Source organism: Sorex fumeus, unplaced genomic scaffold (assembly GCF_029834395.1).
Source record: "Sorex fumeus unplaced genomic scaffold, SorFum_2.1 ptg000122l, whole genome shotgun sequence".
In the NCBI taxonomy this organism is placed as follows: Eukaryota; Metazoa; Chordata; class Mammalia; order Eulipotyphla; family Soricidae; genus Sorex; species Sorex fumeus.
Genome location: NW_026606179.1, coordinates 8,964,234 through 9,096,866, shown reverse-complemented (window position 1 = coordinate 9,096,866; position 132,633 = coordinate 8,964,234). Strand labels below are relative to the sequence as shown.

Sequence of the window (132,633 nt, the reverse complement as noted above, 5' to 3'; positions counted from 1 at the left end):
AAGACCCGAGCAAGGCTCGGGTCATCCTGGTGCTCTATTCTCACAGCCCTCCCAGGAGTCTGCCAAAGGCGCCATGAGCCACAAGCTTTCATGCTCAGTTGATAGCTTTCCCCTCGGTTCACAGCGGGAGGGAAGCCTACAGTTGCTCAAGAAAGGAGAGACTGGGGCTGGAGCGATAGCACAGTGGGTAGGGTGTTTACCTTGCACGCGGCTGACCTGGATTTGATTCCCAGCATCCCATACGGTCCCCCTGAGCACCGCCAGGAGTAATTCCTGAATGCAGAGCCAGGAGTAACCCCTGAGCATCGCCTGGTGTGACCCAAAAAGAAAAAAACAAAAGGAGAGACTGTGAACCCATGAGCTTACCCATCACCCTGCCCTGGGGTATGTGAGCTTGACCTTGAGAAACATGTATTCACTCACTCATCCATCCATCCATCCATCCATCCATCCATCCATCCATCCATTCATTTTTCAAATGCAGCAAGATGCACCTACCCTCATTTTTAAAAATTCTTTTCATCACTTTAAGCACATAGTGGAGGCTTTAAGCACATAGTGCAGCGGGGAGGGCGTTTGCCTTGCTATAGATAACCCAGGTTCAATCCCCAGCATAAGGCCTCCTGAACACTGCCAGGAGTAATTCCTGAGTGCAGAGCCTGGAATAAGCCCTGAGCATCGCCGGGTGTGACCACCCCCCAACCCCCCAAAAAAGGACCTGGTTCATTGGTGCCTATTACCTTTACTTTGACCTGCTCCTAACTTCCAGAACTCATCTCTCTCTCTCTCTCTCTTTCTGGGGGCCCCTCCTGGTGGCACTCAGTTACTCCTGGCTCTTTGCTCAGGGACCACTCCTGGCAGCCCATAGGCAATGTCAGAGTGTGCATGCAAGCACCTTGATCCTGCAGGATCTCTCCAGCCTGGAGAACTCATCTTGTGAAAGGACAAAAATTCTCCATCGCACATGATTTCCCAGTCCCAGGTCCTTCTAGTCCCTGGGAGCTGCCATTTGACTTCCTGTCTTTGCCATTGGTGGGTGCCTTATTGTAGGAGCCCTGCCTCACGTCCATGGGGGGCCAGTACAGGTTTGTGGGTCTGCTCTCTCTGTGTCTCTTGTGGGGCATCCCAGGAGTCTGGTATTAGGAGTGGGAGGGTTCTGAGGAAAGCGCCATGTGGGGAGAAATCCAGGGCACCTTGCGGGGGGTCCTTCCGCAGCGGGGTGTCTGTGTGCCAGCTTTCTTAGGTGCCCTGGGAGCTTGTTTCAGTGGCAGCAGCTCCCAGAGGTCGGGGGCAACTGTCCCCTCTTTCTTTCCCATCACTGAGCTCATCTCTATAGCTGGGGCAGCAGCATAGCTCTACCCCTTCATTTCTGTTATTTTTCGGCCACGCCTGGTGAAACTCAGGGGTTACTCCTGGCTCTGCACTCAGGAATCACTCCTGGTGGTGGTTGGGAACCCTATGGGATGCCGGGCATTGAACCCGCAAGCAGGGCAAGCACTTTCTCTGTTTATGATCATTTGGGCTCCATCAGCTGTACCCTTTCTAACTATACACCTCTGCTGTGCTCTCTCTTTTGTTGCCAGCCCCCATAGTCTTATAAGGGCAGTGCACACAGCAAGCCTAATGACAAGGACACTTCCTGCAGACGCTCAGTCACATATTCACATATTCAAGTGTTCAAGGTCTTGCTCTGCCCAAGCCCAGTGGTCAGGGTTTCTGTCTTCAAGGTCCTGCTGATCTGTCCACAACCAAAGAGTCATTCCCATCCTAGGGTGCCCAAACATGCCACGAGGCACGTGGCCTCTTCAGGAGAGATGCCAAAGCCCTACATGCTTATGAATGAACCTATACAATACGCGTTTCTGTATGCCTAGTTTCATTTGCTCAGGAAAATGGGTTCACCCTTATGGTGGCAGGTGCTGGTTTTGGTTTTGGACCATGCCCAGCAGTGCTCAGAGCTTACACCAGGCTCCGTGGTCTGCAATCACTCCTGGCAGTACCAGCAGGATCCTCTGTGGTGCTGGGAATGGAACCAGGTAGGTGGCGTACAAGGCAGCCCCTGCAGGTAGTGCTTCTCTCCAGCCCAAGTGGCAGTAGTTGGCATGACCTTCATTGTAGGTACTGATCACCGAGTATTCATTTACTCCCTCACTGATGGTCATTCTGGTCACTTCAGGTTTTTCTGATTCATATTTCCATCAACAAGGACAGACAAATACTTTCTAGTTTTATTCTATGCTTTTGGTTTGGCTTTGTTATTTTGGACCACATTTGGCAGTGATCAGGGCGTACTCCTGTCTTGATGCTCAGGGATTATTCCTGGTGGGCTCAGGAGACCATATGGGGTATCAGGAATAGAACCTGGTTGGTTGTGTGCTCTCCCCGCTGTCCTATTGCTCTGGAGCCCAAAAGACACTTTTTAGAGACCTTACTTTCACTTATTTTTGGGGGGTTGATGGTAGTTCTCCTACAGAACACACTCAGGGAACCATGTGGTGTCAGGAACCAAACCTGAGGTGGCCTCTCTCGCAACATTTTCACCAGCTTGTTACTTTTGTTTTTATTTTAATAGTAGCTACCCTGAGCTGGAGCAGGGCTGTAGTACTGGCCTTGCACATGGCTGTCTGATATGATCTCCAAACCTCCATCCCCAAACAGCAGCCGACCTAAGGGTATGAGGTGGCATCTCACTGTGGCTTTAAGTCACTTATTTTTGGAGGGTGTGGGGAGAATTGGGCCATACCTGTCTATGTGCTCAGGGCTCAGGGCTCACTCTCGGTGGTGCTCCAGGGACTGCATGCAGTGCCAGGGATTGAACTGAGATCAGCTCTGTGTAAGAGTGCTATATCTCCAGCCCAATTTATCATTTTCTTCATGAGTCTTTTTTTTTTCTTTTCATGAGTCTTAATGGTTACTGGTGTTGAACAACTTTTTCTTTTTTTTTTTTTTTGGCTTTTAAGGTCATACCCAGCAATGCTCAGGGGTTACTCCTGGCTCTGCACTCGGGAATTACTCCTGTCAGTGCTTGTGGGGCCATATGGGATGCAGGTGATCGAACCTAGGTTGGCCATGTGCAAGCCAAACACCTTCCCCACTGTCCTATCATTCCAACCCCGAGCATCTTTTTTTCCCTGCTCATTGGTGAATTAAATCGTTTCCTTAAAGTCTGCATGGTACTATGTACTGAGACATATCCTGGGTGCTGGGAACACAGTGGTGAATAGCTCCTGCGGAGGGACACGGCTGGGGTTTGAATTCTGTTTCTACCTCCTACCTGCTGTGAATGGGGGAACGCTCTATGCCTCTGTTTTGTCATCTGGATAATGAGTTCATAGACTGGCAGAGTACAAACTCTCTTTACCTGGATTCAACCCTCACGGGAATCTGGCGAGGTAGGTTCTGTTATCTCCTTTCTCATAGGTAAAGAGACTGAAGCTTCATTTGCCCAAGTATTGTCAACAGGATCACAGTGGGGTCCAACCTCTTTATCAAGCGCTGTGACCCAGATTCCCCACTAGTATTTCCCACTGCATGCAGTCAGGGGAGCTCTGTATGAACAAATAAGACTCATTTAACATTGCATTTCCCAGAGTGGGGGATGGAGCAATGGGGTTGGTTTGGACACTTTCTTAGAAAAGGTAGATTTATTTCTGATTTTTTTTGGGGGGTGAAGTAAGATAATTTTATTGAAATTTATTTAGAAAGATGTGACGGGAGAGAAAGAGAGAAGTAGGTGTTCAAGGGAGAACATGGACTTTCCTAGAGTGGAAATAAGCAACAAGCAAAGAAACTAGAAAAGAGACAGTGGGAGACATTTTCAAGGAAGATCATGGGCTTGAAGAACAAGCCCCCAAAAAGGGGTGGCGGGAAATTTTGGGGAATTTTTTTTCCTGGAAAGGAGGGTGGAAGGACACATAAGTCTGGGAATCTCTGATGACATGTCAGCGCTTAGCGGATTACTTGTTGTAAATTCCTCTTCCCTATCCATTCTTTCCTCCCTATTCCTTTCCCAGACTCACTCTCTGCCATGATCCTGCCCTTCTGCTGTCCTCATGTTTATTCATTATTCCATTAATTTATTCTATTCACTTCCTGAGGCCTCTCTTATGGCAGGCAACACAGGGAATAGGGGAATGGACCCATATCCACCCCATGCTACTTAGTGTCTGCCTGTTCCAGCAGGAAGGCCATAAATTAACCTATGGCATGTGGAAAAGCCAAGAGCATTGAGTGCTGTTGTGCCCAGAAGGGGAGCATACCCGTCTTTCATGTGTGTGTGTGTGGCGGTGGGGGGGGGAGTGTAGGGAAAATGGACCCATCATTACGGGGGGGGGGGGGGGGTAAGGAGAGTAGACCCATTATTAGTGAGGGGGCATAAGGAGAGCAGACTCATCATTAGTGGGAGGTAAGGAGAGCAGACCCATTATTAGTGGGGGGTAAGGAGAGAGGACCCATCATTAGTGGAGGGGGTAAGGAGAGCGGGCCCATCATTAGTGAGAGGGGTTAAGGGGAGCGGACCCATCATTAGTATGGGGTAAGGAGAAAGGACCCATCATTAGTGGGGGGGGATAAGGAGAGCAGACCCATTATAAGTGGGGGTAAGGAGAGAGGACCCATTATTAGTGGGGGTAAGTAGGCGGACTCATCATTAGTGGGGGATAAGGAGAGAGACCCATCATAAGTGAGGAGTAGGGAGAGCAGACCTAGACCTATCATTAGTGGGGGGGGGTAAGGAGAGTGGACCCATCATTAGTAGGGGGATAAGGAGAGCGGACCCAACATTAGTCGGGGGAGCGTAAGGAGAGCAGACCAATCATAACTGGGGGGGGGGGGGGGGGTCCGCGCATGGAACACGAGTGAGATCCCCGAAGGGGTGAAGTTCTCCATCAGGGATGTCCCGTGGGTCGCCCAGTTCCAGGATATTTTTCATCACGACAAATAGCACAGCATGAGCAAAGGCCTGGAGGGAACCCGGAGAACTGGAGAGACACTGTACTCACAGGTATACCTATGGACGTACATCTCCACCCATCAACCAACATAAGGCATGGGTTTTCAGAGGTTACGAGTTTCCGAGGACAGGATTTGGGGCTGGAGGAGGTAGATAATCCTGAACGTGACCTAGAGTTCCATAACTTTTCAGAAGATTTCAAATGAGACCCTCTGCATTCTGCTTCCTAGGCTCAGAGAGACTACAACTCCCACGATGCCCCGGGGCTGCCCTGATCCCACGGCCTCATGGGAAATGCACTTCTTTGTTTTCCCACGCATTTCTCAGACCCAGCAACAAGTCTTTAGAGCCAGGAGGGCACCGTGACATTGTTGAAACCATCACCTCCTTTCTTAGAGAAGACAAACAAAAGGCCAGAGAGATGAGACGAGAGCGCAAGGGTCCTTGTGATTTTTTAAATGAGCTTTGATGCGTCTTTCTCCCGCCCCGCACTCCATTTAGTAGTTTTAGTGGGACTCCGAGGCCAGAATTGGCAAGGTTGACTCAGATGCCGAGACAGCATTGGGTGCCAGGAACTCTTGTTTTCATGGTCAGTGCTGAGAGAGAAAGGGTTAGGGGAAAGGGAGGGTCTTCTCTCACCCGGTTTCTCCCAACTCTTAAGTCCCCCGTCCCCGTCCCTCTCCAGGGCTGAAAAGAGGCGTCTGCGTGAAGATAAACCATTTCCCGGAGGACACGGACTACGACCACGACAGCGCGGAGTATTTGCTCCGTACGTGGGGGGGGGGGTGGCGGCGGGGGGGCTCTGAGACAGAGTCGGGGGGCTTCCGGATTGGGCGGGGGAGGCGGGGCTGAGCGCAGGCGGCTCTTAGATCGACAATAAGGGATGAAGTTTCCAATCAATAGAAATGCAGACTCTGCGATCCCCTGGGGCCCGATTGGCTTGGTGCCCCTTTCCCCCTCCCTTTGGGGGCGGGTTGTGGGGGGATCCCGTGCGGTGATTGGCCGTTTCACAGCTCAGCGCCAGGACTGGTTGTCGATTTCTGGGCCAGGATTGGTCCTTGCGCGCCAGAGCTGTCAGGCTACCTGCAGCGCGATTGGCCACTCTCGGGCGCTGCCTGGAGCCAGCTGTGTGATTGGTGGCCAGCCCCGAACGCGGCAAATCCTGCTTTATGATTGGCTGCTGGAGGGCTCGGAAATCCCAAAATCTGGTTGCCTGGGTTTGGAGGGTGGGTGGCAAGGACTGCAGAGTTTAAGACCGGTGAGACAGACGAACGGGTCTAGGAGGAAAGAAAGAAGTGAAAGTAGAAAAAGACGGGGAGAAGAGAGAGAGAAACCCAGAACGAAAGATGAAGCTGGGCAGGGAAGGGGCTGGGGGAGAAGGCAGGGGTAAAGGGGGAAGAGAGAGACAGAGATGAAGATAGAGAAAAGGGGAGACAAGATGAAACTTAGCGATGAAAGCCAGGCAGAAATTGTGGCGGAGGATTAAGATAATTGCTGGAACGAGGGATATGGGAAAAGAGATGCAGGCGAGAGAAAAAAGGAGAGGAGCGGGTCCCTAGAGAGAGAAAGTTAAGAGAATAAGAGAAGGGGCTGTTGAGAGCAGCAATGAGGGAATAACTACTGTAGGTGCGAGAAAAACAACACCCCCCCCTCCCCAGGAGGAAAGGAAGGGACAAAGAGGAGGAAGAGGAATTCGGGACGAGAAAACGAGCTAGTTTAAAGAGAAAGAATGAGGCAAAAATTAATAAGTAGACTAGAGCCCAGGCAGACGTGGGGGTTGAAGTAGGGGGCGCAGCGCGCGTGCTGCTCTAATGGGTGACGGGGAGGGGGCTTGGGCGGTGCATCCGACTGTCCTCGCGCCCACCCCTCTCTCCCCTCCTCTGCTTTCCTCCTCGCAGGAGTTGTCCGGGCCTCCAGCATCTTCCCTATCCTCAGTGCCATCCTGTTGTTGCTTGGGGGTGTGTGCGTGGCCGCGTCGAGGGTCTACAAGTCGAAAAGGAACATCATTCTGGGCGCCGGAATCCTGTTCGTGGCAGCAGGTGAGAGGCAGAAGGAGGGGGGCAGGCAGCAGGCCAGGGCGCCCACCTGTGCACACATGTGTGTGTACGCGCGCGTGCACGCGTATGCCTGCAAAGCCACCTGCCCGGGCGCCCCCTGGGGTCCCAAAGCCCTCCTGGGTTCTTCACAAGCTCCATCGCCACCCGCTGGGCGAGGTAGGTGTAGCCTTGCTGAAGAGGGAGCGGACCCGGGGAGCTCAGACCAGGTAGCCCAAGATTCTGGATACGGTGGAGTAGCCTGAGAGGGGTGGTCCCTTGAGCCCAGGGCCGTTTTGAGAATGGAGAGGCTGGCAGGGATTGAAGCCTCGCGCACAGGTGGGGCCGAAGATCCGAGGCTTTACGGAGGCGGAGCCTAGAGGAGCGTGTCCCTAAGACCCATGAAGCCCCTACCCTTTCTTCCTGAAATGAATAGTCCTGAAATATTCGAGGGCACAGAGCTTTTTTGGAGGGAAGAAATCCAGAAGTAGAAGGAGGGAGGATTTAATACGGGGAGCTGCTTTAAGGATTTGTCTATAATCCACAGGGGCGGGGCCTGTCCTAGACTCGAGGGGCGAGGCTTGGAGGACCTGGGAGGCGGGGCCGCCTAGACCTAGCCCAAGGGGAGGGGGCCAGTCCTAGACCACGGGGGCGGGGCTTGCAGGACCCGGAAGGCGTGCTTCAAATAGAGGCGGGCTAACCCTGACGAATTTCAGACTGGCACAGGGGAAGTCCAGGCTTGGAAATATCAAGGGAAGAAGCCTCGCTGGGTCAGAGTCAAGGCATATACCTGTCTCCCTGCAAGAATTGAACCGAGCAGATGTGGGGCTGAGGGGCAAACTCGGTTTGTCACTTTAAGGTGGGGCAGGGAAACCCAGAATCATTTCTTCAAGATTGGAGTGATTAGATGAGCTAGAACAAAACCCGTATGCATAAAGCAGGGTATAGACCACACTCCCGGCTGGGGGCGAGCTCTGACCTGGAGGGAGCGCCAATAGGGTGGATTTAAATAAACGGGGCCTTGGACAGAACCTAGGCCATCAGGCAGGCTGTGGGCCAGGCACCGGGAGTTCAGACCACATGAGGAAAAACTTGGACTATGTGCACATTAGATATAGGATTTCAGACCTCTGAGACTGGGTCCATCTAGGATTGGATTCAGACCTTGGTGTTGGACTATCTGGGAGTGGGGGCACGCACGCAGTTTAGACTGCAGTAGGCAGAGCCTTGGGTGACTGGGAGGAGCTTAGACCTTTTGGGGCAGAGTATGCCATCTGGACTATTGTGGCAGGATCCAGACTCTCTGGCTTCGAGACTTAGGTCACCCAGGAACGGGGCTGAGACCTGGGCAAGAGTTTGGGACCGAGCTTGGCTCACATAGGACAGGGTCTGTAGAAACAGCTCTACAACCCTCTCAGGTAATTCAGACCCATCCGTCTGTGGGTGGGGCTTAGACCAGCAACCCTGGAACTACTGTTTACCTGCAGTTTACCTGCCCGGCGCTGGGACCACCCTTGACCAGGTCTGAACTGAGGGCAGGGGTGTAAATCGTCCGAGGCGAGGCAGAACCAGGAACCACGACTCGCTGGGGGGAGCACAGAGCACGCAGCTTAGAGGGGCCAGGATGGGGTCTGGGAGCCTACCCCGAGTTGGGGGGACTTAGAGGTAGAGGGTGTGGTCTGGGTGCCTGGGCCCGCCTATGTGGGTGTGGCTTGGAGGGGCGGGCGTGGCCTGGGTGCCTGAGCCCGCCCGTGTGGGTATGGCTTGGAGGGCGGGCGTGGCCTGGACACCTGGGCCCGCCTGTATGGGTGTGGCTTGGAGGGGCGGGCGTGGCCTGGGCGCCTGGGCCCACCCGTGTGGGTGTGGTTTGGAGGGGCGGGGATGACCTGGGCCCGCTCTGTGGGTGTGGCTTGCAGGAGGGTGGGGTGTGGCCTGGGTGTCTGAGCCCACCCGTGTAGGTGTGGCTTGGAGGGTGGGCGTGACCTGGGCACTCCCTGTGGGCGGGTGTGGCTTGGGGGAAGAGGGCGTGGCCTGGCCCCGCCCAGTGGGTGTGGCTAGGGAAAGAGGGCGTGGTCTGGACGCCTGGGTCCACCCCGGGCCGGGGTGGCGTTGAGGCTTCCGTCTGCCCGTCCCCGCCCAGGCCTGAGCAACATCATCGGCGTGATCGTGTACATCTCGGCCAACGCGGGCGAGCCGGGCCCGAAGCGGGACGAGGAGAAGAAGAACCACTACTCGTACGGCTGGTCCTTCTACTTCGGCGGGCTGTCGTTCATCCTGGCCGAGGTGATCGGCGTGCTGGCCGTCAACATCTACATCGAGCGCAGCCGCGAGGCGCACTGCCAGTCTCGCTCGGACCTGCTCAAGGCCGGCGGGGGCGCGGGCGGCAGTGGCGGGAGCGGCCCCTCGGCCATCCTCCGTCTGCCCAGTTACCGCTTCCGCTACCGCCGCCGCTCCCGCTCCAGCTCCCGCTCCAGCGAGCCGTCGCCGTCGCGGGACGCGTCTCCCGGCGGCCCCAGCGGCCCGGGCTTCGCCTCCACGGACATCTCCATGTACACGCTCAGCCGCGACCCGTCCAAGGGCAGCGTGGCCGCGGGGCTGGCGGGCGCCGGCGGCAGCGCCTACGGGGGCGCGGCGGGGGGCGCGGGCGCGGGCGGCGGGGCGGCGGGCGCCGAGCGGGACCGCGGGGGCGCGGCGGGCTTCCTCACGCTGCACAACGCCTTCCCCAAGGAGGCGGGTGGCGGCGTCACCGTCACGGTCACCGGGCCGCCGTCGGCGCCCGCGCCCGCGCCGCCCGCGCCGCCCGCCGCGCCCGCGCCCGGGACCCTGGCCAAGGAGGCGGCCGCGTCCAACACGGGCACGCTCAACAGGAAGACCACGCCGGTGTAGGCGGCCGGGGCCGGGGGTGCGGCCGGGCGCGTGCGCGGGCGCGCGTGCAACGCGGCTGCGGGGCCGGGGGCGCCCCCGCCTTCCCGCCTGCGCGCTGGAGACTGCGGGGCCTCCCGGCCGAGCAGGGACCCCGGGAGGGCGCCCGTGGGAGGGGGCGTCGTGTTTTATTTTTCTGTGGGGCGGGGCGGGCGGGGGCGGGCAGTGGCGTATTTTTGCAGTTTTGAAATGTTTTCTTTTTAATGTTTTTGCTGTGTGCATGTGGGGGCGGGGCGGGAGGGGAGGGACTCGGCCCAGCCCGACTCCTGGAGAGGGGCGGTGACCCACGAATACATAGTGACCCTACCAACGGCACACATGGCTCCCTGGAGACCTGGATCCGGAGGAGGGGCGCGGACACGACAGGCCGTGGGGACGGGCTCCGCTCACCTTCACGCGCATCCATCCACGGGCGGCGGGCTCTGGAGGCGCGCGTCCATCCACGCCATGGCATCGCTCACCCTCCATCGGTCCGCGGACGGCGGGCCCACTGCAGAAGGCCGGGGTCTCCGCTGTCCTCCCAGAGTTTACAGACATAAACCAAAGAATCGTGCGCCCAAACAGCAGGAAGTCACCGTTAGGAACGTGCGGGGGAGCTCAGGCTGCAGTGCCAGGAGAGGCTTCACCGGGAGGCGGGACCCAGTGTGAAAGGAAGGGCTATTCGTGTTTTGTTTCACTTTATTATTTTTTTAAAAAATTATTATCGTGTGCAATGCTGGGGATCCCACCCGAGGCCTCACTCTTGGCAGGCCATGTGAGCTTCCTCTGTGTTTAGTGGAGATGGAAAGGATGATGGGAAACAAGCCCGGTGAGCATTGGGTGGAGAAGAACAAGTGCAAAGGCTGTGGGGCAGGCAGGAGGGAGCATCCAGAGGAGTCTGGTGCCATGAGCCGGTTGGACTGAAGCAGATGAAGGGCAGGTGGTGGCTCCAGGAGGCTTGTAGGTCAGGTTGGTTCAGGCTGTAGACTGGAGCAGGGGTTTAAGATGAGATTTGGGGGTGGGGGTCAGGAATTGAATTGGAGGCCTGTGGGAGCCCAGCCCACTCCAGGACTGTGCTCTGAACCTCTAGCCTCACGTGTCTGCTGTTCTTTCACTGTTACCTCAGAGGATGTGCCCCGCAGAGGTCTAGTCACCACCCACAAAGGTGACACAGTGAGTGTCATCCAAGCCAGTGTAAGCAGGGCAAGCCAGTTGGAGCCAGAGCAGGACCATGACGCATTCTTGGACGCAGCCTGGGCACCTGGGATGGTAATCAGGGTGATTTCCTGGAGTAGGAAGCATCCAGCTTGGGCTTCAGAGGGAGGGGGTGACAGCACCCCACGATAAAAGCTCTTGGGACAAAAGTTGGAGGTTGAGTAGATCAGGGGCAGAGTGGGGATGGATAGGGGGTGAGGTGGGGGTCCCCGTGGAGGGACTTGGCAGCACTTGACCTTCATTTGCTGAGGGGTGCTTATGAGCTGGGTGTGCAGGCTACCACAGCATTCCTGGGCTCCCACGGGGGTGGGAAGAAGAGAGGAGGAGGGAACGCCTGGTGGTCCCCACCCAGCCCTGTCCTAAGACAGGGGACAGATGGATAGGTGCAGACGTGGAGCGCGGACAGAACTGGAAGGAAAGAGGAGGAAGGGTGAAGCAGAGGGGACCAGGAGCTGTGAGCTTTAGAGACAGGTGGGCCGACAGACAGGTGGGCAGCATAAGTTCATTCAGAAAGGAGAGGGAGGGCGGGTGGAGATGCAGAGCAGTGAAACCCCAGCACCGTGGAAGCTAGAACGCCCACAGGGATGTGGGCACCTCAGAGGCAGCCACCAGGCGCTCTGCTGTGGCTTCTCTCTTTGTGAGGTTCAGGGCTGAGCCAGGGACAGTGCGAAGAGGCAGCCCCCCTGCCATGCCACGTCCTGGCTCCTGTGCCCTCTGTTCTTCCAGCACAAAGAGAATGGGCCCAAGAGCCGCCCAGCCCTGCGGGATCTGGCCGGCACAGACAAGCAGGGGGGCTGCTCTGGCACTCAGATGGGGCCGGAACGGGAAAGAAGCAATTTCAGGTGTTCAGAAGTGCCTTAGAAGCAGGACGGGGCAAAAAGACTGGCACAAAGGCCCCAGCAGGTACGATTCCTGTGGCGTCACGGGATCACCCCTAGGGTGACCCCATGAGAGTGGGGGTGAGCCCTAGCGCAGGTCTTGGAGCCCCAGGGAATAATTCTGATTTGTTCTCCAGTCCCAGGAGAGGGCTTTGCACACAAGGCCTGTTCTCCACATGTTTACACGTACATGGGAGAAGCTGCAGGGAGAGTCCCCAAAAGGTAGCCGTGCCCGCTGCACAGGAGGGGTCTGGACCTCAGTAGAGCCAGAGAAACAGAAACAGCCTTCGGGTGCTGAGAGGGGCTGCAGGGTAGGGGGACACAGTGGAGTTGGGGTGCCAGGGCTGGAGGCGGTGGGGGTGGGAGGCCTTGTATGTCCTCCTGAGACAGGTCAGGGGGAGATGCCCTGAGAAACCCAAGCCAGGGGATCGGGTAGCCTGGAGGGCAGGAGAGCTGGAGAGGGCCTGGCTGGAAATAGAAATTCAGAAACGCCAGCACAGAGGAGACATTTAAAGCCTCATCGCTGGACCTGGTGACCTGTGGGGAACTGAGGGGGGCTGGGCGGTGGGCAGAGGTGGGAAGAATCCTGGTGAAAGCCAGGAATCAGAGAACCCTGAAGGGAAGTAGGTCTGTGTCCGCAGGTGCAGAGGGGGGGGGACAGGAAGGGGGGGCCTCCGGGTGTGAAAAGATTGCAGAGGCCATGCCCCCTCTGGAAGGAGAGAGACTGGGGGTCACACACAGGATGCAAGCTGGGAGCTGGTGGGGCCTCAGCTACTGCTGCAGGTGAGATGGGCCCCAAGCCAGAAGCTGGAGCCGGCTGGCACAGCTTCAGCTGGGCCCAAGCTCAGCCCCAGCGCCGGGAGGGTGAGACCGGCTCCCTGTAGCAGGACAGAACCTGGATAGAGCCCTGCGCCTGTGTCTCAGCCTGCAGAGGAAAGGGTGCTCCTGGAGCCCGGCCGAGGGAAGGGTGTTCCCGGGGCCCCTCAGCGGGCACTGAGGCAATGCGCCTGCCTGTCTGCATCTCACCTCATCCACTGGCACATTCATTCATTCCATTCATTCTCTGATGGCACCTTTCCTCTGGCCTGGCTGGGCAGGGCTCAGCACCCAAGAGTACCCTCAGTCCAGGCTGTGCTCCAGACAAACAGTGTCCGCTGCTGCCAACCGCCAACTGGTGCTGAGGAGCTGGTGAAAGGTGGGCGTCCTCCGGACTGGAGGAGAGGACAGTGGAGGACGAGAAGAGCCCACTCGGCACAGCGGCCCCTGCCCCTGGGGAGCTGGTCTGCATGGAAGGTCCCCTGGGGCCCCCCATCCAATAAACTGGTGAAGAGGAATGCCGCTTTGCTTCCCACGCCCTCCTGCAGTTCAATGGCCTTCTGTCCCTTCTGTCCCCATGTCGGCCCTCCAGCCCCGCCTCTGCCTCAGCCCACCTCCTACCATTCTGGCCCTCCAGCCCCCTCACTAACGGGCCCTGAAACTTGAGTCTCTAGGACCTTCCTCCCTCAGACCCAGGGTCAAGACTTCCAGCCTGGGGGACCCAGTGACAGTACAGTGGGGTGAGAAACTTCCCTACCAGCAGGGTTCATATGGTCCCCAGAGCACACCAGAAGTGATCCTTGAGTGCAGGAGTAAGCCCTGAACACCAGTGGGTGTGGCCCCCAAACCAAAATAAACAGAAAATTCCAGCATCCTTCCTCAGAAGCGGGGTCAACATTCCAAACCAGGGGTCCAGCCACCAGCCAGCCTCCTCCTCCAGACTTAGGAGCCCATGCCCTCCTCCCTCAATCCCAGGGCTCCACCTCCAACCTCTTCTGTTACGCCCAGGGGTCCAGACCCCGGCCTCCTCCCTCAGACCGGGGCGTCCATTCCCTAGTCTCAGTCGGACGCACACGGAGCTAACGCAGACAAAACGCAGTCCCCGCCCCGCTCCCTCCTCTGAGTCCCTTAAGGACATACAAGTCCTTGGGCCGGACAGCGCCTGCTCCCCGGGCGGCCTCCTCCCCACCCCCTCCGGCCCCTTAAAATACCCGGGGTCCCTATGGCAACGCCGCGGGCGACAGGTGCGGGTTATTTACGGCGCCCGAAATAGCGGGCGCAGGGCACAGGGCGGCGCGGCGGGCGGCGGCTGCCGGCTCGGCGCGGAGGCCGGCGCGGAGGCGGCGGCGCGGAGGCAGGAGAGCGGCGGGGGGCCGGCGGGGGCGCCGGGGAGGGCAGAAGGCACGGTGGGTCCCCAGGGACGCTCCCCCATGGATCCCCGGGGCTCTTTTCTCCTGTTTGCAGAGCGGCTTGACCTCTTCCCTTTGGCCAGACTCCGGGTCCCGCACCCCGACTCAGAACTTTGCAGTCAGCCAAATTCTACAAACCTGGGGGCTTACTGACTCCGAGACCCCGAAATCCCGAGGCCGCTCCTGCTGCCTGGAACCCCCTACATCGCAGAAGAGTCTCCACGCCCCCCCCCCAGATTCTGAGCGCCCCTCCTAAGTCAGGCAGCCCTCCCGTCCCCCCCGCCACACCTAGAGGACCTCGGCCCCCCTCTGCGGGTCCCCCAACCTCCGAGATCCTCGCGGAGGCCCGTTCCGGGGACCACCCTAGCGGTCAGCGCTTCCTCTGCAGCTGCGGGGTGGGTGCTCCGAACACCCCGGGTCCTGCTCGGAGCCGCGGCGGGCGCGGCCGGCCAGACCAGGATGATGTGGAACAACTTTTTCCTGCAAGAGGAGGAGAGGCGGCGGGGCGCGGCCAGCCGGCGGCGCGCACGGGAAGCCCGCTCGGGGCTGAGCCCGGAGCGCGAGCGCAAGGCCCGGTGGACGCTGCTGGCCACGGCCGTGGGCGTCGCACTGGCTGTGCTGGCCGTGGGCACCGAGTTCTGGGTGGAGCTGAGCCCCGACGGCGACGACACGTGCTCCACGGCGCACCTGGGTCTGTGGAAGGCCTGTGTCCGGCGCCCACGCCCCTCGCACGGGCCCCCCTGCGGCCCCGCGCGCCTGCACGGAGGTGAGAAGGGATGGGGTGAGTGGGGGAACAGAGCCCAGAACGCACTTACCTGGGTACCCCAATACACACGGCCTAGGGGTGGGAGTCTCTGCCCCAGATGGGCCCCTCAACTAGCCCCTCATCCTGATCCTCTACCAGGCTGCGTCCCAGACCAGCTATTCCCTGAACTAATATGTACCCCTACACTGGCCTGAACCCCCAAGTCAGCCTAACCAAACCACAGCCCGTGGTCAGCCTGTACTGCAGCCAGAGCCGTGTCAGGGGAGTCACCAGCCCTCTAAGGAGCACTCCACCTTCTCAGGAGAAACTGACCCCACAACACCCACCCTCAGGGCAGGGGACTGACCCTCTACACCCACAGAGCAGGGGACTGACTCACGCCTTGGGGAGTGTCCTTCCTTTCCTGGCTCCTCACTTTGTATGCTCACATGCCCCTCCCTCTTCTGTCACAAACACCCCAAGCCCTCACATTCCTCCCCCCCCATCCAGAGGGCCCCCCCACATCACCCTCTCCCCAGCATGCCAACTCCAGGACAGCCTATACCATTAGGGGCAGGCAGATGCTCTCACTGGAACCCCAGTTAGGGGTTCTTACACCATCTCTCCTGATTTCCAGGAGAAACCTCCCCAAAACTCACTGCACCCCTGAAGCCGAACTCCCGCCTCCCAGGCCCACTAGGGTAGCCCTCAACCCTCCCTGGCCCAGATAAGAGACTTAGACCTGGAAGTCCCTGAGTATGATCCAAGGAGCTCCTGGGAGCCTGATGTTCCCCTGTGGTTGCATGGTCTCTCCAGAGGCTTGTTCAGTGGTGAGGTTTCCCGCTTTCAGTGGGAGGGGTGCCCAGAACAGAAATATCAGACACTCTTGCTGGGTCTGGCTCCCTTCAAAGTTTTTGGGTGCACCCAGGCACCACTGAGCTGCTCTTTTTTTTTCTTTTTGCGGGGTCTGGGGTGGGCAGTGCTGAGAGGATCCTCATGGCTCTCTGCTCAGGAGTGATCCTGGGGAGAGCCCTGCTGCTGGGATTCAAATGGGTTCAGCTGAGGGGCAGGAGGCCTTCTCCTGCCCTGCTCACAGACTGGGCCTCATTCCCGACGGACCTGCTTGCTCCTCTGGCACAGCGTTTGCACCCACAATCCAAGCCTTTCCGAGACACAGTGCACAACATCCTGTCTCAGAGACACTGCCACTGATAACCCCCCCATACATACACACACTCTGTCTCAGAGACACCACCACTGAACCCCCCAACCCCCACCCTACCACCAAAATCCCAGGACATCATAGGGTGGCTGTGAGCAGGCCGGCCCTTAGCCTGCTCAGTTTCCAGAGAGTCCAGAGTCCGTACCTGGTGGTCCAGATGGACGCTAGGCAGTCAGCACAACTCAGAGTTTATCGTGCACCCCCCGACCCCGATAGTTCATCTCCCCCCAGGCCATCAGACACAGGCTTATTTCCCGACCCTCCATGCCTCCTCCTTCCATCCAAAGTTCCTTCCTGCTTCCCTGGTTCTTTCCCTCTTTTTCCTTGCCTGCCTCATCCTAGCTCCGTTTCCCCATCTAGAATCAGGGAGAAAGTTGGACTTGGAAAATTCTGAAAAAGTTCTGGCTTTAAAGGGCAACTTAGAAATTGCCTCCTCTCAGGGCCTGAGTGCTTAGAGTCTTCTAAGTGCCTGTCTTGCCCATTGGCAGGACTCCAGCCCTGGCACTGCAGTCTCCCAAGTCCCACCAGGAGTGATCCCTGAGAGCAGTCACGACTCAGCCCTGGGCACCACGGGGTGTGACCCAAACCCACCCCTGAGTCCCAGATGGAATAGAAAGCCTCTCTTCTAGGTCCCTGTCTGCAGGCCGTGTGCCTGGAAGGGGTGGACTCAGCCTTCAGCCTGGGCCAGATTCTCCCTGCATTTTCTCTCAGTTTTCTGTGTTGTCCTTTTCTGTCCACAGTGTATCTGTGCACAGCGTAGGTTGTAACTTGGAGAGTATTATACTGCACTGGCCTCATTTGAAACAATCATGAATTGTGGAGGGGGTTTCAGTACATGATTTGATTCATCTCTGTGAGACCTGAGTTCATCCCTGGTACCACACACACAAATGCACACACACACACACACAGGTTTGTACACATGTACACATTCACACATGCACACACATATGCACATACAGGTGCACTCATATATGTACATGTTCACAAATACATAGATACATATGCACACACGTGTACACAAACACACATGCTCACACATTCGCAATGTTCTCGTGGTCTCAATTTCTTCCTTCCCCACTTTTTTTGGGTTTGGTTTGGCTTTTGAGCTACATCTGAATGGTGCTCAGGGCTGACTCCTGGCTCTGGACTCGGGAATCACTGCTGGAGGAAGTCCTAAAGGCCATATGGGGTGCTTGAGATCTGTCCGGTCTGCCATGTGCAAGTAAACACTCTCCCCATTCTTCCTTTTTTTTTCTTTTTGAGTCACACCCAGCAATGCTCAGGGGTTACTCCTGGCTTTGCACTCAGGAATTACTCCTGGCTTGGGGGACCATATGGGATGCCGGGGATCGAACCAGGGTTGGCTGCGTGCAAGGCAAACGCCCTACCTCCTGTGCTATCGCTCCGGCCCCCTCCCCACTCTACTATTGCTCGGGCCATGTACCCTTGTTTTTCTTTTTGTCTTTTTTGGTCACACCCGGCAATGCTCAAGGGTTCCTACAGGCTCTGCACTTAGGAATTACTCTTGGCGGTGCTGGGGGATCATATGGGATGCTGGGGATGAAGCCCAGGTTGGCCGAGTGTAAGGCAAACGCCCTACCCACTGTACTATCCCTCCCTCTCGCCCCTGCCCTTGCTTTACTTGCATCCGCATTTCTTGAATCTGTCCCAGTGCTTTCTGTGCTCTAACTCAAGGTCCCCTGGGCCGCAGATTCTCCTGGAACTGTTCCCCTGGCCTGCTCTCCTCTGAGTCACACACACAGCTGGCAGCTGTCCCCTGTCACCACAAACAATTCTGCAGTGTGTCTGCCTACAACTGGGTTTTGTCCAGACACAGACACAAAAGCAGAACTGTGGGCTCTGCTTCCTCTCCTGGAGAATGTCAGGTGCCTCCAGAGCAGCGAGTGGCAGTTCACACGCCTTGCTGCCTCTTATCCTCCTTTTCATATCTCCGAGCTAATGGACCGAGAGTGCACGTCCCTGTTGCTTGGTGGGGGGAGCTTTCTCTGATCCCTGGGGTGGAGAGAGCTCCCTCGATTGTGCTCACCCGAGTGAACTGTGCTCGGAATGGACACCTCCTGGCCTTTGCCCTATTTTCAATCAGTTTAAGCTGCTGCTTTTCTTGCCGGCCTGTGGGGGTCCTTTGTATATTCCAGAGACAGTCCCAAGGACTCTCCTCGAGTCTGTTAACCCTCCATGCTGTGTCTCAGTGTCTTTTTTGTTGGTGCATAATTATTCATCCTGATCTTGCTTGACCCTCGACAAACCTGTATAGACAGAGCCAGGAAGGAGTCACTGACTTCATTTGCTAGAGGAACAATGAGAACCCCAAGAGCTTACCAGACTGTTCTGAGGCTGCAGATCTGGCCCTCGGAGCTCTGGGATGGAGGACCAGGTCACTGCTCTGACTTCTGCAGCCTCTCAGCACCCTTCTCGCTGTCAGAGCATGAGCATTACACCCACACCAAACGTGCGAGTGTGTGTGTGTGCACTGCTCAGCATCCACTTCCCAGCTTCTCCACCCCCACCCCCACCCCTGGGCTGGCTAAGTCATCCCTACTCCTTTCTCTCTCTGCCCCCCCCACCCCCAGATGCAAACTGCACCTACTTTAAGTTCTTCACCACGGGGGAGAATGCGCACATCTTCCAGAGAACCACAAAGAGAGGTAAGAACTTGGCGATGGGTGGAAGGGAACCCAAGCTTGCCAGCCCAAGTTCTTGGTGGCATTGTGCCTCCAAGGCTTTGCCCAGATGGGCTTAGCTCTACTCCAGGTCCTGGATGGGAGGTCAGGAGCCCCTCCCTGCAGTGGCAGAGTAGGGTTCTCCAGGACCCCAATGTTCCTGTCTCAGCTCAGCCCTGGCCACAGGCATGCTGTCTGCGCGTCTCCAGGACCCTGTGTACTTTACTCATGGGGTAGACGGTTCATTTCCACCTTTCTGCTGAGAAAATGGGGATCCAAGGATGATTCATCTTCTCCTCTGCATGTGGCAGAGGCAGGAATCGAACTCACACCATCCCAATTTCAAACCAGGGCTTGCATCGGGGGCATTTGTAGGTAAGGCAGAAGTGGTCTCTCTGCTCAGACCAGCAGGGCTGCTACCAGCCTCAGGTGGCTTTGGGGAGGCTGGTGTGACCAGAAGTGGAACTTCTCTTTCAGCTGGCACATGCTCTACCCAGTGTGTGCAAGACTGTGCTGGTCACGGCTCACACAGTCTCCTGGAGCCCATCAGAGCTCCATCTGCCTGGGGCTGCTGTCCTGGTTCTCTGCAGGGGGACGCTGAGATCAGAGAGGCCCAGTGAGTTGATCAGGATCGTCTATATAGGAAGGAAGGTAGAATGCACTCGAGTGGATTCTGACTCACACCACTCCTTTGCAGCCTTCCACCTTCTCTGCCCACTGCCTCGGTTTTCTTGACCCAGAAGCATTTCCTTGACCTGGAAGCAGCGGTTGGCAGTTATCACCTCCTGACCAATGCTGACTCTGACTAGTTTAGTTCCTTCTTGAGGCCTCAGGAAAACCCTGGACTGGGTCATGTGCCAGCTGCAAGACTTTTTCTAGTTGTGAGTCTTCCTCTCTGGTTCCGGGTCCACAGAGAGGTGTTCTCACAGTCCCTGCATCTCAAGTTCTTCACCCATTCTTCCCTTTCTTATGCTTGCAGAGGTGAATCTGGCAGCTGCAGTGATAGCAGTGCTTGGTCTGCTCAGCACGGCCCTGGGGTGCCTCTGTATCATCATGGTGCTCACGCAGGGCGCAGAGTTCCTGCTCCGCGTGGGAGCCATCTGCTTCGGCATCTCAGGTGAGGTTTGAGAGCCAGAGACTGAATTTAGCTCTTGCTGGGAGGATCTGAGCATTGTAGGGTTGGGGGATGCCCAGGGCTAGAGTGGGTGCAAAGATAGGAGAATGAAGGGCCAGAGTGATAATACAGTGGGTAGGGCACTTGCCTTGATGTGTCTGGGTTCCATCCCATATGGTACCCTGAGCCCAACAGGAGAACAGGAGTGATTTCTGAGAATGGATCCAGGAGCAACCCCTGAGCATCACCAGTTGTGAACCAAAAACCTAAAAAAAAAAAAAGGAGGATTCCAAGACCTAGTGCTGACTTGTTACCTGGATATTTGAATGTCTATAAACATTTTAAATGTTTTAAATTTTGCATGATTGGAAGTAAGATTTTCAAGCACTATTGCATGATGGGAAATGGGTGTCCAAGCTCTGTTGCAACTGGGAAATGGGACTCCAAGCACTGTTGCATGCTGGGAAGTGGGGGGTCTCCAAGCACTGTTGCATGATGGGAGATAAAGTGTTCCTTTGTATACTGAGAGATACTGGAGGAATCTCAAAGAACATGGAAGTCTCAAGTATGGGCCAGAGCGATAGGATAGCACGTAGGGCATTTGCTTTGTATGTGGCCAACCTGGATTCAATCCCTGACTCCCATATGGTCCCACAAGCACCACCCGAAGTAATTCTTTTTTTTTTTTTTTTGCTTTTTGGGTCACACAGTGCGATACACAGGGGTTACTCCTGGCTCTGCACTCAGGAATTAGGAATTACTCCTGGCGGTGCTCAGGGGACCATATGGGATGCTGGGAATTGAACCTGGGTCGGCCGTGTGCAAGGCAAATGCCCTACCCGCTGTGCTATCACTCCAGCCCAACCCGAAGTAATTCTTGAGTGTCGAGCCAGGAGTAACTCCAAAAAGCTCCCTCCTGAAAAAGAAGTCTCAAATATGAGAGAATTCCAAACCCTGTTGTTGATTTGCAATTGTAGGGTCTCCAGAAGTTGAGGGTAAAAAAAAAACAAACAAAAAACAGTGGTACTGGGGCTGTAGAGATAGTACAGTAGGTAAGGTGCTTGCCCTTCTCACAGCCAACCCAGGTTCAATCCCTATATCCCATATGGTCCCCCAAACCCCTCCGGGAGTGATCCCTGAGCATGGAGTTATAAGTAAGCCTGAACACAGTCGGGTGTGGCCAAAAACAAAAGATACAAACAAAAAAAGCGATATCTTTCGAAGTAAAGTCCTCATTGGAGCAAAGGTTTTCAAGGGGAAATGGGAAGGCCATTGCTTATACAGGCTTCATGTGCAGGTCTGTACGCATTTACTATGTTTTGAGCGCTGTTCTCAGGGCTAGAGAGATACAGTGAAGCAGACGGGGCTGGGAGATAGTACAGGAGAGCAGACTTGCATGTGGCTTCTGGGGCTGCAACCCTGGTTCAAACTCCCAAGTCACAGGTTGGAGAGCTGAGGAGCCAACGCTTCCACTATTAAAGCACGGGTCAGGGCCAGAGTGGGTCCAGCGCAAGGAGGGTACTTGCCTTGCATGTGGCCAACCTGGGTTCGATTTCCATGTGGTCCCTGAGCATCACCAGGCGTGACCCCTGAGCACAGAGCCAGAAGTAAGCCCTCAGCACTGCTGGTGTGACCAAATATATAAAAAAAAAAAAAAATCATAGGTCAGCAGCTAGAAAGTTTGGTGAGGTCGAAGTCCTGAAAGAAGATGGGGTAGGAAGGGTGCTGGAGAGGAAGAGGGGCAGGAACTGCTCAGGGGATGGGAAGGCCTGGGCTGACATCAACCTCTTCACAACTGCCTGACCTTGGGCAAATCTTTTTCTATCCCTGGGCCTAAATGGCCTCATGTTCAGGAACTCATTCATTCAAGGTTTCATTTTTCTAACTTTCCATCCATTTGTCCGTCCACCCACACTTCCACCCATCTGTCTACCCACCTGTCTATCCACACAGCCACACGCTCCAGGAGTAGCCACTAGGATCCATCATGTGGGGTCACCCTCAAGTGGTCCCACCCAATCTGAGTGCTGCCCCCTCTGCACTGCTATTGCCTCCCTACTTCCTTGCTCCGCTTTCGGTGCTCCTCCCCACTTCCTGCGTGTCTCCCCACAGTTTATGTGCTCCCCCACCCTCTGTGAATCTCTCCCCACTTCCTGTGCTCCCCTCCCACCCTCTGTGTTCTGCTCACACTGAGCCCCTTTATTTTCTTCACACACTCCTCCTTCCTGCCCCAGGGCCTTTGTACCAGCCATTCCTCCTGCTGGGATAGGCCATCCCTCTTTCTTTTGGCTTGCTGCAAGGCTGACCGCTCTCCACCCTCCAGTGACTTTTCTCAAAGACACCACCAGAGTCCCTGTACCAATATTCTCAGATGCCACCACCATCCTCTTGTCACGGGGTGCATCACTGTTGAAATTATCTTGTCATGTATGTATTTTGAAAGTTGCAGCCAGGCCAGCAATGGCCCGTAAATGTACTTTGTTTTCGGGCAGAGTTTCAAGACTTCTCAGAGATATTTAAAGACTGGGCGGCTTCCAAATCACATCACAACTATTTCAAGAATTTCAGAGCCCGGGTCGGTTGGAGAGGGTTCACTCAACAGACTGAGTGCAGGCCCGGAGAAGCAGGCCTCATCCCTTGGCTGCCAGGAGCACCCTGCCCCGAGCACTCAGCCCAGAGCAGCCCCCAGCTTTGGGTGTGGCCCAAAGACTAAAATAAAACAAAGAGAAAGAATCCCACTTCTGACTGAGCCTTTGGGGCTCTAGGATTTCTAGGGGTACGGTTGGGCCGCACTGGGCCTGAACCTCTCTGTGCCCACCACCCCACCGACAGCCTCATTTAGGAACTCTTTGTCTTTGCCTCCTGCAAACTCAGGATTGGGCGAGTCCAGCTCCATCTCTTGGCTGACCCTTCAGGTGGTGAGCAAGCCACTGGGTCAACAGTCTCTATCTGATTCCTTCTTTTTCTTCTTTTTCCTTTTATGATGCTGGGGACTGAACCCGGGGCATCACACATACCAAGTGCTCTGCCACATCACTTCCGGGGCATGACTTCTGCCCCTCACTCCCAACCCCTCACTAGCCAGGTGCCCTGTAGACTCAGTCACTGCAGAGCTTGCTACCTGACTCTGCGCTTTTTGGTTTCTGCTTTTGGAGTTGGCTTTAGCTCTTATGAGTGCGTCCCCACCCCGGCCCCAGAATTAGGAAGGGGATAAAGTACTGCCTCGCATACAGTAAACCTGGTTTTAATCCCCCGCTCCACAGAGGGTCCCCCAAGCCTGCAGGGAGTAACTCCTGGGGGTGGCCTCAGAGGCCTGGTACGTAGTCTTCTGAGTCACTGGTGGGACCCACCCGGCCTCCTGAGCAATCTTGGGAGCCCCCCAAACCAGCCTACGGCCCCCACTGTTGATTGTGTGTCACACTTGCTGTGTCACCAGGGATCCCAAATGCAGATGCTCTTGGGAGGGTGCTCGGTTCCAGGCACAGCGGGATCAGACTCAGGTCTCACGTGTGCATGGCTGAGGCTCGGCCCCACCTCTCCCGGCCTCTGCTTTTCGCTTTTCTTTTACTTGCCTTTCTTTCTTTCTTGCTTTCTCTCTTCCTTTTTCTCTTTCTCTTTTACTTTCTTCCTGCCTTTCTTTCTTTCTTCCTTCCTTTCCTTTTCTTTCTTTCTTTTTTTTTTTTTGCTTTTTTTTTTGGGTCACACCTGGCAATGCTCAGGGGTTACTCCTGGCTCATGCACTCAGGAATTGCTCCTGGAGGTGCTCAGGGGACCATATGGGGTGCTGGGAATCGAACCTGTGTCGGTCATGTTGGCTGCATGCAAGGCAAATGCCCTACCCACTGTGCTATCACTCCAGCCCCTCCTTTTCTTTCTTTCTCTCACTTTCCTTCTGGCTTTAGGGCTCGGTCCCCACCCAGCAGTGCTCAGAGCTGACTCCTGGCTCTGTGCTTGGGAATTATTCCCATTGGGCCATATGAAGTGCTGGGATCAAGCCTAGGCCCACAGGTGCAGGCAGTGCTCCACCCACTGTCCTATCTCCCAGCTTTTCTCTCAACGTGAGGAGATGCACCCCCAAGCCCTCTTACCCTCTGCCCCACTCTTGGCCCCTGGGTGTGGCCCTCAGTTTCTTAACCTGCTGCTCCACTGGCGGCTCCCTCCGTCCTCACCCCTGGCCTGAACTCTGTCCTCACTAACTGCCCACTTCTCCCCTCCCATGTCTCTGCCTCTTACTTCCAGTTCCTTCCCTTCCTTGCCCCCTGGAAGCTTTTTTTTTTTTTCTGAGGTCCACCAGCCGCTCGGAGAACCTGCAAGGTGGCAGGGACCATCTGGGTGGTGACGCTGCCATGTGCAAGTGGGCAGCTCCTGCCCCTCTTGCCTGCCTTTCCACTGCTTCTGTTTTTTTTTTTTTTTTAGTTTTGGAGCCAAACCCGGGGGTGCTCAGGAATCACTCCTGGTGGTGCTCAGAGGACCATATGGGATGCCGGGATCGAACCTGGATCTGCCGCGTGCAAGGCAGACACCCTCCCGCTGTGCTATCTGGCCTCCCCTCTGGTTCATAATGAGGGGCAGCAGGGGAGATGCTCAGGCCAATCTTGGGTCCTGTCCCTGCAGGCTGCTCGGTCACCCGCCCTGTCTCATTTGTCCCTACAGGGCTGCTGCTCCTGGTCACTTTGGAGGTGTTCCGGCAGTCAGTGCATGCACTTCTGCGCCGAGTGGACCCGGAGCCCCCCCTGGCACCCGTGCTGACCCTCGAGTACTCGTGGTCCCTCGGCTGTGCGGCCGCGGGGGGGCTGCTGCTGCTGCTGGGGGGCGGCTGCTTCCTGCTGCTCAGCCTGCCTCGACCCTGGAACTCGCTCTGCCCCGGCCGGGGGCATGGGGCCACCTAGGCCAGCACCCGTGGGAATCGGGGCCCTTGAGATGCTCTGTCCGCCTGCAGCCCCTGCGGGCTGCCTGTCCCTGGCTGGGCAGTTTTGGGTTTGGGTGTTTGCAGATTGGGTTTCCAGGCCCGCTGGTGGCAGCGGTGAGCAGGGAGGTCTCAGGGTCCAGGCAGCTGCACCCTCTCCCTCATCTGGGGCACTGGAAGGGACCACGAGGCAGGAGGGCCCGAGTTGCTGTGGTGACAGGTTTGGCCACTCTAGCTCAGAGCTCATTTCTGGGGGGCTGCAGCATCTGTGGCCCCACCTGTGGCTCATCAGCCCCAAGCCGAGGCGGGACCCTGGAGCTCAGCCCCTCGGGGACTGCAGAGGGCATTGGCTGCTGAGCCGGGGCACTGGGGTCTCTGTGGACGCGGACAGACAGGCTTGAGCAGCCAAAGGCAGGACGAGGCACTGTCCACATGCGGAGGGCACCCAACTGGACGCAATTTATTTCCCGGGTTTGAGCCGCCCACCCAGAGGGTGTGGCTGTCACTGACAGTGGGATCCAGATGCCCACCTGAAAGCAGAGCGATGTCCGAGCCCCCGGGCCTGGGAGAGGCTGGAGATGCCCCGGGGGGACTGTGAAAAGACTGCACAGAGCCACAGGCCGGGGAGGGAATTCCAGAAGCACCGGAAGTGGGAGAGCTGGAGGGAAACCGGAGCTCTGAGAGGACAGAACATTCTGTTCTGAGGAGAGGAGAAGGACAGAACAACCAAGCTCACAACCGAGCTTCTCAAGTAGGGAGGCACGAAGCCTCTTAAAAACATTGCATCCCTGCACGCACCCTCTCCTCACCCCTGCATGTACCAATCCCCTCACCCCTGCACGCACCCCTCCCTCACCCTGCACACTCACCTCCCCCCTGCACACACACCTCCCTTCCTCACCTTGCACACATACGTTCCCCCCTCACCCCTGCACACACATCTCCCCGACCCCTGCACGCACACCTCCCTTACCCCTGCACACACATCTCCCCGACCCCTGCACGCACACCTCCCTTACCCCTGCACGCACACCTCTCCCACCCCTGCATGCACATTCCTGTAGCCAGGCACTGGTAAAAGAATCAGATAAGTGTCACCTTGATGCTGTGAGCAGGCTCATTTAGCCAGCAGAAACATCGAGGCTCAGAGAGGTTAGGTTACTTCCTCAGAGCTACTCAGTTCTCTCCACACCCAGGCCCATGCAGTTTGAGGCATTGGGAAGGATTCCCTCAAAGCCCACGCACCTGACTTCCTGGGACTCACGGACTGGGATCCGCACTGATCGCCCGTGTGCTGTGACAGAGGGGACGGACCCCTTCAGAGCGCCCGAGCAGTGGCCTCTCACTGTCCCAGGCAAGGCCCCAGACACTGCCGGGGAGACGCGAAGACAGTGGTTGGCTGGGCGATGGCTCTGAGTGGCCAGCGCTGGCCCCTGGCAGGAGAGTGGGCTCCTGAAGGTCCCGGGGTTGTGGTGGCTGTGGCCCTGGGCTGACTCCCTGCCTGAGGGCACATGTGTGCTCACTCGCTTCTTATTGTGGTTTCTTGTGATCCCAAATAAAAGCCTCTTTCAAATGTTTCTAAAACCCAGCCTGTGCACCTGCCTTCTGCAGCGTCAGCTCTCGAAGCCAGCTCTCGGAGCCCCTCAGGCTGCTGGGATCTATTCCTTGTTTCTGCTTTGGAAGCAGTCAGTAAAGAGTCTGAGTTATGGGGCTGGAGAGATAGCACAGCGGGTAGGGCGTTTGCCTTGCATGCGGCCGACCGGGGTTCGATTCCCAGCATCCCATATGGTCCTCTGAACACCGCCAGGAGTAACTCCTGAGTGCAGAGCCAGGAGTGACCCAAAAAGCGAAAAAAGAAAAAAGAAAAGAGTCTGAGTTACTCCTGCACACACTTGGGAAGCCCCAGAGGGAAACTGAGGTGCAGGGCAGGGCTGCCAGCAGCCAGTCCCCCACAGGTGCTGATGGGAAAGTGATGAGCAAGACTCAGCTTCTGGCGCCAGGAAACTCCAAGGGACTTAGAATTTTTGTCTGGTTGGTTTTTGGGTCACAGCTGGCAGTGCTCAGGGTCACTCCTGGTTCTGTGCTCAGGAATCACTCCTGGTAGGGCTCAGGAGACCCTCTGGGCTGCTGGGGATCAAGCGCAGGTCAGTTGCCTGCAAGGCAGGGCCTTAACTCATTTGCTGTTGCTCCAGCCCCCGGCATGGACAGTTGCATCTCGTTCATGTCAGACACAAACAGGCTGACTCACGCACAGCATGACGTCAACAGGCGCCACACGTGGATTCTGGCCAGGGCTAGAGCAGGTCACCGTGCACTGTTCCAGGGTCAAGGGCCATCCACGGAGGGCTCGTGGCGTCACTGCGTCTGCATCTGCTGGACCCACACCCTGGCCGGATGCCCCTCATGGGTTCTGGCTGGGGTGGGGCTGGGCTGTGCGTCTGCTCTTCACTCCTCGAGAAACATGGGCTGTCCGAGCGCATGGCCTCCCCCTCAGGTTTCCAAGGGACCCTCTGAGCCCCAGGCGTTCTCCCTGTGTCCATCCCCAGATCCCCAAGATGGCCCCCACCTGTTGAGAGCTGCAAATGCCGTGCTAATCCTCACAAAACTCCCGGAGCTGGGGCTGGCTCCTCACCCTGGCCCAGCTCCGTGTGGCTGCTCAGGCCTGGACCTCAGGACACCATGGGCCTGATGCCAGGCACCACGTGGAGGAGTGTGGAGAAACGGGGCTGTGAGTGTGAGCACTTTCTCCTGGACACGGAGATGCCCAGCTCCAGCGAAGCCCCAGAGAAGTTCGGACTCAGGGTAGCAACTTGCTCTCACCCCATGTGGGCCAGCCCAGCGGCACCCCCTCCTCTCCCCTACCCAGTGTCACGCGCCTTCTGCTACGCTTCCGTCGGGCGCAGGCCTGCAGCTCTGAGCATTTCTGAAGTCTAGGGAGATTGCCGGGCCCCTTTGCTTTGCCAGGGCCCAGGCTCCGCTGCCTGCCTGCGCAGGCGAGTGTCAGGCCTATACTATCTCTCCAGCCCTGCTTGGGGGCGCAGGGGTGGGGCACCCAATGCCCAGGGCTCACTCCTGGCAGTGCTGGGGATCAAACCCGGGTCAGCCACGTGTAAGGTCAGCACCCCAGCCGCTGTGCCATCACTCGGGCCCCTCTGCAGCCATTTTGTAAGGTAAAGGTAAAGGTAAAGGCCCTCCCGTTGATCATCGATTTGCTCGAGCGGGCCCAGTAACGTCTCCATTGGAGACCTTGTTGTTACTGTGTCTGGCATATCGAATACTCTCGGTAGCTTGCCGGGCTCTCCGAGAGGGGCGGAGAAATCGAACTCAGGTCGGCCATGTTGGCCACTTGTAAGGCGAACGTCCTACCGCTGTGCTATCGCTCCGCCCATTTTGTATCCAGCTTTAAATCTTTGATTTTTGTCTGTTTGGGTTTTGGGGGGAGAGTCACAATTGGTGGTGTTCAGAGCTGTTTCCTAGTTCAGTGCTCAGGGAGTACTCCTGGTGGGGCTTAGAGGACCCCAGTTAGCTGTGAGTTCGGATGCTGCCTTCCCATGTTCTCTCTGTCCTCTGTCACACTGAGCCAATGTCCCTCTGCCCCATACACATTTACATACACACACACCCAGACATTCACTGTCACACACATACACTCACATACACACACACACACACACAGACTTTCACACTCAGATACTCACACATACACAGATACACACTTTCTCGTACTCACACTCACACACATACATTCACACATACACACATACACACACACTCACATACCCACAACGTGCCCCTCCTCTTGGGGCTGGACACTCTTGTGCCAAACCTTGCAACAGGGCCCTGGCCACTGCTCACTTCTCCAATTCTCCGGCCCCCACTGGAACCATCTGGGGGTTCTGCTCCCCCAGGCCCATCTACCTGGAGCGAGTCAGGCCCGTGAAGACGGGACTGGATCTCTCACCTTACACAGCCCCCTGCCCCCTTCAGACGCTGCTGTAGTCACCTCCCTCACCCCCCCCCCCTGTGTCTCCATGGGCTGGTGGATTGTAGGGTGGGGGTGACACCCCACAGAGGCAAAGCCCCTGAGGAAGCCTCCGGGACAGGATGTTTGTTATCAGAACTTTATCAGTGCTGAAGCTTCTAGAAAGAGGAAGCAGCCCTGCAAGAGGCTCCTGTGTGTTTGACCAGGCAGTGTGTGTGTGGAGAGGAGGGGCCAGGGGAAGGGAGCCGTCTGTGGGGTGGCAGCAGGGTGTAGGGGCCTCCACACTGCCCAGGGGGTGGGTTGCATTTAGGCATCAGAGCCGCATCCTGGGAAGGGAGTCCTCCAGGGAAGGAGAGGAGAATGGGGGGGGGGGCGGTGCTCCAGACATGGCAGAAGCCTGAGCAGACCCCAGAAAAACTGCTGCCCTCTGTCACCTCTACCACAGTGGTGGGTGAGCACTACTCACCGAGTTTAGGGGTTGGTGGTGGGTGAGCACTGCTCACTGAGTTTAGGGACTTGGCCTTCTTCCGGCATCCCGGCCTTTCTCAGGGGAGGGAAATGGGAGTCTTGGACTGGGTGGTCTGGGCATCCCCTGGGGGGCTTCATCCCTCTCCTTCCCAGCCCCAAGGGCAGGGGTTCTACACTTATCTTCCAGTTAGGCAAATGCTCTCTTTTCCTTCTCTTTTGAGGCCCCACTTGGTAGTGCTCAGGGATTACTCCCGACTCTGTGCTCAGGGCTCACTCCTGACCATGCTTGGAGCCCTATGCAGGGTGAGGTGGGACCAGGTCAGCCATGTGCCAGGAAGGTGTCCTCACACCTGTCCCATCTCTCTGCCTGCTCTCTCCTTCCCCAGGGTCTTTGCTCAGGCTGAACTTGGGCCTCCCTCAGCCCCACCCTCCTCTCCTCAGCCTTTCCTCGCTGCCTTCCTGCAGCGATTCTGCATCTGCTGTTTTCTTACAGGGTTGGTTGCCCCCTAAGGACAGTCAGGCTTTTCCCAAGACGTGGCCTTTTGGTATGTGGAACGAAGGTCAACAGAGGCCCCGTGAGAACAGGACAAACTGTGACAGCAACTTCAGGAAAGTGCCAGGGTCATCTCCAGGAATAGCTGTTTTTATCAGAAAGTGGCTGCGAGGCACGCCAGGCGCCCAGGGCAGCGCCTGTTCCGCCACCCGCGGCTGTCCCCACCTCACGCCTGTCGCCTGTCGCACTGTTGGCCCTGAGCACTGCGACTCTGCTTTGCTTTGGTCTGGTGGGTCACACCCAGAGGAGTGCAGGGCTGACTCTGGGCCCTGTCCTCAGGGACCTCCCGATGGGCTTGGGGAGACTGTCTGTGGTACCGGGGTCAACCCTGGGTCAGATCCAGTGAAGGGCGGGTACTTGCCGCTGCCTTATAGCCCCAGCCCCGTCTTCAGCAAAGGCAACAAAGCAGAAAGGCGCCTCTGTGGAACCCCCTCCCCACCCGTGTGGCTCTGCAGGATGCCACAGTCTCCAGCCTGCACAGATGACCAGAGTCCCCTCCCTGCCTGTGACCCCTGAGTGTGACCACGACGGGATACCTCCCTCCAGGTCAAGGAGGACAGATATGGGGTGGGGAAGGGTCACGCCCAGGGAAGAATCCTAGAAGCTTCAATACTGTGGGAAGATGAGTACAGGGATCTGGGGACCAGAGCCGTAGGACAGTGGGCAAATGTCTGCCTGGTACACGGGCAGCTGACCTGGGTTCCATCCCTGGCATCCCATAGGCCCCAGAGCACTGCCAAGCATGATCCCTGAGCAAAGAATCAGGAGTAATCCCTAACCCCTGCCGATTGTGGCCCAACCACCCTCTCCAAAAATATATTGTGGCTCAGAGCTCTAAAGGTTCTCCAGAGAGTCTGGTGGGGAGGAGCAGAGATCGGGAGAGGAACAGAGAGACAGAGAGGAGAGAAGGAGGGACACACACACACACACACACACACACACACACACACACCAGAGAGACAGAGAGGAGAGGAGGAGGGACACACACACACACACACACACACACACACACACACACACACACACACACACACACCCCTGAAAGGGGAGCAGGCGCAGCGTATCCCTTTTCTGCGGGCGCCACCTGGTGGCGAGAAGGACGGCAGCCCTCAAGGGATGAGGAGAAGCTGTAGTGGAGCTGTAGTACAGCAGGGTGGGCGTTTGCCTTGCACTCAGCCGACCCAGGTTTGATCCCTGGCATCCCATAGGGTCCCAAGACGTGGCCCTTTGGTATGTGGAACGAAGGTCAACAGAGGCCCCGTGAGAACAGGACAAACCGTGACAGCAACTTCAGGAAAGTGCCAGGGTCATCTCCAGGAATAGCTGTTTAGCTGAGCACCATCGGGAGTAATTCTTGAGTGCAGAGCCAGGAGTAACCTCTGAGCATCACCAGGTGTGACCCCAAAATGCCAAAAATTTAAAAAAGAAAAGACACCTACAGCCCGCAGCTGAGCACTGCTACCACACTGAACATCCAGATCCAGGTGCAGGTATTTCACCCACAGGAGAACAAGGGCCACACGACAGCGTGCAGAACACGTTTCTTGCACATGGCCAGTTTGGGTTCTATTCCCAGAAACCCATATGGTTCCCTGAATACAAAGCCAGAAGTCAGACCTGAGCACTGCCACTGCCCACCCCCAAATATTTTTTAGTTATTCTGGGCTGGAGCGATAGCACAGCGGGTAGGGCGTTCGCCTTACACGCGGCCAACATGGCCGACCCGAGTTCGATTCCTCCGCCCCTCTCGGAGAGCCCGGCAAGCTACCGAGAGTATTCGATATGCCAGACACAGTAACAACAAAGTCTCCAATGGAGACGTTACTGGGCCTGCTCGAGCAAATCGACGATCAACGGGAGGGCCTTTACTTTACTTTACTTACTTTAAAAGAATAAGAACTAGTGACTGGAAACTTTCATGACCGCTATAAACTTGAAATTCACGAAAACTGCATTGGGGTTGCCAATGGCACAGGAAAATTAAACTTATGGGAATAAGGAATATGGTTGCCGGAAACCATGATCAGTGGTCAATTATCACTTCCTTTGTGAGTGTGTGTGTGTGTGTGTGTGTGTGATGGATATGGTTTGTGTGAGGTGTGTGGGATGTCCTTGTGTGCTGTGCACATGTGTATGTGTGATGTGTATGTGTGATGGGTGTGGTATGTGTGTGTGGTGGGTTCGTGTGAGGTATGTGGGATGTCCGTGTATGCTGTGTATACGTGTATGTGTGTGTGACGTGTGTGTGATGGGTGTGGTGTGTGTGTGTGTGGTGGGTTCGTGTGAGGTGTGTGGGATGTCCATGTGTGCTGTGTGTTTGTGTGTGTGGCGCATGTGTGAGGGGTGTGGTATGACATGGGTGGTGTGGATTGTGTTCTCATGTATGTGTCTCTGAGGTGAGTAGGCTGTGTGTCGTGCATGTGTATGCCTGTGTGTGTGTGTGGTGAGGGGTGGAAGTGGGGTGCAGTGAGGAGAGAAGTCACAGCCCCTTGTGGTGAGGAAGCAGAATCAGGCACTCGAACACAGGAGAGCAGCATTAAGATGCATGCCCTTCCCACCCCTATGGGTGAAGCTTGCTGGGTTTTGGGGTTCACAGGAGTTTCTGGGTTTGGGGAAACCCACTCCTCCCCACTTCATGTCCATTGTTCTTCCTGTGCCTAAATGTCCCCGTTTGGGGGAGAGTGGTTTGGGGCTGACTCTGGTGGTACTTGGGGGCTACTCCAGCTCTGCTGGAGGTGCTCAGAGAACCACATTGTGGGGGTGGAACTGCCACTGCTACCCTTTCAGTCTGGTGAGGAGAGGAGCCACCTCAGAGAGCGTGGAAACCTGTGCTCTGCTCTGGTCCAGCCTTCCCTTAGTCCCCAGCTCTGCAGGCGACTGTGCTGCCCAGCGGGGGAGAGGAACCTAGTTCCCTGGTCCGAGTTGAGCAGAGATCAGAGACACCTCTGCCTCCTCTGACCTGGCCTCAAAATCCCGCCCCGCCTTCCAGGTCGCTGCCGCCCTAGACCCTCAGCACTGCCCAGCATGGACCCAGGGGCTGCAGGGGGCTCAAAGCCTCCTGAGGAGGCTGTTGGGGTATGCTGGGTGTGGTCACTCTCGGGAGAACTGCTGGGCAGGGCCTGCTTCTCGGAACCGTGCACCATGGGCCGTCCTGCTAGCTCTGTGCAATGATGCCTGGAGATACTCAGCCCTGAGGAAGCATGGGACAGTCCCAGCCCCAGGGCATTAGTTAAAGCCTCCACCTGGTGGTTCACAGTGCTCCTTTCTGTGTGGTTGGAGCAGCCTGGCAGCTCTGAAGTCGATAAACAGCGACAGGCGGTTTTGGCTTTGTTAATGGTGGTGGTGGTGGTGGTGGTGGTGGTGGTGATGGTGATGTTGGCGGTACTGGCAATGTTGGTGGTTTTGGTGGTGGTGGCGGCAGGGTTGTTGGAGTTGGTGGTGTTGGCAAGGTTGTTGGTGTTGGTGGCGGTGGTGCTGTGGTGTTGGGGTGGGTTGGCTGGGCCACACCCAGCTGTGTTCAGAGTCACTCCTGGCAGCCTGGGCAACCTGTGCAGTGTCTGGGTTGGTCCCTGTTCCCTGTCACTGTTGACCAGGACTTCACTATCTGCCTCTGCTGGTTACACGTTCATGCTTCAGTCACCTCTCCCCAGGGCTCCCTCTGTCCCCAGCTCCCAGAAACCACCATTCTCCCTAGTGTGAGTTCCTGGCGCCGTCAGAAAGCACAGAACCAGGCCAGGAGGTAACCATGTGGGGCAAGCAAGTGTTTATCTCGGCATCCATCCCAGAAGTGACTCCCGCACAGTCTGAGCAGCCCAAGAAACTCCAGGTATGAACCAAAATCCAAAGGAAAACACATCCGTCGGCTTCCTGTAGTCCTCGAGTGGGAATCACGGGGCAGGGAGTCCAGGGGCAGGAGCTGCAGGATGAGAGGGACCAAGACCCTTATGGTCTCGGCCTCTGTCTCCCCACAGAGCCCTTCACCCCTCACTCACCTATAGACTCCTGGGCAGAAGACTCAGAATGGCTGGTTCTGAGAGAGAAGCTTGTTACAGTTGGCAAGAAGACTCAGAGGGAAGGGCAGGGGAGGGAAGAGGAGGGGACGGGGAAGGAGGGCAGGGGGTGAGAGAGAAGGGGAGGGGAGGGGAGAGGAAGATAGGAGAAGGGAGGGGAGAGAAGAGGGGAGAAGAGAACAAGGGAGAGGAGAGCAGGAGAGGAGAGGAGGTGAGAGGAAAGGGAGGGGAGGGAATGTTAGTGGAGTGGAGGGGAAGGAAGAGGGAGGGGGAGGGGCGGGCTGCAGGAGGCCCCACCTGCTGGTGGCCTCTTCCTGGGCCGGGTCTGCAACAAGCACAGAGGGGGTGGCAGCTCAGCTCCACAGCCAGTCAGAGCCCCACCAGGGTGGCTCTGGGCCCAGGAAGCGGTACTGCAGCTCACTGGAGGTGCTGGTTCGATCCCCGGCCTCCTGGTCCCGGAGTGTCCCCCGCTACCCCCCTCAGTCGCCTGTTCTGAACCCACCGGGCCGTGTGCGTCTGTAGATGAGGATGATGGCGAGGAAGAGGAGGACGATGCACAGGCAGCTGAAGGTGGCCGTGAGGGCAGTCCGGTGGTCTGGGGAGGACCAAGCTCCTGGGTCTCGGAACCACACGGGAGCCCCCCAGGTCCAGCAAGGGCTCGAGGCAGAGCCCGTCCTGCTCTCTGTACTCCCCGGACCACCCAGATGGGCTGAGTCCCCACGTGGGCCACACTTGGCCCATGTGCCTGGGCCAGGGCTGCAGGAACAGAGCCCGGACAAGGCTACGAAGGGATGGACAATGGACAACTCGCCCATTGTTTACATGGTAGAGAGCAGAAGGTGTTTTATCTCAGGACGGTTTGGGTTTGGAGTTGCTCTGCTTGTGTTCAGGAATCATTTCCTGGCTCTGTGGATTTCTCTTGGGGGAGCTTGGGGGAGCCAGTGTGGTGCCGGGAACCAAACCAGGGTTGGCGACATGCAAGACAAATGGTTTCACCATGGTCGGGCGTCTCTGGGTCCAGCTTGCCCTGTGACTTGATGTGGGTGCTGTTCATGTAGTCTTGGGAGTTTGAACTTTAAAGGGGCTTTTATGGGTGTGAGTCACAGAGTGAGAGAAAAATAATAGAAATAAAATGACTTGTGAATTAAAAATGCAAGCATATCTCCTCCACTGGCCATTTATGAGGCGGAGCTAGGAACCCCCTGTCCTTGACACCACCCAGCTGCCTGGCTCGCTGCCAACAGCCTGGAGCTCTCCAAGTAAACTTTCCTGGGGTTGGAGTGATAGCACAGCGGAGTAAGGCATTTTCCTTGCACGCAGCCTACCCGGGTTTGATTCCCAGCATCCCATATGACCCCCCAAGCACTGTCAGGAATAATTCCTGAGTGCATGAGCCAGGAGTAACCCCTGTGCATCGCTGGGTGTGACCCAAAAAGCAAAAAGAAAAAAGAAAAAAGAAAAAGAAAAAGAAAGAAAACTTTTCTGGTGCGAGCGGAGAACACTCCCCCAGCTTGTTGGTAGCAGAGTCTCAGAGTCACTTCACAGAGCCAAATTAGTGGCTTAATACAGGCTTAATATCCTTATATAGTGGTGAGACCAGCTCAGACACTAATGAGACCTTTAATGATACTTGGTCTCTGGAGGAGATGGCAGGGAGGAGCGGGTTTCAGGAAAAACGGATAATGAAGTATCATGAAGCCAGCTAGGAGTATGTGTTCACTTGGCAAAGTCTGGGTGAGTTCCTGTTTCAGCCTCAAACTATAAAACTTTAATTTTTTGCAAGAATCTCTGAGTCTCAGTCATTCTTCATGGAAAAGGTACATCAGAGAAAAAGAATGAAATATTCACCAGCCTCTGCAAGGTGAATTCACTTATAAATACATGATCATAAAAAATCCTAAATACCCGGTCCTGAAACAAATAGCTAATATACCTGCATTCTTCACCAGACTCCACCAGATTTTGTTCTTATTATGCAGGCTATTAGGGAATGCCACCAGGCTGATCTACTAGTCTGTTTCTTCAGAACCTCGATGCTTTCGAGGTATTTACTTCCTCAAGAACATATTCTCCACTTCCAGACACAGGAGGAAAGTGGGCATTAAAATTCTTCCTGCATGGGGCTGGAGGGATAGCACAGTGAATAGGGCATTTGCCTAGCACGCGGCCGACCCGGGTTCGATTCCCAGCATCCCATATGGTCCCCTGAGCACTGCCAGGAGTGATTCCTGAGTGAAGAGCCAGGAATAACCCCTGTGTATCGCCGGGTGTGACCCAAAAAGCAAAATAAAAAAAAATTCTTCCTGTGGTTTGGAGAGTCAGCACAGGGCTATGGGCTATGCATAGGGTCCCCTGATCTCTGCCAGAAGTGACCCCTAAGCACAGAGCCAGGTGTTAGCCTGAACACTGCCAGGAGTGATCCCTGAGCACTGCTGGCAATGTCCCATAAATCCAAATTAAAATATGAAATAAAATAAATAAAATTATTCCTGTGCCTGGGCTGGAATGATAGCACAGTGGGTAGGGTGTTTGCTTTGTATGCAGCTGACGTGGCCAACCCAGTTGACCCAGGTTCAATTCCTCTGCCCCTCTCGGAGAGCCCAGCAAGCTTCTGAGAGTATCTTGCCCGCACGGCAAAGCCTGGCAAGCTAACCATGACATATTCGATATGTCAAAAACAGTAACAATAATTCTCACAGTGGAAACGTTACTGGGCCCACTCGAGCAAATCGATGAACAACGAGAGGACGGTGCTACAGTGCTATTCTTTTGTCTGTTGGCCAGAGGGGGAGTTTGCCCATGGGGCCATGTGATTGGTCAAACCCCCTTGCTGATGACCTTACGTGATTGGCTGGAGGAAGCTTCCTGGATGTCATCAGGATGACCTAGAAAACAGAAGACAGGCCAAGGGATGACAGAGGGATCACAAAGCCATGCAGGCACAAGCCCTCAGAGGCTATGGTGCCATCAGAAGCAGAGAAGAGATCCCCTTTCCCAAAGGGGATCCCCAAAACAGGGCCAGAAAATCAAGTTATTCTTTTTTAATGCTTCTAGGGTTCTTTGCTTTCTTTTTTGGTTTTTGAGCCACACCTGGCAATGCTTAGAACTGACTCCTTGAATCACTCCTGGCAGGGCTCAGGGACCATATGGGATGTTGGGGATCAAACCTGGGTTTGCTGCGTGCAAGCAAACACCCTTCCCACTGTGCTATTGCTCAGGAGTAATTCTTGAGTGTAGAGCCAAAGATGTAGCTCAACCCACCACCCAAAAAAAACAAAAACAAATCAAGAGTGAGCTTTGAGGACCACCAGGTGTGCCAACTCCCCCTCAAAAACCCCAAACTAAAATAAAAACTGGGGGTTGGAGTGATAGCACAGCAGGTAGGGCATTTGTCTTGCATGCAGCTGACCCGGGTTTGATTTCTAGCATCCCATAGGGTCCCCCGAGCACCGCTAAGAGTAATTCCTGCATGCAGAGCCAGGAGTAACTCCTGAGCATCGCCAGGTGTGACCCAAAAAGCAAAATAAATAAAATTAAAAAAAAAAACTGCCCAGGTCCTCATCGTCCCAGCTCTGAACCCCAGCCAGGGGCTTATCCCCCCACCTGAGAGGCTATGGGTTCTGTCTGTTTCCCTGCCCCCTTCCTCACAGCTGGGGCCCCTGATGACCAGCCAGGCTCCTGGGTTCGGGTGGCCCCCTGTACCTGTCACCTGCAGTTGCACATGTGGGCTCGTCTCCGACCACCTGCCCAAGGCCGCTTTCCTGTAGGCACAGAAGTAGGTCCCGGAGGCCGCGGGCCCTGGCTGGCGCAAGAGGAATTGGGCCTCTTGGCCCACCACTCTCTGCTCCGGCCTGTACCCGGCATCCTGCAGCTTCCCCAGCATGAAGGTCACATTTGGGACAGCAGACCAGCACACAAAGGTCACATCCCCATGCGGCCCCACCACTGGGCCAGGCCAGACCCTGAGGACGGGCGCGGGGAGCACATCTAGAAAGAGCCAGAGTGAGAGGCTGGAGAGGGTGCTGACCTTGCACGTGGAGAGTGATCCCTGGGCGCAGAGCCAGCAGTGAGCCCAAGGGCCACCACCCCCAATAGAGGTGGTTGGTCCCTTTGTGACTCCATGGTCGGCTTGAGTCGAGACTAAAAGTAGGTGTGTGGGGCTCTGAGCAGGGCAGCGGACACAGAAAAGGAAACTCACCATCTCTTTCCACCTCTGCATTGCCCAGACAAAGCCCTGAAAAAGAAGTGACAAGTGTTGGGTCGTGTTTGGGAAATAGGCAGGGAAAGTGCAACTGACTTGTCACTGCCTCCATGGGGCCCCTGTTTTGCAAGAATGTGGTCAGGAGTGGAAGGCCCCAACACCCCACATGTGCCACCACGTAGGCGCCTGCAGGCGCCTGCAGCTCCAGGGCCTGGTTCCTGGCACTAAACCAGTGTGTGCAGCGTGGAGGGCAGGGACAGAGGGACAGCACGGGAGGGACGGTGCTGGCCTTGCCTGCCACCACCAATGCACAAACCTGCTTCTGATTCTTGTTCAGTTTGGTTTGGTTTTGGGGCCACACCTGACAGTGCTCAGGGCTGACTCCTGCCAGCGCTCAGGGGACAAGCCCTATGGGATGCTGGGGATTGAACCCAGGTTGGTTACATGCCAGGCAAGTGCTCTCCCCACTGTACTATCTCTCCCGCACCACTTGAGAAACCTGCCCCACCGCCCCCTCCCCAAGAAACCAAATGAACAAAATGAAACAAAATCAGACTCTTGGGTCACAGGATCAGACAGTGGTGCCCACCAGGGGAGGTAGGAACAGGCTCTGGAGTGGCAGGAGGATCCAGAGCTCCTTGTGTAACTTCCGTAAAGAAAAACTGGAGAGATAGCACAGTAGGTAGGGCGTTTGCCTTCCACGCAGCCGACCCAGCCGACCCGGGTTCGATTCCCAGCATCCCATACGGTCCCCCAAGCACCACCAGGAGTAATTCCTGAGTGCAGAGCCAGGAATAACCCCTGTACATCTCTGGGTGTGACCAAAAAAAAAAAAAAAAGAGAGAAGCAAAAAGGGGCCTGGATAGATGGACAGAGGAGGGCGCATCCCTGGCACCACATATGGTCCCCAAGCCCGAAGGAGTGAGCACAGAGCCAAGAGTCAGTCCAAGCACTGCTGGGATGGATCGGAGCCCAGAGGAGATAAGAAGGGGTGGGAGAGGCTGCGGCCAGCCGGGATGCCCACCTGGAATTACTCATGCTGGCTCTAGGACCAGCCACAGAAGTTTCCAGGCAGGCTGGATGCCTGATCCTGAGAGGCTGTGCTCACTGCCCAGTGGCGGAGGCTGGGGATTGACACCTCCAAAGTCCCAGAATGTGTGAGAAAGAAGCCTCTTGACCCCAAAGGGCAGGGCTGGGTCCCAAAGGGGGAAGGAACTGGGGCAGATACACCCCCCCACAGGCACACCCACCCATACAGACACACACAAACACACAGACACACAAACACACAGACACACAAACACACAGACACACACAGACACACACACAAACACACACAGACACACACACGAACAGAGGCACATACCCACAGATACATAGGTACACACAGACGCACACAAACACACAGACACATACAGACACACACCCACAGACATACACAAACACAGGCACATACAAACATACACACAGACACACACAGACACATCTAGACACACACACAGACACACAGGAACACAGACACAAACACAGACATACACACACAAATACAAACACACATACAGAAACACACAAACAGAAACACACACCATGAATGAAGAGTTTTGTGCCCGTGTAGCAGCTGGGTCAAGCCTCAGCTCCTCTATCCCCCGATCCCAGACAGTTCAGGGTCCCCCACAGACACAGTGGCCACAGTGCCCTGCACCCTTGAGGCAGCTCCTGGTCGCTGTGTCTGGGTCTCCAGAGGATGTGTCCTGCCTTGCATTTGGCTGAGCTGGGTTTGATCCAGCACCCTGGAGGGTGGCCTGAACCCTGCCAGTTGTGACTCCTGAGCAGAGAGCAGCAGTGAGATCTGCAAACGGAGTGCTAAGGCACCCCGCATCATGGCAGAGAACCCCGAGCACCAAGCAGGGATCAACTCCAAGTACCACCGTGTGTGATGCCAAATGCAAAATATAATCCAAAAGACTTACAAGGACACGCCATGAGATGAAAGACGGCCCCCAAACTTCCAACATCTAGAAACCATTACTTCTGTGCCTGCTGGGTCCCCGGCTGACCCCTGCCCTGGCAGCCTTGTCCGGGACACTCACCCAGGAGGAAAAGCAGGAACAGGAGTGCAGGGAGCATGGCACCCATCTGGTCTCACCAAAAAGCACCACCTGGAACTTTCAGTCCCAGGAAGGAGGTACTGGGAGCCCACGGGACGCCTTTGTCGGCAGTGCCGTTGAAGGCAACCCCAGCTCTGGTGCTCTCTGTGCAGCTTCTGGTTCACCACAGGCAGGAAGGCAGAAACCACCAGTGGTGACAGGTTCCCGGGTTGTAGCCCTGCCCACGACGTTGAGGCAGAATTACTTCTTGGCTCTATGCTGGCAGTGCTCAGGACTGACTCCTGGTTCTGTGCTCAGGGATTACTCCTGGCAGGGTTCAGGGGACCCTATGTGGTGCTGGGAATGGCACCTGGGTCTGCGATGGACAAGGCAAGCACCCTCCCTGCTGTCTTATCATCAGCCCCTGGCTTCCTCATCTAAAAGTGGTGGCGTTCGGGCTGGAGAGATAATTCAGGTAATTAAAGCTTTTGACTTGTGTAGAGCCAGGATCCCTGAGCAAACCTCAGCGTGGAGCCGAACTTCCTGACTCCCTCCAAAGGAAGGAGAAACGCAAGCGGCCAGGTCTTCCTGGGGAAGAGAAGCCTGACAAGGAGGCCCTTCGGGTGGTCCCTCTCTGTATCCGATTCACCGCTCTGAGCTTGGGAGCAAGACCCAACGGTGCCGAGTCTCCTCCTGATTCAGTGCTATGGGCATAGGGGTGGGTGGGTGCAGAGATGAAACTCAGACCTGCCCCCAGCACTTAAGCTTTTCTGCCTCTTCCTCACCCCCTTATTTTTCCACACTGTGAGCATCGAGCATTGTTGGGGGCCAGGTGATAGGCCCAAGAGCCTGGGCCCTGCAGGGAGACAATTGGACCAGCACCTCATGGTCCCATCTGCCCCTGCTCCCCCACTCCTGAGCACTGCAAGATGTGGCTCCCCAACCAAAATCAATCAGTCAAATAAAAATAAAATTAAAACCAAAACGAAACAGCACAAAAATAGGGCCACATCACCTGCCTTGCAGGGAGCGAGCCTGGCTTTGAGCTGGCATGGCGGGACTCTCTGGACCGGCATAGTGGTGGGGGGAGATGTCCTCAGCCCACCTTTCAAAGTTTTTTTTTTTCTTTTTGGGTCACATTCCAGCGATGCTCATGGGGTGACTCCTGGCTCTACACGCAGGAATAACTAACTCTTGGCAGCGCTTGGGGGACCATTTGGGATGCCGGGGATTGCACTTGGGTTGGCTGCATGCAAGGCAAACGCCCAACCCCCTGTGCTATCGCTCTGGCCCCTAGCCCACCTTTAGGGAAGGAACTTGGAAGAGGTCACTTTGGTGACCGAGACTCATAGGGTGGAGGAAGGAATGAACCACAATTTAGGAGGTGAGTCAGGGCACGCGCCAGGGAGGAAATGTTCCTTTGGGGGGTTTCTGCAAGACCACAAGCCAAGAAGAAACCAGGGCACATTTATTACACAGCCCAGCTCCAGTGGGTCCTGACGTTGTGGGCGCGCCGAACCCTGGAAAGCCGGAGGGTGCGAGCCGCACAGTGCAGGTGCCAGCGCCACGTGCACGCAGACACCTTCAGGGTCCTGCCGGAACTGGCCCCTCCAAGCAGCTGTCCGGCTGTCCTCTCGGCGCTGGACACGCAGGGCTGCGGCCTCCGGCCAGGCCTGTGTGGCCCCAGGGGCTGCCCACGCTGGCTCGTCCACCCCATCCACAGCAAGCGCGCTCACACCGTGGTGTCCACGTCCAGTCCAGAGGGGCTCCCAGCCCGGGGCTCAGACCGAGGCCGAGGGGGACGGCTCCGGCCTCGCCACTCCCACATGCCCAGCGTGCCCAGGCTGAGAAGGACCAAGCCGGCCATTCCCAAGCGGGCCGCGTTCCCCTGCGTGTAGTTCCGGGAGCCTGGAGGGCAGCGGGGAAGAGAGGCGGTCAGCGGTCAGCCTCAGACTGAGGACCCGCCCGCAGGGGGGCGCTGTGTGGGGGCTGCGGATCCCACGTTCTTCCTCAAAGTTGGGGGAGTGGATGGGATATGCACCTTGGGTCTGAGGGAGGAGGCATAGATCACCAAGACTGACCTAGGAGACTGAGAGGCAGTCTGTGCTCCTTGGTCTGAGGGAGGAGGATAGGGGGTTGGATTCCTGGATCTGAGAGACAGGTTGGGGGCTGGACCCTGGGTCTGAGGGAGGAGGCTGGGGGCTGGACTCTGAGTCTGAGGAAGGAGACTGGGGGGCTGGATCCCTGAGTCTGGGGGAGGAGGCTGGGGGCTGGACCCCTTGGTCTGAGGGAGGAGGCCGGGGCCTGGACCCCTGTGTCTGAGGCAGAAGGCTGGGGCTGAACCTTGGGTCTGAGGGAGGAGGCTGGGGGCTGGACCCGGGGTCTGAGGGAGGAGGATGGCGTGTGAGGGAGGGGGAGCCTGGACTCACCATCGGGCCTGATGACCAGGGGATGGCTGCGCTGAGACAGTACATAGGGGGCAGAGGGCGTGTGGTAGTAACAGACGTAGGTGCCAGGGGCGTGGGTGCTGGGCAGTGGGAAGTCGGCCCAGTGCTGCTCAGAGTGGCTGTAGCTGAGAGGGGTGGGCAGGCCCACGCGGTACAGCGCGAAGCTCATGCCACCCAGGCTACCGGCACAGCGCAGGCTCACGTTGGCTCCGGGTGCCACCACCGGCCCAGGCAGCGCCACCAGCGATGGCCTGGGCAGCTGGTCTGTGAGGGGGCACACAGGGTGACTCTAGGCCCGACCCTCCCTGCAATAGGGATATTCCAGCCCCCACCAACCGCCCCTCCCCTCCCTTGCAGGGTGTCCTGCTCCACCAAACCCTGGCACCCCTCTTGCTCGCAGGCCCCCTGTCCACCACTGAAGAGACTCTGCCCCAGCAGCTCGGGTCCTGCGTTGTGCTGCCAGTGGCACCCTCTCCCCCAATCGGGATGACCACAGGTGTCCCACACACTGTGAGGTGGGGCATCCCATGGGTATGGCAGTGGAGAATCACCCCAGCCCTCTGATTCCACCCCGGGATCTCTCTGGCCATCCACGCCCCCCCAGAGCATCCCGTGTCCCCCCTGACCAGGGCCCCACCAGGCTCACCGAGCACCAGCAGCTCCAGGGCATTGCTGGGTGGGGACCACACGCCCAGCCCCCAGCCCGGAGCCTGGTAGCGGCAGTGGTAGCCGCCCCCCTGGGCTGGGGTCACCTCCTCCAGGAAGAACTCCTCAGACGCATTCTGGAGCAGAGTCGCCTCTCCGGCTCTGAAGAGTGCAAACGTCCAGGCGGGCTGCGGTGCCTGGCAGCTCAAGGTTACGTTGGTCCCTGGGCTCACAATGGTGGCTGGCTGGATGCCCAGCCATGGCTTGGGAAGTAAATCTGGGGGGACTGAATGAAAGGGATAGCGTAGGCTCTCTGGCTGCCTGGAGCCCAAGATGATAGAAGGGGAACTGGGGTGGGAGTCAGATTACCCGGGGTAATTGGCTCTTTATAAAATGGGAGGAGGGTGTGCTGGATCCCAATCAAGACTCATCAGAACAGGCTGCAAGTCAGAGGTGCGACAACTCACTCCTGAGCTTTGTTTGGGGGATCATAGCTAGCAGGGCTTACTTCTGGCTCTGTGCCAGGGGACCATATGTGATCAGGGATCAACTCGGAGTAAGTCTTACTGCTGGTGCTTGGAGAGACAGCACAGCAAGGAGGACGTTTGTAATGCCTGGGTTGATCTGGGTTCGATCCCCAGTATCCCATATGGTCCCCCCAGCATTGCCAGGAGTGATCACTGAGTGAACCCTTGAGCACCGCTGGGTGTGACCAAAAAAAAGGGAGGGAGTGAGTGAGCGAAGGGGTGAGGAGGGGAGGGGAGGGAAGGAAACCTGAGGTGAGACGGAGTGGTTGGAAAAGAGGTGTCACAGGTCTGCGGAGAATGGACAGAGGGTATTACTCACCAGTTGGAATGATGTTCGCGTGACACAGTGACCCTGTGGAGGGGGGAGGGGGCTAGACTCAGTCCCCACCTCATTGGAACTTGCCCCAGGGCCCTTACCTGCCCCCCAACTCCATCCAGACTCCCAGTTCCTGCCTCTTAAAGAAGCCAGTAGTGAACTCGGCTCTGCCTCCACCCTCAAGTTCAGGGCTAGAGACCATCGCTCGCCTCGACCCATGCTTTCTTCTGGTTGAGGACCCAGAGTCTGAGCCCCCAGAAACTCAGAGTCTCACCTGGCTCCCACTTCGACCCATACTGGAATCTAGAAATCTGCACTCCTGCCCCTGCTTGCCTCAAAATCAAGAGAATAAGGGCTGGAGAGACAATCTCTGGGTTCGATCCCCAGCTCTACATATAGTCCCCCAAACACCACCAGGAGTTGAGCACCGCTGGGTGTGGCCAAAAAAAAGGGAGGGAGAGAGTGAGCGAAGGGGTGAGGAGGGAAGGGGAGGGAAGGAAACCTGGGGTGAGACGGAGCTCACCTGTCTCCACCAGGAGCAATCTCTGAGCACTGCCTGATGTCCCCACTGTCACCAGATCTCGAGAACTCTGCTCTCTCTTCTCTTGGAATAAAGAATTTGAGCTCCATTACCTCTTGCATATACGACTTGCATCCCTCAGCTGAAGTCCTGGCCTGTGCTCCCTGTGCCTGGCCTCAGGCAGACTCCGTATCCTGTTCCTTGTCCCAACTCTCTGGGGACTCAGGTCCCCAGAGCCAATCTCTCTGTACCCCAGCTCAGCAAGGACCCAAGAAGAAAGGGCTGGGTGGCTCACAGACTGTAAGTAGCTGAAGGATCAGCTCGTTGGCCATGCTGGGCTGAGTGGGGCTTCAGCTCAAGCGGGAGGCAAGGTTCGAGTGGCTGCTCCCTTCCAGGAAATGAGGCAACTGCAGAGAGTAGATCCCTGACTCAGGAAGCAAGACTGTGGGGGCCTCTGAGTCAGCGGTGGGGCAGGGGGATGCTGGGAGAAAGGGAAGTCTGTAGGGCTGCTTGTGTTAACTACCGAAACCTTCCGGAAAACTGGCACCTGTCACCAGCCAGTCCCCACTGTGCAATTCTGCAGGTTCAGGAAACCATCAAGTTAGAGGGAAAGATGATTCCAATCAGGACCCTTTAAACAGGGGAGGGAAAGTTAGGAGGAGGACTCAAAGGGACAGAGCAAATGCTCCAACCAGATTGATTTCGGTGCACTCACATGGTCCATGTGACTCCCGAGCCCACGAATAAACAGAAAGTGGTGGCGATCACAGGGGACAGTGAGTTGGATGACCATCCTTGACTCTGGGGCCAGAGCTAAGGCTCCAGGATGAACCGGTGTGGTGCAAGCTCAAACGCCGAGTCCCAGACTTGCAACTTCATCTGTCAACTGTGGCTCCAAGAATGCACAGTAAATTGGGGGCTCCTTCAATCCTCCTGATGAAGATTGCAGGTGAATCCTCCACAGTCTTGGAGGGACAGTAGGCGGGCACCTTGGCAGTTCCCCGTGGTGGTGATCTGCACCAAAGTTGGCCTGCACTAAACACGTGATCGTCGTCCTAGATGCAGCAGGCTCACGCGGACTCGGTGGAGACCACAACTCCTAGAACACTCCGCGTGTTCGCTCGGTCTAAGACGGCTGCTAGGCGCCAGTACGCATGCGCAGTAGACTCTAACTCCCAGAATGCCCCGCGAGTTCGCCCAATCTAAAGCAGCTGTTTTGCGCAGGGCACGTAAAAGACGGCTGTGCTGGGGAACTACAACTCCCAGAGTGCTCCGCGACCGACCGCCGCCGCCACCGCCGCCGCCGAGACCAAGATGGCTGGGAGTAAGTGCGGCGCCGCGAGCCGGAGGCTTCCAGGGTTCCCGGGGCTGGCGGGGGGCAGGGCGTGACGTAGGTCAACCGGGGCGGTGGGGGTCGGACTGGAGCGGGGCAAAAGAGATCACCGCGGGCTGCAGCGAGGCATGGTGGCGGGGAGGGCTAGAGGTCACCGGGGCGTGCCCTGCGGGTGACCCTGCTGTCCGGCCCCCGCAGGACTCGCCGCCTTCCTCAAAGATGCCTGGGCCAAGGAGCCGGTGCTGGTCGTGTCCTTCGCCATCGCGGGCCTCGGTGCGTGAGTGCCCGGCTGGGACGTGCATCCCGATCCCCGACGCAGAGAACGGGTGGGGGTGAGGCGGGCGCGCACCGGGCCCTGCGGCGGTTTGTTCCATCACGGGCCTCATCTGGAACCGGGGTTCCGTGCGGTCCCTTCCACTGGGCTCGGGCTGCGCACTAGGGAAGGTTTGAGAACCCAGTTTCCCCATCTGGTGGCCACGGGCTGCACAGAGCCCTGAGCATTGGAGGGCATGGGTGGGTGCATGAAGTGGAGAAGCCGCACCCTGGACCCAGGCTGGGTAGGATTTGAAGCAGGGGCTTCTGGTGCCAGAGCGGGGAGGATGCTTGCCTTTTACACGGCAGACCCCAGTTCTATCCCCCGCACCCCATATAGTCCTTCGAGCCACCACTAGCAGTAATTTCTGAGTAGAGCCAGGAGTAACCCCTGAGCACCGCTGGGTGTGGCCCGAACACACATGCACAAAAAGGCAGGGTTCAGCCTTTTTACACCCGCAGGCAAGTATAACCATTATTTGTTACCTGAATATTTAGTATCTTTGGTTTTGGATCATGGGTGGTGACATCCCATGGTACCAGGGAGAACCCAGGACTCCTGCATGCAAATGCATCAGGTCAACCCGTTGAATTCTCCCTTCAGCCCCCCAATTTTCTATCAGATTTTCTAACAGTGCTGGCACTGCTCAGTGAGCCAGGTGTTAGGGGTGTGAGTTAATGACGTCACGTGTTCACTCTGACAGGCTTCGGGTCAGCAATGGTCCACTAATAGTTGCAGGCATTAATGTATATCCGAAGTATCTCAATTTGCTTTTTCTAGTGAAATGTTTAAGATAAGCTTTAATTTTGTCTTTTTATGGGGCGGGGGTGGCACACCCAGCTCAAGCTTTATGGCTGGCTCTGTCCTCAGGGGTCATTTCTGGTGCTCAGGGAATCCTGTGTGATGCCAGGGATCAAACCCAGGTCAGTCAGCAGTGTGTCAGGCCAACTCTGGCTCCATTTTCGTCTCTGTTCAGTGTGGTTCTTAGCACATATGAAATGACAGTTGGCTCTTGTGATTCCATCAGTGCTGGCAGAGAACTTCTTTTGCTCCCTTCCCCCTCCAGTATTCTAGACCCCAACCTAGAGACTGTTCCTCACAGTTTAATAGTTCATGATTCCTCTGGAACATTCTGTCAACCCCCCTCCTGCCTCCCCTGCCTCTGGAACTCTGTCCTAAGGATTCTCTGCTCCCCTGGGACCATCTGCCTCCTTGATGCGTGGCAGTGCAGGGCTTCCCCTGTTCTGCCCCAGTTGGTGTGCTCACCCCCTTCTCTCCACAGCTGTCATACTGCCCCCCCTGAGCCCCTACACCAAGTACGCTGCCATGATCAACCAGGTGACACCCTACAACTACCCAGGTGAGTGAGGGCTGGATCCCTCAGGGTGTCTCCATCTGGCTTGGCCCCTGGGGTTGCACCTACTGGGATCTCATTGCAGAACCTATCTCTCCCTCACTTCTCCCCGAGCCCCTTGTCTCGAGGTCCCACGACTGGCTGGGCTCAATGGCTGCCCCTCCCCTGTCCTGCAGTGCCCGTCCGAGACAATGGGAACATGCCAGATGTGCCCAGCCATCCCCAGGACCCCCAGGGTCGGAGCCTGGAGTGGCTGAAGAATCTGTGAGCGCCTTGCCTCCATGACACACAAAAGGCGTCTGTGCCAGGAACCCCAATAAAAATGTGCAATAGTCCTGAGTCTGAGTGTGGATACCGGCGGCAGGTGCCATGCACGGGCCCAGGTGAAGGGTGGGGAGGGGGTTTATTGGGGTCAATCAAAGGGAGGGCTGGCGAGGGTGGGGTAGGGCAGCAGCTTGTCTGGCCCCCGGGAAACCCAGCTGGAATCCAGAGCCTCATCCGCCTCGAAGCCAAAGTCTTCCTCCACCTTAATCTGGGGAGACAAAGCGAAACTATATGCCTGCCACCCCTCTCCCGCCCCGCCCCCACGCAGTGCTCCCCAGTGCCCCCTCCCTACCGGGGCCAGCTCCGGGGTCAGTGAGGCGCCCCCTCGCCGGCCATCTCGGGGTGCCCGCCGCCTCTTCCGCCCACTGGTCCCTTCTCCTGGGGACGGGCTGCTGGGCTCAGGCGGCGAGGGCCCATCTTTCTCCGGAGGCTCATTTTCTGCGTTTCCAGGAGTGGGGGCATCAGTGCCCTGGCTGCCCTCGTCCTGGAGGGGTGACAGTAGGGCGCGTGGGGTTGTGCCCCGGACATGCCCAGCCCAGCCCAGTTCAGCCCAGAGTCCTCACCTCCAGCACAATGGTAAATTGGCCGGCCCGGTAGTCATCGCCGTAGGAGTCCAGCACCCTCATGAGGAACCTGCAGAAAAGCGGCCATGCCACTTGTGGTGACCCCAGTCTGTGCCCTCAGCCCCGTATTCACTTGCCAGCCTGTGCCTATGCTGGTCCAGCTGGGGCAGCAGCGGGCTCCCACTCTCCCTGCAGTTCTCTCAAGCAGCCAGCAGGGGTGCGTGGTCCCCTTCACTGGTTCATGTGCACCTTTCACATGACAGTGAAGACTGACCCCTCCAGCGGGAAGTGAGGGTTTGGGGTGACCAGCAAAGCCATGAGGATGGCATGTCCGCAAAGGGGAAAGCAGGCGTTAGTGGCGACAGCAGATCAGACAAGCCTGCTGCGGGCGGGCGCAGCGTAGCAGCAGGTGGGCCCAAGCCCCTCATCACTGTGGCCCTGGGATGCATTGACTCAGGCCTTACGGTGGGGGGGGGGGCGAGACACCGGAGCACTGGTTGAGTCCAAACCCGGGCCGGTGTCTTTGCTTTGGTGTGTTCAGGGCATCTCCCACCTCTGCACCCCAGTTCCACCGTGTTCCCCACTCCAGTGCACAGACAGGTGGAGGGTGGAAGCAGGACCCAGAAATACCTGCGCTCCTGCTGCAGTCGCCGTGTTATCCTCTGCACCTGGTGTAGCCGGTTCAGGACACGCTCGTTTACCTGAGGGACGAGAGGGGCCCCTTCACCCTGCTGTATATGGGAGATGGGGGGAGGCACTCCTGGGTGCCCCTTCAACCTTATCCCAGAGCTACAGCTGTGCTGCTACGCCCCTATTTCCATACATCCCCGGACTCCTCAATGTGGGGGTAGAGGCACAACAGTGGGCAGTCAGAGGTTGTGGGGGCAGGTCCTAGATGATGTCTGGGATGTGAGGGGACTCCGAAGGTGAGGCGCCTCCTGGGAGGTGAGGGGGGCTGGGAGGTGAGGGCCCCCGGGAGGTGAGGGGGCCTAGGGAAGTGCTGAGACCAGTGCACAGAACAGCCCACAGGAGGAGGCTGTGACTATGCCACAGGGGAGGGGTAGACTATGCCAAAGAAAGGGGCTGGAGGAGAGGCTGGTGGGTGGAAACAAAGCGGGGAGGGCAGCAGAAGCCTGGACAGTGCCCTCTTGGTCTGCTGCCTCAGACTGTGGCACCCGGGTGTGCATGAACCATAGTCACAGCTGCCTGGTGGCCATGGTGTGGCTTCATAGTGGGCAGAACACAGGGCCTGTTCCCCGCACCCACTGTGCCTCTGCCCTGCACCTGGTACTCAGGGCTACTCTCACGCTGCCTTCCTAGCACCCCACTTCCCAGTCCTGTCCCGCAGGGTCGGGAGCTCATTTCTCCTCTACTGTCAGCCCAACACACAAACGTGGCTTCCCTGTAGGCTCCTCATCATGTCCCTCTGCACTCCTGCCCGGACCCAAGCTGCATCCTTACCTCCTGGCACTATCCCAGCACGCCCCCCCAATTTCCTGAGCACCACCATGGTGGCGTGCTGGAGCTAGGAGTGCCAGGACCTCAGAACTTTTGTGACATGAAGGCTTCACAGAATTGAAGCAGCTGGTTTGTGTGGTTTATGATGGGGTCCTCAGAAAGGGGGAACAGGTTCTGTCTGTCTCCTTCGGAACCAACCTTGGGGCTTCCAAGCTTCCAGTCCTCAGAACCAGCAAAGGCTGCCCATCACAGCACCACCTGTGGGCTCAGGCCCCAAGCCCTGGACCCGGCTTGCCCTCTGACACCTCTGAACGGTACCCCTAACCCTTGAAAACAAAGACAAAACCCTAGCTGTCCCACGGCTCCTGGCCATCACGAGCAGTCACTGCCCACTGTTCCATCCTCTTCCAAGAGGAGGCTGATGCATGAGCCTGATCCCTGCAAAATACAGGAACGAATGAAATTGTCCGACTGGGCCGGGGAAGGCACCGCGGCACTACAACGGGCAGTAAATTAAGCTAGAGACGGAAAACGGGGCAATCGGCTCACCGACCTGTTCGATCTCGCGGCAGCGACGACCCAGCACCTGATACTTCCTACGATTCAGCTCCCGCTGGCGCCGCCGCCGGCCCCGAGCCGCCTCTTCCTCTTCGTCTCGCTCCCGCAGTCCAGAGCCGCCCAGACCACCGGACACAAACTCCACTTCGGTCTCAAGCTCGCTTTCCAGAATGTGTCCGCCGAACAGCGGCGGTAAGGCCAACTCCGAGCCCGGGGGCGCCGAGAACTCCTCAAAGCCCACGGCTGCCATGGTCCTGTGGGGTCAGGGGGTGCTGAGCTCCTACAATCCCGGCTCTAGTAACCCGGGTCTCAGGAGCCGGGGCCCCCAGTAACTTCCTTCCCATGGTCCACACGAGTTCCAGCCCCCACATCCTAGACCCAGGATTCTTCAGACTCTTCCTTCCCGAAGGACCAAAGGTGTCCAAGACCTCAGCTACTCCCAAAGGCCCCACGTCTTCTCTCCGAGGATGCTCACTTACAGATCCCAGGTCCCCGAAAGACTTAACACGCGAAAGCACTCGCGTGAACTACAATCCCCATCAGCCACCGGAGTAAAAGCGCTATAGGGTGCGCTTTACACAGCCGCAATGCCTTCCGGAACGGGTAGTTTTGTCCAGTCACTTACCCCTCTCTCTGCTCCAGTTCCATCGCTCCCGCTCCAGGCTCCCCAAGCCACGGAACTTTCAACCTCGCGAACCTCAAGTTAAGTCCTGCGCCGAATTATCTGTCCCATCGGGCCTGACGGCGCCCCATCGGGGCTCGCAGTGTCCAGTTTCCGCCTCCACCCCCCTCCCCTTCCCCGCGCCCCGGACTCCGGGCTTCAAGGCCTTGCGTTCTCCGCTGGTGCCTCCGCCGTCCGTCCGAGTTGCCCCGTCGTTGTTTCTGTCCAGATACCCTGTCGGGATGCTGGCGACTCTCCGCTTAGCAATTCTCCGCGGGCCGCTGTGAGACCGAGCGCCCGGCCTCGCTGGCTCAACCCCCGTCCTCCTCCGGGCGCCTGGTTCTAATAAAGTTGTTGTTCCAAAAGCGCCCGGCTGCGCGGGCCAATCAGAGCGCAGATCAGCCTTCCTGGCTTCCTGGCGGCGCGAGGCGGAGGCGTCATCACGGAGCGCCGGCGCGGCTGCAAGCTTGGTTCCTAGGCACCGTGGTGCGGGAAGCCGAGAGGTGAGAGTAATAGGGGCTCGGGCGGCGCGGGCAGCAGGCGTCGTACTTGGGGACTGCGTGTGAGAGGGAAATCGGGCCTTCGTCGTGGACGAGATCTCCGACCCCCACACTCTGTTTCCGGCTCTCCGGGGTTTTGCTCGGTGCCGGGGCTGACGGGTTTATTCCCGGAATAAATTGATGACAAGGCTGGTGGGTGGTCTTCAATCACCCGGTCCCCTCTGGGGGCGGGGGGCGGGCGTCAGGAGGTGGACTATGCAGGGGTTAAGCCAGTAGAAATTGAGGGATGCCCGGAGAGATGATGCAGCGCGTAGGGAGCTTGTCTTGTATGCGTTAACCAGTTACAGTTCTCGGCACCGCATACGGTCACCGAACCTCGCCAGGTGTCATCTCTTGAGTGCAGAGATCGGCTCTGAGCACTGCCAGATGTGTCCCAGACAAAACAAAAATAAACATAAACGAGGGGGAAAAGTTGGGAAGCTACAGAAACGACAGTGGCATCCGTGGGCAAGGGGAATAGTGGCTGGAGATGCTGGCTGGCATCAGGCGGGGTCAGGCGAGGTCTGAACAGTGAGTAAACAGGTCTTTTTTTTTGGGGGGGGGCGCTGCGTTTTCTACAGTGCCAGGGATTGAACCCAGGTCTCAGGAGTGCAACTCCTGCAGTTTGCTGCTGAACAGCATCCCTGACTACAATGAATAGAATCTGCTCTCTGTTCCTCTAGAAATTTACCTCAATGGAAAGACAGGCATTAAACAGAATGCTAGTATTTTGTTTTGGAGCCACACCCGGTGATGCTAAGGGTTACTCCTGGCTCTGCATTCAGGAATTACTCCTGGCTCAGGGACAATATGGGGTTCTAGGGACTGAACCCAGGTGGAACAAGTGCAAAGCAAGTGCCCAACCTGCTACACTATCTCTCCAGCCTCAGTGATTTAGACTTGTAACTGTTGATACAAGGTTAAAGGACTCAGTGGATATATAATATCCACTGGAAGGAATCAGACAAGATCTAAGCTGCCTGAAAGAGTGTTTGTGGGAGCTGGAAGGAATATTTGTGGGGGCCATTTGCCTTGCACCGGCTGACCCAGATGCAATCCCTGGCATCCCATATTGTCCCCCAATCACTGTCAGAAATAATTCCTGAGTGTTGAACCAGGAGTAACCCCTCAGCATCACCGGGTGTCTTCCCAAAAGCCTAAAATTAAAAAAAATTGTGCACTGCTTAAGGAACAAAATTTTAATATATTCAGTGTCCTGGGGGAAGGAGTTTCTTTTTTATTTTGGGACCACACCTGGTGATGCTCAGTGTTTATTCCTGGAGGGCTTGAGAGACCCTCTATGGCACCAGGCATTGAACCCCTGTTGCCAGTGTGCAACGCTAGTGTCCTACCTGCTGTATGATCTCCCTGGCCCTGACAAAGGAGGTTCTAATGTGGTGTAAAAGTTAAATACAATTCTTTGTAAGGAGGACCAAGATTGGGGAGAGAAGGAGGAAAAAATGCTTAGTTGCCAAATATTTCTTGAGAAGGACTAGGTGCTAGATATTGAGTTAAATGGGAATATTGCATGTGGCTGACCCAGGTTTGATGCCTGGCACCCCGTATGATCCCCTGACCCACACCAGGGATAATTCCTGAGCACAGAGCGAGGGGCCACCCTGAGCACAGCAGTGTGTGCCCCAAAAACAAAAAAATGTCTGTAAAGGAGACACTGTCTCTCAGGGAGAGAGGCTATAAGAGTCTCAGCATAAAGACAGGTGGACATGTAGGGGGTCTCCAGCTTGTAGCCCATGGCCAGAGCAGGCCCAGAAGCTCTTCCACTGTCTTTTGCTATAGTGGCTCCTTTTTTCCCTTCAGGTTACCCACTTAATTAAAAGCTTTCAAATGGGGAGAGTCCGTGTAAAACCTCTGGATTTCTTCAGAAAAGTGGTTTCATTCCGCCCGTTGTCGACCCCAACCCTCCCTCCCTCACTTCACCATGCATCACCCTGCGGGCTTTGCAGTGTTCTGCTTCTATTCTTTTTTGGAGAGGTTGGGTTTGGGGGCCACCCCTCAGAGGACCCTCTGTGTGCAAAGCATGTCTCTGAGCCTGGAGGTTTGGGTTGTAGGGAGAGGAGAGAGATGTCTTGTGTTGATGAAAGCAAGCAGTGGGGCACACAGGTGGCGTTCATGCCTGTCGAACACGGCTTCCTGGGATGCTTTTTGGCAGAGGACCTGTGAGAGCAGGAGCTCAGCAGTGGAGCAGCCCTGTCACCCCTTTAGGACCCAGTGATTGGGCTGGGGGGAATGTGATGTGGAGAGAGGATGTACCTGCTCACAGATGCGAGCTGGTGTGGGGGAAGCAGGAGTCCGCCTCATTTTGGGTGATTGGGCGTGGGTTGCTTCGTTCATTTCATTCTCCTGCTGCTGAGTGCCAGGCGTGCCAGAACAAAGCCAGGAAAGCTGTGGATCTGTAGAGTCCCCCCAGAAAAAGAGAGGGACTGGGTGGGGGGCACCGTTCAGGGCTTCACCCTCTGCTCTCTTGCCCCAGCTTGCAGGATGTCTCTGGCAGACGAGCTCCTGGCTGACCTGGAGGAGGCAGCGGAGGAGGAAGAAGGAGGGAGCTACGGGGAGGAGGAGGAGGAGCCGGCCATCGAGGATGTGCAGGAGGAGACGCAACTCGACCTTTCTGGGGACTCAGTCAAGAGTATTGCCAAGCTCTGGGACAGCAAGATGGTGAGCGGGAGGGGCTAGAGGCCTAGGAGGGCCCCCCGGGAGCCAGGAGGGTGCTGGGTCCTGACCCCCACCCTCTCGCCCAGTTTGCTGAGATCATGATGAAGATCGAAGAGTACATCAGCAAGCAAGCCAAAGCTTCAGAAGGTACTATTGGTGCTTCCTTCTGGAAAGTGCTCCCCTCTGGCCCCGCCCCCACTCCTGTGGTTCCGCTTCCAGTCCACCTTTGTTCCTAGCAGGCTCAATCCCAGGCCCCTTGGCTTGCTCTGGGGGAACGGTTTTGGGGTAACTGTCTTGCCTCTCCCTCTGTTCCTTTGTGCTGTGGGGTTGTCCTGCTGGGACCACTGGAGCCATGGCAGAATGGCAGCTTCTTCCCTGCTCCCCTGGTCTTCCCAGCTGGGGCCTCGGGGGGAGATGCACCCCCACACTCAGGCTTCTCCTCACAGTGATGGGGCCGGTGGAGGCGGCCCCCGAGTACCGGGTCATCGTGGATGCCAACAACCTCACAGTGGAGATCGAGAACGAGTTGAGTGAGTGTGGGAGGCTTCAGCGGGCAGGACCCGGGCCTCTCTTAGCCCCTGCAGTAACTGGGCTCTGGGCCGAGTCTTAGGAGCTTCTGGGGGTCAGCATCCAACCAGCAGTAACATCCAGCCAGGAGTAACCCCTAAACACCATGGGTGTGGCCCCCCAAATGAGACAAAAAAGTTACTGCGCATCTGCAGCTGTCACATCTGCACCCTGCCAGGCAACAGAGCTAACTTGCCCAGGGAGCGAGCCTGTGGAGGGGTGTCTGTGCTCCACCGGAAGCCACTGAAGGGGGAGGGAACCCTGGTCTTGGGGTAGGCCAGCCCCACTTAGGAGACACCTCCCGACCCCTCAGACATCATCCACAAATTCATCCGGGACAAGTACTCGAAGCGCTTCCCAGAGCTGGAGTCACTGGTCCCCAATGCACTGGATTACATCCGCACGGTGAAGGTGAGGAGTGGGAGAGGCACTTCTGGGTCGGGGGTCACAGTGCTTGCAGGCTCAGTGCTTGGTGCTGTGCTGGGAGCAGCCTTCCCCTACCCCCTACACTACTGCACCCAACCCATGGGCCAGAGTTTGTTGAGGTCGGGGTGTAGGGGGCCGAGGAGACCCTGAGTGATGAGCCTGAGGCTGGCACAGGTGGCCTACAGAGGTCTCAGGGTTTCTTCCCTGGCCAGGGGCATGGGAAGAAGCCAGGAAGGGGTGCCTGAGGCGTTGTGAAGGGGGACAGGGGATGGAGAGAAAGAGTGTGGCAGTGGGGTGGGGTGGGCCCACAAGGAGAATGTGGTACCTGAGGTGGGCACCGTGGTGCGTGTGTACATGCGTGTATGCACGTGAGCATGTGTGTGTGTAGTTTGGCAGTGGGAGCCACTTTTCTGGCCTCCTCCCTGCAGGAGCTGGGCAACAGCCTGGACAAGTGTAAGAACAATGAGACTCTCCAGCAGATCCTGACTAATGCCACCATCATGGTGGTCAGCGTCACGGCCTCCACCACCCAGGGGTGCGTCATTCTGGGCCTATGGTTATCGGGCACCACTGTCCATGGGGAGCAGGGTTGGGCCTGGCATGGCTAGTCGTACGATGTGTCTGAAGGTGGGGGCCATTCCTTGTTGGGGATGTGGGAAGTGGGGATGGCCTGGGGACCAGGGTGAAGGTGAGCACAGGTGGTGCAGGGCCACCCCACCCAGCACACGCCTGCCCGCCTGCCCCGCAGCCAGCAGCTGACGGCTGAGGAGCTGGAGCGGCTGGAGGAAGCGTGTGACATGGCGCTGGAGCTCAGTGCCTCCAAGCACCGCATCTATGAGTATGTGGAGTCCCGCATGTCCTTTATCGCGCCCAACCTCTCCATCATCATCGGTGCGTCCACGGCTGCCAAGATCATGGGTGAGGCTCCTGCACCCCAAGTGCCCCTTCCTCGCCCAGAGGCACTGTGCTCCCTGCCTGCTCTGCACCCCTGCGGCAGCCTCAGCGCTCCCCAGACCACCCTGCCCCGGCCCTGCAGGCACTTTCTGCCTCAGCGTCCCTCAAACCCATGCAATGCTGGCCTGGCGTGCGCTGGACTCCCCCTCCTGGGAGCTTTGGGCACCTGTCTGAGCTGCGTGTCATCCACCCCCGGCCCAGAGAACCGGCAGGCCGAGCAGGGCACGGCCCCGCTCCACCCTGCCGTCCTGCCTGTGAGTGACATGCACCAGGAACAGGTGCCCCATCTGCTGACTCCAAGGCCTGGGAAGGCTGTTTCCCGCCCTCCAGCCTCTTGGGGTGGGGGCCCCTCTCGGATATGCAGCCTTGGTTTTCCCTCGATTCTTGCTTCACATTTACCCTTCATCCTGTAGGGACTCTGTGACCGTGACCTCCACTTCTCTCTGGCCCTTCACCCCCTCTGCAGGCTTTCTGTAAGGGGCTGGGGGCAGGGGCGGATTGGCAGTCAGTGCCCAAGGTCACTCCACGCCCATGCGGCTGGCAGGCCTGTGGGAGCTCGTGGAGGGTTTGTTGGGGAGACATGTTCCTCATGCCTGCACATACCCACCCTGATCCCCACCGACAGTTGTAGACATCCTCCCTGATCTGCACAGGCACCCTCCCTCACTCCTGCAGACACCAGCCCTCACCCTACAGACACCCGCCCCTTTCTGGCACACAGCTGACCTTCCTCCCCTTGCAGACAGGCTTGCTGGATCCCCGACACACACACACACCCCACTGCAGAGTTGGTCACACCTCGGGTGGGGCCTCCTACACCCTGACACCCATGTGTCCTCCTGGCAGGGGTGGCTGGCGGCCTCACCAACCTGTCCAAAATGCCAGCCTGCAACATCATGCTGCTCGGGGCACAGCGGAAGACTCTGTCCGGCTTCTCATCCACGTCGGTGCTCCCACACACTGGCTACATTTACCACAGTGACATTGTGCAGTCGCTGCCCCCGGTTAGTGGGGGCCCTGGGATATGGATCAGGGCCCTAGGGTGGGGGTTCCAGATGTGGTGGGTGCCTTTTGTGATGGGGGCCAGTTTCTGTCATTTGAGAGGCTCTCAGCATTCAGTGTGGAAGGCCCCAGGTGGGCTATCATGTGCACTGTGGGGGGCACTTGCCTGGCAGTGACCCACCCTAGGTCAGTTCAGGAACCCCTTGATGGGGCCCAGGACCTCCAAGTCAGGAAGATTAGAACTGCAAATGTGAGGGGCAGTGGGTGCATTGGTGACGCTGGGCGATGCTGGTGGTGGTGCAGGTCTGGGTGCCCTGGGGGAGCGGGTAATGGTGGGTTTGGAGAGACTGGGTGGGAACCCCCCGATGCTCACTGCTCATGCTTTTCCCTCCTGGCAGGACCTACGGCGGAAGGCAGCCCGCCTGGTGGCTGCCAAGTGCACACTAGCCGCCCGTGTGGACAGCTTTCACGAGAGCACTGAGGGCAAGGTGGGTGCTGCTGTGTCTGCACAGCTGGGCCAGGGAGGGTCATGCCAGGCCAGGCCCATGCCGGTGCCATTGGCAACTGCCCGGACCCCCTCCCCCAGGTGGGCTACGAACTGAAGGATGAGATAGAACGCAAGTTCGACAAGTGGCAGGAGCCACCACCCGCTAAGCAGGTGAAGCCACTGCCCGCGCCCCTTGATGGGCAGCGCAAGAAGCGAGGAGGCCGCAGGTAGGCAGGGGCAGGAGTGCAGGCAGAGTGGGTGCGGGTGGGGGTGGAGGTATATACGAGTGGGGGCCGGGGGACAGAGTGCATGCAGGCCAGCAAGTGGTGGAGGGTAGGTGGGGGAGGGGTGGGTAGGGTGGACCCCCTTTCCTGCTGACCCCATCCCTCCCAGGTATCGGAAGATGAAGGAGCGCTTGGGGCTGACGGAGATCCGAAAGCAGGCCAACCGCATGAGTTTTGGGGAGGTAGAGTCACCCTGCTCTGGGAATGGGAGCCCCCCTGCCCCCAGTTAATCCCTGGTCTTATTCCCTTACCCCCAGCACACATCCAGCTCCCCTGGCCTCCAGCCTCCTCTGCCCTGGCCACTGGCCATAAAACTGAGTTGATTTGGGGTGTCAGGTGCCAACCTCAGGGACCCTCAGATAGATGGGAGCTTATTCAAGGACCCCAGATGAAGGAGGTGGCTGACCGTGGGCTCTCCCAAATGGAGGATGGGGGCTGATCACAGGCTCCCCCAGATCGAGGAGGACGCCTACCAGGAGGACCTGGGCTTCAGCCTGGGCCACCTGGGCAAGTCGGGCAGCGGGCGCGTGCGGCAGACACAGGTGAACGAGGCCACAAAGGCCCGCATCTCCAAGACGCTGCAGGTAGGTAGCTCTGGCGCCTTCAGCAGGGAAGGGGGGTGCAAGCAGGAGGCTGGGGTGCCATCTTAGCATGCCCCTACCCCCCACAGCGGACCCTGCAGAAGCAGAGTGTGGTGTATGGTGGCAAGTCCACCATCCGCGACCGATCCTCGGGGACTGCCTCCAGTGTGGCCTTCACCCCGCTCCAGGTACCCCTTCCCCTGTGACACCATCACCTAGAGCCAGGGGTTCTCACACTGGCCCGGGCCCTCCCACCCACACTGGGGCCCCCTAGGCCAGAAATTTCCAAGGTTGGGGAGATTTGGAGAGCCTGAGAGGTGATGGGAGGGGCCTCTGGACCCATATTCCCCCATATGCAGGGGTAGCCACCTCACCCTGGTCCTGTCCCCTCCCCCGCCTAGGGTCTGGAGATTGTGAACCCGCAGGCGGCTGAGAAGAAAGTGGCAGAGACCAACCAGAAGTACTTCTCCAGCATGGCCGAGTTCCTGAAGGTCAAGGGCGAGAAGAGTGGCATTCTCTCCACCTGAGTGGGGCTGGCCCCGGCCGTCCGGGGCGCCCAGCTGTACGGGGCCAGCCTGCCAGTGTGTTCCGGTTCTGCTGGGAGAGGAGAAACTGGGAAAGTGCGATTAAAGGCAGAGTGAGACCTGTCCCCGGGGAATTGTCATTTCTTCAGCTCTGGTCTGGGCTCTTTGCTGCCTGTCGCCTCAGGGACATCTGTGTGAACAGAAGTTCTAACCCACACACGAGAGACCTTCAGAACGGGCTGGCTGTGTGCTGCTGTGCCCTCTCCCATGTCCAGACTCAGTGCCACACTGCCTGCACTATTCCCCCGGGAGTCAGTCCCCACACTGACTCCCGTCCCTTCTGGGAGCAGCACTGGGCTCAGCATTGTGGTCAGGCACCGCTTCCTCCCCTCTGAACATCTAAAAGTGACGGCTTTTGATGGACCATGGAGGCCTGCAGGAGATAGTGCAGAGAGATGGTGCAGGAGGTACAGGGGATAGTACACAGAGAGATAGTACAAGAGGTACAGGGGATAGTACAGAGATGGTGCAGGAGGTACAGGAGGCAGTATGGAGAGGTAGTCCAGGAGATGCAGGAAGTAGTATATGAGATAGTACAGGAAATCAGGCACTAGCACATAGCTGTGGCTCCAACCATGGTTTGAATCCCTAGTACCACAAACTGTCCCCAAGCACCACCAGGGGTCACTCCTGAGTACCCTGGAATTTGAACCCACCACCCCCAAAGTGAGACCTTTCTTTGGGGGGGGCGGGGGGGTGCTCACACCTGGTGATGCTCAGGAATTGCTTCTGCACTCAGGAATCACTCCTGGCAGTGTTCGAGGGCTCATATGGATGCGGGAATGGAACCTAGGTCTGCCGCATGCAAGGCAAGCACCCACTCTGCTGTGCTATCGCTCCAGTCCCAAAGTGAGACCTTTGATGATTCCTGCTTGCACCTGCCCAGGGGAGCAGCCTCCCACCCCTTGCCAGAGTTACCTCGTGGGGTTTGTGTGAGGGTTTCAGGAAAGAGTCCTGATCTCAGAGCCCTATCTACAAGTAAGACAGGCTCTCAGAGGGTGCACACCCGGGTTCAATCCCTGGCACTTGTATGGTCCCTTGAACTCTGCCAAGAGTTAGCCCTGAGCACAGAGCATGGGAGTAAGCTGTGAACATCACAAGCTGTGAACATCACTGGCTGTGACCCCCACCAAGAAAAGATGGAGTGTCAGTTGAATATGTTTCAGAATTGCGGGGAAATGTTCAGTGGGTAACAGAGATGAATAATTCGACTTTCCATGGTGAACTCAAGAACATGCCTTTCTGACAAGTTTCCGGCTTATGTTGCTTGTTCAGTTGAAGGCCATAACACAACTGCTCTGAGAATCCTCACATCAGTGACCAGCGAGTTTTAAAGCTGAATGATGTCAGCCACCCATCCTAGAAGTTCTTTTTTTTCACTGGTCTGATGGTATTTAGGTTTTGTCCAAAGCCAGGTGTGACGCCTAGTTTGCCAGTGCCTGTCTTGAGCCCCTGCTGCCTACAACAGTAGGACTCTTGTCCACTGAATTTGCCAGAAAAGTCTGGGGCCACAGTGGATCAAGGACTCGGATTCCAGTGCTCACAGTGGGCTCTGTTTCCATGGGTTCATGGGCATGTGCTGTGCACTGCACAGAGCATTTGTGAATCCTCCCTCCCTGGCCACAGGCAGCTCTGCCTCACACACTTCTCACTTGGATTGCTCTTCTTTGCCTGGGTTTTCCTTTTTTTTTTTTTTTTTGGCTTTTTGGGTCACACCCAGCAATGCTCAGGGGTTACTCCTGGCTCTGCACTCAGGTAATGCCCCTGGTGGCGCTCGGGGGACCATATGGAATGCTGGGGATCAAACAAGTATCAGCCGCGTGCAAACGCCTAACCTGCGTGCTATTGCGCCGGCCCCTGATGGTGACGCTGGGCACCTGAGCCAGGGTCATGCCTGTGTTCTCCGTGCTAAGTGTTAGGGGGAACAAAATCCGGAGAGGAGACTTGAAGAACTACGGAATATCTGCGGTCATGCAAAGATAAAACAGGGTTCCCAAGAACACGCCACGCGGCTACCGGGGCCATTTCCCCACAAGAGAAGCCCACGGAGCTTCCTCCAAGTCCTAGGACACCGAGGTGAGCATTAGCGCCCCCGGGCCACCAGTTACACGCTTTGCAAGCAAAGGGGCAGTAAAGAAGCGGCAGTGACTTGGGGCAAGGCTCCCGCTTCCCTCCTCCGGCAAATACGGAAAACAGAGATATGCTAAGCACAGGCGCTCAAAGGCAGACGCTGCAGCTGCGCAAACCGAAGCCGCCGGCCCGGGTTTGAAAGGGTTTGAGAGGATCCGCGCTTGCTGGTCCCAGCTTCGTTTCACACGCTTTACGGAATGGGTGCCGCCCACTCGCTATGCTATTGGACAACCTGGAATGAATGATCACACTTAGGACCAACCCACGGGGTAGGGCTGGGTACGCTCTCGTCTGGCTCCGCCCCGTTAACGCAGTGGCTGTTTTGATTGGCAGGTGACTGCAGCTCGTCCCACGCTTTGAAGGCACCTGTCAATCGGCCATTAGGTACGCGGCGTTTAACGCCCACTCCCTACGCCCGTCCTCAGCTTTCCCCACCCACTTCTAGGATCAACCAATGGCTTTAAGGCATTTTTCTTTCCCCCTCCCCCCGGCCAATTAAAAAAGACTCCAAACTTGACGGACTACTTCCCCGCCCCTGATCAGCCTAGCTCCTCCTTCCGCCAGTTGATTTAGAAGAGGGGGGCGGGTACACCCAATCAGCAAGGCACAGGCCTCTTGATTGAAACCCAGGTCCTCGCGCTGGCGTGTTGTGCCCTGAGGCGAGAGGAGGAGGCGGAGCAGACACGGAAACCTGAGCCAATCCTAGAGGCTTGAGCGGGAAGCCAATCGAACGCCGCGCCTTGGCGCTTTGGCCCAATCGGCGGGAGGAGGTCGGCCGCATCCTCACCAAGAACCAATAAGACATGTCCGAGGGACAGAAGCGACACGCACAAGGACCAATGATAAGCCTATATGCGGGGCTCGGGGGCGGGTCGAGCGCCAGAGACGAGAAGAGAGGAGGGGAGGCTTCCTCCGCCGCCGCCATCTTGGACCGGGCCCGGTCAGCTTCCGCGGAGCCATCGGCAGACGCCGCGGCCTCCCTTGAGCCCCGACCCCGTCGTCAGAACAACCCCGGGCCCACTTCCCCCCACCCCATTTCCGCTCCGCGCCGCTATCGCGATAGCGCCCGGGCCCGGGGCGCGAGAAAAAGGCGGCGGGCGCTCGCCTCCCCCGCCTGTCGCGATACGCTCCTCCGCGGCGGCGCCAGCTCCTGTGGTGAGAGCGTCGGGCTCGACTGGGCCGGACCCCTTCCCCCTCCCCCGCCACCGCCGTCGCCTGTCGCGACATGGCCGCCCACCGAGCCGGGCGGCGCGGCAGCTCGCGGGCTGCCCCGTCCTCCACGCCCCTCGGTGGCCGGACCCCGCGGGCCCCGCCGAGGCGCCCGGGCGCCGCTGCCGTCGCGAGGGGGTCGGCCTTGCGGGGACGCCCGCCGTGTAGGGGGTGGGGGCGACCCCCTGGCCCGAGTCCTCTCCCGAGTGTGGAGCTCGTGCCGTGGAGCTCGGGCCCCGAGCGCGCGCCATCCGCTCCGGCCGGCGGAGGAGGCGCCCTTCCCGCAGCGCGCGGCCCCCCACGCCCAGTCCGGGTCCCCCCAAGGCCTCCAGGGTCGGCCTTTGACAGCTTGTGCAGCGCGTCCCCGCAGCGAGCCCGGGCGTCGCGCCCTAGTGCCCACGTTAGGATGCAGCCTTCCCCCGCGCCCTCGGGGGCACCCCCTCCAGGCTTTTGCGCCCCCCGCCCAGCAGGTCGGGGCTCCAGGAACCTGGGCTGTGCTTTTATTGTGGCTGTGCTCCAGCCTTTCTGCGGGTGGTCCCGGCCTTGCCTGTGTGTCCTGGTGCGGGGACTTCCCCAGATCCCGCGTTTTAGCTAGGATCCTCGGGCCTGGGAGGCCCCTACCCACTGTGGTCCGGGAACTGAGGGATTTCTCCACTAGCCTGCCTCGCACCCCCCACCCCCCTCCGTGGGGTCTCCAGGAGAGGATGGGAATGAGGTGCCCCAGGTCAGGCTGGTGCTGGCAGTGCAGACTCCTTTGCAGGAGGGGTTTGGGGGTTCTTTGTTGTAGGGTCCTGGCTCTGGTGACTGGGCCGCTCTTCAGGGCTCTGTCCTTTCTGAGGCACACACAGGCTGTGAGAGCTCATGCCCTCTTTTCTGCTTCTCTGGGGGCGCGGGGGTCCTGCTGGCTCCCAGTGGTTCACTCTGGGGGCCAGGTTCGTCTCTACAAGTTTCTGGTCTCAACTTCCTTTCTCCCTGGTCTTTGGCAGAGGCTGGAAGGTGCCAGCACCCTTTTCTTGCTATGGGATTCTCCTTGGGATCCCCCAGTTGCAACGACTCCCAGCTGCTCTCCAGGGCCCCTCTGCGGTGGGCACTCCTGGAAGCGGCTTGGTCCTTCCCTGCAGTGTGTGGCCCTGCTGAGGTGTGGGGGGTTCTTGCTGTGGTCCCACCAGTGTGCCCTGGTCTGAACCCTGTGGCCTGCATGCAGTGGTCACTGCTGCATTTGCTCTCTGCCCCCTGCCCCCTCCCCACGCGTTTTGGACTCCTGAAGCTCTGGTTCCTTGGTGGAGGCTCTGGTCTTGATGCCAGGCCTTCAGGAGCCACCTCTGCCCCTCACAGCTGCAGGGACTTTGCTCTAGGGGGATGCTGCTCCTCATAGCTGCTCCTCACTCAGGGCTACCTGCATGGAGCCAGACTCCACCCCTTCCGTTTAGACGAGCTGGTAGCTCCTCAGGGTTTGATCTGGGGCCTGACGCTGCCTGCCTGCGTGCGTTCAGCTCCTTATGGGCCCGACTATCCCCCTTGCTTAGTCCCCTGACACAGCATGTCCCCAGAGCAATCCTGGACATCGCACCCTCGTGCCCATGACACAGCATGGGGCCGGGCTTCTGTGTTAGGAGTCACGCGTGTGCCAGGGCCCTGTCTGGGAAGTGTGGGTCTGGGTGGGTAACTCCCAGGCACCCAGACTGTCCTGGGGAGAAGGTGTGCCCTGCTGTGGGCGTCTCCCTCAGCTTGGCCCAGGCATGTACAAAGCCCCACTGCCTTCGCCACTGTTCTGCTGGTTTCATCATCCGTGGTCCCAGAGTGACCATATGAGAGAGGGGACTTGGGGGTGTTCCCACTGGTGACATGTATCAACCTGTCCCACTCTCTTCCAGCAGCCGCCGTCCCCAGAGAGTATGAAGAGAGGGCGCCTGTAAGGCAGGAACATGGCGGACAAGCGCAAACTCCAAGGTAGGGCTGGCCCGGGCTCTGCCGCCGCCCCCATCCCGCGCGCGTGCCCTGCCAGGGCTCTGGTGGAACCCCGACGGCCTGCTCCCTCCCTGGCCAGGTGAGATAGATCGCTGCCTCAAGAAGGTGTCCGAGGGTGTGGAGCAGTTTGAAGATATCTGGCAGAAGGTAGGGAGACTGGGCCCCGACATGGACATGGAAAGGGGGGGCTCTCTGGGTGTGGGCAGCAAGAGGACACGGTCCCAGTGCTGAGACCTGACAGCAGCAGTTTCCAGATGGGCTAAGGGGAAGTCCACAGCTGGCCCCACACTGAAGCCTGGACCCTGTCCCCTCAGCTCCACAATGCAGCCAATGCGAACCAGAAAGAGAAGTATGAGGCTGATCTAAAGAAGGAGATTAAGAAGCTTCAGGTGAGGGGCCAGCGCTTTAAGTACTGGGTTGGGCATTTGCCTTGCATGCGGCCGACCCGGTTTCAGTCCCTGATGTTCCCTTGAGTGCCACCAGGAGTAATTGCTGAGTGCAGAGCCAGGAGTAACCCTGAGCACTGTAGGGTGTGACCCAAAAAGCCCCCCCCCCCAAAAAAAAAACCCAAAAGTTTCTAGTGAGGAACTGGGGGCCTCACCCATGTGTGATGAGAGTAGAGGGAGCATGGGGTTTGGAGCCTCATGGCCCAGTCCTAGGAGTTGGCCTTGATTTCCCTCTGTAGCGGCTGAGGGACCAGATCAAGACATGGGTAGCATCCAACGAGATCAAGGACAAGAGGCAGCTCATAGACAACCGCAAGCTCATCGAGACGGTAGGAGAGGCGGCGGGCTCTGGAGGTGCACAGAGGGGCAGTGGGGGGAGCCTTGGGGTCCCCGTCAGCTGCCCCTTCTCATTGATGTTCTCCACAGCAAATGGAACGGTTCAAAGTTGTGGAACGAGAGACCAAAACCAAAGCTTATAGCAAGGAGGGCCTGGGCCTGGCCCAGAAGGTGGACCCTGCCCAGAAGGAGAAGGAGGAGGTTGGCCAGTGGCTCACGGTGCGCTGCAGGGGGATTCAGAATTGAGGGGGGTGGGGAGCAGGCGTGGGCTCTGCTGACAGTTGCCTCCCCTCCAGAACACCATCGACACCCTGAACATGCAGGTGGACCAGTTTGAGAGCGAAGTGGAGTCGTTGTCCGTGCAAACGCGCAAGAAGAAGGGTGATAAGGATGTGAGTGGGGGCGGCCCAGCTCCTCGGGCCAGGAGCCAGGACCAGGGGCTTAGGAGATTGGGCTGGCGAGGTGCCTTTGGGGTGTCGGTACATGGGGACAGCCACATACTCTGAGCTCTGCTCAGGTGGCGGGGCACATGGAACCTCTGCATCCAGGCCCCTGAGCTGGAGGAGAAAAGGGAGTAGTTGGGGTGCAGAGATCTTAGGAGAGGCAGGAGCCGATTCCGGATGGCGTGCTAGGGTGCAATGCAGAAGTCCCACAGACATGATTGGAGAGCTGGCAGCCATGCTTCCTTGGTGGCACAGGGAAAATGGGGACTGGTGGTGCCGGTGACAGATGTGCCAGGTGTGGGTCTGAGGGTGCCGGGGAGTTGAGGGGGACATGGTTCTTGCAGAGAGGGAGGGCTCAGAGCTGGAACCAGATCTGAAAGAGGTTGGGGGAGCGTTGTGGGGCACCCAGTCACTCTATCCAGGCTTTCATGGCAGCACATGGCATAGCGATGACAAAGGTAGTCACCATCACAGTGGCTTTCAGGCTTCTGTTGCGAGGGGGCGGCACAGGGCGGGGCGGGCTGGCGTGTGCTTCCTGACTCGGTTCCAGAGACCGCAGAGCTCAGGATTGGGGGCCGGGCAGGTGCCTGCAGCCCCTGAGCCTGGCCTGGGCTCGCCAGCAGAAGCAGGATCGGATCGAGGGCCTGAAGCGGCACATCGAGAAGCACCGCTACCACGTGCGCATGCTTGAGACCATCCTGCGCATGCTGGACAATGACTCCATCCTGGTGGATGCCATCCGCAAGATCAAGGATGACGTTGAGTACTACGTTGACTCATCACAGGACCCCGACTTCGAGGAGAATGAGTTCCTCTATGACGACCTGGACCTCGAGGACATTCGTGAGGCCTGGGAGCGCCCTGAGGGCCCTGGGCTGGGCACGGTGGGGAGGTGGTCGGGCCCCTAAGCTGTCCTCCCTGCCCCCACAGCACAGGCGCTGGTCGCCACCTCCCCACCCAGCCACAGTCATATGGAGGATGAGATCTTCAACCAGTCGAGCAGCACGCCCACCTCAACCACCTCCAGTTCCCCGATCCCACCCAGCCCGGCCAACTGCACTACGGTGAGGGCCCCGGTGTCCAGAGGCAGGCAGCAGTGCTGCTCACTTTGGGAAAGGCTAGTCTGGGTCCAGGTTGCCAGGCTAGTGTGGGCTAGAAGCCAGTGGACAGGTCCCCAGATGGTCCAGGTGGCCCCTCCACCTTGGCGCTCACAGGCTCTCTCTGTGCCCCAGGAGAACTCTGAAGATGACAAGAAGAGGGGACGCTCAACGGACAGTGAAGTCAGCCAGGTGGGTGTGTGGGAACGTTAAGCAGTTCTGGGGAAGGGTGTCGTGTGGTGTGGGGGAGCACAGGGTGGGCTTCAGATGGGTCAGTCAGAAGTGACGCGGGCAGCCACACCTGGCTGCTTCCATTATGGTCCTGCCAGTGCGATCATGGGACTTTCAGACTCCCTGATGGCACTGGCTATTTTGGGATGTCATGGGTAGGATGGGGAGCCCTGGGGGCTGCATGTGGGTGATGTGGAAGGGAGGGCCAGTCCCACGGCCAGCATGCCCTCATAGCCCTCTCTTTCCCACAGTCTCCAGCCAAGAACGGCTCCAAGCCCGTCCATAGCAGCCAGCACCCTCAGTCACCGGCTGTGCCCCCCAGCTACCCTTCCGGTCCCCCACCTGCCGCCTCTGCTCTGAACACCGCCCCTGGCAACAACGGGGCAGCTACCCCAGCAGTGCCTCCGGGTGCCCTGGGCCCTAAGGCCAGTCCAGCTCCCAGCCACAACTCAAGCACCCCTGCCCCCTACGCCCAGGCTGTGGCACCGCCTGCCCCCAGTGGACCCAGCACAGCCCAGCCCCGGCCCCCCAGTGTGCAGGCCGGAGGGGGCAGCAGCGGCGGCGGCGGCGGTGGCGGTGGTAGTGGAGGCGGGGGCACTGGCAAGCAGAACGGCGCCACCAGTAAGCGGGGAGACTGGCGGGGTGGGGGCTCCCCAGAGCTGGCTGGCCTCTCACCCCTCCTCTCCCCCAGGCTACAGCTCCGTGGTGGCGGACAGCCCGGCAGAGGCTGCTCTCAACAGCAGTGGGGGCAGCAGTGCCAGCAGCCAGGCTCTGGGCCCCTCTGTCCCCCACAACCCCCCTCCTAGCACCTCGTGAGTGTTGTCCCGGCGAGGGTTGGGACCCTGACTGGGGCCACATGTCTTCCTCTTGGGTTGGGCTGCACCCAGCACTGCCTGGTGGAATGTTTTAGTTGTTTCTCTTCTAACTGGGGCTGCTCTCCAAGCTAGTCCCTTCCTGGGCCCAGCCCCAGGTGGACTTTCCCAAAGCATTTCCTGGCCCCAGCCCTTCCAGTCCTGGGTAGGGCCACTATGCCAGGGACGTGCTTTTTAGATCGCCCTGAGGGTGCAGGTCCCCAGCCTTCATCACCCTGGCTATAGAAGGGCTGGCCTGTACCATCCACCAAGTGCTAACCCCAGGGCCCCCTCTTCACACCTGACTCCATCCCCCGAGGCTTGCCCACCTACACAACCCTTAAGCCCCCTCTCTGAGCTCCCCATCCTTTCCCCTTCTCTAGGAAGGAACCCAGTGCGGCAGCCCCATCAGGGGCTGGGGGCATTGCCCCAGGCTCAGGGAACAACACGGGGGGCCCCAGCCTCCTGGTGCCACTTCCTGTGAACCCACCCAGCTCCCCGACACCCAGCTTCAGTGAGGCCAAGACACCCAGTGCCCTGCTCAACGGCCCCCCGCAGTTCAGCTCCACCCCGGAGATCAAGGTGGGCCCCGCCCCAGCCCCACAGCACGCCATGCCGTCCCTTTGATGTCAGCTTTTTGCCCACCTTCTCTGCGCCTGGACCCTCTGACTCCAGGGAACCTTGTGCATGGCTGCTGTAGGCCCCAGGCCTGTGCATGGAACAAGTCCCACCAGGCAGGGCGGGTCAATCTTTGGGAGACAGCCAGAGGCAGTTGGTCCACCTGTCCTGGGCAGCAGGTGGTGGAGAGGGTGGCAGGCTCAGGGCGGGTTTACTGGCTTGATGCAGGGCAGGAGGCCTGCTGACCATCTCGGATCTAGTGCCACAGGGGTCACGGCAGTGAGGGCCTTGGTTCTGGGAGGCAGTAGGGGCCCCAGTGCTGTGGGGCTGTATGTGTTGCCTTCTCAGTCATGCACCGCTCAACACTGGGACATCAGGAAAGTTCTTGGACTGTTTGTGGCCCAGGGAGCAAACTCGAGAGAGATGCTGGGCAGGAAGTGGCTAGGGACTTTTTTTCTGGGAAAGGACCTGAAGCACTGAGCTTCTCAGGAGTCCATCTGGTAGGTGTGGCTCTGCAAAGGAGAGACAGAAGAGAAAGGTAGAGGAGAGGGACCAGAGCAGTAAGACAGCAGCAAGGGTTCATGTTAGATCCCCAGCACCCTGTATGGTCTCCTGGGCACCGCCAGGAGTAACCTGAGCATTGCCAGGTATGGCCCAAAGACAAGTGAGAGGTGCTGGGATGCCCCCAGTGAGGACCTGCTATGCGTGAGCTCAGAGGACAAGAGTGTGGCGGGGTGTGGCCTGGCCATCTCGGTTCTCACCACCTCACACCCCAGTGTGGGGTCAGGCTCCGCTTGTGGGTGCCATTTTTCCCATTCTCTGGCAGTAATGGATGGCATGGTTTAGGAGAACCTTGCATGGGAGCAAGCAAAAAACCTGGGCCTGGAGCCTGAGACTGGGCATGGTCCTTCTTCACAGGCCCCTGAGCCTCTGAGTTCTCTAAAGTCCATGGCAGAGCGCGCAGCCATCAGCTCTGGCATTGAGGACCCCGTGCCAACGCTGCACCTGACTGAGCGAGGTGAGCGCTGGGCATGGCGGGCTGCGCGGCTGGGCTGGCCTGTGTGGGTCTCATACCTAACCCTGCTCCCATGCAGACATCATCCTCAGCAGCACCTCTGCGCCTCCCGCCTCTGCACAGCCGCCCCTCCAGCTGTCGGAGGTGAATATCCCGCTGTCCCTGGGTGTGTGTCCACTGGGGCCCGTGCCCCTCACCAAGGAGCAGCTGTACCAGCAGGCCATGGAGGAGGCCGCCTGGCACCACATGCCACACCCCTCGGACTCTGAGCGCATCCGGTGAGATGCTCGCTGGCCGGGCTCTGGGGGTCTAGTGCGGGCACAGCCCCAGACACACCTGGCGACCAGAGCAGGGGTGCCTGCTGAAAGCCTGCTGTGACTCTTGGCCCCCCTACAGGCAGTACCTACCCCGGAACCCCTGTCCGACGCCCCCCTACCACCACCAGACGCCACCCCCACACTCAGACACCGTGGAGTTCTACCAGCGACTGTCCACAGAGACGCTCTTCTTCATCTTCTACTATCTGGAGGTACACCAGGGCCCCCGGGGCAGCCTCAGGCCCCCCGGCTTCACCGCCACGGCCGCCGTCCCCCCTCGGGCTGGAGGGGTGAGGTGGGTGTCCCACTGTAGCCCACTGGGACCACACCCCTTCCCATTACCCCCATCCTGGACCCCAGACTGGACCCACCTTGCCCCACTTGGAGGGAGGCAGCACCCAGCAGTGGAGGTGCTGCCCCAGGCTGGTCCCCTCCTGTTGCCCTTTTGCCCCCCTCCCCCAATTCCTGGAGACTGCCAGGGTCACCCCTTTCACCCGCCGAGCTGCTCCCTCAGCCCCTGCTAGTGCTTCCTCTTGGACAGAGCTGCTCTGACAGCAGTGGGTGGGGCCCAGCTGCCCTGCTCTGCCCCTGTCCCCCTGCCGGCTCCGGGGCCCTCTGACTCCTGCACATCGTTCTCCTGCAGGGCACTAAGGCCCAGTACCTGGCGGCCAAGGCTCTGAAGAAGCAGTCGTGGCGCTTCCACACCAAGTACATGATGTGGTTCCAGAGGCATGAGGAGCCCAAGACCATCACGGATGAGTTCGAGCAGGTGAGTACTCCTCTGTTGCCCCCCGTGCTTCTGGGGATACCCTACTCACTTCTCAGGCCGGCAGCAGCACTGTTCCCAGATTAAATGAGTCGATGCCAGTCAGTGTGGGCTCTACTGCCTAAATGGTCATGCTCGGTCATTTCCACTTGTGGTCAGGTGGCCCTCAGTGCTTGTCCTACTCTTGGCCCTTTAGTCACCGAGCAGCTGCTGGGTCCATGGGGCTCTGCTCTTTCATGCTGTGGTCACCCTCAGTGTGATGCGCTGACTCCACAGGAAGATATCTGTCTGCCCAGTGGTGGGATATAGATTGGACCTGCTGTGCAAGGCTGGGCTCGCAGCCACTAGAGTCCTGAGAATTGTACATGCTCAGACACACATCACATGCACCCATGGCAAGTGCCCAGCGGGGGCCACCTCTGCACGTCCCGCTCCTAGAACATAAACTGTGACCCCGTGTCCTGGCCTGCACTGATTGCCTTCTTCCCTGGCCAGGGCACCTACATCTACTTTGACTACGAGAAGTGGGGCCAGCGGAAGAAAGAAGGCTTCACCTTTGAATACCGCTACCTAGAGGACCGGGACCTCCAGTGACACTGGCCCCCCTCCCCGCATGCTGCCCCCACCCTGGTGAGGGCCTGCCCTGGACCAGCCCTGTCGGGCAGCCTCCTCCCAAAAGCAGGGAGGGGCCGAGGTGTCAATGCCGCAGCCCCACCCTGGGGGCCCAGGTGACAGGGCTGCCCTCCTCCCCTCCCCAGTGAGGGACATTTTTTGGTAAACCTATTTTCATTTTGGAAAATATTTATGAATAAATAGTTTTATATGACGGCAGGCAGCCACAGCCTCTCCTGCAACACCCCCGCCCCCACCCCGTCCATCAGTGACCAGGTGGGGGCTCCTGCCAGCGAGGGCGCCGGGCCAGCTGAGGGTTGAACTGGGAGTTGTAGCGCCTTCGCCGCTCATCCGTTTCTTCTTCTGGTGGCCCTGGGGCTGCCTCCCCTCGGACCTGGGCCAGCAGGGCCTCTGCCCGGGCCCTCTCTGCTGCTTCCCGTCGAATACGTTCAGCTCGTAGCTGGTCCAAGGATGGGGGTCTGGAAGGGGTGGGGAGAGGAGAGCCGGGTCAGAGAGCGGGGCACTCCTCTGTGGCCCTCTGCCCTCCCGCCTGTACCCTCAGGGTGCACCAGCCCTAGCGCTGCTGTTACTGTGGGCTTGAAACAAGGGTCCCGGAAAGGCAGAGCTCAACAGCACCTGCCAGCAAGTGCAAAACTTCAAGTCTCACCCCTGCAGCACCCCACATGCACTGAACAGGGTCCTGGAGCCATAACCTTCATTACAAAGGAAGGGCTGAAAGCAGGACCCCACCCCTGAAATTTTCTTTTGGGTTTTGTTAATGGCACATTAGAAACTGAAAGGAAAGGGACAAAAATGACAAGAGGGAACAACCCAGGTTTCACAGGTCCCTGGTGCCCCATCAGGTGAGGCTCCCAAACCATCCCTGAAGTAGAAAGGGAGCGCCCCTGGGCATCGCTCAATGCTACACAGGAGAGAGTGGCATGACATATGCAAAGACCTGACTCCCTCAAGCCCCAAGCTGCTGTCTACTCACCTTCTTGGCGGCTTCTCAGGCTCTGCCTTTTCCTTTTTGCTGCGCCCCCCGTGCCCATCACTGCTGTGCCGCCTCTTCTTCCCCAGGTGCTTTTGCATCTCCCGCAGAGGGTCCAGGCGGGTCTTAATCTTCTCATCTGGACTTGGGCCGGGTGGGGGGCCCCCTCTCTCTGGGGGGAGCTGGTACCACGGGGGCTGGGTCTGGGCTTCGGCAGCACTCTGGCCCAGGTAGGTCAGGATGCCCAAAGCTTTCTCTTGCCTCTCCTGAGGGGGCCAGATGAAAGAGAAGGTTCCCATGAGCTCCAGGACTCTTCAGCCAAGTGTGGGATCAATCAAGGGCAGCACAGAGAGAGATGCTTTAGGGGTCAGTGACATGGGGGCTGGGGGTAAGATGTGGAAAGCTCTGGAAGAGAGGAGTGAGGTGGGGGATAGCTGGGGCTTTAGGGGCCATCCTGACCAAGTGAATGGCAGGACCCAACTTACACTAGAAGAAACTCCTACACACCCAAAACCCAGGTCAGGTTTGGCACAGGAGGTGGGGGCTGTAGGCCACAGCAGGGGGCTCTCCCTCTGGACTCCACGGGTGAAGGTGACTCACCTGGCGCTTTTCTTCCTTGTACTCTTCATTGCCTCTCGACACCCCTTCCCCCAGATGGGGGCCCTCCCTCTGGGCTCCACGGGTGAAGGTGGCTCACCTTCTCCTGGCGCTTTTCTTCCTCGTACTCCTTATTGCCTCTTGACACCCCTTTCCCTTCCTCTAGCAGCTCCCGAAACAGGTTAACAGGCCCAGCATCTGGTGTTCCAGCCCTGGCTGCCTGCAGCTCTGGCTTCTGCCGCCTGGCTTTGTTGCGGAGGAATTCCGTGCGGGCCTGAGCAAAGTAAAAAGACAACGAGCAATGATATCATTTGCCCAGAGTTAAGGGCACAGGCTGGGGTAACAGAGGATTGGCAGAGGGTACTGGGAGGCCAAAGGAGTGCCTGTCCTGCCCCGGGGCAAGAGCAGGGGACAAGGTGACACGGTTTGTAAGCTACCTTTCCGATTAAACTGGAGGGGCCCCCAGTCTTGCTAACTGGATAAAACCAGCTATGAAGGCAGCCTAGTCAGGCCTTAGGACAGGTATTTCTAAGTTGATTTGCCATTTCTACTGATAAAAGTGCTTTTTTTTTTTTTTTTGCTTTTTAGGTCACACCTGGCAATGCACAGGGGTTACTCCTGACTCTGCACTCAGGAATTAACCCTAACGGTGCTCAGGAGACCATATGGGATGCTGGGAATCCAACCCAGGTTGGCCGAGTGCATACTAAGAGTCATACTAAGGGGCCGAAAGATTTATACAATCTGAAAGGTCAAGGCTGGAACGACAGCACCGCTGGTAGGGCATTTGCCTTGCACGCGGCCGACCTGGGTTCAATTCCTCGGCCCTTCTCCTACAGCCTGGCAGATACCGAGAATATCTCGCCTGCACAGCAAAGCCTGGCAAGCAACCAGTGATGTATTCCATATGCCAAAAACAGTAACAAGTCTCACAATGGAGACGTACTGATGCCCGCTAGAGCAAAGTGATGAACAACGGGTGGACAGTGCTACTAAGGGGCCAGCCTCAAAGACTGAAAACTCGGGGTGAAGTCTTTGGGGCTGCGGGCAGAGGAGTAGCGCAGAACACAGGAAAGGCGCATCCCGGTCTCTCGCCAGGCCCATAGCGCCCCTCTGGCTCCCTTGGCGGTGCTGAGTGATATCGCCCCCTAGCGCGTGCACTCAGGAGGCGTTCAAGCAGGAGAAGCACCAGTGCTTGTTCCCGTGAACTGTTAAGGCTATTCGTGCAACCAACACTTATTACGCTCCTACTGCGTACCAGGCGTGAGGAAGCCGAGAGGCAGGGTTGCGTGGGTTCCGCGCGGGTGAACCACCCGGTTTCACCAGTAGCGTGCACCCAATTCCGTACGGGACACACTGCACTTGCGCAGGACCCCACTTCCGGCCCTCCACGGCGCCTGCGCGCTCGTCCCGGTGTCGTTCGGCAGCCTCAGTTTACCTCCTGTTCAGCGAGCAGAACCCTCCGCTCACGCTCCTTCTCCTCTTCCCGAGCCTGGGCCTCATCACGCCGCACGCGGGCAACATTGTCCTTGTTTCGGACGTGCCAGCTCTTCTTGGGCAAGATGTTCATGGCGCCGTGGCAGTCCACGGAGTGGCCACCCCCACCTCCGAGCACTTCCGATCAGTGAGAGAACTCCCCTTCCTGTTGCCCCGACCGCGAACACGGATTGGTCTCTAGAGCTACTTGGCACGCCTCCTTCAGATTCTCGCGGGATGATTGGCTGAGAGGCTCCTCGGCGTGGAGTCGCCTAGCGACCACCGCCCTTGAAGGTTCTAAGTCAATCACTTGACTCCCGCCCCCGACGCTACAGAAGCTGGCCGCCTATTGGCTAGCATGCACGAACGCGTCCTGCGCACATTTGATTGGCTTTGGTTCTGCCGAAGCCCTGCCCCCAGTATCAGGCCTCATGTTTCAAAGCCTGCTCAGGAGCTTTGCAGTGTTTATTAGGTTTGTTAGAGGTAGGAGCGGAACAACGAGCTTCAGGACCCTGGAAATCTTCGAAACCTAGATATGCAAGAATGAGGATCTTCTTCAGTTCTTCCATGTTCCCGAAGATCTAGCCGAGGTTTCCAGAGGATCGTCGGTTGCCTGAGGACTTGACCTGCACCAGGCTGAAGAGGTCAGAGGGCAGCCTTGGCAGCACTTAACGCCACAGCACGCTGTGCCAGGAAGACTTTGTTCTGAGACTCCTTGTGGTAAAGGGTAAAAAGGTGGAGGTTACACAGATCTCCCCCACATTTTTTTTAAGAAAATAGAAAAGTTTATCAGAAAGTTTAAGAGAAACTCCCCAACCAGGAAGGAACTTAGTATAGGACTAAGTAGTCCCTGACAGTTCTTTTCCAGGTTCCCCAGAAGCAATAAGTCCTTCAGATACACAAGACCACCACCGACCCCACTTTCCTACCACCACCACCTCTACCACCCTTCATGGCTCACCTTCTCTATCTGCTGTTTGAGTTCAGAGACGAGACGTCCATAGGAGTTAGCTAGGGTCACGGTATAGGCCATCAAGATGCTAGAGGACACAGGAATGGGAGTCACAACAGAATGCCTTTAGCCCCTCTGCAGTGTTTGGGGCTCTGCAACTACTTCCAACTCATATAGATCCATCTTTTTTTAAAATTTTATTTTCATAAAGTTGTTCACAATATTTGATAACATTTAATATTCAAACACCAGGGGCTGGAGCAATAGCACAGCGGGTAGGGCATTTGCCTTGCATGTAGCCGACCCGGGTTTGATTCCCAGCACCCTATATGGTCCCCCGAGCACCGCCAGGAGTAATTCCTGAGTGCATGAACCAGGAGTAACTCCTGTGCGTCGCTGGGTGTGACCCAAAAAGAAAAAAAATTCAAACACCAATCCCAACACTATTACACCTTCCCACCACCACCATATTTTGAATGTTTCCATCTCAAGCCCCAAACCCTGGACCCAAAGCAGAACCGAAATAATTTATTTTGTATTTCTTGATAAGAATCATCCTCTAAAAATGATCCAATAACAATATCTTAGAGCAAAAACTGTGAAGGCTGTTGTATTTCACCCAGGAGCCATTAAGCCCTTCTATAAGAGTTTAGCAACATGTTGCTAAAGGTTGAGCCTTGTGTGCTTATATATATAAATATAAATATATTTTCCCCTAAGATTGATTGCCTTCTATTTTAAACCCTATCAAATGTGATGTGCTACTCTTGGTGTGTCAGTGGTGTAAAGTGTGAGATGTATAAAGACCCATCTTACAGCCGACTCTTCCCTCAGATTCAGGAGTATGTACCCCTAGATCCTCTTCTTTCCACCCAGAAATCCAGCCCAGCCCCTCTTCCTTCAGACCCAGGAATCCAGGATGTCAGCCCTCTCCCTGCTTTCAGGTATATGCAACAGCCCCCAAGATCCCACATATTCAAAGCCATATCCACAAGTCTAAGTCCCATCACCTGGAGATCAGCAGAAGGGGTACAGCAAAGGCCTGGGTGCCCAAGAAGAAGAGAAAATTCTGGGTGGACTGAGGGAGGTTGTGAATGGAGTCTGGGATCTGGGTCCAGATGGACGGCTGTCCCCGAAATGGACCGCACAGCTTCGACGGTGGAATCCTGCAGCCAAGGGCAAGAAGCATCATTGTAACTGAAGGTTTCTCATCCTGGGGGAGGGGCCAGGCCCTTCCATACACACTTACAGGAAGATGCTGTACAGCACAGGGACGGCAGAGATGGCCAAACCCAGGAGAAGAACCAAGGGGAAAAAGAAATTTGCCATCGAGGCCCGAAAGGTTCGAGAGGCCGGAGAGCAGATGGAGAATAGAGTGAGCTGTCGAGGAAGGAGGCGATATGAAACACGGGGCCTATGTCCCAGGCCTTCCTTACTCCTTCAGTTAGGCCCAGGGACCCCTCCGCCCGCAGGACCCAAGTGTGTTCCCCAATGCCTCACCTTCTTCAAATAGAAAAGCAGAAGGAACTTGGCCGAGTTGAGCAGGGGGAGCAGCGGGCAGAAAAAACTCCCCACCCAAACCACCGTCTGTGAGTAGATGAGCCCCAAAACCTCGTCGGTGACCTGGAATTCCTGAGATGCCAGCTTGGGACCCAGGGAGCCCAGACAGAGGACACAGAACAGCCTATAGGGTGGGGCCGAGGAGGGTCAGAGGCGTGCACCATCTGGCTTTCCCCGCCTCCACCCTGACAAGCCCCCAGTCGAAAGTGAGCCCACCTGCCGGGGGGCGGGGATTTCAAGGACCCAATTGGGTGCGTGTGTTAAGAACCAAGTACCAAGGACCAAGTAAAGGTCCTTTACTTGGCGTGGAGTTACCGGCGCGGGCGGGGAAGCGAATGCCTACCCGTGCGGGGTGGAGTCTGCAGACTCAGAGGCGGGGCTAAAAAAGTGGAAGGGGCGCAAACTGGGAGAGGGATGCTTAGGAGAAGGTTTACTTTTACAGAGACGGGGCAACCGCGAGGGTGGAGCCCGAGAGGGGCGTGGCCTGCTTGCACCGCCGGAGGGGCGTGGCAAAGGATCACGGACCGGGAAGGAGCCAGATATCTCAATAGATGGTGGCAGCCAGCCGTGATGGGGCGGGGCCAACTAGAGAGTGGGATTATGGGGGCGTGGGAAAGAGGGTGACCGGGGCCTTCCAATAGGTGTGGGAGCATCGTGGGGAGCGGCCACCGTGAGACCCAGCTCTCACTTCCGAGGAAATTGAACGAGCAGCATAACAGCGAGGCCAGTCAGCAGATCAAAGAGCAGAAGTTTGTACATCTCCTGTCCCATCCGTGTCTCCCAGCACTGCGAAAGGAAGTGACAAGTCAGAAAGACCAAAGGAACCAGACATCCGGAGGCTTGGACTTCTGGTCCAAGATTCCCAGTATCGGGGCCAGACTGATAGTGGGTAGGGTGTTTGCCTTGCACACGGCAGACCCGGGTTCAATCCCCAGCATCCCATAAGGTCCCCCAAGCACCACCATTAGTGATTCCTGAGCGCAGAGCCAGGAAAAAACCCTGAGCATCGCTGGGTATGACCCCCCCAAAAAAAGAAACATGCCCAGTGTCCAAACCGGCAATGGATGGTGACCCTCAAGGAAAAGGCCTTCTAGCATCTTCAGCTCCCCAGACCCCAGTCAGCTCCTTCTCTGCATCAAGGACGCAGGAGTCTTGCCCTCCACCCCCACCCCAACCCAGTCCATCTCACCGGAAGTTCTTTGTAGTTGTAGCCACACTCTCTGCAGGCCTCATTCTCAGCATTGCCCTCACAAGTGATCTTATTCCAGAGGGAGAAGATCAGGACCACCAGGGAAGCCAGGCGGAGGAATATGGTCCTTGGCCAGGGAAATTAAAGGGTATCAGGTCATGCTCGCACTTCTCCCCATCTCAGAGATGGAGAAACCAAGGCTCAGGGACAGAATCAAGATTCCACTAGATCATGAAACCAGGGTCCCACAGACCAGCCCACCCCAAAAGCCTGAAACCTGAGAAGGATAAAAGCGATCTGGCGGCTCTGGGTATAGCCCTCAAACTGGGTTATGAGCTTGAACATGGGAGGCAGCAGGAAGTTGGCCCCGGAGATGAAGATGGATGGAAGGTAGTCCACACCAAGCTTTAGTAGTGGGTTGTGCTGGATAACAGTTGTATCCTGGAGGCAGGGGAAGGAGAGAATGGGCAAGAGAAGAGGCTCTGGGGGTCCTGCAGGGGCTATGCCTTTCAGACTCTTAAGTCCAGGAGTCCAGAGGTAACCGCATCCACCCTGACATTCCGGGAGTCAGAGATGTTGGAGCCTCCAGGCCAAGTGCCCACAGACCTGCAGTTGCACGGTGTAGCCTGTGGCCCAGTAGATTCCGTAGAAGGCAGCGCCCAGCAGTCCAAGCACCAGCAGGTTGAGCAGTGCCCGCACCAACCACACCCTGATGTGCTGACCCAGGGTCCGCACTGCAGCCTGACGCCGCACCTCTGCTTCCTCCAGCTCTACCTAAGACCAAGAGAAACGTCCACATGGGTCCCACACCCTGCCTTGACACCCTCCCGAGCAGTACAGCCCCTTCTGGACTCCCAATTCCACACGCCACATGCCTGTCCAGAGAGCCCTTAATTATGTGTGTGTCAAGGGTGGAATTTGGGCTACAACTGGCAGTAACCAGGGCTCTGCTCTCAGGGGTCACTCCTGGCAGGTTCAGGGGATCCTATCAGATGCCGAGGTTAGAACCCGGGCCTGCAGCACGCAAGGCAAGTGCCTTACCTGCTGTACTGTTTCTCCAGTCCAGAGGGAACACTTTAGACCTCCAGACTCCTTCCCTCCATGGCCCCAACCCTTGAAGCCCCCAAAAGCAAAGGCGGGTGGGAATTCCGGTTCTGATTTCTCAGTCTTTTCAGGACATGTTGCATCTTTTAACTTTGAATTGAGGACTTTTGGGCCCGCTGCCCTGTAAGCTTCTCCTGTACTCTGACTTCAGTCATATCTACGGGGCCTCTTCCTCCCTTCTCCCCCAAACCCTGTTCAATATTCCAAAGGCCCCCTTTTGAAAGTGAGCTCTACTCAACTGCCGCTGGGGGGTCCCACCCCTACCTAACCACACCTAAGCCTCGGCCCTTTAAGCCCTACCCCTTAATAGGCCACAGCCCAGTCCCCAGCTGGCTGTAGGCCCTGGCCCCTCAGCGAGCTTTCACCATCCATGTCTAGGCCCTGCCTATCCCATAGGCCCCGCCCCCTTGGCACACCTTCAGCTCATAGAAGAGATGGCGCTGTCGCAGCTGTACATGGACATCTCCACAGAGGCCAAAGTCCCAGGCCGAGAAGACCCGGTGGCTGTAACTGGTCAGGACTTCTGATTCAGCCAGTAACATCTGCTTCAGTCCGGACACGGAGCTGAAAGAGGGGAGATAGGGAGACATCCAGACGAAAGGAGTCAGGAGTGATGAGACCTGGCTCACAGTTGTCCAGAAGGTCAAGTGCGAGAGAAGTTGGGCCCAGGAGACATTACAGCAGCCCAGCACTTGCCTTGCATGGGCAGACCCCAATTCAATACCTAGCGTTCCCTATGGTCCCCTGGGTGCAGTCAGTAATAAGCTCTGAGCACTGTCAGGTGTGGCCCCCAAACAAAAACAAAACAAAAATGGGGGCCTGAGCGATAATACAGCTGGGAGGGTGCATGTGGGCCCATCCCCACTGTGCCCAGGGATTACTTACTCTTGGATCTGCAGGGGACAATATTTGGGGCTCAACCTGATGTCTTATCTCTCTGGCCCAATGCCGGGTTTATTGCAATGATGTGGGACAGTTGGCCCTTGTTCTAGTTCCCTCTGGCTCATTTTCTTCCTGCCCTCCAATGGAGTCATTGAGGAACCTTGTTTTGTTTTGTTTTGTTTTGGGACCTCACCCAGCAATGCTCAGGGCTTACTCCTGGCTCTACACTCAGGAATCATTCTTGGCAGAGCTTGGGAGACCTTTTGTGGTGCCAGAGACCAAACCCAGGTTGGCTGTGTGTAAGGCAACTACTCATTCAACTCTACTATCGCTCCAGCCTTGAGGAACCTTTTCAAAACCTAGACTGATGGGGGTGGATCTGGTTACAGCTTGCAGTGAGGGCCAGAGGGTCGGCTCAAAAGGCTGGAGTTAATGCTTTGCAGCAGTTGCCCAGAATTCAATCACTGCTCCACCAATACTGAGCCAGGAGTAGCCCTGATCACCACCAAGGGTGGCCAAAACAGATGACAAGAAGTTGGCTTCACAGAGCGCCGCCCTGTTCCCCTCTGCCCCCGCCCCCCACCCCATTATAGGCCCACACTGTCCCTGTGTTTCCCTTCATTCTGCCACCCCTTCCCCATCCCAGCAACTCTGCTATTTTCAGAGCACTTTCCCAGGGGCCTTCTCGGCTGAGCACCCTGACCCGCACTGACCCAGCAGCCCAGCCAGTCTTTGTGTCCCCACCAGCCCACCTGCAGGCACCAGGTGGCGGGAACGGCCTAGTAGCTGGGCACAGCTGCCCAGGGCAAGGACAAAGGTGGGTGCTATTGTGGGAGCGGATCAGCGCTCCATGTTTTCTATGGAGCACTTCTCCATCCAGGAGAGTGGCCTTACTCCCCCTGTCCCCCCCTGGCCCCCTGGGGAGATCTGCATCAGGGCTGGGACTCCCCGGGGCTGACCGGTGCAGGATGAGCAGCAGCGCGACCAGGCCAACAGCAAAGGTGCAGCACAGGTAGGAGACACCCAGGTGCGGGTTCCGTGGGTAAAAGCCATAGAAGAGCGGAGACCATTCCAGAAAGGCCTGTGGGAAAACGGAGAGGGGCAGAAGGTGTCCAGGCACTCAGGGAGGGGGTCCGCAGGTGGCCCCAGCCCCGGCACTCACCTCTCCTGAGAGCAGATTGAAGAGCTGGGTGGGAAAGGAGACCAAGCCCCTCAGGAGGGGGTCGTAGAAACCGCAGGTCATGTTGGCAGACCCGGGGGGCCCTGGGGAAGGTGCTTCCAGCCAGGTGGGCAGCAGAACCATGCAGACCTTGAGCACGGAAGCCAGCACGTTGAGGAACAGCAGGAAGCGCAGCAGCGAGAAATAGGACCCCGTGCCTGCTCCATACTGGCCTAGAGGAGCCAGCGTTTGAGAAAGGTCTCAGGTTGGACGCAGCCTCTTCCCTCAGGCCTGTGGGGCCACACCCCAGGCCTCCTCCCTCAGACCCAGGAATCCAGACCCCCAGCGCCCTATCTGTCAGACCTGGGGTCTGGTGTCGCCCCAAGATGCCAGCCCCAGTTCCACTGTACCTCCAATCTTCTTCAGCGTCCATGCCCAGGGCTTCAGGGCATCCATGCCTTTCCGCAGCTTCTCCTTGGACCTCCGGAGCCGCAGCGCCCAGTAAGCTGCCCCAGTCACCGGGGCCTGAGACGCTTGGTCCCTGGCGTGCTTCTGCCTGGGCAGAAAAGATGGGAGGGCAGATGAGGGGGCTGGCAGCCACAGGCCAGGCAGCCGGAGATGATCCAGCATTGGCAACTGGCAGCCACATAGCTGGGATGGGCCAGGTCACAGGACACAGACTCTGGGCATGACCAGGGGAGTCTGGGGTGGGAGAGTGACGGGCAGGTGGGGGTCCTGGTGCCGCAGAGGACTGCCTGCACTCACACCCGGGGACCTCCCCTTTCTGTGGGTGAATGTCATGATACAGTCGAAATGGATAAATCCCAGCACCCCAATACAATGGTGAAAAAGGAAAAAAGTACAAATAGAGACGGTGCTTCAACTCAGGTGAAGAGGCCTGGGTTCAACCCCCTGGGCACTGCCACGCATGATCAATCCCGGGGCACAGAGCTGAACCCAGTTGCCCCCACCCAAATAAAAAAGGCACAAACAAAGGCGACCCATCAAGATGTCTTTTTTTGGGGGGAGAGGACACCTGGTGGTGCTCAGTGATTACTCCTGGCAGTGCTGAGGGACCCTGTGTGGATGCTGGGGATGGAGCCAGAGTGGGTATATGCAAGAAGTGCCATCCCCCATCTATATCTCTATGATTTCTCTGGCCCTGCATCAAGGTTTCTTCTTCTTTTTCCTTCTTCCTCTTCCTCTTTTTATTTTTATTTTTTTTTTGGCTTTTTTGGCCATGCTCAGGCGATGCTCAGGGATTACTCCTGACTCTGCACTTCTGGTGATGCTGGGGGGCGGGGGGAGGATGCTGGGATCAAACCCTGAATGGCTGCATGCAAGGCAAATGCCCCCTAGCTGTTCTATTGCTCTGGCCCTGCATTAAGATTCTTTTTTTTTTTTTGTAGAATTTGATCCAGGGAGCTACGAGTCTGGGAGCACCTCAGACATGCCTATATGCTAATCAGGGCGTTAGGCAGCAGCTGAGGGGAGCCAGATAATCCATGGGAGAGGCTAAGACTGGAACATTCCCCTGCCAAAGCCAGTAAGTCAGGCCTGACTAATGAGGGTCCCTGAACACAGCAGGGGCATAGGGAGCTTCGGGTAGGTGGCCCCATGGAAACTTGGGGAGTGGGACTGAAGCTTCAGTAACTGCACCCCAGAACGGTCTCAGCCCTGGGTTCTGGGGCTGATGCGGTAGACAGCCCAGCCTGATGACTGGCACGTGAAGAGGCAACAGGTAGCATCTGGTGCTGTCCCCCTGGAGCAGGTCCTGCCAGGACAGAGTTGGACCATTGGCCTAAATGATGGTTCAGGAAAGATGCTGGCAGCTGCTAAAGGAGAAGGGTCAGAGAAATGCTAGAACCTGGGATGACACTCAGGGAGGCAGAGAGGAGCCCTGAACACCCGGAAGACACACGGTAAGGACGCAGGGCCTCACCTGTGCATCCGCCGGGCCTGCATGGGCCAGGGCAGCTCCCGGGATGGCAGTGGGGCTTGCAGCTCCTGCTGGGCAGCTTCCTCCCAGGCTGGAGGTCCCTCCTGGGCCTCTTCCTCCAGGACCCCCCAAGGCCGCATACCAGGGCCCCGGTAACGCAGAGTAGCAGAACTGGGGAGCTCATTCAGCACAGATATCAGCGACGGGCCTGGGAGAATAGGCATCTGGGCCCTCCCTCAGACTCAGGCGTCCAGGCCCCAGCCTCCTCCCTCAGACCTAGGCGTTTGGGCCCCAATCTCCTCCTCCGTCAGACACAGACATCCAGGTTCCAGCCCTCTCCCTCAGACCCAGACATCCAGGATCTCAGCCTCTTCCCTCAAACTCAGGAATCCAAGTTCCCAGCCTACTACCTCAGACACAAAGATTCAAACTTCCAGGCTCCTCCCCCAGAACCAGGGGTCTAGGCCCCCAACCTTCTCGTCAGAAGCAGTTCAAACTCCCCAGCCTCCTCCTTCAGATCCAGGCCCCAACCAAGCATTCAAGGGGGCCCCTCCCAGTGGCAGGCAGGCAGGAGCCAACTTCCTCCTTCCTCTCCTCCAGGAGTTCCGCCCCTCCTACTCCTCTAAGGCCTGAATCCCCCCACCAAGTCTCACCACCCTTGGCTGGAGACTGGGCCTCCTGGTGCCCCCCTTCATCCCTTCACCCTCACCCCTGGCAAGCATGCTCCACCCACTCCCGGGGGTAATGCCAGGGCCAATATGCCCCTCCTGCCCAGGCTGGGGGTGTGGCATCGCCCTCCCCTGCTCCCCTCCCAGCTCCTACCAGCTCTGGCCTTCTGGGGTGCCATTTGGCTCCTAGAAGCTCCCCATGGGGACTCCATCCTGCCTGAGGCCCCGCAGCTGTCTGTGGGGTGTCTGCAGCAGGTAAGGGAGGTGCCGCCCAGGGGGAGGAGCCTGGGCTGTTGGCCTCGGTCTGGGAACCAAGTCCAGGGAGGCCACACCCATACAGGAAGGCCTGGGGCAGCTGCACCTCACACCTCTCAGTACACCTCAGCACACCTTGCTCCTCTCTGCACACATACACACGGAGCTATCTCTGTGCAACACTTTATTGGGAGAGATTTACACGCATAAACACACACACACACACACACACACAGCTGAGCTGTCTCTGTGCAACACTTTATTGGGAGAGATTCACACACACACACACAGCTGTCTGCGCAACTCTTTATTGGGAGAGATTTACACATTCTGACTCTGTCTTTGGTCAGAGTGACAGGAGAGTGGCCACATGGAAGTTGCAGGAAGGGCGGTCCCAAAGCCTAAGTCTCTGTGTATCTCAGTTCTCCCTTTATGAACCTGAAGTGGGTTCCCTCCCGGGTCTGAAATACTGGCGTGATGAGTTAAAAGTGGAGAAAGACACGCCCCAGGGGGTCCCACTCCCAAACCCTGGTCTGAAGCTCCTCCCCCCACACTGAACCCTAGGGAAGGGAACCGACCCACAGCTACTGGGCGGGGGAAGGCAGCACTGCTCCATGGACACTACATAAGAGAACCAGTGATGTTCTCACAGGTAGTCCCAGTGCGACAGGAGGCAAAACCATGTTATTCAGGAACCTTCTGGGTGGTGGCCAGGCCCCAGGACCGCCGGGCAAGGGCTGAGCTGGGAAAAGGGGACCTCAAGGCCCGGGCACAGAAGCTGGGGCAGGGCGGCAGCTCACTCCTCCCGGAGCTTCTCCGGGGCAGGGGCAGGGCCTGTGGCGAGGGACGAGGCCTTCCGCCGGCCGGGACCGCCCCCGCCCAGCGCCAAGCCCAGCCCTAGCACCACCACGGCCAGCACGTGGATACAGTAGTAGATGGAGGCCCAGTAGCGCAGCGTGTCGCCCAGCGAGAGCAGCACGAAGCCCATGCACATGTAGTCGTAGGCGCGCATCTTCAGGAACCAGTGCACCCAGTCCCAGGCCTGCTGGCCTCTGGGCCCCAGGCGGCCCCGCAGTGCCGACTCCACACGGCCCTCGGCTGCCAGGCACAGCGGAATGGTCAGGAAGCTCAGGTAGTAGCCGGGGTGCAGGCCGTGCCAGTAGGCGCTCAGCAGCATGGTCCAGGCGCTCCTGGGAAGGGGGGCCGTGAGTCCGGGACCAGACCTCCTCCCTCAGACCCAGGAACCCAGACTTTGCTTGGACTGTAGTCTAGGGGCCTTCCCATGACACCCCACTTACACCCCCAACACACGGGACTCCCTGATGTACAGAGGTGACACGGACAGAACCTGCCCTCAACAACTGAGCTCCAGGGTCCCCCAAAACATGGATGCTTCCCTGTGGCAGACAGGAGAGCCCCCTGGCCCCCTTCATCACAGAGCCCGGGTCTGGGGCCCTGTGCTGCAGTTTGGAGGGAGGTGCCAATCTCTATAGATACGAAGGGAACGTCAGCAGAGCAGCACAGCCCAGTTTCCCTGGATCTCCAGCTGGAGCCTTCCTGGCCTGGCTGCACAGAGGCCTCCATTTCATCCCCCTGCACACATGCCCGCCAACGCCCAGGTGGGTGCACCTGGCAGGCCTCACCTTACCCACACCTCACACCGCATCTGGTTCCACTGACACCAGTGCAAAAGCATTAACCCTTTGTTTTTTCTCTTGTTTTGGGGCCTCACCCAGTAATGCTCAGGGGTTACTCCTGGTGGTGTTTGTGGGGCCATATGGGGTGCTGGGGATCAACCTGGCAAGCACCCTCTCCGCTGTACTCTCTCTCCGGGCTCCCTCTTTTCTAAGCTTTCTGCGGAAGTGGCTGGCCCAGGTGCCGGCCTACCAGTCTGCCTTCACACTGCGCTGATATGCCCTAGAAACAACCTTCAGGATGCTTGGGGGCCGAGGGCTGCCCAGGGTGTGTGGGCTCACCTGAGGACGTAGGAGCGGAAGGGCGAGCTCTTGTAGATATACTGGGCCAGCCACCATTGCACAGTCATGTTCCAGTAGCGCATGCCGTCCCGCACCCGCACACAGAAGTCTGTGCCGTAGCAATCGATGTTGCGGATGGTCTCATAGTCGTACTCCAGGGAGGCCGCTTTCTCCGGACTGGGAGGGGGTGGAGGATGAGGGTGGGGGACAGGCCTGCAGCTCAGCCAGACCCCCGCCCCATGCCGGCCACTGTCCCAGCCCCAGTGCTAAGGTGGGGACTGCAGGCCAGAGGCAGCTCACCAACTGTGGGGAGTTGCCCTGGACTAGGGGTCTCCACGCTGGGCTCCTCTGCGGCCTAGTGTGGTGGGTTTGGAGAAGCCCTGGGTGAGGCCCCTTCTAAGCCGGGGCACACTGCAGTTGCTATGGAAGCTTTCCTAGCGATACAATGGCCCCCATGTTCCAGCTGCCTGGGGACCCTGAGTGGTTTGTTGCTAGGGAATGACTTTCCTTAGCAACAAGGCCTTGGATGCTCAGGAGAGAGACCCAGGGGGCCGCCTCCTGGCTACTGGTCCTAATGATTGTTCAAGATGTATCACGTGTGGTAATCTGGTGGCTCTAGGTCCCTGGGGCCCACAGCTGTGCCCCACCAGAACAAAAGGTGGGCATCGCTGGATTGCCACATGGGCCCAGAAGAAAGAACTTTCTTCTTGCATCACGTTTTCCAGGGATGTCCTCCCTAGCAACCAGGAAGGGGCACAGAAATTATGGGGTAGGGGGGCCCTCCCCTGCCACGCAATGGCAGTTCAAGGCTCCAAGGGGGGCAGTCTTCTGGCCAGAAGTGACATTCACGACACCAATGGGCTGAGGCAGAGTGGCAACCCATCCTGGTTGTCAAGGATGCCATTCCCTAGCAGCACAGGAGCAGGGCTTCCTTAGCAATAAGACCCTGTTGCTACTAAGTCTTACCTACAGGGAAGGAGCTGGGAAGGGCAGGGGACAGGGTGTTGCTAATAACAAGTTCAATGTATGGCTGGGGGGTGGGGCTTGCATGGAAGGAGATGCCCTCCCCCCCACCCTGGCGGCAGACTGCAGTCTGGGATGCTGTTTCTATAGAAACTGAGGGCAACTGCAAGCTGTCACTGAGGTTCCCCTATCTGAGGGGTGGGCGCTGCCTGAGGGAGGCCATTTCCATAGCAACAAAGAAGGCCAGGAAGGAAAGGGATGGACAGGGTTGCTAGGCTCCCTGGCAACAAAAGGCTACCTGTCCTCAGCAACCGACCAGGAACCACAGGGACAGGACAACACCGGCAAGGCAAGAGGGGCTGCATGTGACTGAGACGGCCCCATCTTATGGTGGCAACACGGTCGCTCGCCACCCATGGGACGGGAGGGACAGGCGCTAGCAACACGGGGGCAATTCATGGGGATCAAGGGTGTTCCCAAAGACGGGAAGGCAGGCCGTGGTGGTCAGGGGTGATGGTGCCAACCCCTGAGGTGGCCCTGCACCTGTTTCCCGCCATCCTCCCGGCTAGGGGCAGGGCCAGCCCGTGGCGACAGGGCCGGCTGGGTCTTGGGCAGCCTCCCTCCCGCCGCCTGACCTGCTGGGGGGTGGGCATTGGAGGGTGGGGCCGCCCCCGGCCCGGGCTTTGGCGGCCACGGGGTAGGCCCCGAAGCCCGCGGCAATGCAGCCGCACTCGGCTGCAATCCAGGCCACGTAGAAGCGCATGCGGAAGGCGAAGAACACGGGGATCATGTAGAAGAGGCGGGCTGGCAGTGGGCGGGCGTAGAAGGCATCCTCACGCACGGCCTCCAGTGGGAAGAGGTGGGAAGACAGCAGGAAGAGCAGGCCGAAGAGGGGCGCTGGCCAGGCCCGGCGGAGCAGGGGCCGCAGGCTGGGCACGGCCTCGGGGAACGGCTGCTCCAGCCAGTCCAGGTAGGTGCGGTAGCGGAAGAACGGGCCTACGGAGGGAGGTGGCATCAGATGGGGGTCCAGGAGGCAGAGAAGAGAGAAACAAAGCCTGGGTGAGGAGACGGACCCCGATCTGGGCTGGAGAGATAGTGCTGGCCTTGCATGCAGCTGACCCTGGTTCAAATCCTGGTACCACAGAGGATGCCCTGGATCCTGCCAGGAGTACTGAGTACTGCTAATCCCTGAGTACTGCTGCAAGAACCCTGATAGCAGGGAGAAGAGGGACAGACACCAGGCCCTAAGGTGGGGACATGGGGGATGGGCCTTGTCTCAGGGGCTCAGGAGGGGGAGGAGGGTGCAGAGTTCCCAGGCTTGCCCCTGGGCTTTGTTCTGGGGAGCCTGAGAAGCATGGGCAGGCCTCCACAAGGTGTGTCCATCCTGGGCTCGCTGGCTGCATCCCACCTGTCCAGGCTACGGGGGAAGCTGCTTTAAAGGTGGGGACTTCTTTTTGAGGTGAAAGTGGCACAGCTGTGCAGATGTCCCCAAGACCCAATGGCCGCACTGTGGGTGCACATGGTGTGATTGCAGCACCCGGCTGGGATGTGCCAAAAGCAGGAGAGCCTGGCACCAGGGAAATGACTTCCTGCCATGGACAGAGGGGTCCCACTCAGGGTGGACAGAGACAAAGGCTTGGGAGGGAAGGCAGGGAGCTGGGGGGGGGGGGTTGGGTGCTCACCCGTCATGATGCCCACATAGCAGTAGCTGTAGCTGAGTGTCTCCAGGAGCGACGGGATGTCGGGGATCATGCCCAGGCTGGGCGGAGTGCGGAAGCCCAAGGCGATCTCCTTCCTCTGGGCCTGGTGCAGGTCCTGAACTTCACTGGCCAGGCTCACGAGCTGGGGGGATTGGGGGGCAGCTCAGACCTGGCCTAACCTGCACCTCCCTCCCTCCCAGTCCCCACGAGATGCTGAAGGCCGAGGCCCAGGGCTCTCTGTTGGGCCCTCCCAGCTTCTTCCTTGGAGCTGTTCTCTGGGCTGTTTTGGGCCTATGCTGTGCTCAGGGATCACTCTTGGCAGGACCTATGTGGTGTTGGGGATTTGGACTGGGGTTGGCAGTGCACCAAGGCAAGTAATAGGAGTGATAGTACAGAAGGTAGGGTATTGGCCTTGCACGTAGCTGACCTAAGTTTGATACCCAACACCCCATATGGTCCCCTGTGTCCACCAGGAGCCATCCCTGAGTGCAGAGCCAGGAGTCAGCCCTGAGCACTGCTGGGTGTGTCTCCAAAACCAAACCAAACCATACCACGCAAATATCTTTTTTTACACTCCACCCTGTGAAATACACACACACCAGGCAAATATCTTGACTACTGTGCTCTGGCCCTTCCCCAAAGCTCTGTTGAGAACCCCCATCTATTCACCCCATCTTGCAGGCACCCTGCGTTGTGTCCCTTCAGAGTGCCTCATACTTTTATCCACCCCCCAGGACTCCAGACTGATCGTCAGGTCAGCCTCTGCCAGTCAAGGCTGTTGCTGTACAATCAAGAGCTCAGGCTGGAAGCCTTTCCCATTCCTCAACTCTGACCTTGGTGCACCCTATCCTGGGGCTGGACACCCCTGTCCACCCCTCCCCTACTCACTGCCCTTCCCAACAGCAACTTCAGGCCCAGAGGGGCTGCAGGCTCAGAGAGGCTCAAGCCCAGAGGGCAGAAGGTGGGGTGACGGTAGAACCCAAGCCAATCTCTTGATTCCTTGGGTGCCAAGGATGTGGGCACTGTCCCCATTAAGCTCCCCCATGGCCTATCTAGGCTGCAGCGAAGAGCTTCAGTTTCCCCCCCAATGCGGCAAAAAGGCTAGAGGTACACTGATGGCGCAGATTCCTGCTACGCAGCCAAACTTTCAGGATGGAATCCCACCTTCTGCCCCTTCTATGCAGGGCTTTCACCTGGCTCTGCACTCAGGATCACTCCTGGTGGACTTGGGGTGCCGAGGGTCGAACTGGGTCAGTCACATGTAAGGAAAAGGCCTATCCTGCTGTGCTATCATTCTGGTCCCTAGATCTAGTATTTTGACCTCCTCGGGCACTGAACAAGGACATCTCTCTCTCTTTCCTTTCTTTTTCTTTTTTGGGTCACACCTGGCGATGCACAGGGGTTGCTCCAGGCTCTGCACTGAGGAATTACTCCTGGCGGTGCTTGGGGGACCATATAGGATGTTGGGAATTGAACCTGGGTTGGCTGCGTGCAAGGCAAATGCCCTACCTGCTATGCTATCGCTCCAGCCCCTCCTTTTTTTTTTTCTGGTCACACCCGGCAATGATCAGGGCTTACTCCTGGCTCTGCACTCAGGAATTACTCCTGGCAGTGCTTGGGGGACCATATGTGATGCCGGGATTGAACCTGGGTCAGCTGTGTGCAAGGCAAATGCCCTACCCACTGACAATGACATCTCCGAGGATCGTTAGGCACCCTTCCACCCCTGCTGCTTCCTATATTTCAGAGCTCCCACCTCTTGCCTTCCTCCAGAGAACCACTTTCTGTTCAGGGCTGTGGCGCTGCAGCCCCAGACTCGGTAGCAATGAGTGAGCCCCTGGTTTAGGTGTGTGGGCCTGGCCTCTGATCCGTTTCCCTGGTGCATGCTGGAGGGGAAGGCTGGGGCCTGTGGCCATAGGAGTCAGAGGCGGAAGCAGGCTGCTCAACAGTAGCTCAGCCCTCTCTGATCTGTTCCTTCTGTGGACTGGCCCCTAGTCTCCCACCATGGCCCCCCATTGCTGATTTTCACCCTGGGGGCCCTTAGGTCTAGACTGTTAGCCCAGGTACTCTTTCGTCACCACTTTCTTCCCAAAGCTGCCTCTTATCCTACACTGTGGGATGAGACACCCTACACCGTGCCCAGTGGACACTGAGCTGTCTCTGGCCGGCGCAGTGATCTTCTTCAGTTATGTAGGGTTCTTCCTGACCCAAGGGAAAAGCTGAGGGATGAAGTCCTGTCTCAAGGTGTTTGAGAGAGGATGGGGTCTCCACCTGCCCGGGGAGTGGTGGGGAGTGAGAGCAAAAGGATGGGAGTGTCTGACCTTCAATGTCAGCAGCAGCTGGACCGCGTTGGTGAAAGGCGTGGGGGTGGGCAAGCCCAGCAGGCCCAGCGCGCGGAAGAACAGGAGGTAGGAGAAGGTCCAGGCCAGGGCCAGGGCATGGCAGGAGCTGGGTAGAGGCAGAGGCGGCTGTGCTGGACATGGGAGGGCACCCCTGCACAGCCCAGCAGCCCACCATACTCCTCCCCCCACCTTCCCAGACAAAAAGTGGGGTGACGGAATGAGCTGACTCAAAGAGCAGAAAGGGGGGAGAGGGGGAGGCAGGGCTAAGAGAAGCTTCTAGGTGAAGCCCATCCAATCCTCCTTTCCTTTGGGGGAAGAGAGGGTTGGGAACTGTGGCAGGGACCACGAACATCCTCCTGGAAACAAATGTGGTGGCAGAACCCAGAAATAGGCAGGACATAGAAAAGACAACGGAACATATCCGACAGAGAGACAAGAGACACCCAAGAGAGGCAGGAGACCTGGAGACAGACAGGGGAAACAGGTGGCCCCACCCATCTAGCATGCCCCCAATTTCTCACCAGGGATGGGCCTGAATGAGGGCCCAGGTCCCAAGGACAGTGATCAGGGAATGCAAAGTGTGGGGGCCGCAGGTGAACAAGGTGAGCCCCAGGCCCACGGCAGCTGCCCCCCATCGCTTCAGCCCAGGTCCTGCAGGGAGAAAGGAGAGCATAAGCCTGGGACCTTCCAAAGGGTCCCCCAGTCCGGCCCCCCTTTTTATTTTCCACTGGGGAGGGAATCTGACTCACCAGCTTTCTTAAAGAGGAAGCCGATGGGGATGGAGATAAGAAGAACCACTAGATACGTCCATTCTTCAGGCGACATGGTCTGGGGAGGGGCAGGAGGGGAGCTCCAGGGCTGGATCCAGAATGCAGCCCTCCGGGTTTAGCTTCCCGCACCCCCACCGAGGATCCAGGCTCCAGGCGGGTACGGCTCTGCGGAGAACCCAGAAAGGACGCCTCTCGCAGCCCCCCACCCCACTCTCCTGCGAGGACCCAGGCACCCCGCGCTCTCTCCTGACCCCCAGTTCCCACCCTCCTGGAAAACCCGCTCTCTGGAGCGCAGGCCCGCAGACCTTTCGGGGTTCGCACCCTGAAACCGGGGGCGGTCTCCCCGCTTCAGTCCCTTCCCCAGCCTCGCTCCTGCGGCGCGCACCTAGAGCTGTCCGATCGGCTCCGGCAATGCCACAGGCGGTTACGACACCTCCCCGCCTGATCGCACTCCGCCCGACGCCTCGGTACCCCGCCGCCCCACGCTGTCCCACCCCCACCTCCTCTCCACCTCATCCAGGCGCCCCTGCCCACCTGGGCCCGCGGCTCCGCGCCGCCTGCCGGGCAGGAGGCAGCCGAACAGTGGCGGCGGGCCGTGCAGCTCCCGGTCCAGCCCTCGCCCGGCCACGCCTCCCCCGCCCTGCACGCCCCCGCGCCGCCTCCTTTTACGGGGTCCACCCGGCTGCGAAGTCCCGAACCGGCGGGGCGGGCCGAGCCGGGAAGACACCGGGCCCGGGCGCAGTGAGCACGAGTCCGCAGCTGTACCGGGATCCCTATCCTCCGAGCCGCGAGCACGTAGAGGGGAGGGGCTCCGGGCTCGGGAAAGGGCGGGGCCCGGAGCTTCGTGCTGCGAGCACCGTGACGGACCAGAAGGGGCGGGGCTTGGGCTCAGCGCTCGGGAGGGGGCGGGCCCCTGCTTCGCGTTCCTTCGGGCAGAGTCCGAGGCAGCTCAGCCGGGGTGTTGGAGTGGGCACGGCGGCCTTCGGCTCTCTTCGGAGATAGTCGAACCCCTCACTGCTCCCCTTGGGCGTGGGCGGGGCCAAGACTTCCGGCCGGATGTGGGCGGGGCCCGATTTGAGTTTCCTCCGGACCCGGTCGGCCCGTAGGAGGGGCTACGGCCCTCGGAGGTGCTGAGGCCAGAGTGAAGCAGTCGGCTGAGAGAGGGGGAATTGGGGGGACTAAGTTGTCCACTGGAAAGGGAAGGCGGGACGACGGCGCTGCGGGGCGGCCCAGGGTTTCCCGCCTCGTTGAGGTGTCGATGGCTCGAGGGGTCGGCTTGGTAGCGGGGTTGTATGTATGAAGCGGCGCGTGGCGCGGTACGTAGGGGTGTTCCCGCCTGGACTGCGAACTGGCGTGGCGAAGGGGAGCGAGGAAGTAGACGCAGCGCTCGCGAGTGGGAAGGATGGGGCCCCCCACCGCCTGATTCGCGGGCACCCGTGTCGCCCCGAATTCCGAACGCAGGAACGCTGGCTCTCGGCCGGAGCCGGAGCCTCGGCTGTGGGGCTCCCATTCCGAACGTGGGGGCCCTAGGGTAGCTCGGCCAGTTCGAACTGGCCTTTCGGTAGTTCGAGAAGAGGGGCCAGGCTCCGAGCCATCCATGGGGGCGTGGCCTCGGCCCTGGGAAGACGCCTACTTTTCAATAGGGCTGGAAAAACCCTCGGAGCAGGACCGGGTTTAGCGCCGGTCTCCTCTTTTGATTGGCCCAGCGGATCTCGCTAGGGAGGGGGCGTGGCCTCGGGCCCCGGAGCCTGAAGGGATACTCGGGGGTGGGACCTAGCCTGCACGAGGCAGGTGGTAAAGGTCCACCCGGGGGAAGCTCCACCCTTCAACTCTGGGGGCGGGGTCCGGGGGCGGGATTTTGAGGAGCCCAGGAGGCGTTTGGAACGCTCTGGGACGCGGGCGGCTCTGTCCCTGTTTGTTGACTACCTGTACCCGGCTCCCGCAGGAGGATGCTGGTGGTGGAAGTGGCCAACGGCCGTTCCCTGGTGTGGGGGGCAGAGGCGGTGCAGGCGTTGCGGGAGCGACTGGGCGTGGGGGGCCGTACAGTGGGCGCCCTGCCCAGGGGGCCTCGCCAGAACTCGCGCTTGGGCCTCCCACTACTGCTGATGCCGGAGGAGGCGCGGCTCCTGGCTGAGATCGGTGCCGTGACCCTGGTCTGCGCTCCGCGGCCGGATCCACACCAACACAGCCTGGTAAGGAGGCGGATTGCACCCGGGGGAGAAGAGCCTGGAGATCCTGTATGGGAGGGATTATGGAATAACGTGTTAATAGTCTGGGATCCCCCGCATAAAGGCCCGAGTCAGGAAGGGGCCCGAAAGTTGAATTCCTGACTTCGCACTGAACAGCGATGCCTGAATCAGGTTCCAGCGAAGTTTATTTCTCAGGCCCTGGAGTCCTTTAAGCGCCAGCAAGAGCAAGGCTTCCAGGAACAGAGTGCCCTCGCGGCCGAAGCCCGTGAGACCAGGCACCAGGAGCTCCTGCAGAAGATTGCCGAGGGCCAGGCTGCCAAGAGGCAGAAGCTAGAAGATTCAGGCACCAGTGAGAGCCAGGAGAAAGCCAGTGGGAACCAAGTTGCAGGAGAGAACGAGGCCACTGCCAACCCCACTTCTGAAGAGCCTGAGGAAGCAGGTGCCGTGGAGAGGCAGACTCCAATGAGGGAGGGCAGACGAGGGTCTTTGAGAACTTCTGATGGGCACCAGGGCCTGGGGCTCCCTGAGGATGTTGGGAAGCCCCTATCCTTTGAAGTTACCGAACTCTTCCATTCTTCTCTCCCAGGTTCCTCATCTCTCCAATCAGGACCTTCAAATGGGGTGGCTCCCTTGCCCAGGTCTGCGCTGCTCGTTCAGCTGGCCACCGCTCGGCCTAGGCCCATCAAGGCTAGGCCCCTAGACTGGCGTGTCCAGTCCCAAGACTGGCCTCATGCTGGCCGGCCTGCCCATGAGCTGCGCTACAGCATCTACAGAGACCTGTGGGAACGAGGCTTCTTCCTCAGTGCTGCGGGCAAGTTTGGGGGAGATTTCCTGGTCTATCCTGGTGAGTCTGGGTTGGTACTTGTTCTTCACAATCCCACTGTAGTCTGCATTTTCACTTTTGTCTAATTTTTCTTTTTCTGAGGCCCTTGGAAAGGCAAGAAGCACTCAGGAATCCAAGATCATTTGGATAGCAATTTAGTCCTTTTGACCATACACTACTTTGAACCAGAAGTTCCCCTAAGAAACTTACATAGCTATTTATGTAAAGTGTATAAAAAAGAAACCCCCAACCCCCCTAGCTGAACCCAGAAGTATTCATTGTAGGATTCTTTATAGTACTAAAATACTAGAAACAGCCAAGATGATTCACTGTCACTGTCCTTCCATTGTTCGTTGATTGGCTTGAGCGGGCCCAGTAACATTGTTACTGTGTTTGGCATATCGAATACATCATGGGTAGCCTGCCAGGCTTTTCGGTGCGGGCAAGATACTCTCGGTAGCTTGCTAGGCTCTCCGAGAGGGGCGGAGGAATCAAACTCCGATCGGCCATGTTGGCTGTGTGCAAGGCGTAAACGCCCTACCCGCTGTGCTATTGCTCCAGCCCACCAAGATGATTATTAGTTGTTTAGTGAAATGTCAGTTGTTATAGAAACATTAATTGTGAGAAAGAGAATGGAGGTTCACATACTACATGCCTTTTTAATCAAATAACTATAAAGGGAAAAAGAACAATTTGTAGAAGATGCATGATAAATGATAAAGATGCATGATAGAAGATTGGCAGAGCCTGGCAAGCTCCCCGTGGTATATTCGATATGCCAAACACAGTAACAACAAGTCTCATAATGGAGACATTACTGGGCCCACTCGAGCAAATCGATGATCAACGGGAGGACTGTGACTGTGACTGCATGATAAAAATCAATTTTGTGGTGGTGTTTGGGCCACATCTGGTAGTGCTCAGGGTCCATGTGATGTTGGGAATCACAGTGAATTAAAAAATTGGTAGTGAGGGACCGGAGCAATAGTACAGCTGATAGAGTGTTTGCTTTGCACGTGAGCAACCCAGGTTTGATTCCTTACAACCCATATAGTTCCAAAGCCCTCCCAAGAATGGTCCCTGAGTGCAGAGTCAGGAACAAACCCTGAGTACAGTGGGTATGGCCCTCCCCCCAAAACATATTGTAATGAGTGACTTTATTGTGGAATTAAGCAGTGAAGAAAAATAAATCTGTATAAAATGACCCTAAGAAGGAAAAATAAAGCCCCTTTAAGTAGTCAGATCATAGGAAAGGTTGGGAACTGCCCTTAAGTCATTTGCAGATGACTTTTCTCAGACAAAATTTTTATTTTAATTTTGGATTATAGCTTTGCAAAGGTCTGTGTGGTGCCAGGGACTGAACAAATCATGTTCTCTTTCAAGCAATCATCACTGTGGGCCCTTAGACTGAAATCATTTTTTGTTCTGTTCTTTTGTTTTTGAGCCACACCTAGCAGTGCGCCAGGCTTACTCCTGGCTCTGCAGTCAATCCTGGCTCAGGGGACCATATGGAATGCCTAGCGAGCACCTTCCCTGCTACACTATTGCTGCGGCCCTTCAGACTGAAATCTTAACTGATAGGCCAGAAAGACATCTCAGGGCTGAAGTACTGGAGGGCTGATATGCACAAAGCTCCGAGGTCAATTTTGGGTACTACAGGGATCCCAAGTGTTACTGTGTGTGGCTCTGGTAGTTTCCGGCATTGCTGGACCAAGCGTCACTAATCACTAGGGCTGAGTATCACAGGGAGTGACCTCTAGTCCCTTGAGCACTGCTTGGGAGGTCTCCCACAAAATTTTTGGTTTTTGGGCCATACAAATGGCACTCAGGGTTTACTCCCGGCTCTGCACTCAGGGATCAGTCCTGGTAGGGTTCAGGGACCATATGGAGTGAATGGAATTGGACCTGGGTTGGCTGCATAGAAGGCTGTACTATCTCTCCGGGCTCCCCACAAAAATGTTAGCAATCACTAAAATGTTCCATTTCCTCTGGATACTTCAAGTACTCTGGCACTGGAAACTGCTAGCTGCATCTTTCCCCTACCCAGGCGACCCACTCCGTTTCCATGCTCACTACATCGCTCAGTGCTGGGCTCCTGAGGACGCCATTCCTCTACAGGACCTGGTGTCTGCCGGCCGTCTGGGAACCAGCGTCAGGAAGACACTGCTTCTCTGTTCCCCACAGCCTGATGGTAAGGTGGTCTATACCTCCCTGCAGTGGGCCAGCTTACAGTGAGCTCCAGAGACCTGGGATGGGGCCGTGCCTGTGACAGGAGCCTTTTTGGATATTCCCGAGCTCATCTCTGCATGGAAGCTAGAGCACCCTGTGTTTGATTTCAGACTTATACTTCATGCTTCTTAGGTTCCTCTGTTACAAAGCACTTCTTGGCTATGTGGTTTTTGTAGTTGTTTTGAAACTGAGTTACCTGAGAAGACTGGACTTTATTTGTGTGTTTTCTACAGGGTTTGGGTCTCAATAAACTTGTATAAATGTGTATTTGTGGATCCTTAAGGCACCTAAGAAAAGTGAATGGCTCATAGGTAGTTGAAAAGAATGCTCCATGTTTATCAGGGAAATGCAAATTAAAACAGCAATGTAACACCATTGCACACCAATTTGAAATGGCCCAAATCCCAAACACCGACATCCACTATTGGTGGGGATGTGGAATAAAAGGAACTCTACTGGTTGGAATGCCACTTAGGAAAGTGTTTTTCACAAAATGAAAGATATTTGGTTTTGAAAACTAGCTTCTGAAACCCTTGGATTTCATAAGTGAAAGAGCCACAAGGGTATCTTAATGATAAAAAAAAAAATCCCTGTTCGATGACTGGTTAAAGAAACTTTGGTACATCACACTATGGAATACTATGCAGCTGTTAGAAAAAGATGAAGTCATGAAATCTGCATATAAGTGGATCAACATGGAAAGTATCATGTTAAGTGAAATGAGTCAGAAAGAAGGGACAGGCATAAAAAGATTGCACTCATCTGTGGAATATAAAGGAACAGAATGGGAGACTAACACCCAGGAGTAGTAGAGATAAGGACCAGGAGGTCTGCTCCACAGCTTGGAAACTGGCCTCACATGCGGGGGGGGGGGGGGGGGGAAGGTAGCTCAGATAGAGAAGGGAACACCAAGTAAAGGATGTTGGGAGGACCATCCCAACCGCGAGTTGGGAGGTTGAAAGACGCATATTGAAAGTAGACTATAGATGGAACACAATGGCCACTCAATACCTCTATTGCAAATCACAACACCCAAAAGGAGAGAATAAAAGGGAATGCCCTCTTGCTGAGGTGGGGTGGGGTGGTGGGGAGGGATGCTGGGAACATTGGTGGGGGAGAATGGACTCTGGTGGAGGGATGGGTAAATGATCATTGTATAACTGTAAGGGAAACATGAAAGTTCCTAAGTTTCTAACTGTACCCCATGGTCATTCACTAATAAAAAAAATAATCTAAAAACAAAACAAAAAAATCCCTGTTCAACAATTCAGGTGTTTATGCTGAGACAATTTTGGGAATCCCTGAAAACTGAGGGCCTGTTGCCAAGGGAACCAAACAAATGAGTTGATTTTTTGGGGGGTGGGAGGTATTTTTTGGGCTAACTCCTCGCTCTGCACTCAAGATATCACTCCTGGAGAGCTCAGGAAACCATGAGATGCTGGAGATTGAACCAAGGTCATCTGCATGCAAGGCACACACCCTGCCTGCTGTGCCATTATTATTGATCCTGGCCTCGAATGATGCGAATTCAAACATTTTTATTTTGGGGCCACACAGCATATTCAGGGCCCTGAACCCAGAGACCAACGCTGAACAGCAACAGAGGGAAAAAAAAACTTTTTTTTTCCCCTTTTTTTGCGGGGGTGGGGGGGGTGAAGAGGAGTTGAACCACACTTGGAAGCGTTGAAGCCTTACTTCTAGATCTGTGCTCGGGCATCACTCCTGGCTGGGATCTGGAGGTCCAAAAGTGGTGCCAGGGATGGAGCCTGCGCTTTCTGTAAGGGCATCATTGTACTAAAGTCTTTGGTTGTTTTTGCTCTGGGGCCACACCTGGTGGTGTTCAGGGCTTGTGGGCTCAGGGGTCACACCTGCTGGGGCTTGGGGAACTATATGGAGTGCCAGGGATTGAACTCATGTTGGCCATGTGCAAGTCAAGTGCCTTACTGGCTGTATTATGCTGGACCCTCCCTTAAAGCCTTTGACAACAAAGCTTGCCCTCAGCTAACTCCCATTAAGCCCTGGCACCACAAAGTGTCCCCCGAACACTGCCAGGGATCACTACTGGGCACAGAGCCAGATGAGCCCCTAAACTCTGCCGGGTGCGGCTCAACCTTATACCCCTGCTATTCCCCCCCCCACCCCCCTAAACACATACATACCTCAGCCCAGCTAGAGTGGCTGAGTACATTTTCCCTATAGGGAGGTCTTGTGCTTCATCTCAGGCACTGATGAATATTGCCCCCGAATTAAAAAAGCCAGTAGTAGTTTTTTTTTTTTTTTTTGCCGCGGGGTGGGGGGATTAGTCCTTCAATGCTCACCCCAGGGTATGTCTGGCCACACTTGCAGCCATGCAGGTCCAGGGATCGAATATGAGGCTTCGAGCATGCTAGATGGCCAGATGGCCCACCCATGCCTGGCGGTGCTCAAGGCTTTTTCCTCTCGGCTCTGTTCAGGGATCACAGAGGTGGGCTGGAGCAACCATATAGATGGGTCACGGGGACTGACTCTGGGTCAGCTCTGTGCAAGGGAAGTGCTTCAACCACAGTACTAGCTCTGCAGCCCCCAGTCTTTTTTTTTTTTTTACGCGGCGATGCTTAGGGCTTATACCTGGCCGTACTGTGGCCATATGGGGTGCCCGGGATCGAACCCGGAGCGGCCTTACCCTCTCTCTGTACCATGGCTCAGCCCCCAGTCACTTTCTGTACTTCTTGGGCCACACCAGAAGTGCTCAGGGCAATGCGGCGCTAGGGATGGAACCAGGGCGCCCGCATTCAAAGCCGCGCTCAGCCCGGTCCCCAGGACCGGTTCCGGCTTGGAGTCCACAGCCGGCGGGGCTCGAGGGGCTTATCTGTGCCCAGACCCTCGATAGGCGCCGTCCCGCCGCTCGCTCCCCGCCCTCACTCGGCCGCCATCCGTCCCCGCGTGCTGCTCCGTCCGCGAGTGAGGAGGCGCTCGGGGGCGGGCGACAATGCGCGGCCTCCCCTCAGCCGCGCCGCCGGGAAGGCCTCAGGTTCTCAGAGCGGGATCCGGGAGGAGTTTGCGGGTCAAGCCATGATCCCAAAGTACAGCAAAACTCAGTGGCCAGCGGGCGGGACCCGAGGTGCCTCCGCCGTGGGCCTGCGGACCTCCCGCTGGCCCCGGCTCTGACACCAAAGCCGGCCCGCGAGCGAGAGAAGCCGGGCGCGCAGTTCCAGATAAACGCCCCTCTCCACTCGGCCTCCGGCCACCGGCGCCTCTTCTGATTGGTCCAGGTGAGCGCCGTGCGCGCTGACGTCACGGGGCGCTGGCGGAGCTATAAAAGCGCCGCGGGGGCGCGCGCGCTCCTCTTTCCCGTGGCTGAGGGCTGCGCTAGGGTGAGCTTCTCCTCCAGCTTTCGTGCCGCGGTCGAGGGGGTTGCGGGGGGTTGTTCTCTGGTAGCGGGGACCTTCCGCAAGAACGGGAGGGAAGTTGGCGACGCAAATACAGTGATCGGGCGGGTCTGGCCGCGTTTGTGAGCCTGATACCGGCTGCAGACGCCGCGGCTGCGGGTCTCGCGAGAACCGCGTGGGCCTCCACGAGGTTCGGCCGCCGTTGTGCGATTGCGCAGGCGCGGCCCCGCCGCCTCACGGTCCTTGCCTTCCCCCTCCGCGCAGGCGGCCGAACGGAGCCAACATGCCGGTGGCTCGGAGCTGGGTTTGTCGCAAAACTTACGTGACCCCGCGGAGACCCTTCGAGAAATCCCGCCTCGATCAGGAGTTGAAGCTGATCGGTGAGTGGCAGGGCCCGGGTTTGGGCCGCGGGGGTTGGGGGAGGCTGGTGGGTGGCTCGCCACGTGTCTGTCCTACTGGGTTTTCCCGGCGTTTTCCTCCCAGCTTTGAGTTGGCGCTTCCCCGGGATCAGATACTCTGAGCCGAGGCCACTGGCCGGCGGGACCGAGTGGGTTGTCGTTAAGCCACCCGCTCTCTTGCAGGCGAGTATGGGCTCCGGAACAAGCGAGAGGTCTGGAGGGTGAAGTTTACTCTGGCCAAGATCCGTAAGGCCGCCCGGGAGCTGCTGACGCTGGACGAGAAGGACCCGCGTCGTCTCTTCGAAGGTGGGCCGGAGGGAGCCCCGGGAGGGCGGCCATTTAATAGGACCAGGGGATCGGGAAAGAGCCAATTTCCGCTGTCCCTTATGCGTGTAGTTTTATTCTACTTCAGCATCGGTGCTTCAGTTTACTCTTGGCTAAGAGGAAACCCTGTACAGAAAAGCCTGGTCACAAGTCCCGGGCGATTGTTACATTGTATACTAATGATGGTTCAAAGGGACCTCGCTGTGTGCCTTTGTCTAAGTGACACCTGAGGGAATGTATGGATGAGAGGACACTCAGATCATGTGGAGAAACTTGGGAGTTTGAAATTGAGGTGCGATAAAATTTGCCATTCTAAATTCCTACATTGATGGGCGCTCAAGGGAGGACTGCAGAATATAAATGCCTACATGTAATACTCAAGGATACACACAGCACACATTCTGAAGTCCCCTTCTGTTTGTGCTACCGGGTGGGGTTTTATTAAGTAATTTGACCCTTCAGTACATTGTTTTGTAGCTTCTTGGAAGTTTCAGTGAAATTTAAGTTTGGCTTAAATTTTTAAGATCCCACTCTGGTGGCAGGGATGACATGACATGACAGGATGAGATTGAGAGGCTGGAGTCCAAGGTTTTATCTAGTAAATGAAGCCATTTATCACCATTTGTGGTCCCCAGTCATCCTCCTGACTACCCCAGGTCCTTCCTTGGTAGCCCATGTGCTCCTCACCTTCTAATATTTGAGCCCAGTCAAATGATCAAGTAATTTCTCTGACTTGTGTTCAAGAATCTGACTAAAACATACTGCTTGAAATTCATGTAATCATAATTTTATTGAACATTTATAATTCAAAATAATGCTAATTAATAAAAATTGTTTACCTCTCCTCAAAAAAAGCCATCTAGCCCCCTACAACAGAAAGCTGAGCCTGCAGTGCCTGCAGTATTGACTCACTGGCCTAGCCATGTTTCCCTTCCGCCTTTCCCACTAACACTGATATTAGGCAGAAATGTTACTTAAATGGAAGGTTTCTCTAAGACATTTGCCTGAACTTAACAGGCATCAAATTCCATTCTCTAGTTGTTGTTTCCCATCACAGGTGGGAAGACATGTATGATTGCATTGTTACGTCATCTTTTTCTGTTAAAAGATTAAAAATTGACACCAGTTACAGATAAGAATTTATATACACACTTTTTTAAATTAGTCAAATTAATATTTTGGGAAATCAAAAAGGGACATATTAGGACATAGTATGTATTACTGTGGTTTGGTCCCCCCCCAAAGAAAGGTAATTTCAGGGCCTGGAAGGGCGGTGGGTAGGGCATTTTCCTTGCATGCAGCTGACCTGAGTTTGATCTCCGGTATCCCATAGGGTCTCCTGAGTGCAGGACCAGGAGTACCCCTGAGCATCACTGAATGTGACCCAAAAAGCCTCCCCCAAACCAAAAGTAATTGCAGTATATGCTTGCAGGAGTTTGGGCAGAGTGTTCTTTGAACAATGATTAAGTCAAAGTTTTGCTCGTTTTTTGGGTCATGCACAGCTGTGCTCAGGGCTTGCTTCTGTCTGCTCAGGGATTCCTGGCAGGCTTGGGGTATCACAGGATACTGGGGGCATCAAACTCAGTTCAGCGTGCAAAGTGCTATATTCCTTGTACTTCAGCCCCAGTATCAAGCATTTAAAATTAAAAGCTTGGATTACATATAAAGTGCAAAATAAAAATAGGTAAATCTGTTCTTTAATGTCCTAGTTATTTTAATATCATTTAAAGGTCAGTAAATGTCTTACTAAACTAAACTTGAAAATTATTTTTGAAATCTGAAATTTTTAGTGTTTTTTTTTTGTTTTTTTTCTTGCTTTTTGGGTCACACCCCGTGTTGCACAGGGATTACTCCTGGCTCGTGCACTCAGGAATTACTCCTGGCAGTGCTTGGCGGGGGACGATATGGGATGCTGGGAATTGAACCGGGGTCAGCTGGGTGCAAGCCTTACCCATTGTGCCCCGTCTTTTTATTAGCCAAATGGAGGGCTGGAGCAATAGCACAGTGGTGGGGTGTTTGCCTTGCATGCAGCCAACATGGCTGACTCGAGTTTGACTCCTCTGCCCCTCCCGGAGAGCCTGGCAAGCTACCTGTGACCTATTCGATATGCCAAACACAGTAACAAGTCTCAAAATGAAGACATTACTGGGCCTGCTTGAGCAAATCCATGAACAACAGGGGGACAGCCAAATGGAGCTCATACCTCTGAACTGGAGCTTACCGGTCTGTACAGTTACTTCTGGATGTTACTTATATTGCTGGAATAGCCGAGGTCAGAATCTATGATTGCTTCTCTTTCCAGGTAATGCCCTGCTGCGGCGGCTGGTCCGCATTGGCGTGCTTGATGAGGGCAAGATGAAGCTGGATTATATTTTGGGCCTGAAGATTGAGGATTTCTTGGAGCGGCGGCTGCAGACGCAGGTCTTCAAGTTAGGCTTGGCCAAGTCCATCCACCATGCTCGGGTGCTGATCCGTCAGCGTCACATCAGGTACCATTTGTGGGCTTCAGGGCCTTTGCATCCACTCCCATCCTTGCCTCACTAAGCCTGCTATCTGTCTCTTGTGCAGCCCTTGGAGGTGAAAGGTTTGAGCTTAACCTTGAGGGTGCAGATTAACCTAGACACACTGCTTGTGGAGAGTGGGGGAGCATCACAAACAGCCCCACTCTCCAGTAGCCCGGCGCAAGGGTCACTGCGGCCTGAGCCGTACACCTTGCGAAAGCTTCTGCCCGGCATCAGGCAGGTGGACAGGTAAACAGCTCTTGATCTGCTAGTGGGGAGGTTGACTGTCAGCCGTGGGTGAGTGGCTGCCACTTGATTGCTACCATACTAGGTAAAAAGAGGTTGGAAACCAGACCCTGGTGAAATTGCATTGCCACGCCTTGCTGGCACCCAGCTGCTGTGATAGCACAAAGTGGGCCTAGGATTGCGGTTTGCCTTTTCCATGAACTGAGCAGCAGTACCAAAAGCTGTGCTGTCGTAAGTGGGTAGGATAACTGCACAGGGAATTTTGGCTTTTGTCCTTCAGCTCTGGGACATACAGGCCTCTTGCTTTTCTGAGCTGATTTTATGCAGCCTAATTTCAGGTTGCTAGTCTGGGGAAATGGAATTAAACTTCATGATTCTGGCAGTTAGAATATTGAAAAATCAGATCTCAGGTTCAGTATCTTCACACTTTGGTCTTTCTTGTTTTTGCTTCTCGCTGTCCTGTAAAATTAGAACTCAGGCACTGAAACTGCGACTTTTTTTTTTTTTTTTGCTTTTTGGGTCACACCCAGCAATGCACCCGGCAAGCTACTGAGAGTATTCAATATGCCAGACACAGTAACAACAAAGTCTCCAATGGAGACGTTACTGGGCCCGCTCGAGCAAATCGACGATCAACGGGAGGGCCTTTACCTTTTACCTTTACCCAGCAATGCACAGAGGTTACTCCTGGCTCTGCTCAGGAATCACCCCTGGTGGTGCTCAGGGGACCATCTGGGATGCTGGGAATCGAATCCGGGTTGGCTGCGTGCAAGGCACACGCCCTACCCTCTTTGCTATTGCTCCAGCCCCCTGCAACTGCGACTTTTGAGCCCAGTAGTTGGATAGGATCAGGATGGCCTTGCATGACGGTCACCATGATACAAGTGGAGGCAGTGGGTGGGGCTTTGTGGCTATTTCCGCACCCCCTTCACTGGCCATCTCCTTCCAGGGTCCGCAAGCAGGTGGTGAATATTCCATCCTTCATCGTTCGCCTGGACTCCCAGAAGCATATTGACTTCTCCCTTCGATCACCATACGGTGGTGGGCGCCCTGGCCGCGTGAAGAGGAAGAACGCCAAGAAGGGACAGGGAGGGGCTGGCGCAGGTGATGATGAGGAGGAGGATTAAGCTTCGTGATCCTCTTCTGACTGGTGGGGCATTTCTAGTTTTCCACCAGATATTAAAAAATATTCACATTTTGGGATGTTTCTTTGTGTTCTTTTCTGGTACCCGTTCCATATAGAACAGCATGCTTGAATTGTTGGGACTGCTGGGTACAGAAGGGAACAGCGTCTATTCATGCCTCTGTCACAGTGGGACAGCAGTGAACTACATGTATGTTGTGGGTTGGGAGTCATTTCCAGGCACAGGAGGTAGAGGGCACATTTGACTTTTCTGGCTCTTTAGAAGTTAGGGTGAGTGGCTGGAGAGATAGCACAGTGGGTAGGGTGTTTGCCTTGCACACGGCTGACCTGGGTTCGATTCCCAGCATCCCATGTGGTCCCCTGAGCACCACCAGGAATAAGTCCCAATCATAAAAGGCAACAATAACGACACCAACCATTATGCTGATGGCACCTGCAAATCATGTTTCTCTTAAAAATGTAATTAAAGACCATTTTCACAGGGCTGGAGCAGTAGCATAGCGGGCAGGGTGTTTGCCTTGCATGCGGCCAACCTGGGTTCGATTCCCAGCATCCCATATGGTCCCTGTGTAGGATAACACTCTTGTTCTTTAGGTAGCTTAGATTTGTCAGGTCACACCCATCTAAGGACACTGAACTTGTAAGCAGTGTCCCTTCTGTGTGGACACAGGAAGACAGTATTATGCTTTGTAACTTGGGAGTTGATTGACTCCGAATAATATTTATTCTTGAGCATCTGATTTCTTGACTCAGTTTCCCTTAGTTCCTACCACCCCAAAAGCAGGGTCCCGACGAGGGAATGAATGGACCCCGGGCAAGCTGTGAGCTACCCTGGCATCGAAATGGGCCAGGCCATAGAGCCAAGATACTCAACTATAAGTTGAGGGCATGATCATGGACAAATGCTGTCATGATCCAAAAGTAAGTAACGACGAGACTAGGACCCTACTGGAGCTAGAAAGATTAACTTGGCCTGAGGACTGCAAAATGTATAGTGAGATGTTCTCAGGAAGAACCAAACTAAATTTATATCTCTTACTGTGCTCATACAGAATGACATTGCTAGAAATATTAGAAGTAGATTTATTACAACTATTTAAGTAGATTACTAACTGAGGGAAGAACACACCCTTGTTGGGATCCCACCCTTGGGGAGATCTCCTAGTAATCTGAAGTAATCTCTGTAGATGAGATTTTATCCTTGAGTTAATCTCCTGGAGGAGTGATCTTACCTCTCTTTGTTGATTCGTCAGTATTCAACCCACCTTTATGTCACTGCCTTATGTGACTGCTATATAAACTAAGATATATAAAATATATCTTAGTTTATATAGCAGTCACATATGCTATATGCTATATAAAATAAGCTCTGAGAGGAGAGTCAGAAGCGAGAGAACTCGAGCTCCAGAGATCCAGACTCAGAGCCAGAAGGAGAGAGGTTCCAAGATTGGGGCCCAGGAGAGAAGGAGGCAGAGAAAGACGGGAGTGAAGAGGATTGGAATAAACTACTATTGATACAGACCGACTGGCCTCGCCCTTGTTTCTTCCGTCTGCCCTTGGCCAACAGCCGTTCTGATCCAGGCCACACACAGCGGCTCAAGAGCACCGAACGCAGGCGGTGAGACAGTGCCATCCAGTGAGCCCGTGAACACACAACCTTCGGCATGATAAGATTTTACATCCCTGGAGCACTGCCAGGAGTAATTCCTGAGTGCATGAGCCAGTAGTAAGCTCTGTGCATTGCTAGGTGTGATCCAAAATGGAAAAGGAAAAAAATTTTCACTAACTGCTGGATCTCTGCGGGATGCCATCAACTCCTAGCCCACTCTCACCCTAATTTTTTTTTGCCTTTTTGGGTCACATCCAGCGATGCAGAAGTTACTCCTGGCTCTGCACTCCTGATTAGATAGGATTAAGGACCCAGCGGGGGCAGAGACTGCAGTCTCTGCCCCCGCGCCTGGGTGTTCCTTCCCGGAGTCCCTTGGAGGGGAGCGGGTTGAGCTTTCCTCCCCGCCCCGGCCAGGGCTACGGCAGCCGGAGACCTCCAGGACCAGCCACCACCATGCTGAGACCACTCTCCGCACACCTGAAGGTACTGGCAGAGGGACAAAGCCACGCGGGTTCCGGGGCCGAGACCTCCAAGCCTACTCGAATTGGAGTCGAGCATCTTCCACCCAGATCCTCCAAATTCCAGTAGGCGGGGGTCACACCCACCACCTGGCCCCCTGGCGCCGTGTAATCCCATCAGCGGCCAAGACTCAGAGACTATAAAATCCAGATCCCGGAACCGGGACATCTTATCAGAACTTTTCTTTATGACATCTTATTATCTCATTCCTACTTTGGACAAACTTGCAGGCTATCGAATGTAGCCTGCCCACAGGGCAGAGTCTGGCAAACTCCCCGTGGCCTACCAAATATGCCAAATACCAGTAACAATGATGGGTCTCATTCTCCTAAAGAGCCGTGAATATAATCTCAGGGCTAGGATGAAAGAGACGTTACTGGGGCCTGCTCGAGGCAATCGACGATTAACAGGATGATGAAATGAAATGAAAAAGGACCCAGCGAAGCACTGGCAGATGGCTCAAAGGGCTGGACCTATGCTTTGTGCATGAGGGGGACAGGTTTTGGCGCTGCACCAATGTGGCTGTGGTCTTACAAACCTGGGCAGGAAATAGCCCTGCCCCAGCATGGCCAAATGTGGCTCAAAAGACAAAAACCCTGCATTGGAGGTTTCTGAAGACATTTGGGGTCAGGAAGGAGACCTCCTTCCCTTTTCTCTAGTGATAAAAAGCCATTTCAGGCAGAGGAGGAAGTGGCTTGGGAAACCAGAAACCTCAGTAGCTGTACCCAGGGGGTTGCAAGGCCGTCTGGTTGGTGGGGAGGTGAGGGTGGCTTTTAAGTCATTTGAGCTTATTTGGAATGGGTGTAGGGTCTTGATGGCAGCATCAGAGTCCTTGGAATTAGTCACTTTGGTAGGGATGTAAGCTGTAAAGAGCATGGTACACTGGGTTGCAAAAGGTTCCAAAAGCTGAAGTGTCTAGTCTGTAGTCTGTTAGTCGAGTATCTGTGGATGCAGTCTTGAGGCCACCCCATCCCTCATCTAACAGCCAGCTACCCTTGGTTTGGGGCCCCAGGAGGACCTGAGACAGTGGTCTGACAGACCAAACTCAGTAATGCTGGAGGTGGGGGGGTCCAGGGGAGGTGTTCCCCCACATTTGTAAGGCCCCTCCTTCGGTGCTGTGCTAGTGGATGCCAGAGCCACATACACACTATGGTCTTCTGGGATATCTAATGAGGGAGTGGCAGTTTGCTTTCTGATAGCAAAGTGGCTCAATTTCTCATAGGTGACATCTTGGAGTTCTTCAGGTATCTTCTGGAGCAGAGGGAGGGGCAGTAAGTTTGTGGCTGGAATGGGAAAAGCCTGGGAGCCATCCCCACCAAGAGAAGTGTTTTTTCTCTGTTATTCTCTGCCTGAGTCTTGCATGGTTCACTTGGGCATATGTCACTCCCTGGAGGTCTTCATTGTTTATACTCTGCTGGAGGAAAAATAGCCAGACAGAATTCTCCCATTCCATTGTTTCTTCCAGTGAATTTTCTATACTGTTCTAAGTGTGATGTGCAATAAACTTTCAGTTGGGCCAGAGAGACTGCAAGGGTTGAGTAGCTTGCTTTGCATGCGACTGACCTCAGTTAGAACCCTGGTACCACATATGATCACCCAGGTAGTGCCAGGAATGATCCCTGAGCATAGAACCAGGAGTCCATAAGCACCATCAGATGTGGTCCAGCTCCCCAACTCCCACCCCAATAAAAGCAAACAAACATTTTTTTTCTTTTTGGATCACACCCAACGATGCACAGGGGTTACTCCTGGCTCTGGAATTATTACTGGAATTACCCAGGAATTACTCCTGGCGGTGCTCAGGGGACCAAGTGGGATGCTGAGAATAGAACCCAGGTTGGCTGCATACAAGGCCAACGCCCTACCCAACCCCAGCGAACAAACTTTTCAGTTATTTAAGTTATTTCAAGTGTAAGTTTAGTTAAGTTATTTAAGTTAAATAAGTTGTTTAAGTTAGGCTAGTTATTTAAGTTTCTTCAAGTGTTAGTCTAAATTGATAAACTCATGAAGGAAAAGCACAATAAACAAAATGAGGAAAAGTAACATACCACAGAAACAAAAGAAGATCTTGTTACACCAACTATTTGGACAAACTAGAATAAATTTACATTCTTAGAAACACTATCTCAAGAGTGAATTAGAAAGAAATAGGAAATCTCCCATCCAATAAGGGGTTGATATCAAGGATATACAAAGCACTGGTTGAACTCCACAAGAAGAAAACATCCAACCCCATCAAAAAATGGGGTGATGTGCTAGGGGAAAAGGCAGCTCAGATAGAGAAAGGAGCACCAAATAAAGGGTATTGGGAGGTTCCTCTCAGGATGGGAGATCCGTGATGAAAGTAGCCTATAGACCGAAAATGATTGCCACTCAATGTCTCTTGCAAACCACGGCACTCAAAAGGAGAGAGATAACAAAAGGGAATGCCCTGCCACAGAGGTAGGGGGGGATGGGGGTGGGAGGGATGCTGGGATCAGTGGTGGTGGAGAATGGGCACTGGTGGAGGGATGGGTATTCGATCATTATATGGCTGAAACCCAAGCACAAAAATTTGTAAGTCTACAACTGTACCTCATGGTGTTTCACTAATAAAAATTTTAAAAAAATGGGGTGATGAGCAGAAACTTTCTCAAAGAAGAAATCCAAATGGTTAAAAGGCACATGAGAAAATGTTCTACATACTAATCATCAGGGAGATGCAGATCAAAACAACAATGAAATATCTCACACCACATCTAAAAGAACAAAAGCAACCGGTGTTGGTATTGGTGTGGTGAGAAAGGGACTCTCCTTCACTGATGGTGGGAATGCTGACTGGTTCAGCCCTTTTGGAAAACAGTATGGATGATTCTCCAAAAATTACAAATTGAGCTCCTATTTGACCCAGTAATACCACTCCTGGGAATATATTCTGGAGAGGCAAAAAAGTATAGTCAGAATGACATCTGCACTTCTATGTTCATTGCTGCACTGTTCACAATAGCCAAAATCTGGAAAAAACCCGAGTGCCCAAGAACAGATGACTGGTTAAAGTCATCTGTTCTTTGGTGCATCTGCACAATGGAATACTATGCAGCTGTTAGAAAAGATGAAGTCATGAAATTTACATACAAGTGGTTCTACATGGAAAGTATCATGCTAAGTGAAATGAGTCAGAGAGAGGGACAGACATAGATTGAATTCATCTGTGGAATATAAAGTAACAAAATAGGAGACAAACACCCAAGAATAGTCGAGAAAAGTACCAGGAAGTTCACTCCATGGCTTGGAGGCCAGCCGCACATGCTGGGGGAAAGGCAGCTCAGACAGAGAAGGGAGCACCAAGTAAAGGGTGTGGGGAGGATCTGCCCAGGATGGGAGATGCATGCTGAAAGTAGACTATAGACCAAACATGAGTGCCACTCAATGCCTCTCTTGCAGACCACAGAACCCAAAAGGAGAGAGAGAGAACAAAAGGGAATGCCCTGCCACAGAGGCAGGGTGGGATGGGGGGGTGGGGGGGAGGGATACTGGGACCCGTGGTGATGGAAAATGAGCACTGGTGGAGGGATGGGTACTCAATCATTGTATAACTGAAACCCAAGCACAAAAATTTGTAAGTCTACAACTGTACTTCATGGTGTTTCACTAAAAAACAAACAAACAAAAAATGGCAATTGAAACCAATAAAAAGGAGAAAAAAATGGGAAATCTGAACTGATTGGTCCCAAATAAGGAAATTGAGAATCAATAAGATTTCACTAGTGAATCTTAGCAAACTTTCGATGAAGATGTAAGCTCTCAAATTGAAGATAAATGGGAACTTAGCATTCTTTAAGGTCAGCATTTACTTATATAAAAAACCAGGGTAGAAAAGTGATTATGAAAAAGAAAAAGGAGGAACTAACCACAGAAATTAGGCAAGAAATAGAAATACTGGAAAAGAGGAAGTCATAATACAAAGTCACTATTTGCAGATAACATGAAAATGTATGGGGCCAGACACGTAATATAGCAGTATGGTGCTTGCCTTGCATGCTGCAACCTGGCTTCAATACCTAGCACCCCGTATAGTCCCCATGAGCACTACCAGGAGTGATCCCTGAGTATGGAACTGGGAGTAGGCCCTGAGCACATCCAGATGTGGCCTGAAAACCAAACCTAACCAAACGAAAAACCCATGAAAATATACAAAGAAAATCCTGAGGAGTAAACAAACTTAGAAACAAACCAACACAATAAAATAGGCTACAAAATCATTACATAAAAGTCTGTTCTATTTTGAAATACAATGAATTAGAGGAAAAGGAGTTCATTTACAACTGTATCCAAGAGCAATCTAGGAACCAACACAGCAATTGGTTTTGGTTTTGAAACTGTTGGTCCCGTTAAATAGAAGAGGACAAGAGGGCTTGGATTAAAATGACCAACGGCCACCCTGCCTAGAGACAGACATTCCATAGACTCAATGTGATCCCTGTTAAAACTACCATCTCTTCAAGGCCACAGATCAAACACTACTATTTGCATTCCTCTTTGTGCTACTGTCTCTTGCATCCTATTGTATGGAACCACGAATCTCTCCGAGTATAAAGCTCTGAGAAGATGGGAGTAGGGAGAACTCAGTGGTTCAGAGGGCACGGTTGCTTGTAGGAGAGAGTCTAGGCAATGTTACTCAGAACTTTGGGAGCATTGACCCTTAGGGGGTTACTACAAAGTGAAACAGGCCTTTCCAAACCCTGCAAGTGTGCACTTACATGTGGAAGTCAAAACAAACTGGGGCCTGGGACAGAGACCTTGGGTAGCAGTGTGTGCTCGGGAGCATGTGATCAGCAGGTAGGAGCCCCAGGTTGATCCTAGTCCTCGGCACTGCGGGGGCCATGAGGAGAAAAGGCAACCCAAAATCTCAAAACAAAACAGACTGCAAGAACAACTGATGGTCAGCAGAGAGAAGGAGGAAGGAGAGAGGCGGGCAAATGCAGTGAGAAGGGTGAGTTGTCTGATGTGGACAGAGAGCTTCTGTGGGAAAGAGAAAGTAGTGTAACAGTGCTGAGTTGTAACTTACCCATAACTTACATTGGTGGAATGTCATTACTCAGTGTTACTTTATTAAAAATGTTTCCCATGGGGCTGGAGGGATAGTACAGTGGGTAGGACATTTATTTTGCATGAGTCTGACCCGGTTTGAGCTCCCACAGCAGAGGGATCCCTGAGCACAGAGCTGGGAGTAAGTCATGGGCACTGCTCATGGCTTACTCCCAAAACAAACAAAAAAAAGTTTTTTTATCCCACAGAGCCAGTCCAGAACCCCTAAACTTGTGATCTCTGTCAGCACTCTGAGTCTCACAGCTGCCTGCTCCCTCCCCCCAGGCAACTGCTCCCCTGAAAAGTCTGCCCACCCCACCCCAGACCCTTGACACCTGCTGCTTTCTCCCTCTCCCCTCATCCCTGCTCCCCACCTCCAGGGCTCAGGGAACCTGCTGCAGTTTGAGGAGGGGTGTGTGTGTGTGTGTGTGTGTGTGTGTGTGTGTATGTGTGAGACTGTGTGTGAGGAGGTGTGTGCGAGTGCATATGATTGCATGTGTGAGCGAATGTGTGTATGTGTGAATGTATGTGTGATTGTGTATGAGCATGTGCATATGTGAGTGAGTGTGCCTGTATGACTGCATGCGTATGCGTGACTGTGAGAGTGAATGTGTATGTGCACGTGTGAATATATGAGTATGTATGTGTGAGAGTGTATGAGTGTGTACATCAGTGTGTGTGAGAGTGAGTGTAATGAGGAGAGTGAATGTGTGTGTGTGTCTGAGTGTGAGGGTGTATGAGTATGTGTGCATGTGTGTGTATTTGCGTGTATGTGTGCATATGTTAGTGTGTGTGCGCATGAGTGTGTGAGTAAAAATGTATGTGTGTGAGTGTGTGTGTGTGCATTTGTATATTGGAGTAGGAGTATAAAAATGGTGTTGAGAAGGTCTGAGTGAGTGTGTATGTATGTGAGTGCATCTGTGTGTGTGTGAGTGAATATGATTGTGTGTGTGTGTGTGTGTGTGTGTGTGTGTGTGTGTGTGTGTAAAATGAACTCTGTGTTCAGCGCACATAGGCTTGGCTCCAGGGCACCCACTGAATCCCATGCCCTCTGAGACCAGCTGCAGGAAGGGGAGCCTGGGGAGGGGTGGGGTCAGGGACAGGGTACTGGGGTGTCTCATCCTGAGCCTGAGCTCAGTGGGGCCTGCTGGGAGCTGGAGCTGTGGGGAGGGGAGGGCCCCGGGAATGGAGTGTGGGGAGGGGGTCCTGAGCAGCACTCACCCGGAAGTCCAGCTGTGCCCCTTGCTCAGGCTCTGTGTTCGTGGCAGCAACATCTGCTGGGACAGAACTGGGGTGCGGGCCGGGTGGGTCCCCTGAGATGTCTGAGACCGCAGCCCCACTCCCGCCTGGGCCCCAAGATCTCTGGGCCCTCTCACCTGGGGCGTCCTTCTGGACATGCACCCTGGGGCCGGAGCTGGGGAGCAGAGGGTAGTGTGAGGGTGGGAGAGGGGTTTCAGGCAGGGATGAGGGCTGGGCTGGGAGTTACCCGCTGTCCAGGCCTCTGTCCTGGGGCTTCGGGCGTGCGGCTCCTGCGGGCAGTGGGGTGTGAGCTCTGGGTGGGGCTGAGAAGCCTTGCTGTGGCCATCACCTTCCCAACTCTCGACTTCTTGTGTCCAGCCTGATGCTGCCGGCGGCGGTGTCGGAGCAGGAGGAGGCCGAGGAGGAGGCCGAGCAGAGCACAGGCTGCAGAGAGCCCGAGGATCAGAGGCAGGGGCCCTGGGAGACCGGGCACAGAGTGGGTTGGAGAGCGGGGCTCCCCCACCTTTGTGGGCGTGGGACTGTCACGCCCTTATGAGCGGGACATGGAGCAGAGTGAGGTCAGTGAGGCCAGGGCTGGACCTGTTCCCGCTGGGCCCCCTTTGCTTCTCTTTCAATGCCCCTTTATGTTCTCTCAGTGCCAGATTTGACCCTGTTAACACCTGTCCTAAGCCCGTCCCCACCTTTCAGGCCCAGATGAGTCTGCTCTGCAGGATCCCTTCTGGGGAGTTGCCCATCCAGAGTGGCCTGTGGGGACATGGAGAGTGTGGAACTCAGCGCTCACCGGGAAGGTGGAGCAAGGTCAGGGACAGGGATCATGGCAGGGGTGCCCTCTGTAGGGAGGGTGGTCCAGAGCAGGGCCATGAACCAGGGCTGTGACTTGCATGCCCTGTTTTCTCCTGAGTCCACAGGTGCTGAGCTTCTGACATGAGTGGGGCCTGTGCACCCCCCACATGTTGGAGGTTTGTGGGGTTCATTATGAAGCTGCTGTGCTTCCCAGAGACACCCTCGTCCCCCTTGTCACAGCACCCCTTCTCTGCACCTCATGGGAGGAGAGGGAGGCAAGGGGCAGGCTGTCTTCACCCTGTGACCCAGCCTTACCTGCCCCCTCTCTGCCCAGCCCAGCCCCTGGACATGTGGCACAGAGCAGGGGCCAGGGCCGTGGCCCGGGAATCAGGCCTTGCTCATTGCTGCTGAGTCGGTTTCTGGGTGTGAGTGAGTTTCTCTCTTGGTCCACTCTAAGTCTCTCCAGCCCCTCCATCACTCCCCCTCGGGCATATCCTGGGGCTTGGTGAGGGGCTGCAGCTGGGTAAGCAGAGGCGGGAATGGGTCCTGACTTTTCTGTGCCCTGTGAGCCCCTCCTTTGACATGTGCAACCCCTTAACTGAACCGGGGAGGGCTGCAGTGCCTTACCCGAGACCAGGAGCTCCAGGGGCTCACTGGGGCATGGCAGTGGAGGTAGGGGCGGTGGTGGTGTGGTGTGTTGTAAACTGTAGCACCTGTCGGTGCCGCCCTGAGGGTGAAGCTGGCCTGAGAGGGGGCGGCTGGGTCCTCAAGGTGGAAGTGCAGTGGGACAGCCGCTGAGCCATTCTTGGGCAGATGGAAGGTGTCAGAGCTCACGGCAGAGTGACACAGCAGCGTGACATTCCCTCCCTAGGCATGCGGGCTGAGAGCGAGGGTCTCCTTCCTGTTCCTGCGGAGAGAGGCTGGTTGGGGGGAGACAGCAGCATCTGGCTGAGTCCTTGTCCTTGTCCGGGGTGCCGCCCTAGGGTCCCTCCACATGGAGGCTTTATTTGCTTCTGCTCTGGGGCCACAGCCAGCGCTGGTGAGGGCTCCTTGTGACTCAGATCTGGGGAATTTCTCCAGTGGTGTTGGGGCCCATGCAGGGCTGGGCCTGAACAGGGGGTCATGGTGCAGAGCTCAACTCTGGCCTGCCCTGTCGTCTCCCTGACCTTGTGTGGGTGTATCCCCATTGTCCCCTCATTGTCCTGTTCTCTCTCCAGCGTCTTAGGATCTGCCCGCTGGACCTGCAGAGGACCCCTTACCTGCCACCAGGATGTCCAAGGGAACACTGGGCTGTGATCATAGTGGGGAGAGACCCCCTAGCAGTTGTACTGACCCCTGTGAGAGCTGTTCACAGGCCCTAGGGGAAAGGTGGGGCTTTGTTGTCCATGAAGAGCAGGCAGGGAGATGTGCCCCTCCTGGTCCGTGGTGAGAGCAAATGTGTCAGACTTCTCTGAGCACTGCAAGGTCAGGTAGTCTCCAGACAGTGCCAGAGAGCTGCGCTGGGCCCATGGGAATGGCACCTTGAACACGTCGGGGGACCAGGAGGCAGTGGCATTCGGGGACACCCCACATTGCCCCTGGGTCTCAGAGATCTCAGGTCGCTCCGCCACCCTGACAGCTGTGGCTCTAGGGTATGGAATCCCGAACTCTTCACCCAACCCCCCACCTGCTCCCAGCACAGCTCAGGGTGCTATTGGCACTGTTGGGACCCGAAGTGGGTCCTCATCTTTGACTTGGAGACGCAGAGGGCACTAGGCAGATTCCCAGGGCAGGGAACTGACAGAACCATAGCAGCTGCAGGGGCCTCCTTGGGAGACGTTTGCGAGGCCCAGGGGGAAGTGTGCCTCCCACCACCCCTGAGAGAAGTGGGGTTCCCTGTGTCAGGGCTCTGTACCCCCCGCCTTCTCTGGGTAGAAAGTGTCCATCCTGTTCTTGTTCTGGGCACTGCAGGAGAGGGTCACATTCCCCCGTGATGCCACCATGGGGTTTGGGTGGGCCTTGAGCGAGGGTGTGGGCTGCAGTCCTAGGGAGGGGCAGCACCCCATATGATAGGGGGTCCTGGCCCTTTGCCCCTACCGATCACCACCAGGGTCAGGTGGTTGCTGCACTATGCTGGGTACTGAGCACAGCTGTTCCCACACTGGCACTGTCCCACCCAGTGTGTGCTCATGTGCTCGAAGAAGAAGCTGGTCTGGCTGCTGGGGCCTGGGGACACCTTCATAGCATGGAATCCTGGGCTCCCCTCTTTATACTGATGGTACTCAGCATTCTGAGGGGGGCCCTGGCACCAGATGGTCACAGAGTTTCCCCTGGGGACCTATGGGCCTGGGGTTCTTAGATGTAGGGTTTTGGGGGGTCCTTGGAAAGGGGTCAGATCTGAATGTCGGGGACTCCCCCCCTCAGTTTCCCTAGTGTGCCCTTCAGACCCTTCAGACCCAGGGGCACCCCTGTCTCAGGGTCACTGGACTGAAGCAGGAGACTGGAGTGGGGGACTCACCTGCCTGGATCTAGTCCCCAGGGCCCCCACACAGATCTATGGGTTCCCTGTGAGCGCCCCCAGCCCAATGAGGCCAAGTCTGGAGTGCAAGGGGGACTGAGCAGCAGACCCGCCCCCAGTGCCCTGAACCCGGAGTCTCTTGGGCAGGAGTGGAGGGGACTGTCCCCCCTCCCCAAGACTCATTGAGGCAGAGAAGGGCAGCGAGGCTGGGGTCAGGGTGCCAGCTGCCATGGCTCTGTGGTGAGGTACCTGGTTTCTGGAGAGCCCATGGTCAGTTCTGTGTCTAGGTGCCCTGTGGGCTTCCTGTTCTTCGACTCAGGGAAGGGGAAGGACCCTGCCTGGGGTCTTGTTCTACAGCCCTGAGGGCTGTCTGGGGGACAGCTGCTGGGACACCCCCCCAGACCCAAGTGACTCCCCAGCCCTCCTCACACCCAGCCCCAGTTAAGAGGGTCACTAGTTCCGGACATAAGGCCTGGATGGCAGGAGGGGCCCCCCTTGCAGGGACTGTGGGCTATCACCTCCCTTTCCTGGGCTTCTCTGAATGCAAGTGTCCTTCCTTCCCTGTCAGTCTGGCCGGCTGCCAGCCGTGCTTGTAGTGATGATTTTCCCTGGCACCACATATAGTCCGCCAAACCCACCAGGAGTAAATCCCGAACTCGCTGGGTGTGACCCGAATAACAAAAAGAAAAGAAAAAAGAAAAGAAACAGGATAAGGGCATAGCGAAGGACAAAGGCAGCAGAACCTTGAGAACTGGACTGAATGGGCCCTGGCAGGAGCAAGGGAGACCCTGGGACTGCTGGGGGGCATGGGTGCTGCTGAGGGGTGTGCATGAAAGCCACACTAGCAGTCTCACAGTGCGCACATCAAACTCAAAAGTGTAAGAGACTGCTGTCCCGGCCTGCCTCTTGCATGCCTTTCCACTCTGGAGAAGCCAGTGTTCTCTCCGATCACGCACTTGCTCTCTTCCTCTCCCTTCACATCTTTCTAGGCAAGTTTTTTTTTTTTTTAATTTTGGGGTATACCCAGCAATGCTCAGGGGTTACCCCTGGCTCTGCGGTCACAGTCCTCCCGTTGTTCATAGATTTGCTCGAGCGGGCCCAGTAACATCTCCATCATGAGACTTGTTGTTACTGTGTTTGGCATATCGAATATGTCACAGGTAGCTTGCCAGGCTCTGCTGTGCAGGCGAGATACTCTAGGTAGCTTGCCAGGCTCTCCGAGACGGGCGGAGGAATCAAACTCGGGTCGGCCATTTTGGCCACTTGTAAGGCAAACGCCCTACCGCTGTACTATCGCTGGCTCTGTACTCAAGATAATTCCTGGCAGTGCTCCGGAGCCTGGGATTGAACCTGAGTTGGCAGCGTGCAAGGCTAGCTCCCTACCCACTGTACTATATCTCTGGCCCGCTAAGCAAATTTTATTCAATAAATAATGTTAATAATAATAATACTCCCAGGGCCAGAGAGCCAGCTCAATGACGAACACAGGAAACCAGAGACAAACCCCACTATTGCATAGTTCCCCAAAGCACCAGGAGTGAATCCCAGAGCACAGAGCTGAGTGTAGCCCCTAAGCGTGACTGGGTATGGTCTCCAAACCAAAACTGGCAAATCTCAGAGACCCCCCCCCCCCCACTGTGAATGGTATGTGGGAACTGTCTGCTGACAGCAAGCTTTGAAGAGTCAGCATCAGCCTCACCCAGCGCCTGACCATGTACTGAGGGGAATTCCAGAAACTTTTGTGGCTCTCTCCTGTAACCACACAGCCTGTGAGCACAGAGCACACTCATGGCCCCATGTAAGAGGAAGGAGGAAGGACGCTGGCTTGGTGGGAGGGGGAAGGGCTGGTGGAGAGCGGCCAGCCAAGGGCCAAAGTTGAGTGTGTGTGTGTGTGTGTGTGTGTGTGTCTGTGTGTGACTGTGGGTATGACTGTGTCTGTCTGTGTTTGCCAGTGTGCCTGTGGGTGTGCCTGTGTGTGTCTCTGTGAGTGTGTCCCTGTGTGTCTGAGTGTGACTGTGGGTGTACCCGTGTCTGTCTGTGTGTGCAAGAGTGCTGTGGGTGTGCCTGTGTGTCTGTATGTAAGTGTGCCTGTGTGTGTCTCTGTGAGTGTGTCCCTGTGTGTCTGAGTGTGACTGTGGGTGTACCCGTGTCTGTCTGTGTGTGCAAGAGTGCTGTGGGTGTGCCTGTGTGTCTGTATGTAAGTGTGCCTGTGTGTGTCTCTGTGAGTGTGTCCCTGTGTGTCTGAGTGTGACTGTGGGTGTACCCGTGTCTGTCTGTGTGTGCAAGAGTGCTGTGGGTGTGCCTGTGTGTCTGTATGTAAGTGTGCCTGTGTGTGTCTCTGTGAGTGTGTCCCTGTGTGTCTGAGTATGACTGTGGGTGTGCCTGTGTCTGACTATGTGTGCGAGTATGCTTGTGGGTATGCCTGTGTATCTGTGAGTGTGCCTGTGTGTGTCTCTGTAAGTGTGTCCCTATGTGTCTGAATGTGACTGTGGGTATGCCTGTGTCTGACTGTGTGCGAGTATGCTTGTGGGTATGCCTGTGTGTCTGAGTGTGCCTGTGTGTGTCTCTGTGTGTCCCTGTGTGTCTGTGGGTGTGCCTATGTCTGACTGTGTGTGCGAGTATGCTCGTGGGTATGCCTGTGTATCTCTGTGTGAGTGTGCCTGTGTGGGTCTCTGTTAAGTGTGTCCCTGTGTGTCTAAATGTGACTGTGGGTGTGCCTGTGTGTATCTGGGTGTGTGATATGAGACTGTGTGTATGATGTGAACCTGAGTGCCCACACACCCCAAGGTGATCATCACGTTTGGAACACTGCAAACAATGAGCCTAGCACGGCAGGTCAGCCTTACTTAGGACTCCAAAGTGACGAGCCTATGTCCCGCCATCCTGATGGCCGAGTACATGCAGGTCAGCCACTGCCATGAGTGACTGGCTATAGATCCATCACAGTTGGGAATTCTCGGTGACAACTGGGGAAATAATGGGGGCACTCAAGAAGTGGCTCCGGTGGGGCCCTGGGTATGTGTGTTGGGGAGGATGCTTGGGGAAGTAGGCTCCTCAAGGGGCTGAGCCTGGGCAGGACAGAGAATTGTGCATGCAAACATGAAACAAGAGATGATACTCAGAGAGGGTTTCCAGCTTCTCTTACTCAGGCCTCAGCTGTGGGATAGTGCAGTCCTACAGAAATGGGTTTCTGGAAAGATCTCCAGGTCTATGCACCAGCTTCCTGGTGAAGTTTGCACCCCTGGAGCACTCGCTAAAGCCCAGATTCTGGGTGTCACCTCCAAGAGAATACTACTGGCTGGTCGTGCCAGAAGGCATGAAGGTGTTGTCTGTCCCCTAGTGCACCCTCATAACTAAGAATTCTCTAGGGCCAGAGAGATAGAGCATGGTGGGGATGGGACCTGAACCAGGTTTTTTTTTTTTTTTTGCTTTTTGGGTCACACCCGGCGATTCTCAGGGATTACTCCTGGCTTTGCATTCAGAAATCATCCTGGAGGTGCTCGGGGGACCATATGGGATGCTGGGAATCGAACCCAGGTTGGCCGCGTACAAGGCAAATGCTCTACCCACTGCTACCCACTGTGCTATTGCTCCAGTCCCTGAACCAGGTTTGATCACTGGCACCTCATATGGCCCCCTGGGCCTGCTCGGAGTGATACCTGAGCACAGAGGCAGGAGTAAGCCCTGAGCAACTGCCGGGCATGACAGTTCTCTGCAATTCTTTGGATCAGGGAGAGCTTTGTGGCAGAGCACATACTCTGCATGTAGAAAACCGGGTTTGACCCTGTCCTCACCTGGTCCCCTGAGCTCTGCGGGGAGTGACCAACTGTTGGGTGTGGTCCCAAAACCTAAAACTTAAAAGAGAGTGAGAAAGATCTGGCTCAAAAGGCCAGTAAGGCTAAAGTTAAGAACACTAATGTATGGCTACTGTACAATTATACTTATTCATTTTGGGGGGGTAGACACATCACATACTCAGCAGTGCTCAGGAGTTACTCCTGGCTCTGTGCTCAGGAATTATTCCTGGCAGTGTGGGATCACATGGGGTGCTGGGACTAAGCCCAGGTTAGCTGCTTGCAGGGTAGATACCCAATCCGTTGTACTTCTGCTGTCCATCCCCTCCTCCCCAGTAAAATATATTGGATTAAAAAGCTAAACAGGGGCTGGAGCAATAGCACAGCAGGTAGGGCATTTGCCTTGCATGCGTCTGACCTGGGTTCGATTTCCAGCATCCCATTTGGTCTCCCGAGCACCGCCAGGAGTAATTTCTCAGTGCAGAGCCAGGAGTAACCCCTGTGCATCGCCAGGTGTGAGCCCCCCCAAAATTAAAAATAAATAAATAAATAAATAAAAAGCTAAACAGAAAAAAAATGTTAAACTGTAGAAACAAGTTGTTTCAAGGCTGGATATGGCTTGGTGGTAGAGCACATATCTTGTAGGAATGCAAGGTCCTGGCTTTCTTCTACCAAGAAATATGCATCAGCTCCTCTAACGCTTAGAGGAAGATGTGACTTTCATGGGAAAAGAAGAGCTGTTTAGGAAAAAACAAAACCAAAAACACAGGGCCAGAGAGACGGAGGGGAAGGTGCTTTCCTTGCACACAGCCATGCCAGGTTCCACTCCCCGTACTCCCAGTAGTGATCCCTGAACACAGAGCCAGGAGGAAGCCCTGAGCATCACTGGGTGTGCCCCCAGAATAAAACATAAAGACGTTTTTAAAAAGTATTGGGGCTGGGAACTGGCTTAGGGCAGCGCCTCTGGCCTCAAAGGCCCTAGGCCATGTATTGGATCCCTGGGCCCCTGTGCCAGGTGTGGTCCAGGGGTACCAACTGCTGAAGTTCCCGACACTACGAGACAGTGTGTGATCTCTGGGGTTCCCCCAGAAATGGCAATGGCAGGAAGGTGGGATGGGGGTGGGGTGACAATAAGCACAAAAATGAGAGAAGGGTGCTGTGGAGACTTCAGAGTCACAGTCCCCAAGTCGAATGGAATCAGCTGCACTCAGGAGCGACTGTGCCGTGATGGAGAGACCACGGGGCTGCAGGTGGACACCACAAGCTGCGAATGTGGGACCTCACAGGTTCCTAGGAACTCAGAGACGACCCACGGGAGCACAGTGACTGGGAAGGGTTCCTGTGGTTTGACCATGAGAGCCAAGTGACAGGCAGGCATCCTGTGACAGGGCTGTGCAGGTAGTGCACGTGCCCATGTGCCTGTCCTGTTCCCGCCTGGCTTCCCCACTCTTCTCTGCCCCCTCCCCCAGGATGCCACTGTGCCCTCAGACCAGCTCTGTTGTCCCCCAAGGACATGGATAGAAGGGGGTCTGCAGGGAAGGTACCAGCGAACAAAAGGGTTGGGGTTCTGTGCTGGGTGGCCATACCTGTGGGGTCCAACTGGGGTTCTCTCACACCTGCTGGCTTCTGAGTCTGAGGAGAGACTGGGTTTTGGTGTTCCATCTGTTGCTCTGCAGTCCAGAGGCGGGGCACTTTCCAGGGCAGGTCTGGGTGTGGGGACACTGGGTAGAAAGGCCATCATGACCTCTCTGAAGTTATAACACCTCTGGAATCTTTGAATTTCTCCCATTGGAATGCTCTCCCCACTGTCCCTGGGGCCCCTGCTACCCTGCACTCATCAGCTGCAAAAAATGTCCTCAGTGTTGTGGGCAGGCGGTGTCTGTCCTAGGCCGAAGTCCCTTTGCACCGGCTGTGAAGAGGAACAGTTGTGTGTCTGACGGCCTTTTTGGTAGGCCAGCCCCCTAGTGACCAGAGGTCACACCTGTGACCAAATTACGCCCGAGACCATACCCAGTTCTGCTCTAAATGAACCCACAGTGGCCTTTCGTGAAGCCTAGGCTGCTGGGACCTCCAGCACGCCGCAGCTCAGAATGCCTGTGTGTGGGCATTGCCATGAGCCGTTGTTCCTGCGTAGACCTGGCCCTGTGCCTTGGATTTAGCCCCGCCCTCCACTGGAGTCTGCCCCGCCCTGGAGTTAGCCCCGCCCCAACTCCTGGAATAAACCACGCCCCAGAGTTAGCCACACCCGAGGTTGGCCACGCCCTAGAACTGGCCACGCCCAGAGGCGGAGCCAGAACCACTGGGTGCTGTGCGTGTCCTTGGAGGTTCTCACACGTGTGTGCTCAGACAGTGCCCCCAAGTTCTTACATGCATAGAATCCTGACGTTCTCCACGGCCGCGTGAGCTTGGGAAACGGGTGGGAATGTGAGCCTCCTCTGTGGCTCACCCTAGCCTTGCCCTTTCGTGCCTGGGGAATGAGGTGCTGTGTCTTACCTCGTTAGGTGCTCTGGAGGGTGGCGAAGTCGAGCACGATTTGTGGCAGCTTTCCTGGGTCCTCTGCTGCTGGTACAGAGCTCACGCCGTGTCGTCTCCTTTCTCACTGTCCCCAGGCACACTAAGACCTTTGCTGGGTTTCCTCTTCCCTACGTTGGCGCCCGCCACTCCCCACATGTTCTCTGTCCTCCACTGTGTCCTCAGGCCCCCTCACAAATCCCCCAAATACAACCCCAGTTCTTGGTGTTTTCAGTCCTGCAACCTTGTAACCTGGGTCAACGCAGGTTGTCTCTGCTGGTTGCTTGTTTCGTTTCCCTGTTTTCCCATCAGTGAAGTCATTTGGTATTTGGCATGATGTGTATGCGTGCTCTCTCTGACTTATTTCACTGAGCTTGTGACTCTCCAGTCCCATTCAAGTTGCAGTGAACTTCAGTGAATTTTAGTATTCTGCGGGAGGACAGTGCTACAGTGCTACTGTGTACAAATGCCACGATTTCTTGTTTTGCTTGTTTTGTTTTGTTTTGTTTTGGGGCCACAGCTGGCGGTGCTCAGGGGTTATTCCTGGTCTGCACTCAGGAATCAGTCCTAGAGTTGCTAAGGGACCATATGGGATGCCGGGGACAGAACCTGGGTCGGACGTGTGCACAAGCACTCTCCCCGCTGTCCTATCAATCTGGCTCCCAACATCACAACTTCTTGATCTGTTCATCTGTTCTTTGCATATGGGTTGTCCCTGTCCTGCTAATGTACTCGTTATGAACAAGTGTATGTGTCTTTTAAAAAATAATTTAAAAAAATTGAATCACACTTAGAAGGTTGTTCATGATTGGGTTTCATTTATATAATGTTCCAACAACATCCATCCCTTATCCCTTCATCAGTGTACATTTCTCACCACCAATGTCCCCAGTTTCCTGCCCACCACAGTCCGCACTGTGCGTGCCTTTATGGGATGAATGTTTTGTGCTTTGCCAAGAAGTGGAATCACTGTGTCATATGGGAGCTTCGTTCGTTCTTCTTTGATATCTCCATACTGTTTCCCGTTAGAGGCTGCTCCAGATGACATTCCCATCAGCAGTGAATGAGGGTCCTTGTGATGTTGGTGGGCCTGCACAGCTAGCTTATGTGAGGTGGGGAGGAGAGAGACTTTCTCCGGATCCCCCTCTGCCCCCCTGAGGCTGTCTGGGAAGGCTCAGACTGGTAAAGTCTGTGATGAAACCCTGCATGGCACATGGCACAGGCCAGAGCCCTGTCAGCTTCACCAGGTGACTGTCAAGTCACACCTGATGTCTGTTTGGTTTTCTCTGAGTGGGAGTTAACCACCCCCACCCAAGATTTCTCTCAGGGAGCCACAGACTCAGGCTGGAGTGAGGAAGTGGTCTTTGCAGGAAAGGAAAGTCAATTCTAGACCTGACCCAGGGTTTTCAGGTTCTTCTCTTAGCTCTCAGAAAGGAATTTTAGTTAGTTTTTTTTTGGGCCATACTCAGCGATGCTCAGGGGTTACTCCTGACTCTGCACTCATGACTTACTCTTGGTGGTGCTTGGGGGAGCATATGGGATGCCAGGAATCAAACTTGGGTCAGCCGCGTGCAAGGCAAACGCCTTACCCATTGTATTATTGCTCCAGCCTCTTAGAAAGGAGTTTTAGAAGTGGACAAACAGTGAAGTAAAACAGATTTTGTTTGGAGGGTTTTTAAGGAAGAGGAAGGGGAAGGACAGAAAGGGGGGAAGTGGGGAGGCGGGGGGGGAGGGGAGGGAGGGGGAGAGAGAGAGAGAGAGAGAGAGAGAGAGAGAGAGAGAGAGAGAGGCATTAGAAAGAGAACACAGGTTTTTCCAAAGGTGGAGAAAGCCTTGAATGGCCTTTAAGACTGGCTTTTATATTTTATTTCTTGGGCCTTGGCCGGCTGCCTGGGTATGGAGTTTCTCTGGCGCAGATGGGGGTTGTTCAGGTGTCAGAAGTCTCCTTCAGACCCTTAAATGCAGTCTCTGTCTTTGCTGAAATTTGTGTCCCTGTGGGGTCCAGCCTCCTCAGGGTCCATCATTGGTGCCAGGAAGATCTTTGCAGTTTAGGCCTTAATTCTTGCAGCTTCCATGTTTATTGGATTATTGCTCCTCACAAATTCCATTGCCATGAGTCCTCTCCCTTCTACCCGTGTGCCTCACTTTCTCCTATTCTCGACAACACTGTTTTTTTAAAAGTTTAAATTTTATTTTTATAAAATTCTTCATGGTGATTTATTAATTTAATATTCCAACACCAGGCCCACCACCATTATTTCCTATTTTCCTAATCACCACCCAAGCCTGCCCCAATAGCAGACCTGAAATGATTAATTTTGTATTACTTCTTATGATTAATTCACTAAAAATGACTTAAAAATATTTTCTTAGATGAGAGTGTGTGAAGATTGTTGTATCTCACCCTGGACCCATTAAACTCCTGTATAAGAGATTACTAACCTGTTGTTACTGGTTAAACCTTATGTATTAACATATGTATTAACATATTTTTTTTATGTTGGAGCTGGAGTGATAGCACAGCGGTAGGGCATTTGCCTTGCACACAGCCAGCCTGGTCGAGCCAGGTTCGATTCCTCCCCCCCTCTTGGAGAGCCTGGCAAGCTACCGAGAGTATTCAATATGCCAAACACAGTACAAGAAGTCTCACAATGGAGACGTTAATGGGCCCGCTTGAGCAAATCGATGAACAATGGGAGGACACAGACAATATATTTTTTTTTTAATTAGTGAAACACCATGAGGTACAGTTGTAGACTTACATATTTTTGTGTTTGGGTTTCAGTTATACAATGATCAAGTACCCATCCTTCCACCAGCGCCCATCCTCCACCACCAATGAATCCAGTAGCCCTCCCACCCATATTAACATATTCTTAACCAACATTGGTTGCCTTCTGTTTTATATCCCATCCAATGTGGTGTGCTCCTCCTGGCATACCAATGACGCAGAGAAGGAGATGCCTTCACAGCTGCATGCTCCAGAAATTCTAAAATTTTGAAGGCTGTGATACATTTGGGGTTAAATTTTTAACTGGATAGTGACTTTGGAATCCGGAAGCATCTCTGCAACTTGCTGATCTCTTTCGAGACTTATTTATGAATCTCTGGATCATGATTGGTTAATGAGCTTATTTGGCACCAAACACTGGTTGTTTGATATACAGCATTCTCACTGGTGTGAGATGATATCCCATTATTGTCTTGATTTGCATTTCCCTAATAATAAGAGACAGAATGCTTTTTCATTGTCTGCTTTGATGTGTACTGGTGGCCGTCTGTCTTCTTCAAAGAAGTATCTGCTCATTTCTCAAAAGGAACTTCTTTATTTTTTTAGTTTTTAATTTTTTTTGAAGTAAATAGATTTTATTTGGAGGATTTTTAGGTATGAAGGGAGAGAGAGTGAGAGAGTAACGTACTCAAGAGAGAACACGGGCTTCTCCAAGGGCGGAGAGAGCCTCTATACACAGCCTAGCATTAGACTGGAAAGCATGAAAGTACACATCTCAAGAGGGGAGATGCGGGCAACACATGTGCTCGGCCACGTGGGCGCAAGCAGCACATGGTCTTGGGCAGCATATGTGCCGGAACTTCTTTGAATTTTATTGATTTCCTCCTAGTTTTCTTTTCCTCCTAGTTTTCCCCTCCTACTTTCACTAGGAATATTTTTTTTGGTGGTTTCAGGATTTGAGTCTAGGCCCTCACCCAAGTAGGGCGAGTGTTCTACCCCTGAGCCAGTTCTCCACACACATTTGCAATAACTTGTGATTCTTTTTCTACAGGATAGGATCTAGTTTTTGAATTTTTGGGCCACACCCAGTGATGTTCAGGGCTCACTCCTGGTAGGCTCAGGGAACCATATGGGTTGCTGGGAAACAAACCCATGTCTGCCCCATGCAAGCCAGGGGCCTTCCTGCTGTCCTGTCTATCTCTCCAGCCTCTTTAGGCCTTTCTCAGTGGTGTGTTCATGGTGCTGCGTTTCCCAGGCCTAGGGTCCTGTGGGTATTCATGTAGTGTTCAGGAGAAACACAGTCCTCTTGTCTGTTTGGGGTCACACATTGATGATTCAGAAATCTTTTATTATTTATTTATTTATTGTGATGGATTTCCGTGAGGTACAGTTACAGACTTAACAAACTTTCATGGTTACGTTTCAGTCATACAATGATCGAGTACCCATCCCTCCACCAGTGCCCATTCTCCACCACCAATGATCCCAGTGTGCCTTGCCCTACCCACACCTAATCCCCCCCCACCCCGCCCTGCTTCTGTGGCAGGGCATACCCTTTTGTTCTCTCATTTTGGGTGTTGTGGTTTGCAATAGAGGTATTGAGTGGTTATCATTTAGTCTATAGTTTGCTTTCAGCACGCATCTCCCATCCTGAACGGGCCCTCTAAGCACCCTTTACTTGGTGGTCCCTTCTCTATCTGAACTGCCTTTCCCCCAGCATGTGAGGCTGGCTTCCAAGCTGTGGAGCAATCCTCCTGGTGCTTATCTCTACTATTCTTGAGTGTTAGTCTCCCTTTCCGTTAGTTTATATTCCACAAATGAATGCTGATTCAGAAATCTTTTGCTTGATGTCCAAACCATGGGAATTTTAGCTCCTGTGGCTTCTGGGGTCCTACACTCTAATCTGCGGATAGTGGGTTTTGGTCCTTCCTGGACTAGTGGAAAGCCAGAGTGGCATACACACTGGGCTCTGTGGAACCCCCTGATTGGAAAGAAGGGGGTGCTGTGGTCTGTGCAGGATCCAGGTGGATCAGCTGTGCATAGGTCACCTCCTGGGGGGCCTCAGGTGCTTGTGCCTGCAGGGAGACGGGGGTCAGGGGTGTGGGGCTGAGGGAAGCCAGGGGTCTGCAGTGGAGGCACTCACCTGCCCCACCCTTTGTCTGTCCTCTTCTATCTGTCCGTCCTGAGTGTCCAGTGGAGCCCCTGAAAGGGGGGTATGGAGAGGCACTTCCCGCCCAAGTCCTGTGCACTTCACCTGGGCATTGGTTGCTACCGGGGGGTCTGCATCTTGTCTGCCCTGTGGGGGTCACGAGGAGGGGGGTGGGTGTCCGTGATGTCACTTCCACATGGTGACACAGGTTCCAGACCACCATGCATGAGCCACCCTCCGGGGATCTTTAAGAGTGGCCCCAGTGACACACATCTGGGTGCTCTGTCAGCTCTCTGAGCCTCACAACTGCCTGCTCCCTCCCCTCAGGCCACTGCTCCCCTGAAAAGTCTGCCCACCCCACCCCAGACTCTTGACACCTGCTGCTTTCTCCCTCTCCCCTAATCCCTGCTCCCCACCTCCAGGGCTCAGGGAACCTGCAGTGGCTTGAGGAAGTGTGTGTGTATGTGTGTGTGTATGTGAGTGTGTGCTTATTGTGTGACTGTGAGTGGTGTGTGTGAATATGATTGCATGTGTGTGCATGAGTGTGTCTGTGAGTGAATGTGTGTGTGAGTTGTGTGTGAGTGTGTATGTATGAATGTGAGTATGTGTTAGTGTATATGTATGAATGTGTGAGTGTGTGAGTGTAAATGTGTGTGTGTGAATGTGTATGAATGTGTGTATGTGTTAGTGTGTGTGGGAGTATGTGGCTGCATATGTATGTGTGAGTGTGAGTGTGAATGTGTGTATGAATATGTGTGTGTGAGTGTATGAGTGAGTGTGTTTGAGTGTGAATGTGAGTGTGAGAGTGAGTGTAGTGAATAGAATATGTGAATGTGTGTGCATGTGTGTGTTAGTGTCAGGGTGTATGAATATGTGTGCAGTGTGTGAGTGTATGAGTGTGTGTGAATGTATATGTATGTATGTATATGTGTGAGTTAGTTTATGTGTGTATGTGTGCATATGAGTGCATGCATGTGTGTTAGTGTATGTGTGTGCATAAGTGTGTGAGTATAAATGTATGTGCATGAGTGTGTGCATTTGTGTATTGGAGTAGGAGTATGTGCAATGGGGTTGAGAAGGTGTGAGTGAGTGTGTATATGTATGTGAGTGCATTAGTGTGAGTGTATGTGTGTGAGTAAATGTGATTGTGTGTGTGTGTGTGTGTGTGAGATGAACTCTATGTCTGACGCACATAGGCTGGGGGAGCCTGGGATCCAGGCGACCCACTGAGTCCCATGCCCTCTGAGACCAGCTGCAGGAAGGGGAGCCTGGGGAGGGGTGGGGTCAGGGCCGAGCCTGGGGAGGGGTGGGGTCAGGGACAGGGTACTGGGGTGTCTCATCCTGAGTCCAAGCTCGATGGTGCCCACTGGGAGCTGGTGCTGTGGGGAGGGGAGGGCCCTGGGAATGGAGTGTGGGGAGAGGGTCCCGAGCAGCGCTCACCCGGAAGTCCAGCTGTGCCCCTTGCTCAGGCCCTGTGTGCGTGGCAGCAACATCTGCTGGGACAGAACCGGGGTGCGGGCCGGGTGGGTCCCCTGAGATGTCTGAGACCCGCAGCCCCACTCCCGCCTGAGCCCTCACCCCCAGCTTCCCAGCCTGTCTTGGGCCCCGAGATCTCTGGGCCCTCTCACCTGGGGCTTCCTTCTGGACATGCGCCCTGGGGCCGGAGCTGGGGAGCAGAGGGTAGTGTGAGGGTGGGAGAGGGGTCGCGGGCAGGGGTGAGGGCTGGGTTGGGAGTTACCCGCTGTCCAGGCCTCTGTCCTGGGGCTTCGGGCGTGCGGCTCCTGCGGGCAGTGCGGTGTGAGCTCTGGGCGGGGCCGGGCAGCCTTGCTGTGGCCATCACCCTCCCCACTCACCCGACTTCCTGTGTCCAGCCTGACGCTGCCGGCGGCGGTGTCGGAGCAGGAGGAGGCCGAGGAGGAGGCTGAGCAGGACACAGGCCGCAGAGAGCCCGAGAATCAGGGGCAGGGGCCCCGGGAGACCTGGGAACAGAGGGGTTGGAGAGGAGGGAGCTTCCCTCACCTTTGCGGGTGCGGGACTGTTACCCCTTATGAGCGGGACATGGAGCAGAGCAAGGTCAGTGCAGGCCAGGGCTGAACCTGTCCCCGTGTCCACTCAACCCTGAGTCATGATTCAGTTACTCACCAGTGCTGGACATGGGGCCTGGGGCCAGGTGGCCACTGTTCCCAGAGTGCCCTGAAAGAGAAGGAGGCCGGGGAGCTGGCTGGGCCTGAGACCTCCCATCTCCCTTCCTCGTTAGCCCGGGTCCCAGCCCAGTTCCCACCTGGGGATCCTAGAGAGAGGCAGGGGTGAGAGCATATGAGAGAAGACCCCATAACTCTACCAGCTCCCCTCCCCCTTCCCTTCCACCGTCTGGGGGACTCGGCCTTGAGAAGACGAAGAACAACAAGACAAGGGCTGGGACTCACCTGACACTCGGAGCTGCAGGGGGGCACTGGGCTGTGACAGCAGGTAGGGGGTGATGCTGTGTGAGCTGTAGCACCTGTAGGTGCCACTGTGGGCTGAGGTCACGGGGTGGAAGGAGAATTTGACTGGGGTCAAGTGATCTCTGTTATCTGCGTGGACACGCAGTGGGGGGTCAGCCGTCCCCTCCTTGACCAGAAGAAAAGTGTCCCTGAGGCCTCCTGACAGGCAGAGCAGGGTCACGTTCTCTCCTGGGGACACTGTGGGGCCCGGCTGCACCATGAGGATAGGAGTGTCGTGGTGCTGTCCTAGGAGAGGAAGGGCAAGGGCGTTCGGCTCTGAGCTGAGTCCCCGGGACCCTCCTCTGGGTCACTGTCCCTCCCCCTTGGGGACCCTACACCCTCATCCTCCCATCACCCACCCCACACCCTTTGGGCCTATGCAGAGTCGGGGTCCCTGATGGAACTCGTGAACCCTCACCTGCTACCAGGATGTCAAGGGGGTCACTGGGCCCTGACCACACTGGATAGAGGCTGTGTCCCCCGTAGCAGCGGTACCGACCCCCATCAGACCTACTGACAGGCCCCAGTGGGAAGTCGGCCTGAGAGAGCCCAGGCTGGGTCTGCCGGCCAGGGCGCTTGGAGAAGTCCAGGGCTCCCTCCTTGAACAGAGCGAACTGGTCGTAGATGACCTCAGAGCGACACTGGAGGGTCAGGGTCTGTCCTTGGGTCACGATTAGTCCCTGTGGGCTCAGAAGGGAGGGTCTTCCAGATGCATCTACAGACAGATGAGGGGGGACAAGGGCTGGGCCCATTTGTTCTGTCCTGTCCCCAGTAGATACTGTCCCCAAACCCTGGACCAGGACCCCCCATGCTCCATCACCCCACCTGCACAGGCTCCCCTTGGGAAGCCCCCAAGGAAAAAGACCCCAATAATCCCACGTAGCTGCAAAGCCTGGATGGGACCAGGGGGCTCACCTGAGACCAGGAGCTGCAGGGGGTCACTGGGCTGAGACCACACATAGGGATTATTCCTGTAGTAGCCATAACACCTGAATGTCCAGTTGTGCTTGGGGGTCACGGGCCCCACAGAGAACAGGGCCTGGAGCTGCCCACTGGAGCTTGTCTGTGATTCGAAGGTCCGGTGGGTCTCAGGTTCTCTCTCCTGAGTCAGAATAAACCCGTCGAATCCCAGCCCACACCTGAGGGTCACGGTCCCCCCTGAGGTCACAGCCAGGCTTGGCAGGGCTGAGAGGGATGGTTTCCTGTAGGCTCCTGGGAGGGGGGCAGGGGTTCAGGGTCACACTCACACCACAGAGAGACCCTGAGGCAGCGGCTAAGTCCCCGAGTGAGTCTCACCTGTGACCACCAGCTCTAGGGGGTTGCTTAGCTCTGATGAGCCAGAGGGGCTATAATAATAACAGCGATAAGTCCCAACATAAACTTCTGACATGGACGAGATGGAGAACTTGGCCTTATTCCCGGGCTCCAATGCCATTTGTGTTTCCCAGAACAATGGGCTTTCCTTAGACAGACGGAAGTCCTGGACCCCCAGGGCTCCCCGACACCAAAATGTCGTAGGCTGTGCCCAGGAGATCACAGAGCCTGGCTCAGCCCAGAGGGTGGGTCTGGGCAGGGTCCCTGGAAGGAAGCAGAGGCTGGTCACAGACATTCCCGTCCCAGTCCCAGCTCTAGCCCAGGACCCCCCACATCCTACCACTCATCCCCAAGAACTGATATTCCCATTTCAGCTGTCTGTGGGCTCTGTCCCAGGGGTGCCTGACCCTGGGGTCACACTCACCTGCCTGCACAGGGGTCCCAGCACCCACATTCAGCGCTGAAAGAGAGACCCTGTGAGAGTCTGTCCTGAGTCCCAAGGGAATCTCATCCCAGAGCCCCCCAAGTCCCGGGTACCCTGACCTCTGGGCCCCCCCAGACTCAGGTCCCTCCTGAGGCTCACCCAGACAGAGCAGGGCCGTGAGGGGAGTCATGGCATCTCCTCCTGTCCCGGCCATGCAGTGGGGGAACTTGGTGACCCACAGGACAGACAGGGTGTGTTCTTGGGTTGGTCTTGTATGTCACGTGGTATCACATCAGAGCCCTCAGGAAGGGGAACTGCCCCCGAGGACAGGCTGTTTTAGGGGAACAGCACAGAGAGTGGCACCCCCAGACACGCCTTGTAGGGGGAAGCCCCAGGTCTGACCACCCCCTCACCCGG

General features: G+C 56.2%; 13 protein-coding genes across 18 annotated transcripts in view; 7 read left to right on the top strand and 6 right to left on the bottom strand.

Moving 5' to 3' along the window:
• The window catches only part of CACNG8 (calcium voltage-gated channel auxiliary subunit gamma 8), a 19,047-nt gene extending 9,006 nt beyond the window's left edge, over nucleotides 1-10,041 (top strand). Inside the window, exons 3-5 of the mRNA XM_056135792.1 lie at nucleotides 5,637-5,720; nucleotides 6,850-6,990; nucleotides 9,125-10,041. Of these exons, the coding sequence (XP_055991767.1) occupies nucleotides 5,637-5,720; nucleotides 6,850-6,990; nucleotides 9,125-9,870 (971 nt within the window). The 3' untranslated portion in view covers nucleotides 9,871-10,041. The remainder of the gene's footprint in view (nucleotides 1-5,636; nucleotides 5,721-6,849; nucleotides 6,991-9,124) is intronic.
• A 4,428-nt stretch (nucleotides 10,042-14,469) lies between these two features.
• Nucleotides 14,470-25,218, top strand: CACNG6 (calcium voltage-gated channel auxiliary subunit gamma 6). Its single transcript, XM_056135805.1, has 4 exons — nucleotides 14,470-14,969; nucleotides 18,765-18,839; nucleotides 19,834-19,971; nucleotides 24,622-25,218. The coding sequence occupies exons 1-4, from the start codon at nucleotides 14,663-14,665 to the stop codon at nucleotides 24,855-24,857; spliced, it is 756 nt and encodes a 251-aa protein (XP_055991780.1). The 5' UTR covers nucleotides 14,470-14,662; the 3' UTR covers nucleotides 24,858-25,218.
• A 16,498-nt stretch (nucleotides 25,219-41,716) lies between these two features.
• On the bottom strand, nucleotides 41,717-45,036 carry OSCAR (osteoclast associated Ig-like receptor). Of its 2 annotated transcripts, XM_056135802.1 has the most exons (5): nucleotides 44,926-45,036; nucleotides 44,114-44,146; nucleotides 43,269-43,553; nucleotides 42,605-42,886; nucleotides 41,717-42,083 (listed from the first exon to the last, which is right to left on the bottom strand). In XM_056135802.1, exons 1-5 carry the CDS (start codon nucleotides 44,960-44,962, stop codon nucleotides 41,908-41,910), a joined length of 813 nt encoding a protein of 270 aa, XP_055991777.1. In that variant the 5' UTR covers nucleotides 44,963-45,036; the 3' UTR covers nucleotides 41,717-41,907. The 2 variants fall into 2 exon arrangements, with proteins under 2 accessions (XP_055991777.1, XP_055991778.1); XM_056135803.1 differs by lacking the exon at nucleotides 44,114-44,146 and having other exon boundaries at nucleotides 44,926-44,962.
• Nucleotides 45,037-45,689: 653 nt separating this feature from the next.
• NDUFA3 (NADH:ubiquinone oxidoreductase subunit A3) lies at nucleotides 45,690-47,963 on the top strand. Its single transcript, XM_056137250.1, has 5 exons — nucleotides 45,690-45,821; nucleotides 45,867-45,954; nucleotides 46,162-46,236; nucleotides 47,559-47,636; nucleotides 47,807-47,963. Exons 1-5 carry the CDS (start codon nucleotides 45,690-45,692, stop codon nucleotides 47,896-47,898), a joined length of 465 nt encoding a protein of 154 aa, XP_055993225.1. The 3' UTR covers nucleotides 47,899-47,963.
• Nucleotides 47,964-48,004: 41 nt separating this feature from the next.
• On the bottom strand, nucleotides 48,005-51,322 carry TFPT (TCF3 fusion partner). The gene is made up of 6 exons (XM_056135806.1): nucleotides 51,159-51,322; nucleotides 50,529-50,787; nucleotides 49,148-49,218; nucleotides 48,518-48,587; nucleotides 48,247-48,438; nucleotides 48,005-48,162 (listed from the first exon to the last, which is right to left on the bottom strand). The coding sequence occupies exons 1-6, from the start codon at nucleotides 51,179-51,181 to the stop codon at nucleotides 48,043-48,045; spliced, it is 735 nt and encodes a 244-aa protein (XP_055991781.1). The 5' UTR covers nucleotides 51,182-51,322; the 3' UTR covers nucleotides 48,005-48,042.
• Nucleotides 51,322-59,356, top strand: PRPF31 (pre-mRNA processing factor 31). Its single transcript, XM_056135781.1, has 14 exons — nucleotides 51,322-51,697; nucleotides 54,225-54,409; nucleotides 54,493-54,553; nucleotides 54,853-54,936; nucleotides 55,287-55,384; nucleotides 55,828-55,934; nucleotides 56,148-56,317; nucleotides 57,200-57,357; nucleotides 57,754-57,843; nucleotides 57,942-58,069; nucleotides 58,236-58,308; nucleotides 58,582-58,710; nucleotides 58,797-58,895; nucleotides 59,109-59,356. The coding sequence occupies exons 2-14, from the start codon at nucleotides 54,233-54,235 to the stop codon at nucleotides 59,232-59,234; spliced, it is 1,500 nt and encodes a 499-aa protein (XP_055991756.1). The 5' UTR covers nucleotides 51,322-51,697; nucleotides 54,225-54,232; the 3' UTR covers nucleotides 59,235-59,356.
• Nucleotides 59,357-62,308: 2,952 nt separating this feature from the next.
• Nucleotides 62,309-71,544, top strand: CNOT3 (CCR4-NOT transcription complex subunit 3). Of its 3 annotated transcripts, none has more exons than XM_056135769.1 (18): nucleotides 62,309-62,576; nucleotides 64,508-64,580; nucleotides 64,678-64,745; nucleotides 64,913-64,987; nucleotides 65,284-65,373; nucleotides 65,471-65,599; nucleotides 65,677-65,772; nucleotides 66,444-66,666; nucleotides 66,754-66,887; nucleotides 67,056-67,112; nucleotides 67,403-67,772; nucleotides 67,843-67,963; nucleotides 68,386-68,584; nucleotides 69,539-69,638; nucleotides 69,715-69,913; nucleotides 70,032-70,164; nucleotides 70,596-70,721; nucleotides 71,214-71,544. In XM_056135769.1, the coding sequence occupies exons 2-18, from the start codon at nucleotides 64,556-64,558 to the stop codon at nucleotides 71,310-71,312; spliced, it is 2,244 nt and encodes a 747-aa protein (XP_055991744.1). In that variant the 5' UTR covers nucleotides 62,309-62,576; nucleotides 64,508-64,555; the 3' UTR covers nucleotides 71,313-71,544. The 3 variants fall into 3 exon arrangements, with proteins under 3 accessions (XP_055991744.1, XP_055991745.1, XP_055991746.1); XM_056135770.1 differs by having other exon boundaries at nucleotides 64,505-64,580; XM_056135771.1 differs by having other exon boundaries at nucleotides 62,310-62,576; nucleotides 66,447-66,666.
• On the bottom strand, nucleotides 71,500-74,575 carry LENG1 (leukocyte receptor cluster member 1). Its single transcript, XM_056135804.1, has 4 exons — nucleotides 74,357-74,575; nucleotides 73,019-73,192; nucleotides 72,325-72,587; nucleotides 71,500-71,809 (listed from the first exon to the last, which is right to left on the bottom strand). Exons 1-4 carry the CDS (start codon nucleotides 74,486-74,488, stop codon nucleotides 71,596-71,598), a joined length of 783 nt encoding a protein of 260 aa, XP_055991779.1. The 5' UTR covers nucleotides 74,489-74,575; the 3' UTR covers nucleotides 71,500-71,595.
• A 267-nt stretch (nucleotides 74,576-74,842) lies between these two features.
• Nucleotides 74,843-83,403, bottom strand: TMC4 (transmembrane channel like 4). The gene is made up of 14 exons (XM_056137249.1): nucleotides 83,183-83,403; nucleotides 81,651-81,796; nucleotides 81,244-81,473; nucleotides 81,041-81,162; nucleotides 79,616-79,763; nucleotides 78,702-78,869; nucleotides 78,373-78,536; nucleotides 78,096-78,222; nucleotides 77,595-77,692; nucleotides 76,847-77,030; nucleotides 76,596-76,726; nucleotides 76,357-76,512; nucleotides 75,356-75,434; nucleotides 74,843-75,108 (listed from the first exon to the last, which is right to left on the bottom strand). Exons 1-14 carry the CDS (start codon nucleotides 83,401-83,403, stop codon nucleotides 75,040-75,042), a joined length of 2,043 nt encoding a protein of 680 aa, XP_055993224.1. The 3' UTR covers nucleotides 74,843-75,039.
• Nucleotides 83,404-84,740: 1,337 nt separating this feature from the next.
• On the bottom strand, nucleotides 84,741-92,715 carry MBOAT7 (membrane bound O-acyltransferase domain containing 7). Of its 2 annotated transcripts, XM_056135782.1 has the most exons (8): nucleotides 92,388-92,715; nucleotides 91,833-91,911; nucleotides 91,605-91,734; nucleotides 91,063-91,189; nucleotides 88,724-88,883; nucleotides 87,677-88,037; nucleotides 86,079-86,255; nucleotides 84,742-85,292 (listed from the first exon to the last, which is right to left on the bottom strand). In XM_056135782.1, the coding sequence occupies exons 2-8, from the start codon at nucleotides 91,906-91,908 to the stop codon at nucleotides 84,899-84,901; spliced, it is 1,425 nt and encodes a 474-aa protein (XP_055991757.1). In that variant the 5' UTR covers nucleotides 91,909-91,911; nucleotides 92,388-92,715; the 3' UTR covers nucleotides 84,742-84,898. The 2 variants fall into 2 exon arrangements, with proteins under 2 accessions (XP_055991758.1, XP_055991757.1); XM_056135783.1 differs by lacking the exons at nucleotides 91,063-91,189; nucleotides 91,833-91,911; nucleotides 92,388-92,715 and having other exon boundaries at nucleotides 84,741-85,292; nucleotides 91,605-91,718.
• Nucleotides 92,716-93,001: 286 nt separating this feature from the next.
• On the top strand, nucleotides 93,002-97,367 carry TSEN34 (tRNA splicing endonuclease subunit 34). Of its 2 annotated transcripts, none has more exons than XM_056135798.1 (5): nucleotides 93,002-93,105; nucleotides 93,799-94,045; nucleotides 94,238-94,481; nucleotides 94,629-94,886; nucleotides 96,913-97,367. In XM_056135798.1, exons 2-5 carry the CDS (start codon nucleotides 93,803-93,805, stop codon nucleotides 97,098-97,100), a joined length of 933 nt encoding a protein of 310 aa, XP_055991773.1. In that variant the 5' UTR covers nucleotides 93,002-93,105; nucleotides 93,799-93,802; the 3' UTR covers nucleotides 97,101-97,367. The 2 variants fall into 2 exon arrangements, with proteins under 2 accessions (XP_055991773.1, XP_055991774.1); XM_056135799.1 differs by having other exon boundaries at nucleotides 94,629-94,896; nucleotides 96,868-97,104.
• Nucleotides 97,368-100,424: 3,057 nt separating this feature from the next.
• RPS9 (ribosomal protein S9) lies at nucleotides 100,425-105,134 on the top strand. The gene is made up of 5 exons (XM_056135812.1): nucleotides 100,425-100,447; nucleotides 100,727-100,842; nucleotides 101,044-101,166; nucleotides 103,487-103,673; nucleotides 104,881-105,134. Exons 2-5 carry the CDS (start codon nucleotides 100,746-100,748, stop codon nucleotides 105,056-105,058), a joined length of 585 nt encoding a protein of 194 aa, XP_055991787.1. The 5' UTR covers nucleotides 100,425-100,447; nucleotides 100,727-100,745; the 3' UTR covers nucleotides 105,059-105,134.
• A 22,282-nt stretch (nucleotides 105,135-127,416) lies between these two features.
• LOC130044505 (leukocyte immunoglobulin-like receptor subfamily A member 6) lies at nucleotides 127,417-132,406 on the bottom strand. Its single transcript, XM_056137248.1, has 13 exons — nucleotides 132,376-132,406; nucleotides 132,217-132,252; nucleotides 131,775-132,056; nucleotides 131,394-131,690; nucleotides 130,897-131,193; nucleotides 130,422-130,724; nucleotides 130,138-130,188; nucleotides 129,849-129,974; nucleotides 129,734-129,776; nucleotides 129,624-129,661; nucleotides 129,436-129,488; nucleotides 127,990-128,142; nucleotides 127,417-127,921 (listed from the first exon to the last, which is right to left on the bottom strand). The coding sequence occupies exons 1-13, from the start codon at nucleotides 132,404-132,406 to the stop codon at nucleotides 127,781-127,783; spliced, it is 1,851 nt and encodes a 616-aa protein (XP_055993223.1). The 3' UTR covers nucleotides 127,417-127,780.
• Nucleotides 132,407-132,633: the final 227 nt, after the last annotated feature.

Excerpts from the sequence above, each read along its gene's own strand:
- CACNG6 (XM_056135805.1), top strand. The coding sequence starts at position 14,663 with ATGATGTGGAACAACTTTTTCCTGCAAGAGGAGGAGAGGCGGCGGGGC. Across the intron at positions 18,840-19,833 it reads CCAGAGAACCACAAAGAGAG|AGGTGAATCTGGCAGCTGCA; the intron begins GTAAGAACTTGG and ends TTATGCTTGCAG. Across the intron at positions 19,972-24,621 it reads CATCTGCTTCGGCATCTCAG|GGCTGCTGCTCCTGGTCACT; the intron begins GTGAGGTTTGAG and ends TTGTCCCTACAG.
- OSCAR (XM_056135802.1), bottom strand. The coding sequence starts at position 44,962 with ATGGCCAACGAGCTGATCCTTCAGCTACTTACAGTCT. Across the intron at positions 44,147-44,925 it reads CCTTCAGCTACTTACAGTCT|GGTCACTGTGTCACGCGAAC; the intron begins GTGAGCCACCCA and ends CCCCCTCCACAG. Across the intron at positions 42,084-42,604 it reads CCTGGTCATCAGGCCCGATG|GCTCCCGGAACTACACGCAG; the intron begins GTGAGTCCAGGC and ends GCTGCCCTCCAG.
- NDUFA3 (XM_056137250.1), top strand. The coding sequence starts at position 45,690 with ATGCAGCAGGCTCACGCGGACTCGGTGGAGACCACAACTCCTAGAACA. Across the intron at positions 46,237-47,558 it reads CTTCGCCATCGCGGGCCTCG|CTGTCATACTGCCCCCCCTG; the intron begins GTGCGTGAGTGC and ends TTCTCTCCACAG. Across the intron at positions 47,637-47,806 it reads GACACCCTACAACTACCCAG|TGCCCGTCCGAGACAATGGG; the intron begins GTGAGTGAGGGC and ends CCTGTCCTGCAG.
- TFPT (XM_056135806.1), bottom strand. The coding sequence starts at position 51,181 with ATGGAACTGGAGCAGAGAGAGGG. Across the intron at positions 48,439-48,517 it reads AATTTACCATTGTGCTGGAG|GACGAGGGCAGCCAGGGCAC; the intron begins GTGAGGACTCTG and ends TCACCCCTCCAG. Across the intron at positions 48,163-48,246 it reads TGACCCCGGAGCTGGCCCCG|ATTAAGGTGGAGGAAGACTT; the intron begins GTAGGGAGGGGG and ends TTGTCTCCCCAG.
- PRPF31 (XM_056135781.1), top strand. The coding sequence starts at position 54,233 with ATGTCTCTGGCAGACGAGCTCCTGGCTGACCTGGAGGAGGCAGCGGAG. Across the intron at positions 54,554-54,852 it reads GCAAGCCAAAGCTTCAGAAG|TGATGGGGCCGGTGGAGGCG; the intron begins GTACTATTGGTG and ends TTCTCCTCACAG. Across the intron at positions 55,385-55,827 it reads ATTACATCCGCACGGTGAAG|GAGCTGGGCAACAGCCTGGA; the intron begins GTGAGGAGTGGG and ends TCCTCCCTGCAG.
- CNOT3 (XM_056135769.1), top strand. The coding sequence starts at position 64,556 with ATGGCGGACAAGCGCAAACTCCAAG. Across the intron at positions 64,581-64,677 it reads GGACAAGCGCAAACTCCAAG|GTGAGATAGATCGCTGCCTC; the intron begins GTAGGGCTGGCC and ends CTCCCTGGCCAG. Across the intron at positions 70,722-71,213 it reads TCACGGATGAGTTCGAGCAG|GGCACCTACATCTACTTTGA; the intron begins GTGAGTACTCCT and ends TTCCCTGGCCAG.
- LENG1 (XM_056135804.1), bottom strand. The coding sequence starts at position 74,488 with ATGAACATCTTGCCCAAGAAGAGCTGGCACGTCCGAAACAAGGACAAT. Across the intron at positions 72,588-73,018 it reads AAGAAAAGCGCCAGGAGAAG|GAGAGGCAAGAGAAAGCTTT; the intron begins GTGAGCCACCTT and ends TGGCCCCCTCAG. Across the intron at positions 71,810-72,324 it reads CCTGAGAAGCCGCCAAGAAG|ACCCCCATCCTTGGACCAGC; the intron begins GTGAGTAGACAG and ends CACCCCTTCCAG.
- TMC4 (XM_056137249.1), bottom strand. The coding sequence starts at position 83,403 with ATGCCTATTCTCCCAGGCCCGTCGCTGATATCTGTGCTGAATGAGCTC. Across the intron at positions 77,031-77,594 it reads CTCGTTCAATTTCCTCGGAA|GCTGTTCTGTGTCCTCTGTC; the intron begins GTGAGAGCTGGG and ends CCCACCCTATAG. Across the intron at positions 76,513-76,595 it reads GTGCTGTACAGCATCTTCCT|GATTCCACCGTCGAAGCTGT; the intron begins GTAAGTGTGTAT and ends CCTTGGCTGCAG.
- MBOAT7 (XM_056135782.1), bottom strand. The coding sequence starts at position 91,908 with ATGTCGCCTGAAGAATGGACGTATCTAGTGGTTCTTCTTATCTCCATC. Across the intron at positions 91,735-91,832 it reads CTTCCTCTTTAAGAAAGCTG|GACCTGGGCTGAAGCGATGG; the intron begins GTGAGTCAGATT and ends TTCTCCCTGCAG. Across the intron at positions 85,293-86,078 it reads TTCCGCTCCTACGTCCTCAG|GAGCGCCTGGACCATGCTGC; the intron begins GTGAGCCCACAC and ends CCCCCTTCCCAG.
- TSEN34 (XM_056135798.1), top strand. The coding sequence starts at position 93,803 with ATGCTGGTGGTGGAAGTGGCCAACGGCCGTTCCCTGGTGTGGGGGGCA. Across the intron at positions 94,046-94,237 it reads ATCCACACCAACACAGCCTG|GCCCTGGAGTCCTTTAAGCG; the intron begins GTAAGGAGGCGG and ends TTTATTTCTCAG. Across the intron at positions 94,887-96,912 it reads AGATTTCCTGGTCTATCCTG|GCGACCCACTCCGTTTCCAT; the intron begins GTGAGTCTGGGT and ends TCCCCTACCCAG.
- RPS9 (XM_056135812.1), top strand. The coding sequence starts at position 100,746 with ATGCCGGTGGCTCGGAGCTGGGTTTGTCGCAAAACTTACGTGACCCCG. Across the intron at positions 101,167-103,486 it reads CCCGCGTCGTCTCTTCGAAG|GTAATGCCCTGCTGCGGCGG; the intron begins GTGGGCCGGAGG and ends TTCTCTTTCCAG. Across the intron at positions 103,674-104,880 it reads ATCCGTCAGCGTCACATCAG|GGTCCGCAAGCAGGTGGTGA; the intron begins GTACCATTTGTG and ends ATCTCCTTCCAG.
- LOC130044505 (XM_056137248.1), bottom strand. The coding sequence starts at position 132,406 with ATGACTCCCCTCACGGCCCTGCTCTGTCTGG. Across the intron at positions 130,725-130,896 it reads CCTTGACATCCTGGTAGCAG|GACAGCACCACGACACTCCT; the intron begins GTGAGGGTTCAC and ends TTCCTCTCCTAG. Across the intron at positions 129,662-129,733 it reads GACAGAGGCCTGGACAGCGG|CTCCGGCCCCAGGGCGCATG; the intron begins GTAACTCCCAAC and ends TCTGCTCCCCAG.